At 42.5% G+C, this 144,179-nt stretch overlaps 1 protein-coding gene across 3 annotated transcripts; it reads left to right on the forward strand.

Moving 5' to 3' along the window:
- Window positions 1–37,923: 37,923 nt before the first annotated feature.
- c1h18orf21 (chromosome 1 C18orf21 homolog) lies at window positions 37,924–101,981 on the forward strand. 3 transcript variants are annotated; one of them, XM_069913410.1, is made up of 7 exons: window positions 37,924–38,042; window positions 41,148–41,204; window positions 58,317–58,415; window positions 60,169–60,191; window positions 61,032–61,231; window positions 83,296–83,522; window positions 96,648–101,981. In XM_069913410.1, the coding sequence occupies exons 3-7, from the start codon at window positions 58,327–58,329 to the stop codon at window positions 96,799–96,801; spliced, it is 693 nt and encodes a 230-aa protein (XP_069769511.1). In that variant the 5' UTR covers window positions 37,924–38,042; window positions 41,148–41,204; window positions 58,317–58,326; the 3' UTR covers window positions 96,802–101,981. The 3 variants fall into 3 exon arrangements, with proteins under 3 accessions (XP_069769511.1, XP_069769510.1, XP_069769512.1); XM_069913409.1 differs by lacking the exon at window positions 41,148–41,204; XM_069913411.1 differs by lacking the exons at window positions 37,924–38,042; window positions 41,148–41,204 and adding an exon at window positions 38,095–38,546.
- The last annotated feature ends 42,198 nt before the right edge of the window (window positions 101,982–144,179 follow it).

Consider the following 144,179-nt stretch of genomic DNA (forward strand, 5'->3'; position numbering starts at 1 on the left):
TTCTGCATTATGGTCTCACCCTGCTGCAGATGAGGCCGAAGACAGACAGGCTGGTGTGGAAATGGGGTTGGGAATTGAAATGGCTGGCACCCATGAGTTTAAGATGACCATTGTGTATGAAAGACAAAGTAATTACTCAGGAAATGCTTGGTCTCACCTATGTAGAGGAGGCCACATTGGGAGCCGCAAATGCAGTAGCTCAGTTGCATGTGAATCTCTGTCTCACCTGGAAGTGGTTTAGGGCCAAAATATTCAAGGATATTCTCAAAAACATCTTGACAAAAACATTGTGGCGGCGGAGTCAATTGTATTATTTAAGAAAAGGTTGGACAGGTATATGGATGAGAAGAAGATGGAGGGTTATGGGCATTGTGCAGGGAAGGTGGGACTAGAGAGGGGTGTTTGGTTCGGTGCGGACTAGAAGGGCCTAATGGCCTGTTTCCGTGCTGTAAATTGTTATGTTATTGTCATCAGTGGGAATGCTTGGCTCATGATCTTTCAAAATTGAAAGGAGAATTCGAAAGACACCAAGAGACTTGAGTCTGTTGTTAGATGTACATGGAAGCCCTTAAAAATCCCTCCTGAACTACCCACTCACTGTCAAACACCTTCTACCCCAGTTTGCTGATGATACAACAGTAGTTGCTTCATCAACGACACCGATGAGTTGGCTTACAGAGTGGGAGTTGGGCGGCTCTACACTTCCTTAGAAGGTTGAGGAGAGCAAGGCTATCCTCTCCCACCTTAATAACATTTTACAGGTAATAATTAAGAGTGTCCTTTTTGACTGCACCATTGTATACTATGTTAGCTACAAAGCATCAGAGTGGAAGTCCACTCAGAGGATTGTCAAAATGGCCAAGAAGATCACTGGGGTCTCCCTTTTCTCCATTGTCAATAGAGGAAAGGGAGACCCCAGTGATCTTCTCGGCCATTTATTGGGAGCATTGCTTAAACGGACCTCAAAGAATTGTTGAGGGCCCTTTCCATTCAATACCCAGTATCTTTAACTCACTCAGGGGGGGGTCACTGTTTATTAGAACTTTATGTGTTAAGAACTTTGATGAGGAGTCACGTGATGGCCAGTAGGAGAATACCAGCCCTCTCCAGAAAAGAAGGAAAAAAGTGAAGAAAAAACAAAGCCCCAGACACACAAATCACAACAAATAAAAAATAAAGGTCTGGAGAAAATGGCACCTAAGAAAGAAAAGCCAAAAACAACGGGAAGAAAAGAAGAAAGAAGATGCCGGAAGAGAAAGGTGAAGGCCTTACCTGCATGAACAAGCAGGGACCTGCCGTGGAAAGAGGAGCCCACTCCCCGAGATTAGTCGAGACTCCGCAGGGCCGCGCCCCACTAACCGTGGGACTGCAACAATGGCTCACGGAGCCAAACAAAGATGCGCAACTGCACATGCGTGAGGAATCGCGCATGCGCGATGGGCACGACAAAGACCACACCGACAGCAGGGCTCCCAGATGGAAGATAAAAAAATCAACGGGAATGGAAGGGATGAAAATTAAAAAAGGAAACTAGAGACACAACAGACAACCAACCCAGAAGAAGAGGACCAACATCAAGACACCATGGAAAAAAAAACCCAACAAACTGAGACAAGCAGCTCAACAAGTAAGTCAGAAGAGACACAGATTCAAGGAAGAGAAATAGAAGACACAAACCCAAGAGCAGACACAGAAGAAGAAGGAGAATACCAAGCTCTGCACAGAGGAATAGGAGGTAAAATGAATGGACAGTACATAGGTTTAAAAAAATTTCAAGAACAAATGAAAGAATTAAGAGAATGGCTGACACTAGAATTTAGTGAAATGAAAAAAACTTTGATAAAACAATTAAACTATACTTAAAACAATTAATAAAACAGATAATAAAATGTAAATACATCAATACATTAAAAAAAATGGTCAAAAAGAATTAGCTGGACCGTCTTTATGTCCCTGATTCTAAGCAGTACAAAAGCAAATTCAAACTAAATTGCTTATTTTAAACATGCAGAAAGACCTCGGCTCGAAGACCGTTACTATGGAAACACCCAAAGAATGTGCACACAATTTCTAGCTGCTTGCAACTTACAATTCATTTTAACCCATTTATATATATTATATACACACACATACATAAGTGTGTGTGTGTGTATAATTCAAGTGCCTTGCTGTTCGGCGTGGGTGATCATGTCTGTCCATCCATCATGATCTCAGGCCCTCCAAATTTTAGTTGTTGCCTCACCTGTTCTCCTCAATGAAGGCTCCATCTTTGAGCTGAGACCATAGTCAATGGTGACTTTATGACTATACAACGGAAAAATACTGCAGTGGTTTCCATTTAACTTCTTCAATTGCAGTGTTCATACTGGATGGGTAACCTTGGCCATTGATCAGAAGATTAAATTGCCCAGCATTTTTAGTTTTACAACCATAAATTCCAATTTGTAGAATCAGCTTATAAAAACCATCCATCATCTGCAATCCATGGCTTCATGTGACCCTGATTGGGAAGCTAAACAGGTACTACACCTTGCCCAAGGGTGACCTGTAGGCTATCAGAAGAAAGAAGCACCTTACACCTCCTTTTGCTGAGCAATTGCACAGCACTGACAACAATGTGTGTGTGTGTGTGTGTGTGTGTGTGTGTGTGTGTGTGTGTGTGTGTGTGTGTGTGTGTGTGTACATACATTTTTCATAAATATAAATATATCTATACACATTTTTTTATGTAAATACAGCATTGTCTCCTTCATGCCAGTTAAAAGGTGCTGATGAGTTTTCTTTTCTATAATCCTTTACCGAGGCTGTTGGTATTCAGCTCCTTTTTGGTATGTTTGGGTAATGAGGCCATCATGTTTATAAAGCTATCAGTGTATGAACTCTGATTGATAGGCTCGTGACTGCGTTAAATATGTACAGGTAAAGTATATGAGCCATGGGCAAATGATGAGCTGCTGGTAACATCCATGGGTAGAAATGTCAGTCAACAGTTCAGGTCGAGACCATTTATGTTTGCCTAATATTCCAATATCTGCAGTTTTTGTGTTTCTCATTATGAATTATAGGGCTGAATGTAGATTGCTAGGAATTTTTGGCAGATGCATGGAGAATCAAGTAGTGAATGGAACTTGTGGTGTGTTTGATAGTGATTTCATTAACTTCTTTCTGCTGTCCATATTCTTGAAGTACACACCATTGGCACATCCCTACATTAGTTCTTTCTCTTGCCATTGAGCACAAAGTTAGAAGGCCTCTAATCACGCACATCATCTCGACCCTTGCAGATAAGAAGTTATCTCTTTGTCCAATACAATCCCTCTATACCTAGAACTTCCTCTTTCATATTTTCAGGCATTGCTACAAGAACCACAGCCCACATTGACTTTAGAAACAAAACTCCCACTTCAGTGCTCTCCCCTTTTAAGAGTTTCAGACTTCTTTATATAACTTAAGGCACCTATGACATCTGACAGTATGCTGATACATACTTCAAAAAACAGTGAGCAGTGCAGTCAACACATGTAAATCACTGTAAAGTGTAAGCTGCACTGATTTATCCAGTGAAACAAGGACTTTCTTCTTTGGCTTGGCTTCGTGGACGAAGATTTATGGAGGGGTAATGTCCACGTCAGCTGCAGGCTCGTTTGTGGCTGACAAGTCCGATGCGGGACAGGCAGACACGGTTGCAGCAGTTGCAGGGTAAAATTGGTTGGTTGGGGTTGGGTGTTGGGTTTTTCCTCCTTTGTCTTTTGTCAGTGAGGTGGGCTCTGCGGTCTTCTTCAAAGGAGGTTGCTGCCCGCCGAACTGTGAGGCGCCAAGATGCACGGTTTGAGCCGATATCAGCCCACTGGCGGTGGTCAATGTGGCAGGAACCAAGAGATTTCTTTAGGCAGTCCTTGTACCCCTTCTTTGGTGCACCTCTGTCTCAGTGGCCAGTGGAGAGCTTGCCATATAACACGATCTTGGGAAGGCGATGGTCCTCCATTCTGGAGACGTGACCTACCCAGTGCAGTTTGATCTTCAGCAGCGTGGATTCAATGCTGTCAGCCTCTGCCATTTCGAGTATTTTGATGTTGGAGATGAAGTCGCTCCAATAAATGTTGAGGATGGAGTGGAGACAACGCTGGTGGAAGCGTTCTAGGACTAATCCTACATTACCATCCACATTTGTTTCTAGGGATAATTCAGATTTTTTTTGTGTGGTTATGTATAATAAAGCCATGAAGATTCGCACTTAAGTCTTATGCTTTACATCAGTTGATCGAACATCATAATCACATCATGTCCTTCTTGTGATGCCCCTGAGCATTTTATATCGTTTTACGATTTAAAATTGGTCACGGTCAAAAGCGCACATTGATGCTACAGGCAATGGAGTCTGATTGCATCTCTGGGGAATATGTCTAGTTCCACATTTAAACTAAAACATATTCAGCCAATCTAACTGGTCTGTGTAAGTAATGCCTTGCGGTATTTTATATTTTATGTTTTTATTCATTCTAGAAATTAAGTTGAAAGTCATTGGAGTTTTGATGAACAAGAGCGTGGGGAGGCGAGGAGCCATTCAAAATGTATTGCTTAACAGATTTAACATGGAATTTTCATTATACAATTGTATTTGGATACATTTAGAATTAGAAAGTGTTTTTAGCCTCAGTTGAAAAACGATTTGTAATTATTAACAGCTAAGAGTGACGGTGGGAATGATAACCATCACAAACTCAGTACTGATGATGAGCTTGTGTGTTTGTGTGTAATTTCACATAATTTCACACACAACCATCAACACAAATTATTTTGGAATGTTGTGACACTGCTATAATTTTGATCACATTCCATAGTGCACCATATTGCCAAACGAAGTCACTTAAATACTTTATTTGTGATAGGTTGCAGAATTTGGATTTGCAGTATTTTTTGAATTTGCACACTATGAATGCATAGTTAGATCAAATATGATATCCGATACATGTATGCAGAAATTGGTTGCAAGTTTCTCTGGATGTCAATTAGGTAAGGCTTTGGCCTTGGTAATGCTACAATCTGTAGAATCCAGAGTGTGTCATATGAAGCAAGGATGACAGACCTAGAGCTTTTCATTTTGGAGCAATGATGAGAGGTAACTTAATAGAAGTATGTAAGATCATGAGGGGATCAGAAAGGGGGGTGGGGGACAGCCAGCACATTTTTCCTGGGGCAACAATAGCAAATAATAGGGGACATTTGTTTAAGATGAGTGGAGGAAAATTTAGGGCAGATGCCAGATGTTAGATTGTAGTGGGTATCTAAAATGCCAGGGATGGTTGTGCTGGTATAATAGAGATGTTCTAAAGACTCTTAGGCACATAGATGTAAGAAAAAAAGAGGGTTATGGCTGTGAGGTAGGGAAAAAAAATTAGCTTTACATAGATTGGCTCAACATCATGGGCTGAAAGGCCTGTACTGTGCTGCAGTCTCTAAGTTCTAAGATCGTGAAGCCAATCAGCGTGCAATGCTAACTGATCCAACTGCCACGAGTTAGCTCAGCTAACACCCTCTCTTAATCTTCCATGACTATACATATGTTCAGCAGCAAAGTGGACCTCCCATTCAAGCTTTAATCAACTAAGGTCATCAACAGCTTGCAGGTCACTTGGTGATTCTATCAGTGGTTGCTATCATTCTACAAGTATTTTTAGAGTTCCATGGTGTTGCTAAAATAAGCCAGAGGCAGGACTTCAAGATGACTTCAAGCATTATGCAACTTAATTGTTTCTGGGCATTAATAGGGTTTTCATTTTGAAGCAGAGCTGAACAAGGAGACTTAGGAGACTCTGAGGAAAGAGAGAGAGACTTGAAAAAGAGCTCTCAGCATGTGATTCACAATATTTGGGGAGCTGTTCTGAGTTAGAGAAAGGAAAAGTACGTATCATCATTTTTTCCTGGATGTTAGTCTTGTTTGCAGGGATGTGGCTCATGCTGTTGAGGAGAGTTTAAACCAATTTTGTTGGTGGGGGTGGGGGAGAGAAACAGAGGAATATAGAAGAAAAACTAAGTTAGACATGCGTATGATAAAGCACATGGGATGAATTCAAAACTCAATTTTATTTATTTTCATGAAAGGAACCTGACTGTTATGACAAATGAACTTTGATCAGCATGTGAGAAGACAAAATTGTTGTAAGGATGGAGGGAATTATTCCTGGGCATTTCTCAACTCTGTTCATTCAGCTGGTGGCATATGTTTTATGATGCTAAAATTTAACCTTGAGATAACTGGAAGTTCTTGTCCTTTCCATCTCATTAAGGCCACAAGAATATCATGGCCACATTGGTATATTATAACCTGCCCTTTCTTGCAATATTTATACATGTCCAATGGTAAGGATTTAACACACCCATCTCCAATAAGAGTTTTCAAAGTGAAGATGTTTCGAGAAATCATCAAAACCTTAGTAATAGATGAAAGTTTTAAGAGTTTGAAAGGAAAAAAAAAGGTAAGAAATGGTAAAAGTAAATGTGGGAGGATACATTGGATTCCATAGGTGGAACGATTGAAATCAACCTTGAAGATGGTGCAAAGACTGGTGAAATACAGAAATTATGAAGGCTTGCACTGCTGAAAGATTGTAGAGATTGTGTTTGGGAGGGGGAAGACTGCAAAATTATTTTGAGGCAGGAAATATAAAAATTGAATCATTCTTTGGATCCAGTGCAGGTCTCACCTGGTCCATTAGCACCAACTCCATAGCTAAGAAAACCCAGAAGTGCCTCTACTTCCTGCGAAGGCTGGGGAAAGTTCATCTCCCACCCTCCATCCTCACTACATTCTACAGAGGAGGTATTGATAGCATCCTGTGCAACTGCATCATTGCCCGGTTTGGAATCTGTACTTCCTCGGACCCCAGGACCCTGCAGAGGATAGTGAAGTCAGTGGAAAAGACCACTGGGGGCTCTCTTCCTACCATGAAGGACATCTACAACACTCAATGAAGGCGAAAGGCAATAAACATTGTGAAGGACTCCACACACCCCTCATGTAAACTGTTCTCCCTTCTGCCATCTGTCAGGAAGTACCATGGCACTCTGGTCCTTACGTCCAGATTGGGCAAGTTTTCTCCCCACCAACCCATTAGACTCCTGAATTCCCAGAACATTTGTGGATAGGATACCATGGACTTTTACTGTATACATCTTAATATTTTAATGTATTTAACTTTTAATCTAACTTGTATGCTCCGTAGTCCTGGAGAAATGCTATCTTGTCTTTACCGTGTGAGCATGATATGAATGATAAATAAAGGTGACTTTTCTTGACTTGACTTTAGGTTTGCAAACAGAAAAGACAGTGCAGTTAAGGTAAGCTAGTTAGGTAGCATGGGTCTCTGACACCGGAATTGGATTCTACCACGTTGTAATTTTTAAAAAATACCAGAGCTGTTGATGGATGTGCATCATGGAAGATGGCAGGCAAACCAGAATTGTCAAATATTGGAAACCCAATGGCAATGAAGGTAAGGAGGAAGATCTTGTAAATATCTTGAGGCACTTTTTAAAAAATTAAAAAATTTTTTTTTAAATTTTTCACACTATGAACCATATTAACCAAAATGCACACAAACATTTCTCTCTTGAATATACACGGTGTCATTTTCTCCCCTTTTTCCCCCCTCCCTCCTTCCCATACCGCTCCAAACCCATTAAGCATTCAACATATACTTTATATTAAACCCATTAAACAATGTCATCACACAATGAAAATAAACAAGAAAATTGTATCATCTACTTTTACACACTGGGTCAGTTCATTTCGTCTTCTTCTCATTCTGTAATTTTAGGGGGTGGAGGTCCACGGTAGGCCCTCTCTGTTGTGTTCCATGTATGGTTCCCAAATTTGTTTGAATACTGTGACGTTAGTTTTTAAATTATATGTTTTTTTTTCCAATGGAATACATTTATTCATTTCCATGTACCATTGCTGTACTCTCAGGCTATCTTCTGATTTCCAGGTTGACATTATACATTTTTTTGCTACAGCTAAGGCTATCATAACAAATCTTTTTTGTTCTTCATCCAAATTGAGGCCTAGTTCTTTACATCTTAGAAGAAAGATCTCTGGATTTTTTGGTATGTTGCTTTTTGAGATTTTATTTAATACCTGATTTAGATCTTCCCAAAACTTTTCCACTTTCTCACATGCCCAAATTGCATGTACTGTTGTTCCCGTTTCCTCCTTACAGCGAAAACATCTATCTCAGGGGTGTCAAACTCAAATTCACAGAGGGCCAAAATTAAAAACTTGGACTAAGTCGAGGGCCGAACTAAATATTTATTGAAAATTTTCAACAACATCTGCATGTTTTCTCTTCTTTCAACATATGTAATGTTAAACTTTTTCTTATTAAAATAAATGTTTAATAATAGTTTTGGATAAACTCTTTCCAGAAGCATTAACAAATGAGAAATAAAATATTCAATAAATAATATTTCTCTATAGAGGATTTGTCAAATGTTGCTAGTGTGCTGTCGAATAGTAAAATCTGAGGGCTATTGAGAATGTGGGAGAATAACATGATTCCTGAAACAATCAAATGGGTGACTGATTGTGGGCATGAACTCTAGCAGGGTTATTTGCCATGCCCTTTTTCCATTGGTACAGATATCCTTTGATTTACACACTTTTCAAGTTTTATGCCTAATGAGCTTGTATCCAGGTGCAGGACTATTTTTAACCAGGAATATATTTATCACTGTGACATGAAACTATTGGAAGATCATTTTATCCTGAGATTAAAGTTCATAATACTTACTCAGGCCTGTGTGCAGGAGGGCGGGGTTTGCGGGCGATCGGGTTGGACAACGACAGTGCGGGGGCATCGGCTCTCGCTGCAGGGCTGCATCTCGGCAGATCAGCAGCCCCGTCACCGTGAGTCGCGGATCGGCCTGCGGCAGGGAGGGGGAGTGGGCAACGGTCCTGGCGAGGTCAGGCCCGAGGCCTCCGGTTCCGGGCGCTGGGAAGTGTCTTGGCTTCCCCTGACACCGGCCAGGCCGCACTGCGGTGGGGGGGCGGGCGGGGGGACACGACAGTGCGGGGGCATCGGCTCTCTCTGCAGGGCGGCATCTTGGCGGATCAGCGGCCCCATCACCATGAGTCGCGGGTCAGCCTGCGGCAGGGAGGGGGAGTGGGCAACGGTCCTGGCGAGGTCAGGCCCGAGGCCTCCGGTTCCGGGCGCTGGGAAGCGGCCTTGGCTTCCCCTGACACCGGCCAGGCCCCAAAACCAGTCCATGGTGAGACCCTGCAACGTAAACAGAGGAGGTGGGGGCGATTAGCGGGCTGACGCCAATGCATTCTGGGATTTGTTGTATTACTGTGCATGCGCTATACTGGCGCGGCGGCCAGCGGGCCACCTCTAATACATTTTTGAAATGATCTTGCGGGCCAAATATAACTATATCGCGGGCCAGAGTTTGACATGTGTGATCTATCTGATACTGTTGGGTCCCATTTATTTAACTTTTGATCTTGAGGCACTTGAGGCACAATCGGAGCTGGGTGTTAATATTGAGGTGAACGGGAAGAAACTCATCTGCATGTCACGCAAAACATTAAGGTTGCAAATGGTCTGTCTGTGTCTTTGAAGTGCTAGTTAATGAAGAAACCGAAGGCTGTGTAGTTAACCAGATATCATGGCTTTTATTAGTAGAAACTTAGTAATACAATAATGAATGGTAATGAGTGCATACACAATTATAGCCAAGGGGAGTGTCTTTAGTGGTAGAGATAATTCATGTCCAATGTCAGGAGAGTAGACTAAGCACAGTGAAAGACTGACAGCATGACACAGATACATCACAGTCTTCCAAATATTTGATGCCATGCTGATTCTTTCATTCACAATTCCAATCCTATGTGTGTGGTTTTAAGCCATTCTTTGAAACAAAATATCTGCTCCTATTTCTCAACTTCAGCAGTCGTGTGTATTGGTGGCTTTGAAAATATTGCAAACTTCATGTGCTTGAAAATGAGTCATGCTGCCTACTTCCCACGGACGAAAGAACTCTTCCTTGTCCATTGAGGTTAAAAACCTGGTTGTAATAAAATAGGGGAAAAACACTACTGTCAGAAAAGGCAGAAAAATGGGATTTAAAGGAATAATATACATGAAAGACCCCAACAATGAAGACGCTGTTTACATCCGGTACCGCACGGATGGCAGTCTCTTCAATCTGAGGCGCCTGCAAGCTCACACCAAGACACAAGAGAAACTTGTCCGTGAACTACTCTTTGCAGATGATGCCGCTTTAGTTGCCCATTCAGAGCCAGCTCTTCAGCGCTTGACGTCCTGCTTTGCGGAAACTGCCAAAATATTTGGCCTGGAAGTCAGCCTGAAGAAAACTGAGGTCCTCCATCAGCCAGCTCCCCACCATGACTACCAGCCCCCCCACATCTCCATCGGGCACACAAAACTCAAAACGGTCAACCAGTTTACCTATCTCGGCTGCACCATTTCATCAGATGCAAGGATCGACAATGAGATAGACAACAGACTCGCCAAGGCAAATAGCGCCTTTGGAAGACTACACAAAAGAGTCTGGAAAAACAACCAACTGAAAAACCTCACAAAGATAAGCGTATACAGAGCCGTTGTCATACCCACACTCCTGTTCGGCTCCGAATCATGGGTCCTCTACCGGCACCACCTACGGCTCCTAGAACGCTTCCACCAGCGTTGTCTCCGCTCCATCCTCAACATCCATTGGAGCGCTCACACCCCTAACGTCGAGGTACTCGAGATGGCAGAGGTCGACAGCATCGAGTCCACGCTGCTGAAGATCCAGCTGCGCTGGATGGGTCACGTCTCCAGAATGGAGGACCATCGCCTTCCCAAGATCGTATTATATGGCGAGCTCTCCACTGGCCACCGTGACAGAGGTGCACCAAAGAAAAGGTACAAGGACTGCCTAAAGAAATCTCTTGGTGCCTGCCACATTGACCACCGCCAGTGGGCTGATAACGCCTCAAACCGTGCATCTTGGCGCCTCACAGTTTGGCGGGCAGCAGCCTCCTTTGAAGAAGACCGCAGAGCCCACCTCACTGACAAAAGGCAAAGGAGGAAAAACCCAACACCCAACCCCAACCAACCAATTTTCCCTTGCAACCGCTGCAATCGTGTCTGCCTGTCCCGCATCGGACTGGTCAGCCACAAACGAGCCTGCAGCTGACGTGGACTTTTTTACCCCCTCCATAAATCTTCGTCCGCGAAGCCAAGCCAAAGAAAGAAGAATACATCAGCCATGATACAAATAGTGGAGCAGACTGTTGGTTGGGGATCTGTGCCCAAGATGGCGGTGCCGGAGTTTGGCAGCAGACCTGAAGGGTTTCAGACTTTGGCGGAACAGTGAACCAGCATAGGGCACCAGAACGGGGGGAGCAACCCCCAATTGAGGAGAAACCTGGGATACAAACCTACAGGAATGTGACCACAGCAGTGGACCAGTGAAGGGCTCAGTGACTGAATGACCCACGCAGCCTAAGGGATGTTGGCGACTTGTGGTCAAAATTCTCCCACAGCCTGCGGGCTGCTGGTGACTTGCAGTCAAAGGACTCACACTAGTCTGTGGGCTGTTGGAGACAGGCTCATGGGAACCAGGTATCGGAACTGGGATTCAAGTGGGTACTGAGGGCAAGAAGGGCTCCCTAAGGGCCTCGGGTGCTGATCATATCTGAGGTTTGGATCTGGAGCTTAGGTTGCCAATGGACTGAATAGGAATCTGTGAGGCTACGGGAGCACTGGAGGCAAATCCATGGACACAGTGTCTCTAAAGGAACTTTCTTTTGCTTCTCTTTCCCTTATTATTGGGGGCACTGGGCAATGCTCACGGCAACTCTTTGCTTGCCTTTACAGCAGACAAAAGTTAACGTGTATATTCCAATTCCATTGGAACTGAATATAGAGAAGCAGGTACAACCAGTACAAGTACAACCAATAGCACCAGCAATTAAAGACAAACTGCTCACTGCTGCATTTGTTTCCTTCTATGTTTCAAAATTGACGGACTTTGACAAATAAAATAAAATGCCCTAGAAAGCTGTGGTGTTGAACTTGTGAATAAATTGGTGCTTATACTCATTATAAACTGTTTCATAATATTGGCCCAGATTTTGTGCTTTAATATGAAATAATGTTCTCTGGTATTATTACTCTTCCATTTCTCCAAAGAATTATTGAGATTTTTACCCTGAAATTTGTTATGATTAGAAACCCATGTTTTGCTGCTGTTTCACCAGGATTACTCGGCTCTGATCTTGTCATTTCCATTGGCCTAAACATGGAGCAAACAGCTGAATTCCGGAAGTAAACTCCTTTGACATATAGGCATTAATTGGTTGAAGAACACAGAACGGTACATTGCAGCAATAGGCCCTTCAGCCCACAACATCTGTGCCGAACATTATGACTAAGTTAAAGTAAAACTCTGTGACTTGCATGACACATACTCTCTGCATGTTCATGAGTCTATCTTTGAGCCTCTTAAATGCTACTATTGTGTCTACTTCCACCAGTCCAATTGTGGCACTTACCACCGTATAAAAAAATGTTCTGCACATCTCCTTTACACTGTCATCCTAATAACCAACCCTTCCAGCTGAAACACATGTCCACTAGTATGTGAAATTTGTACCCTGGGAAAAAGATTCTGGCTGTGCATCTTGTGAAGGCCTCTCATAATTTTGTACATTTGAGAAGCTTGAGTAAGTCTAGTCGATGAGAATCAAAGGAGTGACTTCCACTGATTGGAATCATCATTAGCAGTGAGGGTGTCTTCATTCCACATCTTGCATATGATACCACTGCATGGAAACAGGCCCTTTTGCTCATTGTCCCCTGACCATCAAGGTCTTACTGAAACTAATTCTATATTCTTCTCAAAATACATGAACTCCCTCAGATTCCATCAATCACATCCATTTTTGTTGGCAGTTTACAGTTGCTCATTAATTCACCAACCACATTTTATGAACGTGGGAGGAAAATGGAGTAGAAACTCACGAGATCACAAGGAGAGTGTGCGAACTCCACAGATACAGATGTCAGGATTGAACCCATGTTGCTGCAGCTGGTATGATCTTAGAAAGATTTTATCATTGTAAAATATTGATCTCCTTGTTTAAGAAAAAAAAGATCTGCATTGGAGGTTAATCACAGCTGATTCCCAGAATTAAGCCATTGTCTTATTAGGAAAAGTGAGCCTGTATTCTAATGAGCATAAAAATTCTTAATTTGATTGAAACATTAGATGCTGAGGAGAAGGTTAAAATATTCTTTATGCTTTTGAAAGCCAACCCTCTCCATTGAGACTACCTATCTTTAGAAAATTACTGCATAATGCAGGAATCTATGAAGACTGAGTCACCAGAGTTGGTGTGGAGCAGGTTGACATTTAGTGAAGAAAGCTAAATGGGTTTCATATTATATAATCAGCCTGCAATGAACCTAACATTGCAGGAAAAATTCAAACCATTTTGGGCAGTATTTTCAGCAACCTATGATCAAATCTACACTGTTTCAAATGAAATGGTAACATGAAAGCAACAGAAATGTATTGTGCCTAAACCACGATTGCTCTGGAGCATCTTCTGAAGATTTTAGATTTTCAGATTTATTTTCAGAGTACAACCATGACATCTCATACCATGACATCACATACCATGACATCACACCCTGTGATTTCTTTTTCCTGCGGGAGCACCAGAATTACCACTAGTGCAAAAATAAACTGTATACGGCGTAAAACCTGTAGACAAAGAACTGTAAACAGATAATGAATGGAAACAAAATGACATTTTCTTTTGTTCTCTCTGTATTGCACAATAAAGTGCACAAGTAAGGGTCCTTAGATGAGTCCCTGATTGAGTTTGGGATTGATGGTGGAGGGGGAGTAGCTGTTCCTGAACCTTGTCATGCAAGTCTTGGGGCACCTATACCTCTTTCCTGATGGGGGCAGCCAGAACAGAGGGTGTGTTGGGTGGTGTGCGGAATCCATCAGAAATTGTTGCCTGAAAGCTTCACTCTATATGCACAGTGTACATTATCAGAATTGGAAACATTTCAATCTAGGCAGTAGGCAGCCAATGGTATGAACATTGAATTTTTCAATTTCAAGTAATGTGTCACCTCTCTCACTCTCTGAGCTACTTCTGTTTTCTCCCCACACCCCCACCCCTCTCCAGCACACTCTCACACAGCCCCCAACACAGTCTCTTCGCTCTTCTTCTTCTGATTCCATCCTTTCCACCCAGATTTTGCTGACTGGACTCCATTCACTCTTACAGTTCCATCTGGTATAATCTGTCCTTCACTTCTCCCCAAATAGCATCCATTACATCCATGTTATCATTTTCTCTACATCAGATTCCAGCATTGGGAGCCTTTATCATCACCCCCCCCCCCCCCCCCACTAGCCATCTCCAACATCTTCTTTCACCTAAGCCCCTTTTTCCTCCTGTCTTCTCTCCCCCTGCCTGGCACAGGCCAATCAACTGACTTTCCCTCCCCAGCTGTCATTATCCTTCACCCCTCCCAAGTTCATTAATCAACCACTGGCCCCTGTTCAACCTCTCTTTCTTTTTATAATTTTTTTTTATTAATGTTTACATTATGCACAATTAAACAGTACAATTACATATTGTATGGTTAAATGCAAGAGAAAACACACCAAAAAATTATAATTCAGAAGCTAACCAAGGATAAAAGCTGGAATCAAGAGACAACAACCTGGAGATGGACAGCACAGCACCATAGCTTAAGAACAACCTTAATGGGTCCCACTCAATTGGAAGTTAATATTTGACAATTTAATGGCATATCTCATTTTTTCTAAACTTAATTAAGACATAATAACACTTAACCATTGTATATGTATAATTTGATTGAAACATTAGATGCTGAGGAGAAGGGAACTGATGTCAGCGGGCCTCACAAAGGGGACAGATGTCAGCGCGCCTCACAAAGGGGAGTGAAGTAAGTGCACTGCTGAGTCATTGTCTCTCTGGCAACATGCCAGCAGGGAAGCAACACGCTCCGTCAGCCCATGTGGGTCTGCAAACACGGGCTTCTCCTGGGCAAAGAAGGGGAGCTCGCACCGTTCTGTGCCGGCAGCTCAGTGCGGTGATTCTGCCTGTCCAGCTGTGCAGCCACTCAGTCCGCCACATCCCAGTTAAATGCCTTAGGGCACACATGTCAAACTCTGCCCGCGATATAATTATATCTGGCCCGCAAGACCATTTCAAAAATGTATTAGAGTTGGCCCGCTGGCCGCCGCGCCAGTATAGCGCATGCACAGTAATACAACAAATCCCAGAATGCATTGGCGTCAGCCTGCTAATCGCCCCCACCTCCTCTGTTTACGTTGCAGGGTCTCACTGTGGACTCTGGTTTTGGGGCCTGGTCGGTGTCAGGGGAAGCCAAGGCCGCTTCCCAGCGCCCGGAACCGGAGGCCTCGGGCCTGACCTCGCCAGGACCGTTGCCCACTCCCCCTCCCTGCCGCAGGCCGATCCGCGACTCACGGTGACGGGGCTGCTGATCTGCCGAGATGCAGCCCTGCAGCGAGAGCCGATGCCCCCGCACTGTCGTTGTCCAACCCGATCGCCCGCAAACCCCGCCCTCCCGCACACAGGCCTGAGTAAGTATTATGAACTTTAATCTCAGGATAAAACGATCTTCCAATAGTTTCATGTCACAGTGATAAATATATTCCTGGTTAAAAATAGTCCTGCACCTGGATACAAGCTCATTAGGCATAAAACTTGAAAAGTGTGTAAATCAAAGGATATCTGTACCAATGGAAAAAGGGCATGGCAAATAACCCTGCTAGAGTTCATGCCCACAATCAGTCACCCATTTGATTGTTTCAGGAATCATGTTATTCTCCCACATTCTCAATAGCCCTCAGATTTTACTATTCGACAGCACACTAGCAACATTTGACAAATCCTCTATAGAGAAATATTATTTATTGAATATTTTATTTCTCATTTGTTAATGCTTCTGGAAAGAGTTTATCCAAAACTATTATTAAACATTTATTTTAATAAGAAAAAGTTTAACATTACATATGTTGAAAGAAGAGAAAACATGCAGATGTTGTTGAAAATTTTCAATAAATATTTAGTTCGGCCCTCGACTTAGTCCAAGTTTTTAATTTTGGCCCTCCGTGAATTTGAGTTTGACACCCCTGCCTTAGGGTATTTGTTCATGTTAAGAACCTAACAGCTAATATTCTCTTGGAAGATTCTCTTGTTTTTAATGAGTCATTAAGCACAGAACTTAGTTGGGACAGAAGCAATTTGCAAAAGGATTTATAAAATTCCACAAGAACCTATCAGGGCATAGAAATTTACCAGATTGTAAAGAGGAAATGGTAAAAAGTATTTCCTCTTGAGAAATTGGTGCCTCCTGACTTGTACATTTATTCTGAGAAATTGTAGGCAAATTAAGGTGGACCAAAAAATCCGATCTTGAAGTACTATCATTTTTGGATTTAGAAGTAGGCTATTTGGAATAGAATTCTCTCCTAAACGTTTCATTAACCTAGAGTATTGTTTTACCATTTATTCAAAATTGCACGTCTGGCTATCAATGAAGTTCAGTTTCATTGATAAAATTCAGGTTTGAGTTGGAGTCATCTTGAAATTATCCGAATTGAACTTGAGAATCACCGATAATGTTTGAAAGATATCTTTCCAAAATTTTTTTGAAACCAGGACATGTCCAGAACATATGAACTAAAGAAGCATCACCAACTTTACATTTGTCACATAGAGGATTTATATCTGAATAAAAACGAGACAATTTAACTTTAGACATATGCACTTAATAGATCACTTTAAATTGAAACAGTGTAGTGCACAAAAAGAAGTAGTATTAATCAGATTAAAAAAGAATCCCACACCTCATCTGAGAATGACGATTCAAATCCTGTTCCCAATCATTCTTGATTTTAATTAATGAGGCTATCCTTAAATCAAGCAAATTAAAAATAAGAGACATGAAAGCTATATGAGAAAGTTGTAAATCAAAAAGTGTATCAAGGATGTTTACCTTGGGGATTCATGGAATGTCAGGGATCGAGATTGAACAAAATGTCTAACTTGTAAGTATCTAAAAAAAATGAGTGTTTGGTTAAATTAGTGTTTAAGGTAAATTTTACGACCAATTGTTCAAATGAAGCAAAATTGTTTTGAATAAAAAGGCCTTTAAAACATTTAATACCCAATCTGTGCCAGTCATTAAAGACAGTTTCTTGCAAAGAAGGTTGAAACAATTAGATATAATAGGGCTGGCAAAAGAAAAGCTCTGAAATCCAAAAAACCTAAATTGTGCCCATATTCTCAAACTATGTTTAATTATCAGATTATCAGTTAGTTTATATAAAGAGGATAAAAAAGACTCTAGAATAGCCAACATAGAAATACTTTTAGTAAAATTTTGTTCCATTTCTACCCTTGAAGGGTGGTCAAATAGATTATCAAAGGGTAACAAAAGAAGCAAATTATGTATATTGACTGCCCAATAATAAAATCTAAAATTAGGAAACACAAATCCACCATTCCTTTTAGCTTTTTGAAGATGAGCTTTATTTAAGAGAAGGTGTTTTCATTGCCATATGTAGGAAGATACAAGTGAATCAAGTGAGTCAAAAAAGGATCTGGGAATGAAAATTAGTATAGATTGGAAAAGATACAAAAATGTAGGTAGAATGTTCATTTTAATAGAATTGATGTGACCAATCATGGAAATAAAGGTGACCATCACGATAGCAGTAATTTGTCCTGATTAAATAAAGTAGAAAAAGTTTCTTTAAAAAGATGTTTATAACTCCTAGTAATTGTAACACCAAGATAGATAAATTGATCCTTCACAATCTTAAAAGGAAAATTAGAATATCTTGGTATAGAACAATTTAAAGATAAAAGTTCACTTTTATGCAGATTCAACTTGTACCCACAAAATTGACTGATATGAGAAAGCAAAGCTAATATGTTTGGTAAAGAAACATCTGGATTACATACAAAAAGGAAAAGATCATCTGCATATAAGGAAACCTTGTGTTCAATGCCATTCCTGTGGATCTCTATAAAATCTCTACTTTCATGAAGACCAATTGCTAGATGTTTTAATACCAAGTCAAAAAGTAATGGACTTAAAGGACAATCTTGACAAGAACATTGTTGAAGATTAAAAGGTTTTGATTGCTGTAAATTAGTAAGAATTGAGACAGTAGGTCATAAATATAATTTAATACATTTAATAAAACATGGCCCAAAATTAAATTTTTCCAAAATAGCAAATAAATAACCCTATTCCACCTTCTCTGCACCAAGAGAGAGAACGCATTCAGGGGCAGAAGTGGGAGGTAAATATAAAATATTCAATAAACTATGTATATTAAAATAAGATTAAGTTTTAATAAATATTCTCCAATCTATGGGCCAATATTTTAGACAAAATCTTCATATCTATTAAGAAATAGTTCTATAAGAAACACATTCAAATGAATCCTTCCTCTTTTTTCCAGAATAAGAGAAATACAAGCTTCATTAAAAGATGATGGAAGATTCTCTTGTTTAAATGAGTCATTAAGCACAGAACTTAGTTGGGACAGAAGCAATTTGCAAAAGGATTTATAAAATTCCACAGGGTACCTATCAGGGCATAGAAATTTACCAGATTGCAAAGAGGAAATGGTAAAAAGTATTTCCTCTTGAGAAATTGGTGCCTCCAGACTTGTACATTTATTCTGAGAAATTGTAGGCAAATTAAGGTGGACCAAAAAATCCAATCTTGAAGTACTATCATTTTTGGATTTAGAAGTAGGCTATTTGGAATAGAATTCTCCCCTAAAGGTGTCATTAATTTTAGAACGGTCAGTAATATCCTCACCATCTTTCATCCAAATCCCATTAATTTCTCTTAGTAGCCATTCCTTTCAACTGGCTAGCCAAAAGTTTACCAGACTTTTCCCCATGATGTCGAACTGACTCCTAGTCCTTAAAAGTTGCTGTTCAAGAAGATCAAATTTAGTTTTAAGTTCAACACTCCTTTTATGCAAATAAGGATTTTTTTTTTTAAACGTGCACATTGTAAATCAATTTGTTTAATCTAATCTTTCCTTTTTAGTCTTCTTTATATTAGCTGTATAAATAATAATTTGCTGTCTCTTTTTTTCAGATATGCTTTCATAATATTCCAGACAATCAGATTAGAAATTGTTGGAGAAGAATTTGTAGTGAATAAAAACTGAATTTGCTCTTCCATAAAATTTTAAAAATCCTTATCTGAGAGTAAGATAGAATTAAATCGCCAGTACTTGCTTATGAAGGACTAACAGAAATTCAAAGAAAAATAACAGGAGCGTGGTCAGATATCATCTATTCGAGAATAGGAACAATGCACATTTGAAAAAAAATATTCTCTGCTGTTAAGATATTAAAAAAATGCCAAACATCTGAAATACCAAAATTTGTTAAAAAAGAATGAATTACAGCTGCAAATGTACTTAGAGCAGTAGGTTTAAAAGAAGAACAACTGAAAACAGTATTTAGTTAACAATTAAAGCCCCCTCCCTCAATACCAGTGAGTATTGACTTAAATCAGCTAAGGCTGAAAAATCTTTCAAAAAATTCCTGCTCATCAGTGTTAGGGGTGTATACATTAGCAAAAAGAACCATTTTATTATACAACTTACCTGTAAGAATTACGACCTTCTTTGTCTTATAAAGTATTATGAAGTACAAATGGAATGTTTGATTAATTAAAATGGAAACCCCCTTATTAAAACTCCCCTGATTTTAGCTTCAGAAGAAGAATGAAAATATTGTCCTTTCCATTTAGACATGAATCTATTCTATCAGAATTCCTGATATGGGTTTCTTGAAGAAAAATATCAGGCGTTAGGTACCTAACATGAGCAAATACCCCCTAAGACATTTTACTGGGATGTGGCGGACTGAGTGGCTGAACAGCTGGACAGGCAGAATTGCCGCACTGAGCTGCCGGCACAGAATGGTGTGTGCTCCCCTTCTTTGCCCAGGAGAAGCCCATGTTTGCAGACCCATGTAGGTGATTGCCAGAGAGACAATGACTCAGCAGTGCGCTAACTTCACTCCCCTGTGTGAGGCGCGCTGACATCACTCCCCTTTGTGAGGCGCGCTGACATCACTCCCCTTTGTGAGGCGCGCTGACATCACTCCCCTTTGTGAGGCGCGCTGACATCACTCCCCTTTGTGAGGCGCGCTGACATCACTCCCCTTTGTGAGGCGCGCTGACATCACTCCCCTTTGTGAGGCGCGCTGACATCACTCCCCTTTGTGAGGCGCGCTGACATCACTCCCCTTGTGAGGCGCGCTGACATCACTCCCCTTTGTGAGGCGCGCTGACATCACTCCCCTTTGTGAGGCGCGCTGACATCACTCCCCTTTGTGAGGCGCGCTGACATCACTCCCCTTTGTGAGGCGCGCTGACATCACTCCCCTTTGAGGCGCGCTGACATCACTCCCCTTTGAGGCGCGCTGACATCACTCCCCTTTGAGAGGCACGCTGACATCACTCCCCTTTGTGAGGCACGCTGACATCACTCCCCTTTGTGAGGCACGCTGACATCACTCCCCTTTGTGAGGCACGCTGACATCACTCCCCTTTGTGAGGCACGCTGACATCACTCCCCTTTGTGAGGCACGCTGACATCACTCCCCTTTGTGAGGCACGCTGACATCACTCCCCTTTGTGAGGCACGCTGACATCACTCCCCTTTGTGAGGCACGCTGACATCACTGCCCTTTGTGAGGCACGCTGACATCACTCCCCTTTGTGAGGCACGCTGACATCACTCCCCTTTGTGAGGCACGCTGACATCACTCCCCTTTGTGAGGCACGCTGACATCACTCCCCTTTGTGAGGCACGCTGACATCACTCCCCTTTGTGAGGCACGCTGACATCACTCCCCTTTGTGAGGCACGCTGACATCACTCCCCTTTGTGAGGCACGCTGACATCACTCCCCTTTGTGAGGCACGCTGACATCACTCCCCTTTGTGAGGCACGCTGACATCACTCCCCTTTGAGAGGCACGCTGACATCACTCCCCTTTGTGAGGCACGCTGACATCACTCCCCTTTGTGAGGCACGCTGACATCACTCCCCTTTGTGAGGCACGCTGACATCACTCCCCTTTGTGAGGCACGCTGACATCACTCCCCTTTGTGAGGCACGCTGACATCACTCCCCTTTGTGAGGCACGCTGACATCACTCCCCTTTGTGAGGCACGCTGACATCACTCCCCTTTGTGAGGCACGCTGACATCACTCCCCTTTGTGAGGCACGCTGACATCACTCCCCTTTGTGAGGCACGCTGACATCACTCCCCTTTGTGAGGCACGCTGACATCACTCCCCTTTGTGAGGCACGCTGACATCACTCCCCTTTGTGAGGCACGCTGACATCACTCCCCTTTGTGAGGCACGCTGACATCACTCCCCTTTGTGAGGCACGCTGACATCACTCCCCTTTGTGAGGCACGCTGACATCACTCCCCTTTGTGAGGCACGCTGACATCACTCCCCTTTGTGAGGCACGCTGACATCACTCCCCTTTGTGAGGCGTGCTGACATCACTCCCCTTTGTGAGGCGTGCTGACATCACTCCCCTTTGTGAGGCGTGCTGACATCACTCCCCTTTGTGAGGCGTGCTGACATCACTCCCCTTTGTGAGGCGTGTTGACATCACTCCCCTTTGTGAGGCGTGCTGACATCACATCCCTTTGTGAGGCGCACAATTGTTTAAAATAAAACTGTTAATAGTTGACTCTTCTCTGATAAGCGGTGTTTCTTGAGTTCTGCAGTTAGTCCCACTAAATTGGTGACCCCGATGGGTGTTCAACATTTTTTGAGCCCCAACAGTGAAACATAGTGAGAAAGCCTGCAGAATGGATGCCACTACTACACTGCTCGCAGTGGCTGTGAAACTGCCCACCTTCTGGCCTCACAGACCACGTCCATGGTTCCAGCAGGATGAGGCTCAGTTCCACATTAAGAACATAACATGAAGCCACCAAATTCTGACATGTAGTCACCACATTAGATGAAGATTCTGCTGCCAAGGTAGATGATTTTATCAACAACCCGCCCAAGGAGGATCAATACAGTGCTTCTAAGACACACCTCCTCACAACTTTCGGCATGTCTGACCTGGAAAGAGGCATACGCTTACTGCTCCTCGATGGTTTGGGGGACAGAAGGTTGTCAGAACTGATGAATGAAATGCTTGCGTTAGCAGATGCCATTTCAACTGCTTAGAATGGCTCCCTCGTGACATCGCCCTGCTGCTCTCTTCTGCTGACTTCTCCAAACTGAGGTGTGAGAAACACAGCTCACTGATTTAATAATTTCACAGAGTCAATAGGTGAAGCAATCTTTGGCTTGGCTTCACGGACGAAGATTTATGGAGGGGTAAATGTCCACGTCAGCTGCAGGTTCGTTTGTGGCTGACAAGTCCGATGCGGGACAGGCAGACACGGTTGCAGCGGAAAATTGGTTGGTTGGGGTTGGGTGTTGGGTTTTTCCTCCTTTGTCTTTTGTCAGTGAGGTGGGCTCGGCGGTCTTCTTCAAAGGAGGTTGCTGCCTGCTGAACTGTGAGGCGCCAAGATGAATGGTTTGAGGCGATATCAGCCCACTGGCAGTGGTCAATGTGGCAGGCACCAAGAGATTTCTTTAGGCAGTCCTTGTACCTCTTCTTTGGTGCACCTCTGTCTCAGTGGCCAGTGGAGAGCTCGCCATAGAACACGATCTTCGGAAGGCGATGGTCCTCCATTCTGGAGACGTGACCTACCCAGCGCAGTTGAATCTTCAACAGCGTGGATTCGATGCTGTCGGCCTCTGCCATCTCGAGTACTTCGACGTTAGGGATGAAGTCGCTCCAATGAATGTTGAGGATGGAGCGGAGACAATGCTGGTGGAAGCGTTCTAGGAGCTGTAGGTGATGCCGGTAGAGGACCCATGATTCGGAGCCGAACAGGAGTGTGGGTATGACAACGGCTCTGTATACGCTTATCTTTGTGAGGTTTTTCAGTTGGTTGTTTTTCCAGACTCTTTTGTGTAATCTTCCAAAGGCGCTATTTGCCTTGGCGAGTCTGTTGTCTATCTCGTTGTCGATCCTTGCATCTGATGAAATGGTGCAGCTGAGATAGGTAAACTGGTTGACCGTTTTGAATTTTGTGTGCCCGATGGAGATGTGGGGGGGCTGGTAGTCATGGTGGGGAGCTGGCTGATGGAGGACCTCAGTTTTCTTCAGGCTGACTTCCAGGCCAAACATTTTGGCAGTTTCCGCAAAACAGGACGTCAAGCGCTGAAGAGCTGGCTCTGAATGGGCAACTAAAGAGGCATTGTCTGCAAAGAGTAGTTCACGGACAAGTTGCTCTTGTGTCTTGGTGTGAGCTTGCAGGCGCCTCAAATTGAAGAGTCTGCCATCCGTGCGGTACCGGATGTAAACAGCGTCTTCATTGTTGGGGTCTTTCATGGCTTGGTTTAGCATCATGCTGAAGAAGATTGAAAAGAGGGTTTGTGCGAGAACGCAGCCTTGCTTCACGCCATTGTTAATGGAGAAGGGTTCAGAGAGCTCATTGCTGTAACTGACCCAACCTTGTTGGTTTTCGTGCAGTTGGATAACCATGTTGAGGAACTTTGGGGGGCATCCGAGGCGCTCTAGTATTTGCCAAAGCCCTTTCCTGCTCACGGTGTCGAAGGCTTTGGTGAGGTCAACAAAGTTGATGTAGAGTCCTTTGTTTTGTTCTCTGCACTTACAACCTTTTATTTAACGTTCTTGCAAGAGTGGGTGTCCTTCAGTGAAGGCACACTCACTGATATTCAACAACCTTTTTTTTTATACATTTCTTTGTGTTAATAACCACTCCTTTGTTAATTTAATTGGTTAGTTAACTGAGTAATTGATATGTTATTCTATCAAAAGCTGTTCCTTTTCTCGTTGAAAAGCCCACCTTTGTTTACTTCTCCCATTCCCCTGACCCCAACTCTTATTTATTCTTAGCCTTAATTTGGTATGATGCTTTGTCACATGTCCCCATTTCTTTCCCAGTTTTTTTAATATATCAAATTGGCTTTGCCTGCAATCTCTTGCAGGAACTGTCCTTCCTTTGTATTATAGCAGACCACCCCCCCTCCCCCCAACTTCTCTCACGTCTCATCTCTGTCCAGCCATTGTTAACACTGTTGATTACACTTTGCTGAAGCAGCTCTTGCTTGGGATCATTCTCACAATGGGAAGTGGCGAGGGAGGCAGACAGATTTCACAGGGTACCAGAGCCTCCCATGGCAAAGTTTCAACAGGTCACCTTCGACAGTCAAGTCAATGCAGCTGCCAGTTCTTCGGCACTCCACAAGCTACTGAGGAAGAAAAAGCCATTGGAGAACAATGAGCGGTGTTTTGACCACAGAAAGTGGGGCAGGAATGCACACCGCTGAGTGCCACCATGCATTTATGACTTCCAGGGAAACGACAATGCCAACCGCCACTGATGGCCTAGGTAGTTGGTAACCAGACCGGCCTGTTAAGTGCCACTGATCAGTGCACAGTATGCAAACTGCTAGTCGACACCAGAACTCAGTTCATTATCTTCCCATCATCCTCTTACAAGTAGGAATTGAGTGCTCAAGCCGACTTGCATGCCTCCAATGGCACCATGATTCGGAGTTATGATACCAAGTTGATATAACTGGTATTAGGTGACACCGCTGGACTTTCACACTAGAGGCCGTAGGACAGCCCATTTTGGGAGTGAACTTCCTGATGGCACAATACTTGTTGGTAAATGTGAAAGGGTGCCGTTTGGTTCACGCCACCACATTCCACACATGCCCATTTTCTTCAGGTCATCGGCTGATGAAACTGCTACGTGTGTAAAGACTCGCCACCGATGATTTTGCAAAATTAGCAGAGTTTCCTGGACTACTTACACCAGATTTCCATTTAGTCTCTCCACGTCATGGAGTTCAGCACTACTTAACCACCACTGGCCCAGGCGCACAGACTTCCCCCTACTACAGGCCAAAAAAATAGTTCAAAACTATGAAGGAATTAGGCATCATCCAAAGGTCCGATAGTCCTTGTCCATCGCCACGCCAATATGGTGCCCAAAGCATCCGGCGGCCGAAGAGCTTGTGAAGATTACTGATGCCTCAACAGTGAAACTGTCCCAGATAGGTGTCCAATACCATACATTCAAAATTTTGCCACCAACCTCCATGGCAAATGTATCTTCTCAAAAGTAAACTTAGTAAAAGATTATCACCAAATCCATGTTCACCTAGAGGGCATCCCTAAAATGGCTATCATTACAACATTTGATCAATTTGAGTTTCTGAGGATGCCTTTTGGCCTTAGAACGTGGCTCAGACGTTCCAACGTTTAGTGGACGCCGTCACAAGAGATTTGCCTTTCCTTTTCATCTACCTCAATGACAAGTGGCCAGCACGTCAACACAAGAACACAGACAACACCTGTGACAATTGTTCCAAAAGCTTCGGGATTTCGGCCTTTCTATAAACCTTGCGAAGTGTGCATTTGGCAAACACACAATTGACTTTTTGGGACACAGGATTTTGAATGCAAAGTATCCCAAAGCCCACTACAGTTAAAGGGCTACAAGAATTCCTGGGAATGGTTAACTTTTATAACAGGTTCATCCCAGCAGCTGCCAGGATCATGAAGCCCTTGTTCCACATCCTCACCAGCAAACCTAAAAAAATTTGACTACAAAAGCCACAGAAGCATTTGACAAAGCAAAGGAGGCACTTTCAAAGGTAACCATGTTGGCCCATCCCCCATATGCATGCCCCGTTTGAGCTCACGTCAGTCCTAGAACAGAAAATCAGAGGTCACTGGCAACCCCTGGCATTTTTCAGCTGCCACCTACACCTGCTCGAATTAAAGTACAGTGTTTTTGACCGGCCATCAAACATTTCAGATATTTTCTCAAGGGCAGGCATTTTACTGCATTTACTGACCATAAGCCTCTAATGTTTGCCTTTGCCAATATTACGGATCCATGGTCAGCCCGTCATTTCTGAATTTTCCTCTGATGTGTGGCATTTGTCCGGTAATAACAGAGGTCAATGTGATTACAGGAGCACTGAATCTCTGGGTTCTCGCAATAGCCCAACAAGAGTACAGCTATTACCAACCTGCTCTTAGTCAGCACTCCATTGGGCCCCGACCAGGTGAACATACTTTGTGATACTTCAACCTGTGACCAATCATCCCACTGTCTTGGCAGAGGAAACTTTTCATCCACATTCATGGCCTGTCCCATCCATCTGCACAACCGTCAAGCTTATGTCCTCAATATATATCTGGCATGGTTTAAGGAAGCAGGTCACTCACTGGGCATGAACATGCCTCTCCTGCCAGGCAGCTAAGGCCCAAAGGCACACCAATTTTCACCTATAACTCAAAGGTTTCAGCATGTACACATAGACATTGTGGGCCCACTGCCCATGTCCAGAGGTCAACGGTATTGTGGTGCACTGTTAGCCAGAATCAGACACACACAAAGATAAAGACCGTACAAAAGGCTTTAATCCACAAAGACTTTCACAGAGCCAGGCTGGCTGTGGCTGCAGCAAGTCTGAGTGAGGCCTCGGGAGGCCGTCGCAGGCTTATATCCTGGAGGGTGATGGACTCCCAACCAGGTGGGGCTTGATCCATTCAGGACGACTGATCGCCAGCTAAAGCCAGCTAAAGATAGATCCTTGGTTACAGAAGAATTACAAGAACTAAGAAACAAGATGGGTTCCCTGTCTCCAGTTCCAACAACTCATAATGGCTCACCGCCTGCACACGTTCCAGCTGCTCTGAACTCGATTTCTTGCGTCTTTGTTCAACATCCGTCCAACCTTACGAGGGGCCTTATAAAGGCTGCACCACAATGGATCTAAGTGCTATTGGATATTGGTGGTCAACCTGAACTTTTTACACGGGACAGATTGAAGCCTGCACACATGGACATTGCTGAACCTGTGCATGTCCCACCTCCCAAGTGCCGGGCCACCCTCCTAAAACATCTAAAGTTGTGACATTGCAGCCGTGCGACGATTCTGGGGGGTGATATGGCAGACCAAGCTGCTGCACAGTTGGACAGGCAGAAATGCTGCACCGAGCAGCCAGCACAGAATGGAGCAAGCTCCCCTTCTTTGCCCAGGAGAAGCCCGTGTTTGCAGACCCGCGTGGGTTGACGGAGCGCGTTGCTTCCCTGCTGGCTTGTGGCCAGAGAGACAATGACTCTGCAGCACGCTGGCATCGCACCCCTTCATGAGGCACGCTGGCATCACACCCCTTCATGAGGCACGCTGGCATCACTCCCCTTCATGAGGCGCGCTGGCATTGCTCCCCTTCATGAGGCGTGCTGGCATCGCTCCCTTTCATGAGGCGCATTGGCATCGCTCCCCTTCATGAGGCACGCAGGCATTGCTCCCCTTCATGAGGCGCATATTGTTTAGAATAAAAAAGTTAATAGTTGACTCTTCTCTGGTAGCTGTGTTTCTTGACCTCTGCAGTTAGTCCCACTAAAGGTTCATTCATACCTTTAACATTCTTCGATACAAGTCTAATTGGGTTAATTATGAGACTTAATTAATATTAATTAATGTGGGTGTGGTACTCACACACCAAGTCAGTTTAAGAAAGCATCTTGGCCCCATAAAAATTAGCTGTAAAGTCCAATGGGACACAGGGTGGCGGTCTCCAGTGGTAGCATCATTGAGATGCTTGTAATCCCCCGTAAGGTCACCCCTGGCTTTGGGCACCATATGTAGTGCAAAAATCCACAGGCTATGAGACCTGCGTATGATTCCAATTTCCTCCATTTTGTGGAACTCTTGTTTTGAAAGCTGCAACTTGTCGAGTGGCAGGCGCCAGGCTCGGGCATGTAGAGGAGATCCTTGGGTCAGGATGTGGTGTGCCATGCCATGTTTGGGTGTGGCAGTGGAGAACTTGGGAGTGACAATGTCCAGAAACTCTGCAAGAAGTTTGGCAAATTTGTTGTTCGAGTACTCCACAGCGTCTAGGTGTGGGGCAGGTAGTTTGGCTTTTCCAAGGTGGAAAATCTGGAACGTTGTGGTGTCCACCAGAGGACTCTGAGCATGGCTGGGACACAGCAGCAAGAATGGACTTCCATGTGAACATATTATTGCCGAATTTTAGGGATTATAGTCAGTGTGCCATACATACGAATCAAACTGTTATTTGCCCCAGTGAGCGCTGGACCCATGGTCCTAGTATTGGTGTCAAAACCCGAAGGAGGAAGGACACTAACCTCCTCACCAGTGTCGATTAGAAATTTGCACTGGGAAATGTAGAGTAGGATGTAATGGTGGCCAACCACTGTAGCTATTAGTGATGACTGGCCATGGCATTTTCCTAGAAAAGTGCAAGGGAATCAGCAGCAGCGAGCTCCGGAACCCCACTGTTGATGGTAAAAACACCAGGTGGTTGTCATAGTCATGCTTGTCCAGGGGAACAAGCAGCCTTATCGGCAGTACTCGTGGAGCCTGGGCCTTTGGGTGTGAACCAGGACTAATTTCTGTGGGGCTTGCACCTTGCTGTTTCACGCACCACAGAATGTCTACTTGAGCGGCCACTGTTTGAGGGTTATCAATGTCCTTGTCAGCCAAAATGAGACGGATGTCTTCTGGAATATGCTCTAAAAACAACTGCTTGAAGAACAAGCAAGGCCAAAGGCCATCTGCCAGTGCCAACATGTTGCTCATTAATTCTGAAGGGGCACGGTCCTCCAGGCCATCAATATGGAGAAGCTGTGCAGCTCACTTGTGCTGTGAGAGACCGTAAATCCAGATAAGGAAGGTTTTTAGGGCTTCATACTTGCTGAGAGCTGGTGGGGTTCCGAAGGAAATCCACTAGTCGACCAGCCATGTCCTGGTCGAGGGCATTTACCTCATGATAGTACTTAGGGACACCCACTTCTATCTTATGAATCTGGAACATCACCTCAGTCTGCCTGAACCAAACCAGGTCAGGTGGTCCAAAAGACAGGCAGTTTGAGTGAAACTGCTGCGTTGTCCATGTTGGGTCCAAAATCCATTTGGGCCCGTCGGGGTCACCAATGTAGCAACTGTGTCTCAGTGTGAAATGAAGAACGAGAAAATGATCAGATGGAATCAGTCACCTGCAGCTTTTAAAACCCCACACGCTCCAAATGACGTCATCGCATTGTGATGTAATGACATCACTCGGAACCTCCTGAACCGGTTCGATTACACCTCTGGTGAGCCGCTTACACTACATACAGTAATATCACTTAGAGTATTAATAAATTAATAATCAAAATAGGTGAATACCATCAATATTAATAAAGTAAGATTGATACAATCTATTTAATATCAAAGATAAACAAAATAAACTAAATAAACAAAGTTAAAATAAAAACCAAGTAATTATTGTCAATTAAACCTTCAAATAACAAATGAAAAGAGCGGTCAGATTTCTCCCATTTGAAAAAAAAATCCTAAAAGATGGAAACAACTTCAGACACAGATTATTGGTTCATATAAAACTTGAATTTGAAACAGAATCAACCAAAAATTTGGGAGTTACATGCATCAAATTAAAAAAATTATTGCTGTGTTCAAAAGTGATTCACAGATGGGCTAGATACAGCAATGCAGGTCTAAATCCTTTCTTGTTTAGCTTAGTCATAACTTCTTCTATTTTTCCACATCTCCAAAACTTCAGGCGAAAAATCTTCAATGAGTCTAATTTGTTGACCTTGATCATTCAAATTTCTGTTCCGACAAGTGCGAATGACATGATCCTTTTCTTGGTAGTAATAAAAATGAAGAGTTACCGAATGCGAATGAGATTTCTGAGGTCTGGTTGGGAACCCAAGACCGATGTGCTGAGGTCTGGTTGGGAACCCAAGACCGATGTGCTGAGGTCTGGTTGGGAACCCAAGACCGATGTGCTGAGGTCTGGTTGGGAACCCAAGACCGATGTGCTGAGGTCTGGTTGGGAACCCAAGACCGATGTGCTGAGGTCTGGTTGGGAACCCAAGACCGATGTGCTGAGGTCTGGTTGGGAACCCAAGACCGATGTGCTGAGGTCTGGTTGGGAACCCAAGACCGATGTGCTGAGGTCTGGTTGGGAACCCAAGACCGATGTGCTGAGGTCTGGTTGGGAACCCAAGACCGATGTGCTGAGGTCTGGTTGGGAACCCAAGACCGATGTGCTGAGGTCTGGTTGGGAACCCAAGACCGATGTGCTGAGGTCTGGTTGGGAACCCAAGACCGATGTGCTGAGGTCTGGTTGGGAACCCAAGACCGATGTGCTGAGGTCTGGTTGGGAACCCAAGACCGATGTGCTGAGGTCTGGTTGGGAACCCAAGACCGATGTGCTCTGTCAAGCTCAGGCTTTGTAGCAAAAGAAAACCTCTCTTCCAAACACCTCCATAAGTAAATTTGAGAAAAAGTGAGTTAACTGGCCTTTTTCAATGTCTTCTTTTAAGCCCATGATTCAAATGTTTCTGCTCTTGCTCTCCAAAATCGACCACCTTCGAGGCTAACTTGGAGTTGCTAGCAGATATTACTTCACATCCTTTCTAATTTATCTATAGTCATTAACAGACTTCAAGCCAACCTCAGCAGTTTCCAAATGCTTTTCGATTAGTGTAATCGATTGTAGGACCTTTTCAAGCTTAGAATTAATCTCTCATTGTTTTTCTTTCATTGATGCAGTTATTTCTCGTGTTATCTCCCAGGATTACTTTTTGAACGTGTCTGAAACAAAGTCTGCAGTCAGAGGGGTTGTATCCTCTTTACCATTTTTTTGCTGTTTTATCTCCTCTGGCTGTCATCATTTCCAAAATCAATGATATTAAATATTGAAGCGGCAAAGTTTAAGCCACTTTTGTTAAAGATGATTAGAGTGAGAAATGTTTGAAAGCTGGCAGGAGAATCTAACTACTGCCACTTATGCCATGCAGTCATCTGCCGGAAGCCCCAACCCCTCCCATCCTGTCCTCATTATACCCTCTCCACTGTCAAACTTGATGAAAAATTCTGACATGAAATGTTGACCACGGATGCTGTTTGATCTGCTGAGTTCATTCAACTTTCACACCATTTGTTTGGCCACCCATTGTACCCATGAAATTCCTGAAGATCTGGCAGTGAATGCTGGTGATTCCATATAAATTTGTCTCATACAAGGAAGTGAAGTGTTGGCCTCATAGTATTAGTATTAATAAATGCTGTTAGTATTAATAAAGGGAACTAAGAAAACAAGTAATGGTAGTTTATTCACTCAAGAAAGGTAACAATCAAAGGAGCAAAAAAAATAGAAAGTTAAAACCATTAATGTAACCAGAGAAAGATTACTGGTCAAAATAATGGAAGGATGATAAAACCTATGGACTTGTTGGCCTGTTTCCCAGGTTCCTGAGAAAGTGGCTGCAGAAATGATTGTAAACTTTAAAAATTCTATGGATTTTGTAAATGTTCTATCAGCTAAATGCAATATTGATATTTAAGAAAATTATGATGGTGGGGAGGAGGAAGAGAGTTACAGGCCAGAAATCAAATTTCAATTGTCAGGAAGCAGAATGAGAGGTTTGGTTTACAGGTCAGTTTAAATTATGCAAAACTGAACAAATGGATGCTATCAGTGCTGGTACTTCAGCCTGTCCATCCGGTCTCCAGGGTAACGTCATGCCTCCCCCTATCCATCCACTTCCCATAGCAATGTCACACTGCTGCCTGTCCATCCGCTCCCCAGGGTAATGTCACATTGCTGCCTGTCCATCTGCTCCCCAGTGTAATGTTATGTCTTTGCCTATCCATCCACTTCCCAGGGCAATGTCACATCACTGCCTGTCCATCCACTCCCCAGGGGAATGTCACACCACTGCCTGTCCATCCACTCCCCAGGGCAATGTCACACCACTGCCTGTCCATCCACTCCCCAGGGCAATGTCACACCACTGCCTGTCCATCCACTCCCCAGGGCAATGTCACACCACTGCCTGTCCATCCACTCCCCAGGGCAATGTCACATCACTGCCTGTCCATCCACTCCCCAGGGCAATGTCACACCACTGCCTGTCCATCCACTCCCCAGGGCAATGTCACATCACTGCCTGTCCATTCACTCCCCAGGGCAATGTCACACCACTGCCTGGTCTCCAGAATAACATCACATCACTACTTGTCCATTCACCTTCCAGGGCAATGTCACACTGTCTCCTGCCCATTCACTCTCTGGGACCACGTTACACCACCGTCTGACCACCCACTCTCCAGTGCAACATCACACCTTCATCTGTCTGATCGCCATCCGATGTAGTCACTGCCACCTGTCCATCGGTCTCTGAAGTAACGTCACACTGCCATCTGTCCATCCACTCCATAGAACAATGGCATACCACTGCCTGTCTGACTTGCCATCACATTATTGGCTGCACTCCACAGCAATAACAGATGGCCATTTGTTTTCTAAAACGTCACACTGCCGCCGGTATACTCGAGCAAAGTTACACCACTGCTTGTCCACCTGCTCTCCTAAGCAATGACACGCTGCCGCACTTCTGCCTGTTCTCTGAGGGAAAGTCACACCATTTGGGGCGGCATGGTTAGAGTAGAGTAGAGGTTAGCACCAGCAACCTGGGTTCGAATCCAGCGTAAGGAGATTGTATGTTCTCACTAAGTCTGCATGGGTTTCCTCCCACCCTTCAAAACATACTGTGATGTTGGTCAATTGGGTGGCATGGGTCAAAAGGGCCTGTTACCATGTTGAATGTCCAAATCTAAAAAACCACTGGCTGTACATCAGCACTCCAGGGCAACATCACACCTCTGCCTGTCTGACACCCTTCTGGCCACGTAACTCTGACCGCCGTTTTCTGAGACAACATCATATCACTACCTGTCCATCTATTCTAGTGGTCAACTTCACACCGCTGCTCATCCAATCCCTTCTGGGAGCAACAGCACTCCGCTGCCTGTCTGCTCGCTCCCCTTGGCGATGTCAGGACGCCAAATGCTTTCCGGGGCAACGTCACACGACAGCCCATCCATCCACCCTCGAGGACAATGTTATACCACCAGCTGCCCATCCCCCTGCCAAGCCTACATCACATGGCCACACGTGCATCTGCTCACCAGGGCAATGTCACACAGCCACCCATCCATCTGCCCTCTGGGCAACATCACACTGTTTATCCTCTCACCAGGGCAATGTCACATAGCCGCCCATCCATCCACCCTCAGGGCAACGTCACACTGCTGCCTGTCTATCCTCTCTCTGGGGCAATGTCATACTGTCGCCTGCCCAATCCCTTCTGGTGCAACATCACACTGCCGCCTGTCTGCTTGCTCTCTTTGACGATATCACACCACCAACTGCTTTCTGGGACAACATCGCATCATCGCCTGTCCATCCTCTCATCGGGGCAATGTCACACCAAGGCTATCTGCCTGCTCTCCGGGGCAAAGACACACCAAGGTCTATCCACCTGCTCTCCGGGGCAAAGACACACTGCCATCTGTTCACCTGGATTCTAGGGGAACTTTGCACCTCCGCCTGTATATCTGCTCTCCAAGGCAACATCACACCTCCGCCTGTTTGAACCTCCTTCTGGCAATGTCATACCACCAGGCCTTCTCCAGGGCAAAGTCAATCCCCCTCCTGTCCATTCACAACCCAGGGCAATGTCATAATGCCACCTGCCCTATGTTCTCCAGGGCAACATCATACTGCCAACTATTTGACCCCTCTCTGGGGCAAAGTCGCATTGACTTCTGCCCAATATTCTCCAGGGTAATGTCATACCGCTGCCTGCATTCTAAGGCAACATCACCGTTACTGTCCACTCTGTCTCTAGGGCAATGCCACATTGCTGCCTGTCTGCTCACACTCTGGGGCATCATCATACCACAGCCTGTTCTATCGTTCTCCAGTGCAACGTCATGCCACCTCCTCGTGTGACAGATTATAGATATGTTTTTGGGAGATAAATTGGGGCAGATTTTTTAGTGTAGGTCACATACAAACACTTTAAAATAGATCCTATTTAAAATATTGGAGCTCTGCTCATGCTAGACAGGCCAGCTCCAAGAGCCTTTGCAAAAGCTTTGGAAAGTTCCAAAGAAACTTCACTAATGGACTGTTGTTTATAAAAAGACAACAGATGAAGGAACTTGTCAGAGCCTCAGGCTGTTTGGAGTGGAACTTGCTGTTCTAAGAGGTTCATGAGGTTTTGCAAGCAGAGAGAGAAAAACAGGCTTTCTCAGAGAGGGAGAGAATTCAGTTCTGTAGTGCGACAGTCAGCAACAGCAGCTGGAACTGGAACAGGACAAACTGGAAAGCTTGATGAAAAACCCCATTTGGAAGACAGGTTGTGAGTGCTTAGTTCAGCCTGGTCAAAGCCCTTATAGTTCCTACAAGAGGAGAGCACTGGCTCCCTAATGCTTCACTTGAAATAAGAGAAACAAAACGGATCTCTGGTGACGTGAGAGAAAGAGGTTATCATCTGGAGAACCCTGGCGGGGAAAGTTTCTTCGGCAAGACATCAGACCGCCAACTGCTTTCCAGGGCAACCTCACACCACCTGTCCATCCACCCTCTGGAGCAATGTGACATGCTGCCCATCCATCTGCTCTCTGGGGCAACGTCACACAGCTGATGCCCACCCGCCCTCCGGGGCAACGTCACACAGCTGATGCCCACCCGCCCTCCGGGGCAACGTCACACAGCTGATGCCCACCCGCCCTCCGGGGCAACGTCACACAGCTGATGCCCACCCGCCCTCCGGGGCAACGTCACACAGCTGAAGCCCACCCGCCCTCCGGGGCAACGTCACACAGCTGAAGCCCACCCGCCCTCCGGGGCAACGTCACACAGCTGATGCCCACCCGCCCTCCGGGGCAACGTCACACAGCTGATGCCCACCCGCCCTCCGGGGCAACGTCACACAGCTGATGCCCACCCGCCCTCCGGGGCAACGTCACACAGCTGATGCCCACCCGCCCTCCGGGGCAACGTCACACAGCTGATGCCCACCCGCCCTCCGGGGCAACGTCACACAGCTGATGCCCACCCGCCCTCCGGGGCAACGTCACACAGCTGATGCCCACCCGCCCTCCGGGGCAACGTCACACAGCTGATGCCCACCCGCCCTCCGGGGCAACGTCACACAGCTGATGCCCACCCGCTCTCCGGGGCAACGTCACACAGCTGATGCCCACCCGCTCTCCGGGGCAACGTCACACAGCTGATGCCCACCCGCTCTCCGGGGCAACGTCACACAGCTGATGCCCACCCGCTCTCCGGGGCAACGTCACACAGCTGATGCCCACCCGCTCTCCGGGGCAACGTCACACAGCTGATGCCCACCCGCTCTCCGGGGCAACGTCACACAGCTGATGCCCACCCGCTCTCCGGGGCAACGTCACACAGCTGATGCCCACCCGCTCTCCGGGGCAACGTCACACAGCTGATGCCCACCCGCTCTCCGGGGCAACGTCACACAGCTGATGCCCACCCGCTCTCCGGGGCAACGTCACACAGCTGATGCCCACCCGCTCTCCGGGGCAACGTCACACAGCTGATGCCCACCCGCCCTCCGGGGCAACGTCACACAGCTGATGCCCACCCGCCCTCCGGGGCAACGTCACACAGCTGATGCCCACCCGCCCTCCGGGGCAACGTCACACAGCTGATGCCCACCCGCCCTCCGGGGCAACGTCACACAGCTGATGCCCACCCGCCCTCCGGGGCAACGTCACACAGCTGATGCCCACCCGCCCTCCGGGGCAACGTCACACAGCTGATGCCCACCCGCTCTCCGGGGCAACGTCACACAGCTGATGCCCACCCGCTCTCCGGGGCAACGTCACACAGCTGATGCCCACCCGCCCTCCGGGGCAACGTCACACAGCTGATGCCCACCCGCCCTCCGGGGCAACGACACACAGCTGATGCCCACCCGCCCTCCGGGGAAACGTCACACAGCTGATGCCCACCCGCCCTCCGGGGCAACGTCACACAGCTGATGCCCACCCGCTCTCCGGGGCAACGTCACACAGCTGATGCCCACCCGCTCTCCGGGGCAACGTCACACAGCTGATGCCCACCCGCTCTCCAGGGCAACGTCACACAGCTGATGCCCACCCGCTCTCCGGGGCAACGTCACATAGCTGATGCCCACCCGCTCTCCGGGGCAACGTCACACAGCTGATGCCCACCCGCTCTCCGGGGCAACGTCACACAGCTGATGCCCACCCGCTCTCCGGGGCAACGTCACACAGCTGATGCCCACCCGCTCTCCGGGGCAACGTCACACAGCTGATGCCCACCCGCTCTCCGGGGCAACGTCACACAGCTGATGCCCACCCGCTCTCCGGGGCAACGTCACACAGCTGATGCCCACCCGCTCTCCGGGGCAACGTCACACAGCTGATGCCCACCCGCTCTCCGGGGCAACGTCACACAGCTGATGCCCACCCGCTCTCCGGGGCAACGTCACACAGCTGATGCCCACCCGCTCTCCGGGGCAACGTCGTCACACAGCTGATGCCCACCCGCTCTCCGGGGCAACGTCACACAGCTGATGCCCACCCGCTCTCCGGGGCAACGTCACACAGCTGATGTCCATCTGCTCTCCAGGGTAATGCCATACCACCACCACCAGTCTATCCTCTCTCCAAGACATTACACCACCGTCTGTCCATCCATTCTCTGGAGCAACATCACACCACTGTTTATCCAACTGGGTCTCCAAGGCAACATCACATCACTGTCACTCCCCCCCTCTCCCATCCCAGCCCTCCGGATCAAAGCCACATCACCACCCGTCTGACCACTAACCAGGGAAACATCACACCGCCAACTGCCCATCGGCGCTCCAGGGCCATGCCACACCGCTGCCTCCAGGGCCATGCCACACCGCTGCCTCCAGGGCCATGCCACACCGCTGCCTCCAGGGCCATGCCACACCGCTGCCTCCAGGGCCATGCCACACCGCTGCCTCCAGGGCCATGCCACACCGCTGCCTCCAGGGCCATGCCACACCGCTGCCTCCAGGGCCATGCCACACCGCTGCCTCCAGGGCCATGCCACACCGCTGCCTCCAGGGCCATGCCACACCGCTGCCTCCAGGGCCATGCCACACCGCTGCCTCCAGGGCCATGCCACACCGCTGCCTCCAGGGCCATGCCACACCGCTGCCTCCAGGGCCATGCCACACCGCTGCCTCCAGGGCCATGCCACACCGCTGCCTCCAGGGCCATGCCACACCGCTGCCTCCAGGGCCATGCCACACCGCTGCCTCCAGGGCCATGCCACACCGCTGCCTCCAGGGCCATGCCACACCGCTGCCTCCAGGGCCATGCCACACCGCTGCCTCCAGGGCCATGCCACACCGCTGCCTCCAGGGCCATGCCACACCGCTGCCTCCAGGGCCATGCCACACCGCTGCCTCCAGGGCCATGCCACACCGCTGCCTCCAGGGCCATGCCACACCGCTGCCTCCAGGGCCATGCCACACCGCTGCCTCCAGGGCCATGCCACACCGCTGCCTCCAGGGCCATGCCACACCGCTGCCTCCAGGGCCATGCCACACCGCTGCCTCCAGGGTCATGCCACACCGCTGCCTATCTGCTCGCTCTTCTTGAAGACATCACACCGCCAACAGCGTTACAGGGCAACGTAATTCCACGGGGTAATGTCACACCACCGCTCTCCGGGCGCCAGTCCATCTCCTCCCCGGGGCAGAGGCAGGGTATGTGACTGTGAGACACAGTTCACTTCGCTTCACTCAGTCGCGACGTCACTGGCTGTCCGTTGCTGACGTCTCAGTGACGTCGCTGAGTCAAGCGGGAAGTTCCGCTTGCAGCTTGGGGTTGTGTTGACTCTTGGCTCCCCTCCGGATTTTAGCTGTGCTTCAGGCCGCCGCTTCAGTCGGGACCAGGAAGGAAGCGAGACAGGTAAAAATGGGGGGTGTTCCAGTTACCTCTATCGGCTGTGCCCACGCGGTTAACGCATGTCTCCGACCCGAAGGAGAGGCGACCGGTTCCCGCGGCCGCTGACTGGCCGGCCGGCGCCCCACTTCGGGAAGAAATCTAGTTACTGTCCTGCACCTGGAGTTAAGCAGAAAGTTTCCAGTGTAATACAGAAACGTGCTGTAGAAACGTAGCTGCCAAAAGATGTAGGAGTCCGAAACGTTGATTACCCTCGACCTCCTATGGGCGCTGCTTGACCTGCTGAGTTTCTCCAGCACTGTCTACACCGTGGCCACGCTTCGAGCTCCGATTGAAACCGCCTGAGTTTAAACTCTGAATCGATGACACGCTGCATTACGTTTTGATGAGCAAAGACGGCACCTGCACTTTTAAACTGAACAAATATCAATGGGTGTGTTCAAGTTAAATCCACGATGTCGACATCAATTGTCGTTACTTTTAAAACTCTCGCCTGGTTTACAGTTTTTGGTGAGCTCCATACAATATCAGACATTTAAATAAATGAGCATAATTACCACTGTAAGTTGTGCTATACAGTCAATACTTCGTTTGACTAACGAAGTATCCAAGACAATTACTGAGGTTTTCCAGCATCTTGTTTTTACCTCTTTCGTCTGAATGATCAACTAGTATACAGATGTTTCTCCATTCATCGTAAACTAGCAAAATTTCCTGAAAGGGTTTGGTGCTGCTTGTTTTCAAAATAGAGGTAATAGTTTACTCTGAGGTGTGGGGAAAAGTTGTTTAAAATGACTCTTCCCTCACCCCCATTTTATTAAGGCTCTTGCCCACTTGTTGCTATTAAAGGCTTCTGGCCATAATGTCAGCTGTTTTTGCCTTCTGTGGGTGTTGCTTGACCTGACGGGTTCCCCCAGCGTTATGTGTTTTTATTGAAATTTTACAAGTTGCAATTGTCTGCACTTCCATCTGAAGAGATACAAGAGTATCGCAAGAATCACAAGCAACTTGAAATGCTGGAATCTTAATCGAACCAAGAAGCTAGAGGGATGTTGCAAGTCAGGTAATATCTATGGGGAGAAATGGACTAAAGTGGGAAGTGAAGATGGCAAGCATAAAAAGGAGGCCTGTGGCGGTGGTGATCGAGCTGGCGAGCGCATCCAAAGGCCAGCGACAAGTGCATCCAAAGACCAGCAGCCCGCGCAGCAACACTGGCCCCAACAAACGAACTGGTGGGTGAACAGCAAGGGCGGGTGAAAGGCCAGCGACCCCAAAATGGCGCTGGCCTTGCTGTGCAGCCAACAGACAAGGACAGCATGTAGGTAGAAGGGCATTGTTATGCAGTAAAGTACCTATGCTTTTGTTATACATGTTGTGACATCAGCCAAGGGGGGCCACAGCGGGAACAGTGCAAGTATAAAAATTGGGCCTGAGCCCTAATAAAACTCAGAGCTTAACCTGACCACACTACGTGTGTGTGTCTTCTTTTGAGTTGCACGTGGCCACAGGCCAACCATTTTAGTTTCTGTCACCACTCTGACACAGACCTGTTTGTCCTCAGCCTGTCCATTGCCAATCTGAAAATTTAAAAGGTTATTTGAGAATGAAATAGTAGGATGGATAAGGGGTAGTATAAAGGTCTCAAAAGATCTTGAATAAAGGGCTTTGTGAAACACAATAAAAAGATTATAGGGGAAATGAACTAGCTGATGTTGGAACTTGGAGCCAAGTATAATCTGCTGGAGGAAACCAGCAAATTAAATAGCATCTGTGGAGGGGAAAAGCATTCAGCAACATTTTGGGTCATTACCTCTCGAGGTCTCCGAGAAGGAGGATACCAATTGGGGGACGTGGCCATGCTGGGTGGCTGATCAGACATGCTTCTCCAAGAAAAGTTACCGAAAGACAACCAAAAAGTGGTTTGATAGAATATTTTTTGACTGGAAAAAGTGACTATATCTTCTGGAGAAAACTGTCAAAGGATGACTGAAAGATCGCAAGGAAAATAAACAAAATCATCAACATTGGAAAAAATCATCAACATTTGCCAGCCGCTCCAGTGGACAGCGTGGGTGGAGATGCCTCTGCTTCCCAATGAATAATAGATCTGGAAACTCTGTTGCAGGAATTCAGAGGTCTGGGACAACGTTTCACAAATGTGGAGATTGCTATTAAAGAGGTTATCACTTCAATGAAAGAGGTGGGTGAAGTCATTAGCGATTTAACTGAAAGAATGGATAGCGCTGAGAGAGATCTTGGCAAACATGACAAACAAATTGAAGAACTGACAAAGCAAGCTGAAAAATAGATGATATAAACAACTTCTGGACAAACTAGATCACATGGAGAATTTCATTTGGAACAATGTGAGAATAGTCGGCTTGCGAGAAGGTGCAGAAGGCAGAGATGCTGTGAAATTCTTCGAGACTTGGATCCCTCAAGTCCTTTGCACCGAAGAAATCTGAGATCAAGCCCATATTGAACTTGCTTACCGAATGCTTGGACCAAGGAGAATGGGTGAAGCCCGCCCTTGACCCGTTTTGGTGAGATTGCTGAGCTTCAAGGATAGAGAGATGATCCTGAGAGTTACTTATGAAAATACCCAGAATTCTTATTTCCCAATAAAGTGGGACAATGCAGAGATCATGTTTTATCAGGACATGGTCAAGAGGCAGCTCTTTGAAAAGAACTTAAAAGTATGCGATGTTGTACCCAGCGACATTGAGAGTGGAAATCTCTGAAGGTAACAGAAGATGCTGCAAATCGAAAGAGGAATGGAAGAGTTTATTTGACAACTATAAAAAAGAGCAAGTAAAGGAAGATAGACACTGAAAAGGTTGACTGTGAAAAGACTGGTGTAAATAAGATTTTATAGACATAGTAAAATTTTTTTGTGAAGGTCATCTTAATTTTATTAAGAAATGTTATATCCTATCTATGCTTCTCAGGGAGCTCGGAAAGTGGAAAGAAGGTATTGAAGGTAACAGTACGATGTAACTTTAGTTTAAAGGGGTAATGGTGTCAGTAGGGGAGTTTAGTATTCAAGATGACGCTTTAGGGTGGGGTTCTTCTTCCTCATCCCTGGAGTCTTTCATGGGCTTTTCTTTGCAGGCCTCGGGGACTTCCTGTCTACGTCACTGTTGGAGCGGTGGTTGCATAATTTTTAGGGTGAGGTTACAGATCATAAAACTGTTTACATATTTATTTATGTGGACAGAATTTATAATATGCTGCTATGGATAAGGCATTGAAGTTTATGTCTTAATGTTAATGGGTTGAACGGGTCGGTCAAAAGGAAAAGATTACTTGCATATTTAAAAAAGATAAAAGCCGATGTGGTATTTCTCCAAGAAACACATCTTATTAAAGCAGAATGTGACAAACTGAAGCAGTTATGAGGGAGGGGGAGAGCGTGGGAAGGTCTTTTCTTCATCATTTAATTTGAAAGCAGTGGGAGTGGCAATCCTAATTAATAAAAATGTTCCGATTACCGTAGAAAATATTGCCATGGACAAAGTGGGTAGATATGTAATGATAAACACAAATTTTATTCAGAATCTTGGACGATGATGAATATCTACGCCCCAAATTACGACAATGAGGCCTTTATGAAGGATGTATTTCTCAAAGCGGCAGAAGGAAGGCAAAATATATTGATTGGTGGAGACTTTAATTTTTGTTTGGATCCAATTCTCGATAAATCAGCAAAAACAGTAACAAGCGCTAAGGCGGCTAAGTTAACTCTTTCATATATGAATGATTTAAATTTGATGGATGTGTGGAGGTAGTCCAATCCTAAGGAAAGAGATTACTCGTTTTATTCAAAAAAAATATGATTCACATACTAGAATAGACTTGTTTTTACTATCTTTGAGTTTGAAGTACAGGGTAGTAAAAACGGGATACTTACCCAGATTACATTCAGATCACTCGCTGCTAACTTTAGTTATGCAAATATCAGAGAAACAGGAAGGCAAATATATGTGGCGATTGAATATGATGCTGCTAAAAAGGGAGGATTTTAAACAATTTATAACACAGCAGATTGAATTTTTTTTGTAAAACAAATTTGGGTTCGACCGATAATAGTTTTTTTAATCTTTCTTTTCTTTCGTTCTTTGGCTTGGCTTCGCGGACGAAGATTTATGGAGGGGGTAAAAAGTCCACGTCAGCTGCAGGCTCGTTTGTGGCTGACCAGTCCGATGCGGGACAGGACAAATCATTTCATTTACAAAAAAGATCAAAAGAGAATTTAATGTAGAAATAAATAAGCTGGAGAAAGAAATAGGGGATTAGAAAAAGAATATCAGAGAATGGGGGAACAGCATAAATATAGAATAATGGAAAATAAGAAAATTCAATACAATACTTTGCAAATTATATAGAATAGAGAAGACAATATTAAACACAAAACAGAATACTACGAATTAGGATACGGATAAAGTACTGGCATGCCAAGTGAAGGCTGAAGAATTAGCAAGAGCTATAATGCTATACAGAAGGAAAACGATACAGTTACATATAATCAGAAAGAGATAAATTAAATATTTAAATAGTATTGTAAAAACATACAAATCTGACTCGCCAGGAAACGAGGCTGAAATAGAGAACTCCCGAAGTTGAATGATGAGGACAGGCAGGAATTAGATTTACATTTTATGAGGGAGGAAATTGAAAGAGCATTAGGAACTCTTCTGGCTAACAAAGTTCCAGGCGAGGGTGAGTTTTATAAAGAATTTGAAGAATTGCTAATACCTTTATTCATGGATGTAATAGAGCGAGCAGTAGAAACCCAGACATTACTGGATTCCTTCTCAATGGCAATAATTACTGTACTGTCAAAAAAGAATAGAGACTCTCTGAAAACAACTTCTTACTGATCAATATCTCTTTTAAATGCAGACTCCAAAATAATAGCAAAGGCACTGGCGAACAGGCTGGGACAGTATTTACCTAAATTAATACACACAGACCAAGTGGGATTTGTTAAGGGTAGACAAATAACCTGGTGTGATTATTTAAAATAATACATTTAACTCAATCAAGGAAAGACACCAATATAATAGTATCAGTAGATGCAGAAAAGGCATTCGATAGACTTGAATGGCCTTTTTTATTTAAAACATTGGAAAAATTAGGTAGAGGACGAGGATTTCAGTTACTAGTGGGGTACCACAAGGCTCAGTGCTGGGACCCCAGTTATTTATGATATATATTAATGATTTAGATGAGGAAATAGAGAACAGCATTTCCAAGTTTGCAGACGACACGAAGCTGGGTGGGATTGTAAGCTGTGTAGAGGCTGTTAAGAGTGTGCGGGGTGACTTGGACAGGTTGGGTGAGTGGGCAAATGCATGGCAGATGCAATATAATGTGGATAAGTGTGTGGTTGTCCACTTTGGAGGAAAGAATGGGAGGGCTGAGTACTATCTTAATGGTATCCAATTAGGAAAAGGGGAGATGCAAAGAGACCTCGGTGTTGCTGTGCATCAGTCATTAAAAGTGGGCATTCAGGTGCAGCAAGCAGTAAAAAGGCGAATGGTATGTTGGCGTTCATATCAAGAGGATTCGAGTTGTATAGGGCCTTGGTGAGACCTCACATGGAGTATTGTGTTCAGTTTTGGTCTCCTTATCTGAGGAAGGATATCATTGCCATGGAGAGAGTCCAGAAAAGGTTTACCAGATTGATACCAGGGATGACGGGACTTGCATATGAAGAAAGGCTAGAACGACTGGGCTTGTACTCGCTGGAGTTTAGACGATTAAGAGGAGATTTAATAGAAATGTTCAAAATTCTTAAGGGAATTGACAAGCTAGATGCAGGAAGATTGTTTCCAATGTTGAGCAAGTCTAGAACCAGGCGTCACAGTTTAAGGATAAAGGGGAAATTCTTTAGGACTGAGATGAGGAAGAATTTTCACTCAGAGGCTGGTGAATTTTTGGAATTCTCTGCCACAGGAAGTGATTGAGGCCAGTTCCATAGCTATATTTAAGAGAGAGTTAAATTTAGTACTTTTGACTAGGGGGATCAGGGGGTATGGAGAGAGAGCTGGAACCGGGTACTGAGTGGATGATCAGCCATGATCAAAATGAATGGCGGTGTAGGCTTGAAGGGCCAAATGGCCTACTCCTACACCTATTTTCTATGTTTCTATGATTTATTGACTGGATTAGGGCATTATATAAAAAAGCACAAGTAAAAATAATAACCAATAGTCAAACATCAGGAATGTTCCCATTAAGTCGATTGAGTAGACAAGGCTGCCCCCTCTCTCCGGCATTATTTGTAATCGTGATAGAACCTCGAACAGAAATGATTAGGGGCGATCCTGAAATTAAAGCCTTCAAGTCCAACACAAAATTAGTTTGTTTGCCGATGATATACTGTTATATATGTCTGAACCCGAAAGATCAATGGAAAAACTGCAGGAAATTTTAACAAAATAATGGAAGAGTATCAGGGTATAAGATAAATGTGGATAAAAGTAAAACATTACCATTAACAAATCATGGCCACGAATGTTTTAAAGCAAATAGTATGCTTAAACGGAAAAGTGAAGGGATTAAATACTTGGGAATTATGCTCAATAACAACTTGAATAACTTGTATACGTTGAATTACTCCCCTCTGCTGGCAAAAATAGAAAAAGACACAGAAGTGGAAGGACTTGCCCCTAACATTAATACGGAAAGTTAATTGTATTAAAATTAAGATTATGTCGAAAATTCAATATTTGTTCCAGTCAATACCAATATATTTACCAAACAAGTTTTAAAAAAATAATAAATGATTTGGTAAGACCATTTTTATGGAATAAAGTACCTAGAATAGCATTAGAAAAATTGATGTGGAATCATAAATTAGGGGGATTGAGGCTCCCAGATTTAAAAAAAATATTATCTGGCTTCACAATTCAGATTTTGGCATTTTTCTTTGAAACTGATTTACCAAAATGGGTGCATATGGCACGACATTTTCTCCCCTTTTTCCCCCCCTCCCTTCCTTCCCTCCCCCTCCCCCTTCCTATTTATTCAAAGTTCAATCTATAAGATACATTAAACCCGTTAAACAATGTCATCACTTAATAAAAATAAACAAGACATTTTTGTCTTTTATATACTGAGTCAGTTCATTTTGTTGCCTTCTCCTTCTGTCATTTTAGGTGGTGGAGGTCTGTGGTAGGATTTCTCTATTGTATTTCATGTATGGTTCCCATATTTGTTCGAATATTGTGATGTTACTTCTTAAATTATATGTTATTTTTCTAATGGAATACATTTATTTATTACTTTGTACCATTGTTGTATTCTCAAGTTGTCTTCTAATTTCCAGGTTGACATAATACATTTTTTGCAACAGCTGAGGCTGTCATAATAAATCTTTTTTTGTGCTCCATCTAAATCAAGTCCAAATTATTTATTTCTTATATTACTTAGAAGGAAGATCTCTAGGTTTTTTGGTATATTTAATATCTGGTTTAGATCTTCCCAAAATTTTTTCACTTTCTCACATGTCCAAATTGCATGTATTGTTGTTCCCGTTTCCTTTTTACAGGGAAAACATCTGTCTGATACTGTTGGGTCCCATTTATTTAACTTTTGGGGTGTGATGTATAGCCTGTGTAACCAATTATATTGTATCATGCGTAACCTCGTTTTGTTGCATTTCTCATAGTTCCGGAGCATAGCTTTTCCCATGCTTCATTCTTTATCTTTGTTTAGATCTTGTTCCCATTTTTGTTTAGGTTTACAGTTTGTTTCCTCGTTCTCCTTTTCTTGCAGTTTGATGTACATGTTTGTTATACATTTTTTAATGATCATTGTGTCTATAATCACATATTCAAAATTGTTTCCTTCTGGTAACCTCAGACTGTTTCCCAATTTGTCCTTCAAGTAGGTTTTCAGTTGGTGGTATGCAAACCTTGTATCATGAGTTATATTATATTTGTCCTTCATTTGTTCAAAAGATAATAATTTATTTCCCGAAAAACAATTTTCTATTCTTTTGATCCCGTTTCTCTCCCATTCTCTGAAGGAAAGGTTATTTATTGTGAAAGGGATTAGTTGATTTTGTGTCAATATTAATTTTGGTAGTTGATAATTTATTTTATTCCTTTCTTCGTGAATCTTCTTCCAAATGTTGAGCAGATGGTGCAATACTGGTGAATTCCTACGTTGCACCAATTTTTCATCCCACTTATATAGTATATGTTCAGATATCTTCCTTATTTTATCTAGCTCTAATTTGGTCCAATCTGGTTTTTCCCTTGTTTGATAAAAATCTGATAGGTATCTTAATTGTGCGGCTCTATAATAATTCTTAAAATTTGGTAGTTGTAAGCCTCCTTGCTTGTACCATTCTGTTAATTTATCTAGTGCTATCCTCAGTTTCCCCCCTTTCCATAAGAATTTCCTTCTTATTTTCTTTAGCTCCTTGAAGAATTTCTCTGTTAGGTGAATTGGTAATGATTGAAATAGGTATTGTATCCTTGGGAAGATGTTCATTTTAATACAGTTTATCCTTCCTATCAGTGTTAGTGGTAAGTCTTTCCAGTGCTCTAAGTCGTCTTGTAATTTTTTCATTAATGGCTGATAATTTAGTTTATATAGATGGCCAAGATTATTATTTAGTTGTAAACCTAGGTATCGAATTGCTTGTGTTTGCCATCTAAACTTTGTGAAATCCGCATTATTCATTGGCATTGCTTAACTTTTATTTGCGTTGATCTTGTACCCCGATACTTCTCCATATTCCTTCAATTTCTTATGTAATTCGTTTACTGATTTTTCTGGTTCTGTTAAGTATATTATAACGTCATCTGCAAATAGACTGATTTTATATTCCTTCTCTTTTATTTTTATCCCTCGTATTTTGTTTTCGGTTCTTATCAGTTCTGCTAGTGGTTCTATAGCTAACGCGAACAGTGAGGGAGATAGTGGACATCCCTGCCTTGTTGATCTGCTTAATTTAAATTGGTTTGATATATATCCATTTACTGTCACTTTTGCCAATGGTCCCTTATATAATGCTTTAATCCAATTAATATATTTCTCTGGTATGTTGAATTTTTGTAGTATTTTGAATAAATAATTCCATTCTACTCTGTCAAAGGCTTTCTCTGTGTCTAAAGCAACCGCTACTGTTGGAGTTTTGTTTCCTTGTACCGCATGGATTAAGTTAATGAATTTACAGATATTGTCCGTTGTTTGTCTTTTTTTAATAAATCCAGTTTGATCTAGTTTTACTATTTTTGGTACACAGTCGGCCAATCTGTTTGCTAATAGTTTAGCTATTATCTTATAATCTGTGTTAAGTAGAGATATTGGTCTATACGATGCTGATGTTAGTGGATCTTTCCCCATCTTTGGTATTACTGTAATTATTGCTGTTTTGCATGAATCTGATATGTTTTGTGTTTTTTCAATCTGGTTCATTACTTCCAGGAGAGGAGAAATTAATAAGTCTTTAAATGTTTTATAGAATTCTATTGGGAGTCCATCCTCTCCCGGTGTTTTATTGTTCGGTAGTTTTTTTAATATCTCCTGTATTTCTTCTATTTCAAATGGTTTTATTAATTTATTTTGCTCCTCTATTTGTAATTTCGGTAGTTCAATTTTAGTTAGAAATTTTGTCTTCTTTCCCTTCATTTTCAGTTTGATATAGTTGTTTGTAGAATTCCCTGAAGTTTTCGATGATCTCCGTTGGGTTATATGTAATTTGTTTGTCCTTTTTCCTTGATGCAAATACTGTTCTTTTAGTTTGTTCTGTCTTAAGCTGCCACGCTAGTATTTTGTGCATCTTTTCTCCTAGCTCATAATATTTCTGTTTTGTCTTCATTATGTTCTTCTCCACCTTATATGTTTATAGTGTTTCATATTTTATTTTCTTGTCTGTCAATTCTCTTCTTTTAGTTGTATCTTCCTTTATTGCTAATTCTTTTTCTGTATTTGTTATTTCCCTTTCCAACTGTTCTATTTCTCAATTGTAGTCCTTCTTCATCTTAGTTACATAACTTATTATCTGTCCTCTGATGAATGCTTTCATTGCGTCCCATAGTATAAATTTATTTTTCACTGATTCATATTTATTACAAAGTACATTTTAATTTGTCGCTCAATGAATTCTCTAAAATCCTGTCTTTTAAGTAGCATAGAGTTTAATCTCCATCTATACATTCTTGGTGGGATATCCTCTAGCTCTTTTGCCAATAACAGGGGTGAGTGATCTGATAACAATCTAGCTTTATATTCCGTTTTCTTAACTCTTCCTTGAATGTGGGCTGATAACAGGAATAGGTCTATCCTTGAGTATGTTTTATGTCTACCCGAATAATATGAATATTCCTTTTCCTTTGGATGTTGTTTCCTGCATATATCCAAAAGTTGCATTTCCTGCATCGATTTAATTATAAATTTGGTTACTTTGTTCTTTCTGTTAGTTTTTTTTCCAATTTTATCCATGTTTGAGTCCAAATTAAGGTTAAAATCCCCTCCTATTAGTATGTTCCCTTGCATGTCTGCTATCTTCAAAAAGATATCTTGCTTAAATTTTTGATCTTCTTCATTAGGTGAGTATACATTGAGTAAATTCCAAAATTCTGAATATATCTGACATTTTATCATTACATATCTCCCTGCTGGATCTATTATTTCCTCTTCTATTTTGATTGGTACATTTTTATTGATTAATATAGCTACTCCTCTGGCTTTTGAATTATATGATGCTGCTGTTACATGTCCTGTACAATTTATCTTTAATTTCTTGTGTTCCACTTCAGTTAGATGTGTTTCTTGCACGAATGCTATATCATTTTTTTCTTTTTTCAGTAAATTTAACAGCTTCTTCCTTTTGATTTGGTTATGTATTCCATTAATGTTTAATGTCATATAGTTCAACATGGCCATTTCATACTTTGTTTATCTTTCCGTTTCCTCATCACCACCTTCCCTTCTTATCCATTTCTGTTTTTTTTTTGAACACATTGTAAGACAACATTTCTAAAACATAAAATATTTCCACTATTCCCATATCTAAAATTCCTTTAACTCCAGTAGTCCCTCCCCTCTCTGAGTTGCTCTTTTTCCCTTGTCGGGCAACCACATCTCCCCTCTTCATTTGGATTTGCGAACCCGCTCGCAAGCGTCAACTGATTTCGCAGTGACTGTTATAGGGCTGTTGGTCTGATGCTGCCCCAGCTTCTACCCCTGCCGGTTCGTTGTCCTGGAAGTCGCTTTAGCGAACTCTGTCCGCGTCTGCTGCTACACAATGTGCCGGCCCGATCTCCGCAATTGCGGGCTGCCACATGAACCCGCCCCCCAAGAACAGGCGTTACAGTCTATAGTGTCCCTAGGTTTAGTCCCCAAGGTTTTTTGTGGTCTGCCTCTGCATCGAGGTGTTGTGTCTCCACGGGTTCTGCTGGGTCTGTGTGGGCAGGTTGAGTCTATCTGTAGTGAAGACCTTTGGTTTACCACCGATGTCTAGCTTGAAAATGGCTCTGTTGTTACAGATGACTTGAAAGGGACCTTAGTATGTCTCCTGTAGTGGTGAACTGTGGGGTTCTTTGCATACAAACACGTATTCAAAGTCCTTGAGTTCTTTGGGGATGTTGGACTTGGCTTGTCTGTGTCTGGAGTGTGGGATCGGAGCCAGGTTACCAACCTTTTTGCACAGCCTGTCCAGGAAGGTGGTTGTCTCCTCCTGCTGTCCTCTGGCATGTGGAACGAAACTCCCTGGGAACAGTGAGTGGGGCTCCGTAGACGAGTTCAGCAGAGGATGCGTGGAGGTCTTCTTTCGGCGCTGTTCGGATGCCCAGTAGTGCCCATGGTAGCTCGTCCACCCAGTTGGGGCCCTTGAGTCTGGTCATGAGGGCAGTCTTGAGGTGCCTGTGGAAACGCTCCACCGTGCCAATGGCTTGTGGGTGGTATGCCGTCGTATGGTGTAGCTGAGAGCCCCACAGGTTGGCAATGTCAGTCCACAAACTGGTAGTGAACTGTGCACCTCAGTCAGAAGTGATATGCTGTGGCAGTCCCGAATCTTGCAATCCAGGATGAGAGGAGTGCTTTGGCACAGGATCTGGTGGATGTTTCGTCCAGAGGGATTGCTTCTGGCCACCAGGTGAACAGGTAGCGGAAACCCTGAGAGACTGGCAAGGTTCCCACTGTGTCCATGTGAATGTGGTCAAACCTGTGTTCCATTGGCTCAAAAGGCTGTGGGGGGAACCTTGGTGTGTTGCTGCACTTTGGCTGTTTGGCACTGCATACACGCCTTGGCCCAGCCCCGGACTTGTTTCTGCAATCCATGCCATACATACTTGCTGGCCACCAGCCGGAACGTAGTCCTGATGGATGGGTTTGCCAGCCCATGCATGGAGTCAAAAACTCATCGCCTCCATGCCATTGGGACAATCAGTCGAACCTGGTTGGTGGTCACATCGCACAAGAGAGTGGTAGTACCTGTGCCAACTGGAACGTCCTGAAGCTGAAGGCCTGTGACAGCATACTGTGGGATCTCGTCATCCTGCTGCTGTGCATCTGCCAGTGCTGCAAAGTCCAGTCCGTTGACTAGGGAGTGGATGCTGTGTCTTGACAAAGCGACTGTGAGCACGTTGTCTTTTCCCGAGATGCGTTTGACGGTGGTTTTGTACTTTTAAGATGTAAGACAAGTGTCTCTGTTGGTGGGCTGATCAGGGATTGGAGATTTTAGCCAGGGCAAAAGTCGATGGTTTGTGGTCCGTGAAAGCTGTGAAGGCCTTTCCTTCAAGAAAGTACCCACAGCTCTTTATTGAAAGCACTGCACTTTAGTTCAGGAGTCTTCTATCTGCTGCTCCAGGACTCCACCAATCGCTGTTCCTGATGCATCGACTGTGAGGGCCGTGGGTGCATCTGGTCTGGGGTGGGTCAGGAGTGCAGCTTTGGCCAGGGCTTCTTTGGTTTCCACAAAGGCACGTGCGGATTCGTTGTCTCAGGTCAGGTCCTTCTCCTTGCCGGACATCAAGATGAACAGGGGGCACATCAGTCGAGCACTGTTGGGATAAACCTGCGATAAAAGTTTATTATCCCCACGAACTCCTGCAGACCTTTGGTTGTTCTGGGCTTCGGGAAGCTGCGGATGGCCTCTACCTTGTCGGGCAGTGGTGTGGCCCGTCCTTTGTAATCCTGTGGACAAGGATGCCAATGGTTGATGGTGAGGCTGAACTGCAGATGACTACAGAGATTTTGGAGATGCTGAAGGTATTCCTGTCAGGTTCTACTTTCCACGAAGATATTGTTGAGGTAGACAAAAGTGCTGTCCAGGTCTCGGCCCACTGCATCCATCCGTTGCTGGAATATGTGTGCTGCATTTTTGAGCCCGAATGGCATCCAAATGGAGTGATGATGGCCGTCTTAGGGAAGTCATCAGGATGCACCGCGATCTGGTGATATCCTCGCATGAGGTGCACTTTATAATCATATAACCGTTTACAGCACGGAAACAGGCCATGTCGGCCCTTCAAGTCTGTACCGGTTCACTTGAACAACTCCACTAGCTCCTCCGCAAACTCCTGAAGAAGTAGAGGCTTTCTTCATGATGCCATTGGTGTGTTGGTTCCAGGAAAGATCTTCCGAGATAGTGTGGTCGAATTGAGCATAGAACGGAGTTCATCTGGGCATCTCCTTGAGAATATTGTTGCCCCTTGCAGGTTTGCCGCAAAATCCTGGATGTGTGGTACTGGTAACGGTCCAGGGTGGTGGCTTCATTGAGCTGATGATAGTCGCCACATAGTCTCCAGCCCCCAGTTGCTTTAGACACCATGTGCAGGGGAAAGGCCCATGGGCTGTCTGACCATCGAACAACACAACTCCTTGGCCAGTCGGAGCTTCTCCGGGGAAGTCGTCTCGCCCTTGCGTGGAGAGGTGAGCCCTTGGTCAGGATGTGATGTCTGACACCATGTCGAGGCATCTCTCTGTGAACTGAGGGGAAAGGATTGCTGAGAATCCCACTAGCACCTTGGGGAACTCATCCCTGCGGTGTGGACAGAGTCCAGATGCATTGCCAGAAACCTAGCACCCCTCAGTGCGATGGTCTGGTAAGACTCGGTGTGGACGAGTCGCTTACCCTTAAGGTCCACTAGGGGGCTGTGGGATCGCAGGAAATCTGCTCCGAGGAGTGGTTGTTCCACTGCGGCTAGCATGAACTCTCATGAGAAGCGATTGTCCCCGAACTGCAGCTCAACCCTACGAGTGCCATAGGTCCGTATACTGCTGTTGTTGACAGCCCTCAATTTGGGTCCCGCTAGCCTGTGCCTAGTGTCCAACCCTGTCGGGGGTATCACACTGACTTCTGCTCCTGAATCCACCAGGAAGCATCTGCTGGACAGGAGGCTCTCTTGGTGGCCAGCCATCGTGGCCATCAGCGACGGCTGGCCTTGTCGTTTCCCTGGACTTGCTCCTGCCTCTCATCTGCTATTCCTTGCTTGGGTCTGCTCTGGTCTGATTGTGGGTCTTCTTTACAAGCCCCGTGGTAGCCAAGCACTTCTATTTCTGTTTCCACAGAATGTCTGCCTGTGCTGTGACTTTCTGGGGGTTGGTGAAATCCCCATTCGTCAGAAGCAGTTTGATGTCTTCAGGCACCTGTTCCAGGAACACCTGCTCGAACATGATGTCGAGCTGCTCATCTCCCAGGAGGGCCAGCATCTTGTTGATAAGTGCCGACGGGGATCCGTCTCCAAGCCCATCCAGGTGGAGCAAACATGCTCCTCGCTCTCGCTGTGAGATTCCGAACGTCTCTTTGAAGGCAGTGTAAGTGCCTTCTGATTGTGGCCTGTGGATAAAGTTGGCCACTCTGCAGTCTGACAATCCAGACGCCGACCACATGGTAGTACTGCTGTGATGCCCCATATCTGGAACTGAACCTCCACCTGGTCGAACCACACGCCAGGTCGAACTGTCCAGAAAGTCGGGAGCTTCAGACCAACTGTGCTGACTGCTGCTTTGTTCTCCTTCGCTAGGTTTAAATTCCTTCTAAACTGTCGGGGTGACCAATTGCAGCCGACCGTTACAAAGAAACACACACACACACACACACACACACACACACACACACACACACACACACACACACACACACTGGCAGGTTAACCTCACTTATCAGGGCTGGAAAGGCTGTTATACTGTTTAAGTTCCCGCCATTGCTGATTGACTGAGTCAGCCATATGAATAACAATAGCGGCTGGAATGTCCATGCATATGAATGCCCTTCTTCCCCAGTCTGTTTCTGCTGAGTTAGCTGGGCAGCTTGACCAATACCATTTTAGGGCTGTTGGTCTGATGCTGCCCCAGCTTCTTACCCCGCCGGTTCGTTGTCCTTGAAGTCACTTTAGCGATCTCTGTCCGCATCTGCTGCTATACAATGTGCCAGCCCGATCTTCACAATTACAGGCTGACACAGTACAAAATTTTATTCTTTTTTTCTTTGGCTTGGCTTCGCGGACGAAGATTTATGGAGGGGGTAAATGTCCACGTCAGCTGCAGGCTCGTTTGTGGCTGACAAGTCCGATGCAGGACAGGCAGACACGGTTGCAGGGGAAAATTGGTTGGTTGGGGTTGGGTGTTGGGTTTTTCCTCCTTTGTCTTTTGTCAGTGAGGTGGGCTCTGCGGTCTTCTTCAAAGGAGGTTGCTGTCCGCCGAACTGTGAGGCGCCAAGATGCACGGTTTGAGGCGATATCAGCCCACTGGCGGTGGTCAATGTGGCAGGCATCAAGAGATTTCTTTAGGCAGTCCTTGTACCTCTTCTTTGGTGTGCCTCTGTCACGGTGGCCAGTGGAGAGCTCGCCATATAACACGATCTTGGGAAGGCGATGGTCCTCCATTCTGGAGACGTGACCTATCCAGTGCAGTTGGATCTTCAGCAGCGTGGATTCGATGCTGTCGGCCTCTGCCATCTCGAGTACTTCGATATTAGGGATGAAGTCGCTCCAATGAATGTTGAGGATGGAGCGGAGACAACACTGGTGGAAGCGTTCTAGGAGCCGTAGGTGATGCCGGTAGAGGACCCATGATTCGGAGCCGAACAGGAGTGTGGGTATGACAACGGCTCTGTATACGCTTATTTTTGTGAGGTTTTTCAGTTGGTTGTTTTTCCAGACTCTTTTGTGTAGTCTTCCAAAGGCGCTATTTGCCTTGGCGAGTCTGTTGTCTATCTCGTTGTCGATCCTTGCATCTGATGAAATGGTGCAGCCGAGATAGGTAAACTGGTTGACCGTTTTGAGTTTTGTGTTCCCGATGGAGATGTGGGGGGACTGGTAGTCATGGTGGGGAGCAGGCTGATGGAGGACCTCAGTTTTCTTCAGGCTGACTTCCAGGCCAAACATTTTGGCAGTTTCCGCAAAACAGGACGTCAAGCGCTGAAGAGCTGGCTCTGAATGGGCAACTAAAGCGGCATCGTCTGCAAAGAGTAGTTCACAGACAAGTTGCTCTTGTGTCTTGGTGTGAGCTTGCAGGCGCCTCAGATTGAAGAGACTGCCATCCGTATGGTACCGGATGTAAACAGCGTCTTCATTGTTGAGGTCTTTCATGGCTTGGTTCAGCATCATGCTGAAGAAAATTGAAAAGAGGGTTGGTGCGAGAACGCAGCCTTGCTTCACGCCATTGTTAATGGAGAAGGGTTCAGAGAGCTCATTGCTGTATCTGACCCGACCTTGTTGGTTTTTGTGCAGTTGGATAACCATGTTGAGGAACTTTGGGGGGCATCCGATGCGCTCTAGTATTTGCCAAAGCCCTTTCCTGCTCACGGTGTCGAAGGCTTTGGTGAGGTCAACAAAGGTGATGTAGAGTCCTTTGTTTTGTTCTCTGCACTTTTCTTGGAGCTGTCTGAGGGCAAAGACCATGTCAGTAGTTCCTCTGTTTGCGTGAAAGCCGCACTGTGATTCTGGGAGAACATTCTCGGCAACACTAGGTATTATTCTATTTAGGAGAATCCTAGCAAAGATTTTGCCTGCAATGGAGAGCAGCATGATTCCCCTGTAGTTTGAGCAGTCTGATTTCTCATCTTTGTTTTTGTACAGGGTGATGATGATGGCATCACGAAGGTCCTGAGGCAGTTTTCCTTGGTCCCAACAAAGCTTGAAAAACTCATGCAGTTTGACATGCAGAGTTTTGCCGCCAGCCTTCCAGATCTCTGGGGGGATTCCATCCATACCTGCTGCTTTGCCACTTTTCAGTTGTTCGATTGCCTTATATGTCTCATCCAGGGTGGGAACCTCATCCAGCTCTAGCCTTAGGGGCTGTTGAGGGAGCTGGAGCAGGGCGGAATCTTGGACTGAGCAGTTGGCACTGAAAAGAGATTGGAAGTGTTCTGACCATCAGTTGAAGATGGAGATCTTGTCGCTGAGGAGGACTTTGCTGTCTGAGCTGCGCAGCGGGCTTTGGACTTGGGGTGAGGGGCCGTACACAGCCTTTAGAGCCTCGTAAAAACCCCTGAAGTCGCCAATGTCCACGCTGAGCTGGGTTCACTTGGCGAGGCTAGTCCACCACTCATTTTGGATCTCCCGGAGTTTGCGCTGAAGATGGCTGCATGCGCGACGGAAGGCTTGTTTCTTCTCTGGCCAGGACGGCTTTGTAAGGTGAGCCTGGTGGGCAGCTCGCTTCTTTGTCAGCAGCTCCTGGATTTCCTGGCTGTTTTCGTCGAACCAGTCCTTGTTTTTCCTGGAGGAGAAGCCCAGTACCTCTTCAGTGGATTGCAGTATGGTAGTCTTCAGCTGATCCCAGAGGGTTTCAGGGGACGAGTCCGTGAGGCGGATTGTATCCTCGAGCTTTGCTTTGAGGTTTGCCTGGAAGTTTCCTCTCACTTCGTCTGACTGCAGGTTTCCAACATTGAACCTCTTTCTGGGGGCTTTACTGTTCCTGGGCTTTGGCTTGAAGTGAAGGTTGAGCTTGCAGCGAACCAGCCGGTGGTCAGTGTGGCATTCCGCGCTGGGCATGACCCTGGTGTGGAGCACATCTCGTTTGTCTCTTTTTCGCACCAGGACGTAGTCCAGGAGGAGCCAGTGTTTGGATCGGGGATGCATCCAGGTAGTCTTCAGGCTGTCCCTCTGTTGAAAAAGGGTGTTTGTAATGACAAGCCGCTGTTCTGCGCTGAGCTCCAACAGGAGGCACCCATTGTCGTTGCCCTTGCCGACACCATGCTTGCCCAGGATTCCTGGCCAGGTTTCTGAGTCTTTTCCGACGTGAGCGTTGAAGTCGCCAAGGATGACAACCTTGTCGGCTGTAGGGGTGCGTTGAATGAGGTTGCGCAGGTCAGTGTTGAACTTGTCCTTTTCTGCTGGTTCCGCCTGGAGGGTTGGAGCATAGACACTGATAAGGGTGATGCGACGCTTGTTTAGAAGGGGGAGTCGCATGGACATGATCTGGTCCGAGTGGCCTGTCGGGAGGTTTTCGAGTTTGGAGGCAATGGAGTTCTTGACCATGAAGCCTACACCAGATAGGCGTCGTTCATCCATAGGCTTGCCAGACCAGTAGAGTGTGTAGCCCGCGCCGCTTTCTTGGAGGCTGCCTACATCTGCAAGGCGAACTTCACTGAGAGCAGCTATGTTGATGTCAAGTCTGAGGAGTTCATGTGCAATGAGGGCAGACCGACGTTCAGGTCGGTGGCTGTCAGCCTTGTCTAGCATGGTTCTGATGTTCCAGCATGCTAGCTTGAGTTTGTGAGCATCTTTTGAGGGGGAGGACGTGGAGGGGGAGGACGTGGACCTGTCCTCGGGCCTGCGCAAAGGAGCTTTTAGGTGGAGTGCAGTGCGCGCAGTACTGGCCCCACCCTTTACACCCATGGTTCGTGTGCCGTGGCCAAGCAAGCTGGGACGTGGCAGCGAGGTCCTTGGGTCGTAGGTTTTATATCGGAGTGGCCTTCTCCTATGCAGGTTTCTTACCCGGGCTGGAGGGGTCTGCCTCCCCTCCTAGGTCGGTCCATACTGCCTGGACCGGGGCTGAGGCCACCGCTGCTTTCCCTGTGCCCGGACTGGGGCCGCCGCCTCCTACTTTCTGCCCGGACCGGGGCCTCCGCCTGCCTCACTCGACCGAGGCCGGGGCCGCCGCCTCCCCTTTGCTCTTGCCCAGATCGGGATTCGTTCATTGCTCTTTAGTTTGCAAAATTTCTAATGCAGTAAGCTAGTTGTGACTTGAATGCAAAGTTCTCTTTTTGGAAAAGGGCAGTTTTGAAATCAAACAAAGAAGTCTTTTATTTGCCTGACCATACCCAAGCTTACTGTTTCCAGGCCAGTTGTAGTGGACTTGTGGGGAAGTTCAGCCATTGATTCTGGGCATGTATTTAATTATTCAGCTTTTTTTTTTCCTTTCTTTTATTTATTTAATTTTCAATCAACATGAAGTTACAAAACAAAGAAAATCAAAGAAACATTACAGATATATACAATAAAATACCAAAACCAAACTACATGGTGATGTACAAAAAAGGAAGATTCAACACGTTATCACAATTATCAAATTCTCCCCTATAGTTTATACATACAAAATTAAAGACTGTGCTGATCTTTAAAAGAAAAGTAGGAAACAAAAAAAAAGAAAAAACATCTCTCCTCCAAAGGAAGAAGAAAAAAGAAGAGGTGATTCTCCCAATTAATGTGACAAAGTCATTTTTTCCAAAAGCATTAGTGTCATACAGATTCATTCAGAGGTTACTTCCTCCCTTAAGGGATAAATGTCTGGACATCAACATCACTGGGGAAACTGGAGATGGCGGTATTGGAGACCAGAGGTGGGTAAATCATAAAAGGTTAAACCCCATGTTTTATATTCTTAAAAACATGTTTTAACAGTTTCTGAGGTTGTATGTAATCTTCTCCGGGGAAAAGACAACTATGCATTTCTGACTTCCAGCAGATCAGACTCAGTTGGGAATCAGATTTCCAAGTAATGGCTATGCCTTTCCTGAAGCAAATTTAACAAACTTCAATTGATATTTTGACAGCCTCATTTTAGGTCTTGTATCTGGTAATTTCCCCAATAAAAACAATTCAGGTTCCTGAGGGTATCAAATTCCTGTAATTCGTTCCAGGAGATTCCCCAAATCTTCCTAAAAGGATCTCATCTTACAGCATGACCAGGTCGACTGCAAAAAGGTCTCATAAATTGGATAATACAGATTTCAATTTAATTAATTTTTGCAGAGTAAATTACAGCTGATGCAAAAAAAATTATATTGCACCAGCCTATACCTTGCATTAATAGTTTTCCTAATTGTTCAGCTTCTTGGTATGAAAATAAACGATAACTTTTCAATTTCTTCAGCTTCCTTTTGATGATGGACAATTTCAAAAGACTGCAATTTCTCAAGAATTCAGCTTTTCAACTGAAGGAAACGTGTCCAGCAGTTGCAAGCTTCCTCTTGTAAGTGATTCAGGATTTTAATCAGTTATCTCTTCCCCCACTCCTCCCCCCTCCCGCCTTTGTATTGATCTTGAATTTATAGTGAAAAAACACACATGCTGGAGAAACTCAGCAGGTCAAACAGTGCCTTTATGTACTGTTAGATAAAGTAAGGTAAAGTTGAACCCTTCATCAAATTGTGGGGGAACATGAGAGATGGCCGGACAAAAGTGGGGAGGGAGGGCGGTGAGAGTGGGAGATGATAAGTGGAGAGGCCTTTGCTGCATAAAGGCACTAGGCACTTTCAGGTGGCCAAAATCCCCTGCTATAAAGCCACATATTATGCCCATATGCGGCTGCCGGGAGGCCACTTGAAATCGCAGGAGGCACATGAGAGGTGAACTTTGTAACCCTCCTCCGGGGGAGATAATCGCCAGAGCACTGAGGTCCCCCCGGCACATGAATGCATCCACCTGAAAGCGGCTGCTAAGGGGGTTACGGTCAGCTGGCGAGCACCTGACAGCGCGGGTCGTCAAGGCAGGGGTAGCCAGCATGGGCTGTCAGCGCGGAGTTGTCCCACTGCCCTGCTCTCTTCCCACAGCCCTATATCAGTCCCCACACTGTGGGGCAGCCAGCACAGGCTGTCAGTGTAGGGACGTCACACCCACAGCCCTATATCAGTCCCCACACTGTGGGGCGGCCGGCGCGGGCTGTCAGTGCAGGGACGTCCTGCGGAGGATGTCCCCATACTGATCCTTCTGCCCTGTACTCTCCCATCAGCCTGATATCAGTCCCCACAGTGTGGGACAGCTGGCGAGGGCTGTCGGTGTGGGGACATCCCGCCCACAGCCCATTATCAGTCCCCACACTGTGGGGCAGCTGGCATGGACCATCAGCACAGGGACGTCCCCACACTGATCCCTCTGCCCCGCTCTCTCCCAACAGCTCGATATCGGTCCCCATGGTGTGGGGCGGCTGGCATGGACCATCAGCACAAGGACATCCCCACACTGATCCCTCTGCCCCGCTCTCTCCCAACAGCTCGATGTCGGTCCCCACAGTCTGGGGCGGCCAGCACAGGCTGTCAGTGTGGGGACTGATATCGGGCTGTTGGGAGAGAGCGTGGCAGAGGGATCAGTGTGGGGATGTCCCGCGTGGGATGTCCCAGCTCTGATAGCCCGCACCGACTGTCCCAGCTCTGACAGCTAGCCATCCCAAACCTGACAGCTCAAAGGGACAGGAGCTGGAATGCGCTCAGAGGTGCATCCAGTACAGCTGTCCCTTCAGGCGGAAGGCACTGCGCTTTTAGCGCTGGCACCTAAACGGCAATTCAAAGGGCTGCTTCCGCTTCTGCAGGCGCATTCTTGGCGGAGAATGCACCTGAAGAAGCCTACTGTTTGACCTGCTGAGTTTCCCCAGCATTTGTGTGTTTTTTCACTTAACCACGATGTCAACAGAATCCTGTGTTTTACCCTTGAATTTACAGTCTGTATATTCAGGTAAGCGAACTTGGAATTAAACCATGTGTGTCATTGAACTAGCAACCAGCTTTGTTGCTGCTTTCTGTAGTTTAGGGTTAGTTAAGTGACCTTTTCTTAAGTTCGTGGTGTCACTGAAAATGCCATATTGCCATAAGCATAATCAATTAGATTTTTGAATTTTAATTATGAGTACATTATTTTGTGTATTTATCACAACATTATTTTGTATAAATTGTAATCTTAAAATCTGTTACCTTAAAGAATTTTTGATCATGTTGTTTTATTTCTTTTAGATGGACCCATAATTCAATAGCAGGTCAGTAAAAAAATTTACACTTTTGCATTGGTTCAGGATTTCAAGATTCTTTTATTGTCGTAATAAAGCAGAGAATGTAATATTACACAAAATTTAGTCTACCATAAGGGATAAAAATATTTGCCATCAGCACAAGTTGCCCAGAAAAACTAAAGCGAGTCCCCCCAGAGTCACTGAAGTGTCCATGAATTTGCCTTCAGCACTTCCGCAGCCACAAAGCCTTCAGTCCGAACCATTGGCAACCCAAGCTCCAGATCCAAACCTCTGACAGGATCAGGAAGCCCTCAATGTCCTTGGTACCCTCTTGAATCCCATTTCCAATATCTGGTACCCCTTCAGCCAGAATCGAGACAATCTTCAGCAGTCCACAGCCTGGTGCCAATCCCTTGACCACAGTTGACAGCAGGTTGCAGTCTGTGTGTTCTTCAGCCTCAGAGCCCCTCACTGGTCCGTCGCCATGGCCACCATCCAGTGGGTAGTCTCCTCTGCTTTTCCTTCTCAAACGGGGAGTGGTCTCCCTATTTTCTGGTGCCCTGCACCAGTCATTTGCTTCCTCAGAGTCTGCAACTGCTCGAGGCCGCTGGCATACGTGGGATCAGACCACACAGTCCAAAGATTTTTAAAATACCACCGTTGGCTTCTTTAATGGGCCATTTAAAGCCTTTACAGAGCTGACGGCAGTTGGATTGGGCGGTTGGATCTCATAGGGGAGCATAGCTCACCGCTCTCTCCAGGTGCACCCCAGCGGCATTGCTGGTGTTACAGTGGCTCTGTCAGTGCCACCATTTACTTTCATGCACAGTGTTTTGACCAGTTTTCATTAATTCATTTACTTTGCAGATGGGAAAAATAAATCCAGTGGAGTATGTAGGCACTGCTTCCAGTTCCTTCATCCAGGAAACCATCGAGTGCGCCTGAAATCAAAAAAAAAGATGACGGTGCAAATAAAAAAGCTACTGGAACATAAGGCAGCTAATTGGAAACTTAATCTCAGACAGCAATGGAAACTCTGGAAATACAGGAAATCTGAAAACAAATTGGTGAGGTTTATGACAATCTTGTCAAAACACAAGGGAAAGCTACTGTTATGTCCAACCTTATTTTTTTAAAATTAAGTTTGAACTCTGCAGAGCAGGTGGTTCCTGAATGCTGACAATTTAGCTGTCAACTTTGTGTACAGCTAAATATGTAAATTAGGACATGAAAGCATTGATTCAATATGTTTTATTTTACTCAAACTAGTCATTGAATGTATTGCTAAATGGATGAGTCAAATATCCTGAGATTGGTTGTTTCCTGCAGCACTGTGAAATTGTGTTAAACTCGAGAGTCTTATGGTGTGATTTCCATCTCTGGAATCCTGTTTCATTGGAAGAGAGGTTATGCTGTCCTTGTCCAGGATAGTGCTACATTAATAAACCCGGATGTAGTTAAGGATCAGAGCATCTGGGAGATGCCAATCAAATTTAAGATATATTAATTATCTCAAGGCTTCTACCCTAGATGCTTTCTTACCGTGTTACAGCTGCTAGTCCTGGGAATGGCCAAGGAATTGATCAGTTGCCTATCGATAAAATGCTGGTGGGAAATGTTGCCAGCTATGGCTGATGCAACCGCTAGATTAGATTATGTGATTTCCTGACAGAATCAGAATTTATTGTCAGAATACAATAAATTCCTGACCACATGATAACTGTGGCATGATGACTAATAGCATAAGCAGTTCTTTGATTCACTTTTAATGATTGGGCTCCTTCAGTTGGCCATATTTGGTTTGTTATCAATAACTTGTGAGTAGATGGGAAAGACATTCCTTACAACTTTCTCAATCCTCTCTTTCAGTATCTTTGTTTCCTCCAACCCAATATTTGCAGCTTCCCTACCATTCCACAAATAAACATTTGAGTCTTATAATATGCTGCTCTTGAACAGCTCTTGTTTGGGGAACCAATATTTATGTAATATAATTTTATCACACTAATCACTGAAATTGTAGATGTAAATGTGTTTTAGAATGGAGCATACAGTGAGTGACAAGTTTACTCTGATTACTTGTTATAGCAGCTAATTAGCTGACCACTAGATTTATAGCTCAGTGCCTCCTGAGCTACATTTTAAACATGCCCCAAGCACAGACACCAAGGGTTGTTGGTATACAAATCAATAAAGATGATAATACAGATTAACAAAATAATTATTAAAGCACAAGATCCTGGATACTGGCATAGGGTATAAAAACTTCTATGTGTTCAGGGTGACCCAGTTAGCAGAGGTTTACTCAATGCTATTAAAGCGCCAATGACCAGGGTCCGAATCCAGCGCTGTCTGTAAGATGTTTGCACGTTCTCCCTGTGTCCTCTTGGGTTTTCTTTGGGTGCTCTGGTTTCCTCCCACCCTCCAAAAACATATGGGGTTTGTAGGTTAATTGATGTGTTTAGGCAGCACTGGATCATGGGCCAGAAGGGCCTGTTACCATGCTGTTTATCTAAATTTAAAAAATTAAATATGTGGAGAACTGGAGCACCATGTAAAGTTGGGGCATACATTGAAAGCTGTATATGAAAATAGTTCCAGGGATAGGGAATTTCAATTACAGAAGAGACAAGAAAATTGGGCTGTTTTTCTTTAGAACAGAGAGAACTAAGGGTGTTAAAATTCACTAAAAGTTTAATTGAAGCAGTTCAAGAAGAGGATGCAAATTAATGTGACTGGTAAAATTGGCACGTCTCAAAAATAGGCAATACTGTAACTAGTGTTGATGGAAGCATTCAAACGCAAAGATGAATTGATTGTTTAAGAGCAAAATTATGGCATATGGATTTTATTGCAGGCAAATTTAAGGTCAACCACTTTGAATTTAAAATGATCCAATAGAATGCTTTATCATTGGTGAATATCTATAGGTATAGTGGAGTTCCATTATCTTTGATTTCAAGCGCAGAATGAAAATGGACTGCATACCAAATCAAAAAGGGTAATTCGAATTGGCTGAGAATTGTTTTGATTAAAGTTTTCAAAGTATTATGTTGAATTGATTTGGTGGATGGAGAGAAACTACTAATGATTAGGTCATCTTGAACTCGTGGACTTTGGTGTGTTGCTCATCAAACCTTGGAGGTTGTAATAAGTGTGCATCGAAAAAAGGTAGTGGGAGTCCAAAAGTTTCCATTGAATATTAAAATAAAATAAAATAATCCTTTTTACAAAATTTTAAATAGTTTCATATCAAAGAGATTTACAGATGCTTAAAACACTTTACCATTTATTAAGAATGAGGCAGAATTTTTCCAGCTTTCAAATGGTTTGTGAGAGTTCTAGGGACAGAATTTTTATAGTGTGCTGATGGAGATTCGCCAATGTTTCTCACAGTATGTCAGACAGATACTCCAGATCAAATCTCGGTAAGGTGATATTCTAGTAATTGCTGGCAGCGGACTACTATCAGCAAGATTTTGCCCATTCAATTTGGGAGCAATTGCTGTCCTTTTTCTTCAGGCATCTCCAATGAATTTACTTCACTGGAACACGAAAACTTGATCTTCCAGCTCTGACTACAAAATAATAATATTGTGATTATGACAATTGATCGGAAACTTTTGAGGTATCACCACCCTAATTTAAAACCTACATATAAATGAAAAGGTTAGTCTTTTCCCTCTGACATTAATACAATCCTCACCTGGTTGTACTCCACAGCTCTTCCACAATGGCATTGAAACAAGATCTCTAGCTTTCCAGTGGAACAGATAATCCAAACATTTACTGTGGAATACATTAAGATTCTTACCATTCACCAAGCATCAGCCATCCCGATTGTGTAATCATGATCTGACAATCTCAGTGTCCCTAGGATAGCAAGAGGAGGAAAAGTGCTTTTCTGGTCATGTAGTTTTAGGATGGATGTCATTAAGGTGGAAAGAGTGCAGAAAAGATTCTCAATGATGTTACTGGATCTGGAGAGTTTAAGGATAGTTGATAGGAAAGATTGGGTAGGGTGGGGATTGGGTAGGGTGGGGATTGGGTAGGGTGGGGATTGGGTAGGGTGGGGATTGGGTAGGGTGGGGATTGGGTAGGGTGGGGATTGGGTAGGGTGGGGATTGGGTAGGGTGGGGATTGGGTAGGGTGGGGATTGGGTAGGGTGGGGATTGGGTAGGGTGGGGATTGGGTAGGGTGGGGATTGGGTAGGGTGGGGATTGGGTAGGGTGGGGATTGGATAGGGTGGGGATTGGATAGGGTGGGGATTGGATAGGGTGGGGATTGGATAGGGTGGGGATTGGATAGGGTGGGGATTGGATAGGGTGGGGATTGGATAGGGTGGGGATTGGATAGGGTGGGGATTGGATAGGGTGGGGATTGGATAGGGTGGGGATTGGATAGGGTGGGGATTGGATAGGGTGGGGATTTGACGCTATCAAGATAGGAGTGAGAGGGGTGACCTCGAGAAGGCATATTCAATCATGAAGGGGAAAGTGGACATGGAGTGGAAGTGTCGAAGACCAGAAGGTGTAGTCTCAGAATAAAAGGATGTCCCTTTAGAACAGAGATGAGGAGAAATTTCTTTAGGAAGAGGATGGCAAAATTTATGGAATTTGTTGCCACAGGCAGTAGATTTAAAGCAGAGGTTGACAGATTCTTGATTAGTAAGGGATTAAAGGTTTTGAAACAAGACAGGAGAATCAGATTGAAAGGGATGATGATTCCTTTCAATCCTATTCAAATCTGCTCTGCCATTCAAATCAGCCAAGATAGGAATAGCAAACTTGAGCTGAGTGGGCCAGTTCTACTCCTTCATCTTCTGGTCTTGTCTCTGTTTCGCAAATGTGATTCTGTCGGATTGTTGTTGATCTGTCGTTGATCTTCACACTTGTTCAGTGCATTTATATTAATGCAAGAGGAGAATGTCACTATTTAATCGCCATCCCTAAGTGACCTTGATAAAGTATTTGAAATTATTGCATTGTGCTGAAGGTTGTTGCATGTTTTTTTTGCTATTCTTTGCCTTCTTGCCAGTAACAATAATGGGTTTGGGAATTGCTGAAGAAGCCTTAGGTTTCTTGCAATTCATTTTTTAGATACAGCCATGGTGGTGCCATTAAGCACAGCAAGTAGCATACTTATTTAAATTTATTTTTATTTAAAGGCTACAACCAACAAAAGTAATGTTATTTATATGAATGTCCTGCATTCCTGTGTAGTCAGAGGAAATGAGGCCATCCATATGAGCCAGAAATAGATTAGTTCATATAATTGCTTTGATTTCCCCTGTGTTAGAGTCATTGTCATGCAGCATGGAAACCTACCGCCATCAAGAAGAAGATACAAAGCATCAAAACAAGGGGTGCCAGGCTGGGAAATAGATTCTTCCTGCAGGCTGTGAGATTGATGAATTGTATCCTGTAACTGAGTAAATAAATAATTCCAAATATTTATCTATATCTATATGTGTGTATATATCTGCTTATCTATTTACCTATCGACATCTATCCAAGATATATATCCGTAGGTATGTATCTGTGGGTATCTATGCAGATATAGTTAAACCTAAAAATCTGCAAATGGTGCCTTTGTAGATTCTCCAGCATTTTTGTGCATCTATAAGCAAAAAAATTATATCTTTATGTATTCATGGAATTTATGGGCTGTGCATTGTGTGTGTATGCCATCTGTGGACTGGAGAAATTCAGTTTCTGCTGGTTGTATATAACAGTGAGAAGTTAGTAAACTAGAACTTGAAATCAATCTTCAGCCCAACTTGCCCATGCTGACAAAAATGTCCCTCCCATACTGGGTCCCACGTGCATCCATTTGAACCATTTCCATCTAAACAATCCTATCCATTTGTAAGCTGTGACAAATCAGTGCCATCACATATCTATCCAATTTTTTTTCTTAAAATTTGCAATAGTAGCTGCCTCAACCACCTCATGCAGCAGCCCATTCCATATCCTGTTCTTAGTCCTGTTGTCTCAAAGTCAAAGGATAGCTGTATTATGACTAAATCTTGTAGTTGACTTGCTTTGGGTACCAGAAACTTGTTGACATTTCTCATGAGACATACACACTACATGAGAGATACACATCTACCTGAGTCAGATCCTACAGGGAAATGTGGCACTGCACCCAGAAGGGAGTGAGGAGTTAGTGAAAAGTTATTTTTTAAAAACTTGAATTTTGAATTGAATTGTTCATTGTTCTTTGTGTAAAAAAACAGTAAAAAAAAACTTTGTGTTCTGTCCAGGCAAGTCAATGCGTACAGCTGATGGTGCAATAATAAATAAAGACAATTGTGCGAGAGTAGTGTTACAGCAAGTCAAGTAATGAAGGCTTAAATAAAAGTACAAAACCATGGTGTAGGATGGAGGGAAATCGACTTTAAAAAGTACGTCATCTTTTGACAATGAAAATTCATTTCAGAGTCTGATAACAAGAAAGGAGTCCTTAAATCTCGATGTTAGTTTTTACAAGTTCATGTACCTTCTGCCCAACAGAAATGGAATGAAGGGAGAATGACTGGGGTGAGATGGGTCTTTTAATAGGTTGGCAGTTTTCCTGAGGCAGCGGGAGGCAGAGACAACATTGAGGCAGGGGAGGTCTTTCAGCACACTGAGATGTTGGTCCGGGAATGCTGCAGTCTGGCACATTCCAGGCTGTAGGACTAAGTACTGAGGGACGCACTGAGGCTTGGTGCAGGCAACGTGGAGTCACTGTCGGGAAGGAGCATTGTTTAGATCCTCTCCCCCCCCATTACTGGGCTCTGAGGGGCTGACAGAGGGGCTCATTAAACCAACAGAGAGGGGGGAGAAATAACAAGGTGCCTCAGGGGTGGTGACTGAGTATTAAGGCAATAATGTTAAACATAGAAGGTACATAAGATTATGTCTGACATTTTGTTAAGTTTCTGAGCAGCTTCTTCTGTACTGTAAATAACTTACTCAATATGAGATAACTGACACTATGTAAAAATTTGTAAATATCCTACTCAATAGGATTGAAATTATGAATGTAAAGTTTAGAACAGCTTTTAGTCTTGTACATAATTTATTTGGGAAAGAAAACACTGAGGTGGGGAGATTGGTCTGCATGATTGCCTTGAGCTGCGTTCTCTACTCCCAGCACTTTCTCGTGGTCTTGGGCAGATCAGTTCCTCTGATGCACCTGTAAAAGTTTGTGAGATATCTTGGGGATGGCCTTGATCAGGAGACATATTAGAGTAAGTAGACCTTATATTCCATTCTGCTTTATCGATCCAAATGACATCAATATCAATCTTCATTTTTAGTGAATTCCCTCCCACGGTCTTTTCCTATCATTTCCTTTCCTTCAGCTCCCACCCCTTCCCTTCCTTCTCTGATCACCCCTTCCCTTCCTTCTTAGCCATCTGCTCTCTTCCCTATCACTTCTCAGTCTTTTCTACCCTCCCACCTGTATCCAGCTATTGTAATACAGAATAGTGCTGGAGAAACTCCACCTATAACATCCTATCTGTTAGCCAGAGCTCACCCCCTTTCCCTTCCTTTCTCCACAGTATTCGGGTGTCTACTTGTTTATTTCACATTCCCGACAAAGGCCTCAGGCCAAATGTTAATTGCCTTTTGTTTCTTGTGGATTCTGCATGACCTGCTGAGGTTTCCAGCACTTGTGTGTATTGAATTTTTTAATATAAGAATATATAAGAAATCGGAGTATGAGCAGGCCATTCGGCCTGTCAAGCCTGCTCTGCTTTTCAATGAGATCATGGCTGATCTGATGATAGGCTCATCCCCACTTAGCTGCCGTTTCGCCATTTCCTTTAATTCCCCTACTTTGTAAAAGTTTATCCAACGTTGTCTTAAGTATATTTACTGAGGTAGCCTCTGCTGCTTCAATGGACAGCGAATTCCATCAATTCACCACCTTCTGGGAAATGCAATTCCTCCTCATCTCCATCCTAAATCTACTACCCTGAATCTTGAGGCTATGCCTCCTACTTCTAGTGTCCCCCACCAAAGGGAATACATGCCTACCTCTATCTTATCTATGCCTTTCATAATTTTCTGTGTTTCTATAAGATCACCTCTAATTCTTCTAAATTCCAGCGAGTACCATCACAGATGACTCAGTCTCCCCTCATAGGCTAACTCTCTCCTATCTGAAGTCAACCCGGCGAGCCTCCTCTGGACCCCCCCTCCAAAGCCAGAACATCTTTCCACAAGTACAGAGACCAGAACTGCATGCAGTACTCCAGATGTGGCCTCACCATTACCTTGTACAGTTTCCAACACCATTTAATAAAACCTGTACATTTAGGGTGTTTAATAACAGATCTTACCTTAGAACTATATACAATTCCTTCACATGAAATCTGTAGGTGGATTTGTTTAGTATGCATGCTATGTAGAGCTTCTTACCAAATGTTTTCCAGCATCAAGACATCTGATTATTTTATTCCTGCATCAGTTTACAAGTGTTGTCAGGGTAGCTCATTGGATGGTTATCAAGAAATAAATCCAGATTACTTTTCCTTTTTTCTTTCTTTACTTCTTATACAATTCTATGTATAAATATATATTGGATTGGAATTTAAGTCTTAGTACTATTGTCACTATAGTATATCTTCTTTGGCTTGGCTTCGCGGACGAAGATTTATGGAGGGGTATGTCCACGTCTGCTGCAGGCTCGTTGGTGACTGACAAGTCCGATACGGGACAGGCAGGCACGGTTGCAGTGGTTGCAAGGGAAAATTGGTGGGTTGGGGTTGGGTGTTAGGCTTTTCCTCCTTTGTCTTTTGTCAGTGAGGTGGGCTCTGCGGTCTTCTTCAAAGGAGGTTGCTGCCCGCCGAACTGTGAGGCACCAAGATGAATGGTTTGAGGCGATATCAGTCCACTGGCGGTGGTCAATGTGGCAGGCACCAAGAGATTTCTTTAAGCAGTCCTTGTACCTCTTCTTTGGTGCACCTCTGTCTTGGTGGCCAGTGGAGAGCTCGCCATATAACACGATCTTTGGAAGGCGATGAACCTCCATTCTGGAGACGTGACCCACCCAGCGCAGTTGGATTTCAGCAGCATGGATTCGATGCTTGTGGACTCTGCCAGCTCGAGTACTTCGATGTTGGTGATGAAGTCATTCCAATGAATGTTGAGGATGGATCGGAGACAGCGCTGATGGAAGCGTTCTATGCTGTTACCTTAAATATGTAATAATCTCAATGCAATGCATTTGTTATATATTTGTTTTCTGTTCTGACAAAACTTAATAAAAATAATTTTAAAAGAAAGAAATCCAGCTTAGGAGGCGCAGTATGTCACATATTGATGTCACTAAATGAATACGTCTGTTCCCAGGTATGTTAGATAGTTGCAAGAGCAGGATGCTACTTCATCACTTGTTTTTCTCTCCCAGCCTTCTTGCCCCCCCACAAACAAGCCATAAGTAATTAAAACATTAGCTGAGCCCAAGGCCATTTGGGCTTGTGCTGTGGCCAAGGTGTGTTCACAATGGAATGGAGGTTCGATTTCAAGGTTAATGGATATGTCTGAGGGCCACAGGTGAAGAAGTTGTTGTTGGCTCACTTCGAGGATATTCTAGTGGTAGGAAAGCCCAGATGCCTCAATACCTTTTCAGTTACCCTTGCAGGGGAATTGCATCATCCCATATACCTTTCAACACGCATTTCATCAGGCCCAGGTTTAACCATAGATCTTCTGGCTATCCATCCTGTAGGATGAAGATGGTTCCTTTTAGTCAGTTGATATGAGGATTCCCCACTCCTCAGAAAGGAACAGCATGTGTGTGTGAATAGATTTAGGGGTCACACAGGTACAGACCCACCCTCTCAACATCCCCTTCCTGGATCCATAGTGGTAGGGGATTCCATGGTAAGAAGAATAGATTGGTGCATCAGTGGCCACAAATGGCACTCCTGGGTGGTATGTTGTCTCCTGGGTTCAGGAGTCTGGGATGTCCTGGGCACTGCAGCACATTCTCAAATGGAAGGATAAATATCCAATTGCTGTGGTGCATGTAGGTACCAACAATACAGGAAAGAAGTTCAATGAGATCTTATAAGCTGAATTTAGGGAATTAGGAGAATTAAAAATGTAGCATTGTTCAACTTGCCTGTCAGAGTAGAAATAGCAGAAGAAGGGGCATCATAGATAGGATGAACAACTAGCACTTTTTCCTTTTGAGTGATAGCAAATATCAGAGGACAGTTTAGGGGAGATGTCAGAGTTATGTTTGTTATACAGAGAGTATGGCTGGAATGCTTTGCCAGGGGTGGTAGTGGAGATGGTACAATAGAGACATTTAAAAGACTGTGAGATGGGCACATGGATGTTAGAAAAATAGAGGGTTATGATTGTGAGGTAGGGAATGGTTAGATTGTTGACTTGGTTTCCATAAATCAGCACAATGTGGTAGGCCAAAGGGTGTGCATTGTGTTGCCATGCTCTATGAAATATGTGTCTTAGGCAGTGGTGCAGGAGAGTGGTTCACATTCTTGGGTCAATGGAGCCACTTCTGGGGAAAGTGGGATGAATTGAATTGAAACACTAAAGCTGCAGACGGTGAGATTGTAGTAAAAACACAGAAATGCTGAAGGACACAGCAGGTCTTGCAATGTTAATAGTAGGCAAAGGTCTATAATTGGGAAGGTGTACTGAGGGAAAAGGGTAGAGAGCTAGACATAGCTGGAGGAAAGAAGGCGTTGGTATAGATGGGTGGCGGAAGCTTACAGAAACTAGAGAAGTCGATGTTAATGCCATCTGGTTGGAGAATGCGCAGACATAATATGAGGTGTTGTTCCTCCAATTTGAGGGTTTTCTCAGTTTGGCAGTTCATAAAACCATGGACAGACTTATCAACAAGTCCCCGTGGAAGGCAGAGAAAAGGAAGACACGTCTGGTGGTGGGATCATGTAGTTGGTGACAGAAATGCAGAGGATGATGAGGATTTGGTGGGTGGTGGGATGGTAGGTGCTGTGATGGTGGTGGGGGGCAGGGCAGATATACAAACAATGGGGATATGTGGGTGAGGGCTGACTTGGTGGTGGTAGAGGGGAAGCCACATGCTTGAAGGAGGACATCTGAGATGATCTGGCATTAGAAGACATTGTTCTTGAAGCAGATGCAATGAAGACAGGAATTACAAAAGGAATGGAATCCTTTCAAGAGACAGGTTGTGAAGAGGTGTGGTCGAGGTAGCTGCAGGAGGTGGGCTTGTAGAAGATGACTGTCGAACATTTGTCTCCTCAGATGGAGAAAAATAATAGAGTTCAGAAAAGTCAAATATTAGTAGATTCTTAAAAAACAATGTGTGTCAGGGCATTTTATCTGAATGCCCATGGCATCTGAAGTAAGAAAGTGCTCCGCGCCTACCCCCTTCCCTGCCTTCCCCCTTTCCCCTCCCATTTCCGTCCACTCCCCTCTTTCTCTCCACACCTACCCACCTACCCCCTCCTCCTCCCGCCTAGCCCCTCCTCCTCCCCCCACCAACCCCCCTCCCCAACGCCTACCCCCCAACGCCTACCCCCGCCCTGCCTTTTTCTCCCCACCCCTTCCTCCCCTCCTTCTCCGCATCATGCATTGAAAGTGGTCCTTTGCAGTCAGATTTCAACCCTCCCATTCCTATACTTTTACTGGACTTGACTTTTTAATCTCATATTAACCCCCTCATTATCTCTCATTCTTTACCACATGTGAATGTTTTCTTTTGTCAACCAAACTTTTCCTTCAACACTGAAGTCTGTTTGAATTTAACCAAGTATGTGAGGGTCAAAACGACACTTACTGTTTGATATGTTTCAGATCTCTCATATGGTTACTTAAATTTCAGTATATTAATCCATTAAAGTATTTGATGCAGTCTTAACAATAAATGTTTGATTCTACAGATTTCCATTTCTCTCAACAAATACTTTGAGCACAGTGGTTAGGATTTGGTTCCATTAAATATTTTCTAAAACAGCTGTTTTAGTATCATATAATTGTGGTTAAATTAACTGCCAACAGTTCATGCAAGTATCTGATATGCTTTACAATCAGAAGACTGTTCTGGGACCAAAATGTATTCATGTGCGAAGTTTCACAAAATTAGGGTAATTTTGAATCAAATTTTGTATAATGCCAAAGGTTTGAATGTTAATCTTCTTGTAAAAGGCAATTGGGAAAGCAATGACCATAATATAAGATGTCATATTAAGTTTGAAAATCATGTGGTTGATTGTGAAATTATGATTGTAAATCCAAACAAAGGAAACTGAATATACGAGAGCTGTGTAGCTGCACCTGCGAGAGTTGGCACTCTTCTCATATTGGAGGATGTATTGTAAAGTGAAATTGTGGACAGGTAGTGATTGGGTGATATTCAAGAGTTCATATTTGCAAAAATATGTTTTTTTAATACATATAAGCCAAAATGATAAATTATTTATCCAATGCTAAAAGAGAAATTAAAGATTATACTAAATCAAAGGAACTGCCTTATCAGGTTGTCAGTAAAAGGAGTTGGCTTGAGGTTGGAAGCATTTTAATTTATATTTAGAAACTTGGATGAATAGGAAAGTGGACTGGCAAGGATTATTAAAAAATCTGTCAGAGTACACAAAAGGAAAAGGTTAGTCAGAGAAGACAGAGATTAGTAAGGGCCTTTATAGAAAAATTGATAATAGCAGATAAAGAAGTGGAAGAGGAATTAAAAATTACTCTGTTTGATTTCATGAAAAAATATGCAAAACTTGATGGATATAACGCAGGTTGAATCTCTTTAATCCGACGACATTGGTACCTGGCCATTGCTGGACCACAGAAGATGCTGCAAAATAGAAAATGCACAGAAAATAGTTGTCAAAGGTGCAGTACATGCCTCAATCAGACCCCCTTTCTGAGCTAAAAGGATCAAGTATATCACAAATTAAATCCCGGTTAGCCCAGCGGTTAGCGCAACACCTTTACAGCCCCAGCGATCGGGACTGGGTTTTCAACCCTGCTCTGTCTGTAAGGAGTTTGTACTAATGGCAGCAGATTCAAAACGTGCCAGACCACGGAAGTTGCCAACCGCAGAGCACCAGATAATAGATTCAACCTATAGAATCAAAGATGTAATGTAAATGGACATGGCCATGCGAAGGACTTAGATGTATTTTGATCGAGCTCTCCTTGAAGAGTATCAAAAAGATGGTTAAAATTTTAAAATTAAAAAAAATTTCACTGAAAAATGGACAAAACAAGTACTAAGAAACCAAGACAGCCGAGCACAAAAAATGAAGTTTCTACTCAGCCAGGAACATCGAGCGAAAGCCCAAAGGGGAGCGGCGCAAGAGTGGCCTTGGGACTGGTGGATCCTGACAGAGCTGGGGAGTCGGGACAAGAACTAAATATTATCCTGGAGCAAATGGAGCAACAAATTTGTTGGCATTTTAAATGTAATGAGAGACATGACTGAAAGGCTGATTGAAACTAAATAAATCTTTGAAGAGTTAATGGAAAGAATGACCCAAACAGAAGTAGACTTGGTAAAAACACAAGATAAGCTAAAAGTTTTGGAAAAAGATGTGAAGCAATGGGAGTCGGACAGATAAGGAGAATTTTAGCAGAAGAAATAATATTCAAATTATTGGACTGAATGAAGGAATCGACGGAAGAGAGCTGGTGAACTTCTTCGAAACATGGATCCCACAAGTGCTGTTACAAGACAAATTCAGAGAAAGACTGCATATTGAAAGGGCTCACCGGACCCTCAGACCCAGGAGAGCCACAATCAGCGACCACGACGGGACCTGTTAAGACTTTTGAGTTACCAGGAATGGGAGGCAATTCTGGGAGTAGCATTTGAATACTCTAAGCAAAATAAAGGCCCACCTGAGATTTACTTTGAAAGAGTGCTGTTTGCCAAGATTTTAGTCCTTCTTTGATTAGGGAAAGGAAGGAGTTTGATGATGTAAACCGACAACTGCGTTCCAAAAACTTGAAATATTCAATAATATACCCAGCAACTCTGAGGGTTGAAGTAGCAGAAGGTAATCGACAATTTTTCAAGACTAAGAAAGAAGTGGGAGACTTCCTGTGTGGTTTATCAAAAGGCTAAGATTGCCAAAGAGGAAGACAGGGAAGAATGTTCACAATGAGACTAAGTAAAAGTTGTATTTATTTTTTTTAAAAACTTGTATTTACAGTTGAAAAGTACATTTTATTGAAATGTTCATGGAGAGCTCAGAAAAGAGAGAAAATGGGAAAAGTAGTAGCAAGGTGGAGACTCCATTCTAAGGGAGTGAATGGTGCCTGGAGAGGAGTATCTGTAAAAGATAGCACTAAAGGGAAGGTTCTTCCTTGGGAGATTCCACAGGCTTTTTTCGCAGGCTTTCAAGGTTTCCTTTTTACGTCACTGTCAGAGCAGGGACATTGTATGTGTTTTTTAAAAGGGGAAAGATCACTATTATTTAAATAATTGAAAAGGTTTTGTTGTTAAACAATCAATATGGATAGAGTGTTAAAATTTATTAGTCTTAATGTTAATGAGATAAACGGAAAAGAGAAAAGGAGGTGGGTCTTGGCATGCCTAAAAAAAAGGTAGATATAGTCTTTCTACAAGAAATGCTTATCAAATTGGAACATGTTAAATTAAAAAGAGAATGGGTGGGACAAGTAATATCGTCTTCATTTGGCTCAAAAGCAAGATAAGTAGCAATTCTAATTAATAAAGATATATCAATAATAATAGTAGGGACACTAACTGACCAAGCCAGAAGATTTGTAATGGCACATTGTAAAATTCATGCAGAATCATGGACTTTTATGAATATCTATGCATCAAATTATGATGATGAAGCCTTTATAAGGATATCTTTTCAAAAACAGCAGAGAGAGAGGACAAAATATACTGGTGGAAGAGACTTCAATTTCTTTCTAGATTCAATATTGGATAAATCAGCCAGAACAGTAACAAAAATGACACTTTCATTTATGAAGGATTTAAATTTGATTGATATATGGAGACAGCGTAACCCTGTAGAATGAGACTATTCATTCTACTCAAGGGTACATGATTCACATACAAGGACTGATTTGTTTTTAATATCTGCCCAGTTAAAAAATAGAATGGTAAAAACAGAATATTTGGTGAGATAATGGAAACACGAGAAAGTGTGTATAGATGGCATCTCAATGCCATACTGTTGAAAAGGTAGGATATTTGTGAGTTTATTAAGGGACAGATTGGAGTATTGTGTGCAGTTTTGGTCGCCTAACTACAGGAAGGATATCAATAAGGAAGAGTGCAGAGAAGATTTACTAGGACTGAGTTACAGGGAAAGCTTAAACAGGTTAGGACTTTATTCCCTGGAATTAGAAGAATGAGGGGTGATTTGATAGAGGCATTTAAAATTATGAGGGGGATAGACAGAGTAAATGTAGATAGGTTTTTTCCATTGAGGGTGATGAGATTCAAACAAAAGGAGATGGGTTAAGGGTGAAATGGTAAAAATTTAGGGGGATTTTCTTTACTCAGAGTGATTGGAGTGTGGAACGAGCTTCTAGCTGAAGTGGTAGATGCAGGTTTGATTTTAACATTTAAGGGAAATTTGAACAGAATATAATAGGGAGAGGTGTAGAAGACTATGGACTGAGTGCAGGTCAGTGGGACTAGGAAATAAAAAGTGGTTTGGCACAGACTAGAGGGGCTGAAGTAGCCTGTTTCAGTGTTCTATGGTTCACATGGGATCATTTACAAGACTGTTGATAGGCACATGGATATAAGAAAAATAGAGGGTTATTGATGTGATGTAGGGAAGGTCTAGATTGTCACAACATCGTGGGCTGAAGGACCTGTATCATGCTGAATTATGCTATGTTCTAATGCTTTATCTTCACCATGGATGTGCAGTCCCTTTATACATCCATTCCCCATCAAGAAGTCCTCAGGCTTCTCCACTTTCTTGAATGCAGAGTCATTCAGTCCCCATCCACTACTACTCACCTTTGAATGGCAGAACGTTCTCAACAACTTCTCCTCAACTCCTCCCATTTCCTCCACATACAGGGTGTAGCTATGAGCACACATATGGCTCCCAGCTCTGTGCCTTTTTGTTGAGTATGTAGAACAGTCTCTCTTCCAATCCTACTCGGGTATTGCTACGTCGATGACTGTATTGGTGCTACCTCCTGCATCTGTGCAGAACTTAACAAAATTATTAACTTCACTGCCAAATTTCAACTTGCTCTTAAATTTACCTGGACCATTTCTGACACTTCTCTCCCCCATCTTGACCTCATTGCCTCCAACTCAGGGGCCAGACTATCCACAGACGTCTATTATAAACCCATTGATTCTCATGGCTCAGGGTATTATATCTCTTCCCATTCTGATCCTCATAAGGATGCTGTCCCTTTCTCAAAATATCACCACCGCATTTGGTCCCAAAATGAAGCCTTCCACTCCAGAACTTCCAAAATATTAATAAATGTGGGTTCCACCTTTACTGTCATAAATCCCTAATCTGTATTTCCTCTACTTACACTATTACCCACCAGCTTCCACGTCCGTCACATGTGGTCTCACTACAGCCACATCTTCCCCTCTCCATCTCATATGTGTTTCACAAGCAAAAGTCTCTCTAAGACTCCTTAGTCTGCTCTTCCCTCCCTACCCACCCTTCCACCCCTTGGCACTTCCCAAAGCTACACACAGACCTTCAAAGTGAGGCAGAGCTTTACCTGCAGTTTGTCCAACCTAATCTGTTGCATTTGGTGTACCCAGTATGGCTTCCTTTATGTCAGTAAGACAAAAGGCAGAATGGGTGACTGCTTCACCAAACACCTATGCTCTGTAGGTCTAAACTTGAGCTTCTTGGAGACATTCATTTCAACACACCACCTACCATACCTTCAATGACATGTCTGTCCTCAGCCTCATACATTGTCAGGATGAAGCCAAATGAAACTTGAGGAACAACACATCATATTCTTCCTGAACTGCCTTAAACGTATTGACATGAACATTATTTTTTTTTATAATTTTAGGTAACCACCACTCCCCCCACTGCCCCCCCACCAAACCTCATCTGATTCCAGTATCACTATCACTTTTACTCCTTTTCTATTTCCCCCTCCCCTTCCTAATTATTTCTCCCGCTACCTGTCTCTCTCCAGCTCCCACACCTTCTGGCTTGTGCTCTATCACCTGGGCCCCTCCCCCATCTTCTTTCCCCTTTTTATGTATGTAATTTTCCCTATTTTATCTCCGTCTTGATTAAGAGTTCAGACGTTGACTGATCATTTCTATCCAGGACAGACAGCATTGTCTGTCCTGTTGGGTTCCTTCGTCACCTGCTATGTTTTCTAGTGTTTACAAAAGTGAAAGGAGATTCCATTGAAAATGATAGATTTCTTTATAAAGTTCTTGACAGGCTGCATGTCCAGAGTATATTTACCCTAACTCAAGAGCCTAAGTTCAGGGAGTACAGTTTGAGAATAAGGGAAATTTAGGACAGATTTCAGATTTTGTTTTTACTCTGAGGGTGGTGAATCTTTGGAATTTTCCATCCCAAAACGCTGAATAGGCTGAATCACTGAGTTCATTCAGAACAAAGATCAATAGATTTTTGATATTAAAGGAATCAAAGGATAAGAGGAGAGTGCTGAGATGGATGATCAGTCATGAATGTTGAATGGTGGAACAGGGGTCATGCACAATTAGTATTCCCGTTTCTTAGGTTCTTACTACAGTGACTCTGTAATCTTGCACAATTGGTTTGCAGTTATTTCAAGTTTAGGGAAAGTTGTAAGCAATGGCAATTTAAATATACAGTTGATGAATATTCAAATCCATACAATAGAGGAAAATCACAATATAGGTCCTCAAATAATAGTTATGTGTAGTAGCGTAGTACTAACAAAGTAAAAAGATTTCATTACGTTCACTTACCCTACTTTCAGCAGTTGATCATCAAAGACCAGCTTCCCCCGAGAAGGAATCATCATGTTGCCATCACATTTGTTACTGAGGGCCTAGTTATCTGAATTTGTTTTAATTTTACAATTTGCCCATCCCCCAATCGTCCAATGGCTTTAGTTTGATTAATTTATAGAATTGTGCTCTTTGATTAAACAATCCTTTGTATTAGGTTCTGTCAGGTTTTTTATGGTATATAACTGTATATATAATGGTACATAATTATATGGTATATAATTGATTAAACAATCCTTTGTATTAGGTTCTGTCAGGTTTTGTATGGTATATAACTGTATATATAATGGTACATAATTATATGGTATATAATTGATTAAACAATCCTTTGTATTAGGTTCTGTCAGGTTTTGTATGGTATATAACTGTATATATAATGGTACATAATTATATGGTATATAATTGATTAAACAATCCTTTGTATTAGGTTCTGTCAGGTTTTGTATGGTATATAACTGTATATATAATGGTACATAATTATATGGTATATAATTGATTAAACAATCCTTTGTATTAGGTACTGTCGGGTTTTGTATGGTATATAACTGTATATATAATGGTACATAATTATATGGTATATAATTGATTAAACAATCCTTTGTATTAGGTTCTGTCAGGTTTTGTATGGTATATAACTGTATATATAATGGTACATAATTATATGGTATATAATTGATTAAACAATCCTTTGTATTAGGTACTGTCAGGTATTGTATGGTATATAACTGTATATATAATGGTACATAATTATATGGTATATAATTGATTAAACAATCCTTTGTATTAGGTACTGTCGGGTTTTGTATGGTATATAACTGTATATATAATGGTACATAATTATATGGTATATAATTGATTAAACAATCCTTTGTATTAGGTTCTGTCAGGTTTTGTATGGTATATAACTGTATATATAATGGTACATAATTATATGGTATATAATTGATTAAACAATCCTTTGTATTAGGTACTGTCAGGTATTGTATGGTATATAACTGTATATATAATGGTACATAATTATATGGTATATAATTGATTAAACAATCCTTTGTATTAGGTACTGTCGGGTTTTGTATGGTATATAATTATCACATAACACAAATTTGCTGAAAGCTGATCTACCTTGTTTTTTTTTGTCCCTATTCAGTAATTAGGATACAGACCATTGTGTATAAATTATTGTCCCTCCTTCGTAGCAGGGTATTGGTTCAAAATTCTGTGTAAATTGTGACAGTGGGTACAATGAGCCCCACCCAAATCAGTACTCCAGTCTCTCGAAGCTGGTGCATTTATCTGCTCTTGTCAGAACCAATGTTCAGTACAACTCGGCTCTCCAGCTTGAAAATCGTAAATGTTAATTACCTTTTGTTATGGCTGCATTTGTTTCGGTGAGTATTTAATCATTTTAAAACTAGACAGTTTAGTTCTTTACCGTTACCTGTAGACAAATAAAAATTAATCTTAGCTGTGACTGTAATTTAACAAGATACCAAATAGAAACAAATCTTAAATGGAGACCTTTGATGCTGCAGGAAAGGTTTCAGTAGAATACTGTTCAAATGATTTAAGGATGGAAATGTACAATTCTATGCTGCAAAAAAAATTGGAATGACCTTCAGATTTAAGCATGCAGTGCACGTCTGTTTAGGCAGAAGAACCCAGTGGGTCAGATAACAAGAAGTGCATCAGAGTTTGTCAGGCTGTCATAAACATGCTGTGCTCAATAAATTCATTGCCACAAATAAAAATCTCCCAACAGGAATATTTGCAGGATTTGTATATGATCATATTTGATTCATTCATTAGATTTGTGTATCATTTTAATTTAAAATGTTATCTCCAAAACTATTTAATAAATTCTGTATATTTACAATGCTAACTGAGATATTTAGATTCACTGAAATCCTATGAAAATTAGTTTTGTGACTGATCATGCTTTGTTGCCATATATCATTTTTTCATGTGACATCTGTTCATGGAGTTGTTTAGTACGCATGGTGCATACAGCTTATTATTAATAATTGTTCCTAGCATTATGATGCCCATAATCCACCCTACTCTAGATGAGAAAAAGAATGATTAATGCTACCAATCATAAAATAGAATCCATAATTTTTATTTTGTGCAAGCAAGCCATTCATTTCATCAAAATTGCCTGGGTATTTCTCACTCAGTAAAGTCCCATTATGCTGCAGTATTTCCATATCCTTCAGTTTTCCCTTTCTTCAAATATTTCTGGCTTTGAAATGGTCTTTCCTTTATGGGAATTCCTTAGGATGAGAAATTTATGCAAATATTTTGTTCTCACCATCTTTTCTGACCCTCAGACTTTAATGAATAAATCCAAAATGTGACAATTGCCTACTTATATTTTATTCCATTCATTTTTGCTCTGGCGCACTAAACAAATCCTATTTCACCTTGTTATGGGCAACTGCATTTAGTTATCAACAAATCTTGTAGGCTGGGCTTTGACTGACCTGGACTGTTCATGACTGTTGGGCAATCAGATCATCTAATACTGAGAGATCTAAAATACTCTGCCCAAGCAAGGTTATATTCCAATATCTTTTTATTTCTCCTAGCAATGGCACTTTCTAATCATCAGTTGATATGCAACAAAAGAAATAAGAGCAGGAGTAGAGGATCAGGCTTGTCAAGCCTGCTCCACCATTCTCCAAGATCACGCTGATGGACTCAACTTCACTTATTCACCTGCTCCCCATAATCTGCAATTCTACTAGGCAAAAGTCTATCGATCTATATCTTAAATTTACTGTATTTATTGAGGCATCCTTTACTGTTTCTTTGAGCAGAGACAATGTGTCTTTCTATGAGCAATGACTGCATTTCAGCAGTTTAATTATGTGACATGTTGTTCATCATGAATATTACCGTCTCTTCATTTCTAGCAGTTTTTAATTGGATTACAGATCCTGATTAGTCCAGGGTACTTCGAAGTCAATTTGTAACATTCACTTCCATCTCCCTATACACCTCGCCTTCCTGTCAACCTCACTGAGTTGCCACAGAATATTGAACCTGAGCTTTCCATTGATGTATCAAGTGACCTCAATTGGCCCATTCCCTTCGTGCTTTCTTGGAATTCATGGAAATTCTCTTCCACCCACCTGCATTGCCAGGTGTTTGACTTGAATGTAAAAATAACACAAAAGTTGAAAGACAGGAGGATGATTAATGTTTGTGTCATTGTTGGCACTTGGATAATTGGGGTCTGTGCTTCTTCTTGTAATCCTCATCTTCTCAAAGGCATTTAACCTTCGATTGTCTCAATTTATTTAACTTTTCCTTAAAAAAGGAATTCTTTCTCAACCATGTTCCATGGTGATGTGTCCAAACTTTATCAGCCTTTTGTTAATATTTCTCTCTCCTCAAGTTCCTTCATTGGGACGTAGCAGGCATTGTAGGGATTCTTTTGTACAATGACCCCACAATCACTCCCAGCAACAGTAAATTAATGCTCATGGACTCATTGATGTTTGTGGGGGCTTCCTGTGTACATTCTGTTGGACCTATGTGCCTATCAACAATGATTCGCAACCAGAAGCAATGTTGACTTGGATTTGTTTTGGGAGGTCCTAAAGTTACAGTTATCACTGTGTTCTCCCAGTGACATTATGGTGCCAGATTAAGTCTTCAATACTACATTACAAACACAAATGCCTGTGAATTAGAAATTAATAAGAAATGGTTGGGAATCCTTAATCACTCACTCTGCAAATGAGTTTTCATATAATTGAATAGAAAATGTATTTACATGGAGAAATTCAAACTAGTCAAATTTTAGAGAGAAGTTGTTTAAAATAATTGGATTTTTTCTTTGAAAGACACATTACATTTTACTTTTGTTAACCTGCCAATTATGTACATTCTACGTTCAGCATCTATTTTTTTTCATTATGGTTGCTGATTAGCAAGATCAGTATTTTTGCTCTATGACAAAATGTCCAAGAGAAGGTGGCGGTGAGCTATCGTCATGAACTGTTACACTAGATCTAGTGTACTTCCATAGTGACATCAGAGCTGTTTTGTGATTGGACAAGATTCTATTTTTATATCCAATTCTCATACTTTTCCTAAGTACCTGAGAGCTTGGTTCAAAACTCAGTCAAATATGAAGATCTACTAAATATATTCGTGACCCTCTAGGTCACACATGTCAAACTCAGGCCCGTGGGCCAAATTTGGCCCGTGATATAATTTGGCCTGCAAGATCATATCAAATATGTATTAGAGCTGGCCCGCTGGCTGCCGCGCCAGTATAGCGCATGCACAGCTAATACTACAAATCCCAGAGTGCTTTGCAAATGCATTGGCGCCGGCCCGTCAGCCGCTAATCACCCCCACCTCCTCTCTTTACTTTCATTAGCATCTGTGACCTGTCGCCCAACTTGCATGTAATAAACCCCTTACGAAAAATGGCCAAACGAAAGACAGAAAACAGGACCTTTCAAGACAGGTGGGAGGCAAACTCTGACCCCAGAGTTTGATGAACTTGCATCTAAGAAGAGATGCCAGGTATCTGGTTTAGACCTAGGTGCATCAGAGTAAATCACAGTGTACCAAGCTAAGCTTGGATTCATATTTTCTTTGGTTAACTTTGGACTGTTCATAGTTGAAAGATTGGATTTTCATTGAAGAAGTTGTTATTTTTTTGACTTGTTAGCTTGTGAAAAAATATATATTTAAAAGGAGCTTAAAGGCTATAGAGAAATATTATTTATTGAATATGTTATTTCTCATTTGTTAATGTTTCTTCTGGAAAGAGTTTAACCAAAACTATTATTAAACATATATTTTAATAAGAAAAAGTTTAACATTACATATGTTGAAAGAAGAGAAAACATGCAGATGTTGTTGAAAATTTTCAATAAATACATAGTTTGGCCCACGACTTAGTCCAAGTTTTTAATTTTGGCCCTCTGTGAATTTGAGGTTGACACCCCTGCTCTAGGTGGAAAATGCCAAGATTAAAAAATTCAACTCAATTCTTTCTGAGATTATATACCCTGGTCTTAGATACTCCAGTCAAGGCAACTAGACTGGCAAACCCACAAAACTTATTTTAAAATGAGAAAAAGAAATTGGGCTTCAGGTTTGATTCTAAACGGGCATATGCTAACGACATTTTTTCTGCTCCCTGCAGTTGGTTACATGCTATACATGTAAGGAGACTTCAAGGTTCAATGGAGCGAAAAGAAGATCTCTTGCTGTAAGGCCCCACATCCCAAGAAGCTTAATAAATAAGACAAAAGCTGACATAAAGACTCTTGAAGCAAGAAGGATGCCCCAGTCCGCAGAGAAGACGACCAGATATTCTCCACATTTGAATAAATTGAGTTTGGAAAGTGAGAGCCCAGCTACAACTTCACGGTAATTATATATTCTTAAGCTTTCCTATGGATCTACATCTAGATCTGAATTACAGTAGGGATTTCATTAAATGCAGCAGTATCCTGAGGAATCATTTGTTTAAAAATATTTTCAATGATAACTTTCCACATTTACCGGTAATCTAGCATCCTGGTATCCCTAATTTTTTAATGTGTAGTCAAATCACAACAAATCATGTGCTTATGAAATAAAATTAGGCACAATAAAAATGAAAATGGAAGGTGCACAATGTAATAGGAGATTGTCACCTGGGAGGTAATTTTAACAAACCCATTTGTAATTTTAAAAAATTTAGCTCTCTCCATAAGCTACATGGATGCATATTGTAGACTCCTGGGTTTTGAATGAGCACAAATTTATGTAGTTTAGAAATTGGGAGTTCACAGAAGAGCACTGGAGTCGTCAAATCTAGATGTAAGAGTTTCAGCAGCTGGTGAACCAAGGCTTGTGCTGAACTTTTATTGTTACTGAGATGATAAAGTGGATATGTGGATGAACACTCATCTCTGCAAGTGATAAAAACAATGCTATTAGTCTTTCCCATGTTTAATTATAGGAAATGTTATTCCCCACATATTCTTCTTTCTTCTTTGGCTTGGCTTCGCGGACGAAGATTTATGGAGGGGGTAAATGTCCACGTCAGCTGCAGGCTCGTTTGTGGCTGTCAAGTCCGATGCGGGACAGGCAGACGCGGTTGCAGGGGAAAATTGGTTGGTTGGGGTTGGGGTTGGGTTTTTCCTCCTTTGCCTTTTGTCAGTGAGGTGGGCTCTGCGGTCTTCTTCCAAGGAGGTTGCTGCCCGCCAAACTGTGAGGCGCCAAGATGCACGGTTTGAGGCGACATCTAAAATGGTGATGAGGTCTGCTGAAATCTTTGAAAGAACTAAATGCCATCAGTAGAACCTGGCAGTCTTTAGCGATATGAAGGATATATTGTACCAGAAATAGATCAAAGTGACATTCCAGACTTAAGAAGCTACAAGTGGAATGATCAACTATTAAAGTTAATTCTCTGATTTCCATAAAGTGGAAGCAACGAAATGCAAAACCTTCCAACTGGATTGTGGAAGATTGCAGTCAATTCAATTCAAACCCTGCTGATAACTTGAGAAGGAGTGTTACTTTACAGTCCTTTTCTTTCCACTCACATGCCACCTTAAATAATCCCTATGCCATAGGTGCTCTGTGCTTAGTAAGGGATTACTTAAAGTGGTATGTGAGTGGAAAGAAAAAGTTTGTAAACCACCATTTTAAACCTACCTAATTGACTTGTTATACACAAGGTTTCATAACGCCAAAGGAAATGGGCCAATGACAATTTTTCTCAAGCAACATATTTCAGGAACAATTGGGTCCAGAGCAGTGGTTTTCAACCTAGGTATTACTTAGGTATGTGAGTGGAAGGAAAAAGTTTGAAAACCACTGCTTTACAGCATTTAAAGTCTGTAAAATATATGTGATTTCTATACAGAGAAAATAAATAAGAAATTCAAGTCCAAATAATGAACATTAACAATTTAATGTAAATTTAACACAGAACTCTGGCTCTCTGCCTTCATCACAACCATCCATATTTCACACCAACAGGTTCCACTCTGAGTGTTGTGATATTTGTGGGCATGTCACTAGAGACGATGTGCAGCCCCACCCTCTTCCCCTTCCCCCCCCCCACCACTTCACCAAGCTCATCACCCCAAGAACTTGCGTTTCTGTCATGTTGCCCATGCTGTAATTATCACTAGAAAAGGAATATAGCCTTGTATAATGTAATAAGAATGCAGAGTAGAAATCTATACTGAAGTGAAGTACTTATTCAAAGACCTTTTAATCTTTGTAGAGCTCGTCGAAAGAACCAAAGACTTGTTGATCCAAACCAAGGCTTTTATTAGCAAAAGACAGGAGCTTTTCACAGGTGGCCGACCAGTCCGGAATGATCTGACCTGGCTAGGGACACAACCCTTTAAGGCCCAGACAGTAGGCGTGGCTAAGCTCTCAGCCAATCGCTGTAAACACAGTCTAGATACTGTAACTATATACATTGGTGATAGGTCTGTACTATCACAATCTTCCAATGGCAACAGTACAAAGAGCAGTGTATAATCCATTTTGTTAAATTGACAACAGAAATGAGATAGTATAAATTTAAAAAAAGAGAAGATAAATGACAGAGGCCATATGGCTAAACCTTTTTGAAACTGCGAGCTACTTCAAGGTACTGAGTGATAAGAAGGGTTACCAGTTTAGTACACACTTCTGAAATTACGAAGTTGCACGGTTTACCTTTAATTATATATTATTATTAATGATTAATAATATTCATCTATGTGAAGACACTGATCACATTAATGATTCCTCACAATAATTATTAACAATTATTTAACAAGTTAGGAAACAGATATGTTTCAACATGCAACACTTTATTTATATTAATCTCGACAGCTGTTTTATTTTCAAATGATCACTTTTGCAATATTTCATAGGAAATCATTATGTCCCATTTTTACTAGCTACTAACAATTTTTAACAAATCGTGAACTATGTACCATGTTTGTACAAGTTATCAATTATGTAAGATTTAACAAAAATCACCTTTCCAATTTTTTAATAAATCTTATCACATTTTGAACTAATCACCAAATCTGCAACATTTTTAACAAAATCATCATATCTGTCACACTTTACGAACACATTTGTAACAATTTTTCAATATTTGAAATTGTTGGAGTCAGTAAAAATAAACATTAAAAGATGGGTAATTTAATATAAAAACTTATCAACTCCAACAGAATTTAACTTTGCTGTGGCACTGCCATGTTGCCACTGACAACATTTGGTATCTTTTTTTGTCTGTTAGTGGGAAGCCTGGTATTGCATGCTTCTCAACAGGGGTGTAACTTGACACCTGAACTCTGAGTGAGTCTTGCAGATGTGCATCAGTGAGGTATCTTCTGTGTTTGTTCTTGATGAAGTTCATGTCAGAAACAGGCTGATTCACAGAGATCGGTTGAACCAAACAGAATGGCAACCAAAACTCTTCCAACCATCATACTTTCCCCCAGTTGGACATCGGAGAGAGTGGATATGACATTGGTTCCGTTCTTCTCGTCTTTTAACACAATGTTTGCAATTATCATCATTGCTTCTTTGAAAACCTCCCCATCTAAAAATGCCACCTTCTTCTTTATCAAAAAATGTGCAGCTCTGAATGAGGCTTCGGTTGATTTTCGGGAGTTTTTCACCGGCCTCGTGAAAAAAGACTGCTGTTTGCCCAAAGCTGCCTTTAAGTCGCGGGCTTTTACTGCCCAAAATGCACTGCCCGGTGGGTAGTTAGCATGGTAGCTTTTGTGACATGTACTGAAGTGTCTCTCCACGTTGTGCCACTTTGTCGTCACCATAGTCGCCCCGCAAATGGGACACACGCAGTTTTCTTTCACAGTACAGGTACACGATCCTTTATCCGGACATCTAAAATCTGGAAAGCTCCAAAATCTGGCAAGTGGGAGAGAGGCGGCTGTGCGAGTCGGGCAGGCAGGAGACCCAGCAGGGAGAGACAGGCAGCACAAGTCGGGTGGGTGAGAGACCGGCAGCGTGAGTCAGGCAGGCGAGGGGGTGGGGGGGTTTGGGGAGACAGTAGAGCGACTGGAAGGGGTGGGGGTGGATACGACAGCACAATTCGGGTGGGCTTTCCAAAATCCGGAAAAATCCGAAATTCGGAACACACTGTTCCCCAAGGGTTCTGGATAAAGGATTGTGTACCTGTAGTAAAAAAGAACTCTTCCTCCCATTCACTGTGAAAATAATAAGTTTTCTTTCTTTTTTCTGCCATGTTTTTGGGAGTAGAAACCGCATTTAGCTCGTCATCTTCGTGCTAGCTTATTCAGCAAACGCTGAGGATTGTCATGCGCACAATACTGACCTTTGAACCAGACTAGATCAGAGTTCGTGTATATTAAACATCTTTATTTTTAAAAATGTTTTTTATACAGTATTTTTGTTTTCAAATCTTCATCAATGCAAGTGTGATTCAAAAAGAATAGTAACACAATTAAATAAAATTTTAGTCGGAGCTCATTGGTGACTAGTGCTATTTTTAGAATAGGCCCGTGGGCGACTCACGTGGTCCCTGCAGGCGACCTGGTGCTCATGGGCACTCTATTGGTGACCCCTGGGCTAAACAGATAAAGAGTGGCAATCAACAGGCAGAAATTAGTGATGGTGGGGATGAATGAGAGTGTACCATCAGGATGAACATGATGTGCAAAAGGTGTGGCAGTCATCGTTGGGGTAAAATGCCACTTTGAGCTGGACTGGAGGTGAGAAATGTGGCCAAGATAAATTCATTGAAGAAGGAGAATGCAAGAATGATTTAACGTTGAGGAGCAGTGTCTCATACGTTTTTTACACAGAAATTGCATGATATTTCCATAAGGAAGACCCGCCATTAAGCTGGCTTTGATCGTTTACACTGAAGTGAACAAAGCCGGCATTTTTCTGGGTCAATATGACTTTTTACCAGCATTCCACGAGCACAAGAGGCAGGAGATGTTGCTCAATGGAGTTGGTATCAAGTGTTATGTATAACATACTGTATTTGATGGAATGCTAGATCCACTTTTTTTCCCAAAAATGGCTCAAAAATATTCCCCCAGTCTTTTATGTGAGGTTGAAATTAGGTAATGGTGAGTAATGCCAATAATAATGTTGTTGGTCCCCGCACTGGTCATTGCTGTAGAGAAAGTGTCAGGTTCGTGAAAGATGAGTCTGGACACAAAGATTTATAATCAAATGTTAGTTTAATTAACACACAACAAAAAAATGCACATAATTTAATAAGACATGCACATGTAATGGATCTGTGTTAATATTAATCCTTAGTTTAAACTATATTTTATCTAGATATGGTTTAATTACTTAGTTTTGGGTGGTCAGGGCTCATTTACATTCCACAGCACAAATAGTTCTTTGCAGCTGGTAGCTGGCTTCAGCATTAACAAAAGCATTTGCATTTTAAACTCTATTAACCACAGAAGCCAGTTTGAAAGCCAAAGAGTCTGATGTTACCTTGTAAGGATGGTTCTTGAGATAAGTACGACAATGGATTGTTTGCTTGAGAATACAAGAAGCCATTTTGTTAGTAAAGCCTGGAAACAGGAGAGAACCATCAAACAAAGTTAATAAATTTGATTCTATAAATAAATGGACTTAGATGCTTTTAGCCCATCAGTGTGAAAAGACATTATGAACTTCAAAGACAGAAATATTGTCACATACCATGTGACATGAGAGATTTGCCAGAAATATATTATTGAAATAAGAGACAAAGAGTTCAGTTAAAGAAAGCCTGCCATTCTGTTAAGATGTAGAACTGACCAACAGCAATATTTCCTGCAGAGGGGAGAGTTACTCCTGGAAAAGGAGAACACAGAATAAGTGGCTTTGAAATAAGTAACCACACTTTTCGGCTGCTCTTTTAAGAAAATAAAGGGTGCTTCCTCATTGTGGAAGGAAATTCCATGACTTTTAAGAAGAAAACTGAAGAAGACAGAAAATGACCTCCTGGAAAGACAGGACTTGTATTATCCTATTCACAGGAGATACAACATAAGTGGCTTTTAAATAAGTAAGACCACTTCTCATTTGTGCCCAGAAAATAGGATGATGATGTTTCCTTTCAGTCCGTTTGTGAGGTTAGACATGTGTGTCGTGGAGTGGCTATACAGGCTGATCCTTGACGGGCACTATTTGCCACATAGTTGGCAGATGAAGCCTGAAGGGGCAACAGGGTCAGAAGCTCTGTTGTGGTGCTTTCTGTGCTTTTCCTCTGCTGCCTTTGACCTTTTTCCTAGCAGCGTCCACACCTTTTCTGATGGTGTCCCTCCACTGCGAGTGATCTTCAGACAGATCCTCCCATGTTGATGGGGCATTGTCAGCTTTCTTGAGACTCCTGTGTCGAACATCCTTGTACCATAGTCGATGACCTCCTCATTTTCAGGTACCACTGGATGGTCAACCATTCAAGGTGTCCTTGGGCTGTCTTCCACCAGGCATTCTGAAAACATGTCCTGCCCAGCGCAATTGGGCTGACATCTCCAAGGTTGAAACTGCTGGCATTCCAACTTGAGAAAGGACCTCGATATTGGCGACCTTGTCTCGGCAGGTGATCTTCATCAGAGAACGTAGGTGATGCTGCTGTAGTTGGTCAAACTGATGTTAGTGACTCCGATATTGCCACCATGTCTCACATCCATATAGACAGCCCTGTACACCTTGCACTTGGTGGCCAACCTATTGTTCTGTGACCAAACCTGATCCTTCAGCTGACCAAAGGCAAAGCAGGCCTTTCTAGTTCTTGACTCAATCTCTACATCTAGAGAAGCTGATAATGTTATTGAGTTGTGCAGATAGCTAAACATGTTGGCAGCTTTGAGATAAGTGTCATCAATGAGGACAGTTGGTTCTTCGTAGCTTGAGCCAGGGATCAGTTGGTGCAAAACTCTGTCTTTTTCGGGTTGATTGTCAATCTGTAGCTCTTAGCAGCATGGCAAAGTAACTGATGATCTCCTGTAAGTCTTCGAGAGAGCGGGCAACCAGTGCGTAGTCATCGGCAAACTGTAGCTCGTGCACCACAACGTCCTTGACTTTGGTTTTTGCTTTCAGTCTAGCAATGTTAAGGAGCCCGCCATCAACCTTCATTTTGTAGGAAGACCCCTAACTTCAGGTCTAATATGGCATCCTGAAGAACAGTAGCGAAGAATAGTCCAAACAGAGTAGGAGCCAAAATACAACTCTGTTTTACGCCATTGCTGATGGGAAATGGGTCTCGCTACTCACCAGGTGGTACCTGAAAATGAGGAGGTCATCGACTATGGTACAAGGATGTTCGACACAGGAGTCTCAAGAAAGCTGACAATGCCCCATCAACATGGGAGGATCTGTCTGAAGATCACTCGCAGTGGAGGGACACCATCAGAAAAGGTGTGGACGCTGCTAGGAAAAAGCTCAAAGGCAGCAGAGGAAAAGCACAGAAAGCACCACACGTATTGATGTGGCCTTCCATACCTTCGTGGAACTGACGGATGATGTTGGTTAGGCATGGGGGGGGGGGGACTGAATTTTGATAAGAGCTTCCACAGGCCATCTCTATCAACCGTGTCAAACGCTTTGATTAGATCAACAAATGTGACATAGAGACTTCTCTGCTGCTCAACACATTTCTCTTGGAGCTGTCTCCAGTAAGAAGATCATATCCTCTGTACTATATCCTGTTTGAAAACCACACTGGCTTTCTGGAAGGATGTTGTAATTGATGTTGGACATCAAATGTCTAAGGATTATCTTGCAGGACATTTTCCCACAACTGACAGAAGAGAGATGTCATGATAATTGTTGCAATTTCATCTCCCTTCTTCTTGTAGATGGCTATGATTGATGCATCTTTGAAGTCTAGAGGTAGTTCTGCAGCTCCCCACAACTTTGTGAACAGCTGGTGTAGGCATAATGTCAGTGTGTTACCACCATACTGGTAGATCTTGGCTGCAATACTGTCAGCCCCTGGTGTTTTGTTGGGTTTTAACTGTTTGATGGCTTTAATTACCTCATAAAGAGTAGGGGGTGCATCTAGCTTGAACTATATGGTTCGAGGGTGTACTCTGACCAGTCTTCATCAGTGATGGTTCCTGGTCTATTCTACAGCTCATAGAATTGTTCTTGCCATCTTTTCATGTGCTCTGACTTCTCAGTGAAGAAACATCCTCCCAAGGATCATTGAATCATGATAACACACAAATTAGTGCAAAAATGCTTTACAGAAATATACTGTCATTTTTTGTTAAAAGTTTTAATTGATTTGTAAGCTAACTCCTTTCAGGTCATCTAAATACAAACTGTTAAAAGCATGATGTTGACTAAAGATGAGAAACACTGATAATTCTATGGATTTTTTGGACACGCAGGATTATGTATAAGCTAATTTCCCCTTTTACAGCATATTATGCATTGGAATATTCCAAGTACAGAGCGAACATATTTTTAAAAATGGACCAAACAGTGGATGAGGTATCAGAGGTAAATGGTTGAAGAGATGTTTTAGAAGTCTTAATGGAGGTGTCAAGGATGGGAATTAAGAGCATGCCATCTGGGAATGTAAAAGAACAAAAAAGCTGGGCTAAGGTGTTATACAATTAGAGGTACAAATGTGTCATGGAGCAGGAGAAAGGCACAGGAGTGAAACGACATACAGAACAACTCTGAAATTGGATTCTCCAATTCAAAATAATCTTAAAAATTTTGAATAAATGAGAATATCTAAAACAAATCAGAAATCCTCATTTATGCAAATTTTTTTGGGAGCTGAACTGACAGGCTGGAAAAAAATTAACTCGACGTGAAATCAGAATGATGATTGTCCACGTTTCAGGTAACTCCCTCCCCTCTCTCCTTCCATTTCTTCTTTACCTTCCCCAATTGACTTTTCTCTCAAACTGCATGCCACTGTCTCCCAGCTGCAAGCGGTTGGAAGAATCCCTTGTCCTGGCGTCATCAAGGAGAGTGGTCTCCTGGCAGAAGCGGAGACGTCGAGCTCCTGGGCAGGCATGGGGACCTCGACCCCCCAAGCAGGAGCAGGGACGTCGGGCTCCTGGGGAGGAGTGCAGGCCTTGGGCTCCTGGCAGAAGCGGGGCTTTGGTGGGGAGATATCAGTGATCAGTGGCAGCCAGCATTTTTTTTTGGTGAGAATGAAACATTATTTTAATGCTTTGTTGTTGTTTAAACACTGTTACAAGTGGTTTGCCGTTGCTACTGGGCTGTTTTTAAAAAATGACCAGTTATCTGGAAAAGATCCGACCATTTTAAATAATCGGAGTTGTACTGTAATTTAAATGTTTTGAGGTTTGAAGCAGTCATTGAGGTCACTGAGTGGGTTTTTGGTCCAATGCTGCAGTAAAGTTTTAAATGAACTGATTTTCAGGTTGCAGATTGGTGTCATTCAGTACTCATCTCCTACCTGGCCTGACTTACATTGTTATTATTTCTGGTGTATTGATTATTTCAATGGCCTTGCCTGAAAATGTACTGCAATTGCTCTAAAGCAATATTTCAGCATTGATAAATATATTTGGGAAATTATTTATTCCTGGTTTGTGTGCTAAATGACAGCTTGGGAAGAATTCTGTGCCAGGGCAGATGAGGCCAGTTAGGTCAGAGATAATGCACTGCGGATGACCATTGCATTGCATTGAATAGCTCACTGGTTTTGTGGTAATAGTTGATTGTTTCCTCTGAAGAAAAGAAGTTAGATTATAGCAAAGCTCACATGATGTCTAATTCTGCTGATGGATCCTAATTGACTGATGCCTTTAAATTTCTAGATTTGCACTCTCACTGAGAAATTGTTAAACTGCTATTTTTATATTTAACTCTGAAATTTGGACTTGTAAACTTTTTTTAATTGCTTAAACCAGTTTTCTTATTTCTTCTTTTATAAAAATATGAGTCAATGAACTCATCAGCATCTCTTTGGGATGTGGGAGAAAACTGGAGCACCTACAGGAAACCCACACTGTCACAGGAGAGTGTGTAAGATTGCACAGACAGTGCTCGAAGTTGAGATGAAACCTGGGCCACTGGAGCAGTTGGCGGTACCTATCTGCTGTGTCTCTGTGCTGCCCTTTAGCATGTGAACCTTTGTGATATTACTCATGAAGTAAATATGTTTGTTTTCATTTTTTGACAGTTACTTGGTCTATGTTTTCTTGCATGTTGATAGTCAACTGCACTGATGCACAGAATCACTTGTATTCGTAAATGTATATTTTTGAAAAATATTTTTGGTACTGAATGTCAATAACAATATAAAATCAAAGGGTTGTAGAGTGCATAAATCAAATATAGGTTTGCCAGATCATTACTCAAAGTTAATTTTGTAACACAACCATTGGATTGAAGTTGTAATTTTTTGGTAATTCCCATAGGCACCATGGTTAGCGTAGCAATTCTTTGGCTTGGCTTCGCGGACGAAGATTTATGGAGGGGGTAAATGTCCACGTCAGCTGCAGGCTCGTAGCAATTAGTGCAATGTCATTTACAGCACCAGCGACCTGGGTTCAAATCCACCGCTGTCTTTAAGGAGTTTGTACGTTCTCCCTGTATCTGCATGGGTTTTCTCTGGGTGTTTTGGTTTCCTCCCACCCTCTGAAACAAATGGGGGTTGAAGGTTAATTGGTGTATTTGAAGGGGCATGAGCTTGTTGGCTGGATATGCTTGTTACCGTTCTATACTGCTAAACTTTTGTTCACTTTGCCACCTGCTGCTTAATGCCGTAAACCACATTAGTACACTTAAATATTTATATCCGTCCTAAATAATTATGTAAGACATTTTCATGTTCAATAACAGTCTGTTGCAACATATAGGAAGAAACTTTCTTTTTAAACATGCAAAAAGATTATGTTATGATTAAGCAGTGTGGTGGACTCAAAGGATCATGTAGTGCATATAGACAAAATGAAGGTAGCAAGGAAGTAGATAAAGATGGCTGGAAAGGCAAATGGTAAACTTCATTGGCTTTGGAATAAAATACTTAAATTGCAAGGTCAGAGAAGTATCGCAGGTAATACATCTATCTTGCAGCTCCAGCATCCTGGATTTGAACCTAAGCACAGGTGATGTTTATGTAGAATGTGCATACTCCCCTGGTGACAATGTCCTCCCCTATGTGCTCCAGTTTTCTCTGTCATCCTTATGGCATTTGTTGGTGAATAAATTATCGCTAGTCTCGGCAGCTGGGACAATCAGGGCATGACTGGGGTATAATGGATGTGTGATAGGATAAATTGCAGGGAAATAAGCAGGAGAATGGGATTGCTTTGAGCTTATCCAAATGTTGCCTCAATACTTTTAAGCTGTGGTGGTCCTTGCTTCCACAATGCTTGTGTGTTCCAACTCCAACTGTCTCTTGTGTGACAAAAAAAAATCTTCCTTATCTCTGCTATATCTCTTCCTCACACTTTAAAGCTAAGCCTTCTGGTTATGGACACTTCTGATGTGGGGAAAGATTTACTACTCTCTGTCTCCTCCATTTCTTGTACTTCTCTCATCCCACCTCTCCCAAGGCAGAACAAGGGCAGAGTCCCTTTAGTCATCATTTTCCACCCCACAGCCTCCGTATTCAACACATTATCCTCCTACACATCTGCCAACTTCAATGCAATCCTACCACCAGCCACATCATTCCCTCTCCATCCCATCCACTTTTTGCTAGAATCAAACTCTGCAATACTCCCTGGTCCACTTCTTTCTTCCCACTGCGATTGCAGCAAGTGCAAAACTTGTCCTTGCATTTCCTCTTTCCCTCCCATCCAGGGCACAAGTAGACCTTTCCCGGTTAGACAGAGCTTTACATGCAAAGCAACTAACCTAATCTATTGCATTTGGTATACTCTACATTAGTGGTTTTCAAACTTTTTCTTTCCACTCACATACCACTTTAAGTAATCGCTATGTTATTGGTGCTCTGTGATTAGTAAAGAATTACTTACGGTGGTATGTGAATGGAAAGAAAAAGTTTGAAAACCACTATTTTAATCATATCTAATTCATTCGTTATGTGTACTGTTTCATAACTCCGAAGGAAATGGGCCAATGACATTTTTTTCTCAAGCAAATTATTTCAGTAACAATTGGGTCTAGAGCAGTGGTTCTCAACCTTCCCTCCCCCCCCCCCCCCCCCACACACTCACATACCACTTTAAGTAATCCCTTGCTAATACAGAGCACCTATGGCATACTTAAGATGGTATGTGAGTGGAAAGAAAAAGTTTGAAAACCACTGCTCTACATCAGTAAGACCAAATGCAGATTGGTGGCTGCTTAACTCCTGCATTCTGTCTGTGGGTCTAATCTTGGCTCCTAATTGCCAACTATTTCAATTTCCTTAACCATTCCAACACAGACATGTCTGACCTCGGCCTTGTCTATAGTCAGGGTGGGAACAAGTAAATGGGAGGATCAACACATCACATTGCTCATGGACAGCCGTAAACCCATTGCATGAGCATCTATTTTTCTAATTTTAGGTAATTTCCACTTCTATCTTTTTCTACCATTTCCAACTCTCCCTACTCCTGATCTTTTCTCTGTAACTCGTTCCTCCCACCCCTCCATTTCAGTGGTTGGTCTCTCTGCCCATCTCTTCCCCCTTTCCAATCTTCTGTCCAATACCCTATCACCTCTGTCCCTCCACAGCTTCTTCCAGCTACAATTTTAGTATTTCTCATGTTTTTTACTTTCTATCAGGTTCCCCTTTGCTTCAAAGAAAACACAGCTTATCTGGCCTCTCATCATTAACCTGCACTGATCCCTCTCCTGTACTGAGGCAACTAAAATTGCACATGTAACCTCACCAATATTTTGTAACGCTGACACATAATATTACCACTCAGAGTCATGGAGTTATTTTATTCAGTGTCCTGGCTAATGAAGGCTAGCATCCCTTATGCTTTTTGTTGCCTCCTTATTTACCTTTGCTGCCTCCAAGGTCCCACTGGTCATCTATACCTTTTGGCGCCCTACCATTCATTGTATAACTGCTACCCTTATTGAATGCACACCCCCCAACCAAAATGCATGATAGGAAGATAAAAAGAGAGTTCCAAATTGTCTTGATCAATGAGTAGTAAAGGTCTGAAACTCTCACACAAGGTGCTGTAATGTATAGGGGTGGATGCCGAACTGAGGAAAATGGAATTACAATATTCCTTTTTTGATCACCAGGCACACAATGGGCAGAGCTGGGCCCAAGGAATACAGGTTGGGAAATAATAACATCAAATTGTCATCACTGTGTGACCAAGAAAAAATATGGCATTGCATTTTTTGTGATGCTTTTTGTATTAACAGATAATTGTTAGATATTTTCAAGGTATCCCTCAGCGTTTTCTTCGCATCTTTAATTTTTAGTGTGAACAAGAAATGATGGATTTTTTTTCATTTCTACTTTCAGTGTGAAGGATTTAGCATGCGCATTCAGAAATGTTGCCTTTCCCTCAATGTAAATGCTTAAGATGTGCATTAACACGACTGTTTTTGTATTTTTCACATTTATCTTTCTAGAACGTCTGTCTCTGCACCATCTACATCTACGCCTTCATTGAAATCAGTTAAAGGAAAGAAGCTGCAATGCTCTCGTCTTAAGATGCTTTTGAATTCTGAGCAGAAACAGCAGAGCACAAAGACGACTCTTAAAGATTTCCTATCTTCAGTGTAAACCGATTTGAGTGAGATTTTTAAAATATGGTGTTTATAAAGCCTAAACTTGGGCTGCACGAGAGAAAGTGTAATTGAAGAGAGATGAATTGCCTGTCAGCTTGTATAATCAGTTGGTTCTACAGCCTTAGTTTTGTGCAAGTTGAATTTTGTCGTTTGGTCATTAAATAGACTTTGCTGTTTATAGACAAATTGCTGGAAATATTACAAGAGCAAGCATGTTGGAGCTCTGTTGTGGTACAGTACAAACATGGTGCTGCAGATTAACCAGATGCATGTGTGCAACCTGGTAAATTTTAAGCTGATTTGCTATCTGGTTATCTCAGAAACATACTGCTATCTGCAGGAGGAAGTCAACACTTGTGCTTCTAGACACAAAAGTTCAAGTGGCAGCAGCTGGCAGGATGCAAATGAATGGTTATAGTAACAAATACATATTTAACCAAATACCGCTCTGTTCTGTTTTTGCTTAAATTTCCAAAGAAAATAAATTTTACTATCTTAGCAAATTAGTCGTACGCATAGTGTGCATGGTTCGATGTTTTTATTTCATCACTCCCTGTGAGCAGTCCCCTCATAGCAGAGACTGCAGGTGAGAGAGATCAGGCAGAAGGCATGTTTGTCTGGTCACCTACAGTAGGAAATGAACATGAGAAGGGGCACGGTTGGAGTAAGAGGGTCAAAAGAGATAGACAAGCCAAAGGATGAACATTGTGCAGAAAGAAAAAAATATATTCAAATATATTCGTAAGTAGGTTACTTAATTAGAAGAAAATGTGCTATAGTTACAGGTTGAATGTACAAATGAAGTGTTTTATTTCTGAATCTATTGTGATTAAAAATGTAAATTTGAAGAACCACAGTCGTGGTTTAAAATGATGCATGCAAGAAGAACTCAAGAAATGAGGAACAGGAGCCAAGTCACCAGGCTGCACAAGTCTGCCCTGCCATTCAGTATGATCATGGCTGATCGTGCCAGTTGCCCATAACCCTCGATCTTCCAGATATTTATCTAGATCCACTTTAATTACATTGCATAATCTGGTTTCTTGGGGGCCACAAATTCCCAGAGATTCACCATCCATGAGAGGAAATTACTGTGCACCTCAGTTTTAAATGATCAGCCCCTAATTTTAGAGCTACTGTGTATCTCCCACTAGTAAAAACATCTCAACATCTAGCCTGTCAAGTCTGCTTAGGATCTTGTATGTTTTCAATGAGGTCACCCCTCATTCATCTGCAAACCAACCAATACTCACCAAAATCCTGTACGACTGTAACAAAATCTCCCTGTTAAACTCCAATACCTTTGCAGAAAAGAAACAAAATGCTGTTTACCTGAACTACCTGCAGTTACCTTTTTTGTGATGCATGCACGAGATCACCTAAATCTCTCTGAATTCATTCATTCATTTGTTATCTTTCTCTATTTGTATTTTTCCAGCTTTCTTAAATTACATTAATTCCCCTTTATTTATTAACTGTAGCTTCTTCTTAACAATAGATGTTAAACTAACTTTCTGGCCTTCATCCTTTTTGAACAATTGAGTCACATTGGCTCAATAATAATTGTTTTCCAATTATCTGTAACCTGGCATTTTTTTTGAGTTTGGATATTTGTAAAACAATGGGTTCACTATCTCTGCAGCCACTTCATCAAAATCCTGGGATGCTAGCCATCGGATTCCAGGCGATCTGTCCACCTTTAGCTCTGACGTTCTCTAATATTTTATCACTTGTGAATGGAATTTTTACGTGTTCCTCCATGTTATTTGAAATTAGTGCATCTGTGTTATTTGATATGTGTGGAATACTCCACGGTTAAGACAGATGCAAAAAAAAAATGATTTAACATATCCACAACTACTTTGTTTCTTAATTCACCAGCCTTATTCTCAGTGGGTTCCACACCTGTCTTTTTCCTACTTACCCAAAATTTCTCTTGATCAATTTTCATTCTTATGAGCTGCAAGATCCTTAAAATCTTTCAATCCTTTGGTCTACCGCAAGACCATGATACTCACAAAACAATGCCACTTTATAGGCCTCAGATTTCAGTTTACCTTTGTCCTTTTATCCTTGACCTATATTAATACAAATTGTACCTCTTTCTCAATTGTCGGCAGCACGGGACCGGGGTTTGAATCCTGCGCTGTCTGTAAGGAGTTTGTATGTTCTCCCCGTGTCTGCATGGGTTTTACCCGGGGGCTCTAGTTTCCTCACACTGTTTGAAATGTACCGGGGGTGCAGGTAAATTGGGCGACATGGGCTCACGGACTCAAATGCCCTGATACCATGCTCTATGTCTAAATTTTTTATTTTTTTTTAATTTCTCATCGACCCTTTTTCTAAATTGGATAAATTCCTGTTGAGCGTAATGGAGCAGCTGTTTTAATTTCTGTCATATTGTTCATCTACTGACCTGGCTCTTAGCCTACTTTTCCAGTACACCTTAGTCAACCCCACCTTCATGTCAGTATAATTGTCTTTAAGTTAAATCAAGCATTTGTGCCCTTCAGTGTTCACCCTCGAAATGCACCCAGAATTCTATATGTGGTTACATCTTCCTAGAGTATATCTAACCATAGGATCTTCATTGATTCTTCCACATTACTTATGACCAAATGTAAAATAGCCTATTCCCATTCAAGTTCTTTCACATTATGTTCTAAGAAGCAATACCTAACGCATTCCACAAATTCTTCAACAATACTTTTGTCAGTTTGATTCATCCTGTCACTATGTAGATCGAAATTTCCCATGACAATTGCAGTTTCCTTGAATTGTGCCCCAGATATATACCCATTTGAGCTCTGCCCTATCAAAAGATTAAATTTGGGGCTTACAGATTACTCCTCCCTGGTTTTCTTTCCTCAGTCTTTGCAGTTTCAACCCAAGCCAGTTCTACATTACCATCCACTCCCTCCACATCACAATTCAACATTGTGTTAATACTCCAATTAACAACTCTACCCTCCCTCTCTGTTCTCTTTTGGCCTGATCTTTGGGAACAGTATAATATTTAGCACCCACTCCTGATCATACTGCAACTATCAAATTTTATTAATACATTGATGAAGGGATAATGCCCAAAATGTTGATTATGTATCTATCTTGGCTACATAAAGAACACTGCATGACTTGCTGAGTTTCTCCAGCACTTTTGTGTAAACTCCAATCACAACATCTGCAGGTTTTCTTGTTTAATCCCGTATTCATATGTTGCTATTTGTGTTAATTCATCTTATGATATTGCAAATGCTACATGGATACAATAGAAGACTTGCAGAGAGGTAGAGTAGAAATTAACCAGATCTAATTTTAATACTTGGATGTATCTTTTCCTTTCCCAAACCCAACATGGTACCAGTATGGCGATCCCTTCCTACACTAGTGTTACCACTAAAATTAATCATCCGTGTTTCAACTTTTTCCCAAATTAATTTAGAAGACTGTTGTTGCCAGCAGCAAGAGATGTGTATTCTGTAGGTTCTGAAATTTAAGCCCAGGCCACAGTTGGAAAGGCAATTTAATATTGTAACAAATAATCTGCTGGAGGAACTCAGTGGGTCAAGCAGCATCATTGGGAAAAAAAGAAATTACAACTCTTTGAGCTGGAACCCTTCATCAGGACTGCGTAGGGAAGAGATAGCTGGCATAATGTGGTTAGGGTTGAAGGGGTTGGACAGGGAACGGTGGAGATTGGTGAGTGAGAATGACAGACAAAGGCAGTTGATTGGTAGGTGCCAGACTGAAGCCCCTTTCACACTTGTATCCCAGTAAATCAGCCGTTCATTGTACCAGGATAGGAATGGGGGTTTGGCCTTTCACACTAGACTACTCCTAACCAGACCACTGATGCATTCACGTTTGTCTGTTCTTCCTTTAATGGGAAGTGCCTGTAATATAACTGCGCGTTTCACACTTATCTGATCTCAACGCCGGCATCTGCCGTCACTGTGGATTGTACTAGGGGTCGAGGCTGGCAATCCCCACCCGGCGTGAGATGACATCATCTGACACCGTGTGCAGATTTTACTTTCACACTTGCCACTTTAAAGGCCGATTGGTGTTCGATTCCTGGGATCACTGGCAAGTGTGAAAGGGGCTTAAGAGAGAGGGGCAAGAGAAATAAAGGGGTGAAGTAGAAGATGAGTTGCATAGGGTGGAGAAAAGGCTGCCACTGCTGCAATCTGATAAGATAATAGTGGTAATAACGAGATCCGTTAGGGAAGGACAAATGAAGGAGAGGGAAGAATCCAGGGGAAATGTGAGGACAAGAAGATGGAAAAGTAGGAGGGTGATGAGAATGTGTGGATAACAAAAAAATGGGACAGGAGAGAGTAGATGGGAAGAAGAGTTACCTGACAATGGAAAATTCTTTGTTTATATCATTGGGCAGCTTATAGGCTGGTGTGGCAGAATACAAGGTGTTGTTCCTTGAGGTTATGGAGGACCTTACTCTGGTAGTGGAGATGCCAAGGATGGATTGGTGGATGTGGGAATAGCATTACCTTTTTTGAGATGCATGCACTAGAACACCTAAATCTCTTAATTCTATTTTATTAACAACATTTGATAGGATATTGTCTAGCTCTTGAGTCCATTGCTTGGAAAACAAAAGATGAGAGCTTGAATTTTACGGAGTTCACTTTCAGGATCTGTGTCTGGATAGCTGAGTGAACTTTATAAAGAGGGGACAGAAATTATTTCACTTCTTGTGAAAGGAATGTGACATTTGCAGATAATATTTTCTTGATGATGAGTTGCCTGAGGGTCTATATAAATCCACATTGCATGACAATATACACTTGATGGAAGCCGATGCAGACAATTGGATCCTTTCCAGTTCGGTAGCCAGACTTTGAAAGGAAGATAGTTGTCTGAATACCTTGAACTTCCACTTAACATCCACAATTTTTTTGATTTAATAAAACTTTTCACTAAGATTAGAGGAGATATTAAAGCAGATTTTGGATTTTTAGTTCCTTGCTGTGCACTGAATGTTCTATAATATACCTGTGCATGCCAAGTTATGGTTTATCAAGGACAATTCAAAAATGACTGGAAAATACTTAAATGATTCTAAGGAAAATTTTTGAATATTGTACCACAAATTTATTTCTGTGAGTTTCTGTATCTAAGTAATTTCTTGTAAATAAATGTTGATATTAACTTTATCTACACTGAAATATATTGTTTATTTTCTGTGAAACCAAATGGAAGGGCGTGGCTAGCACTCTGACAAAAATAAGCTCCTTATTATATATTTCATGTTTTTTGTCCTTTATGGTTAAGATCACAGAATGGAAGGAGGCTATTTGGCCATTTGAGTCCACACTATTTATATTGTGATGGATTATATAATATAATATATATAGATAATTTTTTGATGGAGATAGATTGTGGGAGTAGTGTAGGTCACAAACAAACACAAAAACTTCACAAAACAGATCTCATTTAAAATGCCAGACCTTTGCTTAAGCTAGGCAGTCCAGATTCCAAGTGCCTTTGCAAACATTTTGAAGAGTACTTATTGAGACTTCACAAGTAGGTTTTGATTGGACATGCTTCAGAGTAATAGATTATTGTTTTGAAAGCAGCAGATGAATGGATTTAGACGATTGGGTCCAGTGCTGCAAGCTGTCTGAATGCAGTTTGCTGTTCTAAGAAGGTCATGTGGTTTTGTAAGCAGAGAGAGAGAGAGAGAGAGATGAAAAACAAGGTTTCTCTAAGAGAAAACTGGTTTCTGCTGCATGGCAGGCTGGCATCTTGTTTAAAAACCCATTTTGAAGATGGGTTGTGAGTTCTGAGTTCAGCTTGTTGAAAATCCTTGTGGACCAGACAAGAGAAAATGGCTGGCTAGACTGTTTCTACTGAAATAAGGAAAATAAAATGGAACTTTGTGGTGACCTGTAGAAGAAGTTATCATTTGGAAAACATTGATGGGGCAAGTTTCTTTGGCAAGACACTGAATTATTTGAAATGATATTGCCAAGGAAGAGGTTGAACTCAGATACTGAAGGAAGAGGTTTTACAGCAACAGATTGAAATGCCATTTTTCCTCTACGTGATACTAGCAGACTTCCAAGAATCTTAAAACATGGATACAAAGTAGGAAACCTGCTCGGTGGCTTTATTAAAGATGGTGCTTCAGGGCAATGAAAGCCCAGATCATAGACTATCACAGACAATGTAATTGTCAAGGATGTGTCCTCTTTGCATTGCCATACTTCTGGATGGGATGATCAACAAAGACAACCTCAGCTGCATTAGATCTCATTGCTCAAGGTTCCCTTGGTGGTCATGTTAATTCAGGAACTTTAGGAAACTGGTAAAATGACATGCAATCTCACAGTCCACTGGCCTCTGACTTTCACAAGAACTACTTGCAATTATGTTGAAGGTTATGAAGCAAAATCATTCATCTCACATTCATATAGAATACTTACACATATCAGCAATCAGGATATGTTCCTAGAATAAGAGAACAAATGGAATCAACATTAAAAGGGGTTATTAGAGGTGTGTAATTGACAGCACCACTGTGGTACGAAGATTGTGCAAATCCTTATACCCACTGCTGTGTAAGGTCAGCATTATATCTCCCCACTGCTCTGTATGGAGATGCTGCCAGTGAGGGCTGGTATTGGGAAGGCCAAAGGTGATGATGGGGTCACTCAGCATTGAGATATAGGTTTCAGGGCTGCAGCCTCGCTGGCAAACCATCACTGGGAACTGACAGCACCCATTCCTGTTCACATATCACTACGATCCTTCAGTCCCCTTGTCACACCCTGTGGGCATAGGTCTGATAGGCCAACTGGCCTTCTCCCTTGCTGCAAAATATGCAGGAGTGATGATGGCCTTGTGAGAGGAGGGTGGAAATTAGACATGACAGTGAAGTTTCACATTTTAAGGTGGGAATCAGAAAGAAAATTGAAACAACCATCCAAAGGGATGAGGGAGAGGACCAGAGAAGGACAAACAAAGGATGTTCCACAAAATACAGACTGGAGCCACACTTAATTTTCCCTCTGGGCACTCTCCAACTGGATAGCATTAACATGGACTTCTCTGGTCACTGTTACTTCTCCCTTCTCTTTCCCTCTATCTTCTTTCCTCCAGCTCTCCACCCCTTCCATCTCCATTCACAGAGCCACTCCCCCTCCGCCTACTTGCTGGTATGCCCTCCCTCCTTTATCCATCTAGTGCCATCTTCCTTTGAGATAGTGTTCCTTCCCCTGCCCCTCCTTCCCACCATTGTTTTCAGGCTCAAGTCCAAAATGTTGATTATGTATCTTTATCTTTGTAATATAAAGTACACTGTGACTTGCTGAGTTTCTCCAGAATTTTGTTTTATTTCAACCACAATGTCTGCAAACTTTTGTGTTTTACCATTGTCTGGGCACCTCCAGCCAGCGAATTAGTCATGTCTATCACCGTTCATTTAACTTGAAATGCTTTTGAATGACTTGAAATGTTAGGTTGTAAATTTTTTATTGCAATTTTTGTTGTAAGTGTTTAACTGGAGTTACCTTTTGTGTTTTTCACTTGACAATTTCTCTGTGACATAGCAGAGCTGGGGTACAAGTAGTTGAAAAACTGTAATGGAAAGCAGGAAACCAGGAATAATACAGGGAGATGTGATCAGTTGGAGAGAAATGCTTATGTTCCTTTCATTGAGGCTTATGCCTGCTCAAGGCTCAACTAAATAAAAATAGAGTTATGGGTTGTAAGGTTAATAATCCCTTTGTCATTCAATTCCTTGCAGCCTGACTTTTAAAATATTTAGAGAATGGAGAATATAAATTCAACCAATAGGATGTAAAAGTAATTGTCTGACTTTATTTTTCTTCTCAGGCAGTTCCTTGGGGCATTTAGTCTTGTTACCGATGGGTCATGTTGGGACCTGCAGATGCTGGCATAGGTGGGGTGCCTGGTGGATCATTGAGGAGGTGGTGCTTTCCTTCTGTCGTTGGACTGGTTAAAGTGTTGATAATGTTATAGTGGACCTTTTGTTGTTTGAAAACAAACACAAATACAGCTACAAAAAGAAACTTTATTCACTTTGCAAATTGAGAGCAAGAACCACAAACAGATACCTTACCACAAAGGAGACAGACTGCCTTGTGGCTCATGTAATCATTTGTTTTTATAATTTTTTATCTCTACTTTCTTGTACATTTGAAGGGATTGTTCCTTATAATTCGTCCATTCGTCACACACCACTTTACCAAATAAGGAGCTTCTTATCAGTTCTCAATCTTTTACCAAGAAAGGAATTTATTCCAAGTCAACAGCCCATCCCTTTCTTTCCCTTCCAGTCACCATTTTAAGCAACATTTTTCATTTTAAACTGCATTTTCATTATATTCGCAAATCTACTTTCTCATTCCCTCCTTATATCATTTCATGATAACCTATAACTGAATGCGAATGATCAGACGAAAAACAAGTAAGCAGTATAAAAGTATTGCATGAAGAATATGTAACCAAACCATTGCTTGATAGGATCAGTGTATTAATGATGTGTGTCAGCCCAGATTTTCTTTCAATCTTTAATATGCTGTTTTATGTGCTCCACAAAACTGGTAATATTCTCAGAGCTCTTTGGGATATATGTACACCACTATTGGCCTACAATAGCGCATGTCCCCTCCACGATCAGGAAGCAGAAAGTCTAATGCCATCTGATTTTAAATTGCCACTGTTCTTATGGCAACCATTTCAGTAGACAGCTGTTTCATCTCCTCCTCTGTGGCCTGGCCATGTCATTGGCCAGCTGTTCCAAAACTGAAGTGAGGCAGATGAGTTCTTTCGATGCTTTACCAGTACTGTACAAGGGGAACAGGATTATAAAGACTTGCTCCACTGTGGAAATTCCTCATTTGGTTTTGTGTCTCCAGGCCAGACTGAATGGTCATCCAACTGTTGCACATGTTGGGTCTAGGGACAACATACCCAAGGTAACATGACCCTGCCCAGTTTACCGGTAACCAGGGCTAGGTACAGTGAAGGTACTGCCCTGTAAATCTGGTTCAAAGATTTCATACAAAGGTGGTCCTGTATTCACTCAAAATTGGTTAGATTCATTAACGGTATTCCAATGGAAAATTTCTTTCCTGATGTTACTCCCAACAGAGTCTGTAACATTCCTTGCTCAGACCTGTGTGTTATGGGCCATAATGTGCACATATCACTCAATAGATTCTCACACTGGTCACAAGGGAATGTGAGCAAATCTGACAAATGAGATATTTTTCATATAAATAAGAGATAAAGAAAGGTGTCTGGGTGTAATGCTCGTTTCTATCTCTGCGGTTTGGCTTGTAACGTTGAATACTGTATTATATAGTCAATGCTCACAAAACCACATCGACGGTTCCACTCTACACCTGCCTGCCTCTTGGGAAACACAAATTAATGAAATTAATTTGTTGCCGGGATACTTAATCCTCAAATTTACTTTTGACTTGCTCAGCTTTCCACAGGAGCTGCAACCTTGCAGCTGCTGCTTAGCTTCAATCTGTCCTCTTGATACTATAGTCTGGTAGATAGAACTCTGCTTTTTTATCCTGGCTGCAGTTGCCCAACCTGAGGTACATTGCTAGCCCTACGAATGACCAAAGATGCAGGAATTTGGGGTCAAATAGCAAACTTCTGGAAGAACTCAGCCGGTTTCAGGCAGCATCTGTAGTGGCAAAGGGATGATCGAGGTTTTGACCATCATTCAGGGTCTTGATCTGAAATGTTCAGCCATCGTATTTTACCCTCTGGAGCTGTGAATGTGTCACTGAGCAACTTAAGAGACTTGGTGTCAAGGGAGAAGAGACTGTTTAAGAATTCCAATTTACACATCTTGCCATCCAAACATATAAAGGATGATACATTGTAAATTAGTGTAATGCAAAGGGGCATGACAATCACATGACATGATGCAGATCCATGGGTGAACCTCAATATTCATCAGTTCTGTTTAATGGCATTACCAATGTTAGTTGTGGATTATCACACGACCTTGCCCCTACCCAACAGGGTAGGCCCCCAATGGCGTCTGTCCACTTGGTTTCTGTATCATATCCTTGATTCAAAACTTTGTGCCATTTATTAATTTCACTGGCGCCCCTGGTTGCCTCATGCAAGATCAACCACTCACCTATATAACCATATAACCACTTACAGCACAGAACAGGCCAGTTCGGCCCTACTAGTCCATGCCACAACAAATCCCCACCCTCCTAGTCCCACTGACCAGCACCCGGTCCATACCCCTCCAGTCCTCTCCTATCCATGTAACTATCCAGTCTTTCCTTAAATGTAACCAATGATCCCGCCTCGACCACGTCTGTCGGAAGCTCATTCCACATCCCTACCACCCTTTGCATAAAGAAATTTCCCCTCATGTTCCCCTTATAATTTTCCCCCTTCAATCTTAAACCATGCCCTCTAGTTTGAATCTCCCCCACTTTTAATTGAAAAAGCCTATCCACGTTTACTCTGTCCCTTTTAAAATCTTAAACACCTCTATCAAGACCCCTCTCAATCTTCTACGCTCCAGAGAAAAAAGCCCCAGTCTGCACAACCTTTCCCTGTAACTCAAACCTTGAAATCCTGTCAACATTCTCATGAACCTTCTCTGCATTCTCTCTATTTTGTTTATATCTTTCCTATAATTTGGTGACCAAAACTGTACACAGTACTCCAAATTTGGCCTCACCAATGCCTTGTACAATTTCATCACAACCTTCCTACTCTTGAATTCAATACTCCGACTTATGAAGGCCATAAACCTCCTGCAGATGTTACCAAAATATCACTAAAAAGTCCCCCAAGTCATCTCTGGCTTCAATCTCAACAGAGGTGAGAAGTACATTTCACATTATTCACGTTGCATCAACTTTCCTGAGTCTAAACAGACTGGAACTGATTGCTCTTGTATTAATACCCAAAATGTGTCAATTTGTCCACCCGCAATGGTTTCAGTCATTCGTGGAGAGTTATTTGGGCCGTGGACTGATTTTGGAAGATGGAGAAATGATAGTGGGTGTGAGCCCGAGACTGTTACCATGAGTTAACCTTGAGCAGGTGATCCACCCTTCATGGGTGAATTGTTCAGATAGTGCATGGATGAGGCAAAACAGTCAACCACTCCTTGAAGGGTGTATGTGGATGTAAGAAATTTAATTTGTTGTTTCAGCAGGCCATTCACCTCTAATCTGCTTGGGGTTTAGTCGTGAATGTGTAGTGCCTTAGGTACTGAAAAGTTAAACCCATTATTAGATTGTATTTCAATGGGATCATCATAATAAGTTATTTGTTGTTGAGGACTGTGTAGAGTGCTGTCATCAAAAGTCATAAATATGTGTCAACCATAGGTAAAAGGTAGTTAATATACAAAAGTGCTGGAGAAACTCACCAGGTTATGCAGTGGCCATAAGAAGCAAAGATATATAACCAATATTTTGGGCCTGAGCCCTTCATCAACGTATGAGCAAAAAACAGGCCGTTGCCTGAATAAAAAGGTGGGGGAGGGAAATGGGGAGGAGCACAGGCCAACAGGCAAGGGATTGTAGGTGGATGTGGGTGGGAGGACAGAAGATAAAGAAGCTGAGAAGTTATAGAGGGAGGGGGTAGCTCTGAATGGAGAGGAAAGTGGGTTGGGAGCTGGGAGAGAGAAGGGAAACCAGAGAATTCAATGTTAATGCCATCTGGTTGGAGGGTGCCCAGAGAGAAATATCTGATCTTGTTTCTCCAATATGTGGGTAGCCTGGGTTTGTCAACACATGAGGTCATGGACAGACATGTCAGTGTGGGAATGGAGTGTGAAATTGAATGGTTGGCTACTAGGAGATCCCTATTAATGCAGCCAACAGAGCAAAGATGCTCAACAAAATCATCTCCCAGTCTGCGCCCAGTCTCTACAATTTGGAGGAGGCCACAATGGGACCACCGGATGCAGTAGACAACCCCTGCAGATTAAAAGGTACTCATATCTCTTTTGTAGAGGAAGTAGACCAATGTAGTCAATCTGCAGCCTCTCATGCCACTCCACCTGCCTTTCCGATTTGCTACAAACCTGCAGGTAATTGCGACACTCGTATCTCTCCTCTTTTTGACCTCACACATGCGCATTAACTACTATGCTGTTCCTGCTCCCTGATCCAACACATGCATGCACGTTACATTTCTTGAGCATTGCTACTGATGCATTACCAGCGGCAACTGGCTCAACTCAAAGCCCGCATAAGTCTGCATCCGCGACAGATCCTCCTCAGTCACTGAGTCACGTGAGGTGGCAGCTGTCTGGATCTGTCCCAGTATATAACCATCTGGGGATTGATAGTCTGGCCTGATTTGGTTCAGTACTGCAATGCAAACAATAGATGATCAAACTAGCTGGGGCCCTGAGATTTCTTTTCTATTGCTTGTGACATAGATGGCTGATTCTCAGCATATGCTGACTTCAACTGGTCATTTGAGATAGTGTCAGACTTCCCACTCCACTAGATAATGAAACTTTTAAGATGGCATTGTATTATCTCAAAAGGGCCATCATAAACTTGCTGGAGTGGCAGGCATGATGTTGAATGAAGAGATGTATGCAGTGTAGTAGATCAGCCAGTACATACACTGTCATGGTTACATGTTGCATTGGCTTTGTTTTAAGAAATTGCATGCTCTGCTGTAGTCAGTTAACATAATTGCCTGGGTCATATGGCCTAGTCACAGTAGCTGGTTCAACAAATTTGCCGGGCAGTGTTAAAGTGGTGCCATATAACACTTCCACTGCTGAACAACCTAGGTACAAACGTCAAGTAGGACCATGGACAACCATTCACTCCATAGAGATGCATTGCCCCCAATGCTGGTTTTAACTAGTGGTGGAAATGGTCAATAAGGCCATTAGCCTGCAGATGGTAAACTGTAGTCTGAATGTGGGTTGTGGCCAAAAGATCAGTGAGAGCTCAGAACAGCGCCAACTGGAACTGAAACCCCGGTCTTTGGTAATGGAGCCTTGGACACTGAAGACTGGAATCCAATGGTTTACGAATTCTTGAGTTACTGTCTCCACAGAGATGTTGGAGACAGGAACAGCATCCTGCCATCTCATCGCTCGGTCCTCACAAGTGAGTAAATACGGTAAGTGTATCCTTTCAGTGAAGAAATATAGTAACATATATTGCACAATTTATGTAAATGTAATCAGATAGGATACTGAAAGGCAAATATAAATGTGAAGAGTTAATAAATTGGAATCAATCTTTGGTTATTTGTACTCAAATATCCAAAATGCACAGGCAAAATTCACAATATACATAAGTGATGAGGAGGGGAACAAACGTAGCTCATTGAAGGTTTCTGATGACACTAAATTGAATGGAAATGTAAATTGTGTGGAGGACGCAGAGTCTTCAGAGAGATATAGATAGGATAGATGAATGGGCAAGGGTCTGGCAGATGGAGTGCAACTTTGGTAAATGTGAGATCATCCACCATGAAAGAAAAAAAAGTAGATTGGATTGTTATTTAAATAGTGAAAGATTGCAGCATGCTGTTGTGCAGAGAAACTTGGGAGTGCTTGTGCATGAATCACAAAAGGTTGGTTTACAGATGCCACAGGTAATCAAAAGGCAAATGGAATATTGGCCTTCATTGCGAGAGGGATTGGATTTAAGAGTAGGGAGGTTAGGCTAAAACTGTACAGGGTACTGGTGAGGCTGCACTTGGAGTATTGAGTCTCCTTACTTGAGAAAGTATATACTGGCCTCGGAGGCAGTGCAGAGGAGGTTCCAAATGATGAAGTGGTGAGACCATGAGGAGAGATTAAATTGCCTGGGACTATTCTCGCTGGAACAAAAGAATGACAGGAGATCCTATAGAAAAATCTAAAATCATGAAAGGGAAGTTGTTTCCACTGGCCATTGAGAATCAAACTAGGGGACATAGCCTAAAGATTTGGGGGAGTATATTTAAGACAGAGATGAGGAGCAACTTCTTCTCACAAAGAATGGTGAATCTGTGGAACTCTCTCCACCAGAAACTCATGAGATGTATTTAAGACAGAGATAGATTTTGAAATAGTAGGGATATTAAGAATTATGGGGGAAAGGCAGGTAGGTGGAGCTGAATCCACAGATCAATGATTATCTTATTGAATGGTAGAGCAGGGCTAACAGACAGTTCATCTACTCTGCTCCTATTTCTTATGATGTTAGGTGATTGTGGAAAATGACACAGCATGGACCAGGAGGTAACACATTGGTAGAAGTAAAATATTGGCTGGATAAATGGCTTTTTATGTGGTGGCCAGGTTATAATAGGTGGTATGCCACAGGGATCAGGGCTGGGACTTCAACTTGTTTCACAATTTATATAAATGCCTTTAACCTTCCTATCCACATACCTTCCTCTACCATTTCCTCTGACATTTCATTCCATTTCCCCGCCATCCCAGATAATGTGATTAGAAAGGCTTATGGGAAGCTGGTCTTCATGATTTGAAGAATTAAATGCAGTAGTAGAAAGATTATGTTCAAACTTTATTAAACCCTGGTCAGACTTGGCAGTAGTACTGTAAACAATTCTGGTCACCACAATACCACAAGTTATGTGACAGCACTGGAAAGGGCATAGAGCAGGTTCACCTGGATGTTGTCTAGAGATGGAGTGCTTCTGTTATGAGGAGAGCCAAGAGGAGTTAGGTCCAATTTCACTCGAGTGGAAGAGGTTAAGATGGGACGTGATTGAGGAATATAAAATTATGAGGCGTATATGTAAGTTAGACTGCGGGAAATATTTTCCCTTACCAGAAGTGGATAAAAACTAGGGGGCAGAGGTTTAGGGTAAGGGAACGAGATTTTGTGAGATATGAGGGGCATCTTCTTCACCCAAAGAATGATGTACATGAAATGAACTGTCACAGAGAATGGTTAAAGCTGCGTCACTGATGGTATTTAAGGAGTGTCCAGTTGAACACTTGAGTTGCTTAGGCACAAGGAGCTACAGATCAAATGCTGGGAGGTGGGATTAATTCTCAAGGGGGCCCTTTGGTCAGCATGGATGAATTGGGCCAAATGGCCTGTTTCCATGATTCTCTAATTAAGATTTGATAAGTGAAGTATAATGTGGTAAAAGAGTAAAGTTTTTTTCATTTTGGAATGAAAAATACAAAGAGGGTATATTATCTAATGTTACGGGGCCAGAGGATGCCAAATCCCAGCAGCAATAGAAAATCACCAAGACAAATGGTTACTTAAACAAAAGTTGCTTTTAATTATCTTTAAACATGAAAACAGGATCAAACTTTAACTTATTACTATTAACTTAACCTAACTTAACCTAACTTAACTCCCTTCTAATTCTAAGCACACATGCATATAATGTGTATAAGTTCAGAAAAGTTCTTTGATTCACAGACCAATCTCACTTCTCACTCCTCCAAGTTCACCAGTATCATTCAATTCTTATATTGTGCACAAAATTTAACATTTATGTATTTCAGGCTTTGGTGCTTGAAAGGTAAATGGTTACTGCTCAGGAAGGCTCTTGTCAGTTTTCAGAGAGAGATATGTTGCTTATTGGACACAAACTGATTCCTTGCGATCACCCACTTCAGTGTGTTTCCCCCTCAGGATTTTCCAGATGATAACCTCTTTCTTCCAGGTCACCACAGAGTTCCTTTCTATTTCCCTTATTTCAAGTGAAACATTATACAGCTAGCCATCTCCTCTTGTATGGACCACAAGGGCTTTGACCAGGCTGAACTAAGAACTCACAACTTGTCTTCAAAATGGGGTTTTTCCACAAGCTTCCCAGCTTGTCCTGTTCCAGTCCCAGCTGCTTCTGAACTGTAGAACTGAATTTTCTCACTCACACACACACACACACACACACACACACACACACACACACACACACACACACACACACACACACACACACACACACACACAAAACCACATGATTCTCGAACAGCAAACTGCATTCAAACAGACTGCAGCAGCACTGGACCTAATCTTCCGAGTCCATTCATCTATTGCTTTCCAAAACAATAATCCATTACTCCACAGCATGTTCAATTAACACCAATAGGCATTCTTCAAAGTTTTTGCAAAAGCGCTCGGAGCCTCGGCTTGAGCAGAGCTTTGGTATTTTAAATGAGACCTGTGTTGAAGTGTTTGTATCTTTTTGTGACCTACACTAAAAAAAATCCTGCCACAATTTATCTCCTTTAAAACATATCTATATACAATATAAAATATAACATAATCTGTCACAGTAATGGTTGTAACTTTCAAGTTGATTAGGTCTTAACATCCACTCTGTTGAATTACATGTCATTTGAACAGCAGAAGTAGTTCAACACTCTACCCATTGAATTTTAATGAAGTTGCTTCAGAAAGGATCCTGTTCATTCACAGATGGGAAATATGACTCCATTCAGTGTATCTCTCTCTCGCACGCACACACACACACACACACACACACACACACACACACACACACACACACACACACACACACACACACACACACACACACACACACACACACACACAAAACTCAGAATAATGATCTGCCAAATATTGTTTGAATGGCACTTTTGTGCTCTCACAATATTCATCAAACCTCATCAGCACACTTTATTTTCATCATTTCTCTCTGAGGCTTCGCATCTCTGCATTTATCACTCACCAGGAAGTGATGACCTTCCTCATACATCCATTCTAGAGTAAAGTAGTTCATTCTCAGTTTAACAGACACAATGAATTATGGATGACATTCCTTCTTCTTGCCAGTAAATCATCACCTATGGAAATAATAGTGGGAGTGATGCCTACCTTGTCGGATGAGACTGTTAGTGACTGGCAGTCAGCACCTCATGCTCATGGATCATTTCCTCAAGCTCCTGAGGTACAGTGTGCCAGATGCCCGAAAAATTTAAGCCCCAACTAGGTGCAAAAACCAGCTCAAATATATTAGTTTACATTAGATTCGATTCAACTTTATTGTCATTGAGCCAAGTAAAATACAAAGCCAATGAAATACAATTGCCAATTAAATACAATTAGCATCCAAACAGGAGTTAAAAAACAGTGCTATAAACAAATAACTACTTGCAAATAAAAACAAGCGGATTCAGCAAACAAACAATTATAGAAGTACTGACAGTACAATGTGAGTGCAGTACCACTCAACTTTGTGATTTAAGGTTCAGCAGGGTCACAGCCTTGGGGAAAAAAAGCTCTGGATTCTTTTTATTATGGAAGATTCTCTACAAAGTCCTGAATTACATGAAGACAAATTGACAAAAACAATCCTGTGTCTAATAACTATGGATATATGAAAAAAGTCTTAAACAAGGCTAGAAAAATCTAGAAATCTAAGTTTTTGTGTTCATTATTGTCATAACATTTGTACATATCTGATGTAAAATGACCCAGCATAGATGGTTTTGGCTCAAAATTGTTATAGCAGAAATTGTTTCTGGACATATATGTGCAAATGTTTAATTTTGCCTCCAGCGTTTTTGTTGCATTCTGTTTCTCAGTTTTGTTTTGATAAGGTTCATCTGAGAGAAAGTTCTTTCAACAGCCTCATTGGTTAATCAGTTTCTGGTTATCCAAATAATTGTATATCCAATCTCTTCCAACATGCCTACTACTAACAATTAGCATTCCTTAAAAATGGCTTCTCTCTCCCAGGTTTCACAATGGCGTGTTTCATATTTTACCCACTTACACATGAGGGGGTACACCTTGCTAAAGGAATAAATAGATAAGGTTCACTAACAAAAGTGGATAGATTAATACGCCCAAATAATGACAAAAGCAGACAGAGTGACGGGAACATGCGTTACAACATTTTCTTTTTAATATTTTTAATGACATTGAAATTCCACTTTGAAAAATACAAAGTACAGAAGGATACATGTTAAAAGTTAAAAAAAAATACATTACACTTAAATCTGTAATTTCATCCATGGTGCCCTGCATTCTCAATCAAGCAGATTATAATATATGAATATTTTATTATAAAAGCAAATCTAAGCCCACAACCAAAACTGAAGATTTTTGGCAAAAATAGGAAAAAAAAATTCCTTATCAGAGTAATAAATTGCCTTAATAGTCAACACCTTCATATCAAGTCAGAGATTATGAAAATATTTTTGAACTTAAGAATTTAAGAACTTAGAATTGAACTTAAGACTCCATTCGTACTTTTGATTTCGATCGCGTTCCGCAGCATTTTTTGCAAGTTGCGATGTGTGGCACGCAACTCACACATCATTTTGGACAATTCTGAGGGTCCTCTGATTCCGAGTCCACCGCTGTACCGCTCCGCCCAGTCCTCTGACTTTGCCACTGCATCTCTCTGCCCAGTTCTCTGAGCACCCCACTCTAGTCAAGCCTCTTTTACTGCAATAATTGTTCCGCTTTCCTCCCTTTCTCTTCATATTAAAACTTCAGCCCCAAAATACGTAAATTTTTTAAAAAGGGGCCCAAAAACCTGCAAATGTTCAAATTTTCCTGTGGCCAATCTCCAAAAGAAGTCCAATTAGGTGGGAAAACAGCTCTTCTGGCAACACTGCAACCTGCAGAAAGTGCTGCGGAACGCGATCGAAATCGAAAGTACGAATGGAGTCTTAAGTTCAATTCTGTCTCGCTTGAGCAGAGCTCTGGCATTTTAAATGAGATCTGTGTTGAAGTGTTTGTATCTTTTTGTGACCTACACTTTAAAAAAAACCTGCCACAATTTATCTCCTTTAAAACGTATCTATATACAATATAAAATATAACATAATCTGTCTAATGGTTGTAACTTTCAAGTTGATTAGGTCTTAACATCCACTCTGTTGAATAACGTATCAACTGAACAGTAGAAGTAGTTCAACACTCTACCCATTGAATTTTAATCAAGTTGCTTCAGAAAGGATCCTGTTCATACACAGATGTGACAGCAGTGGAATGGGAAAAATGACTCCAATCAGTGTATCTCTCTCTCTCACACACACACACACACACACACACACACACACACACACACACACACACACACACACACACACACACACACACACACACACACACACACACTGATACATCCCTCGTCAATATCTTGATCGCTTAAGAAACTCCAATTCTCTGATATGTGGAAATTTCCAACTTCCCTATGGAAGGAGATTTCTGGCCTTCAGTCTGGATTTCCAATAATGGGGAGATATGTGAGTGCATCGAAATTGAGATTTTTGAAAAGGGTTCCCGTGAACCAGGCTCGTAAAGCACACCAAATAAACCCTGGATAAGGAGACATCTGCTGGACATGTATAGTTTAGATTATGGCAATGCAATAGGGTCATTGTGTGGTAAGATTGCCTCCATGTGGTAGATTTGGGTAAAATCATGAAAGTCTTTCCTAAAGAAAAGATTTACATTTCTGGTATTTCAGTTTCACAGAGAAGATCATGTTTGCCTAATTATAACACTTACTGGAGAAAATCAGCAGGTTCCACAGATGCTGCAGGTCCTGCTGAGTTTCTCCTGGATTTTTGTGTTTTGACGACAACCACTGCATCTGCAGATTTTCATGTTTGCCTACTCCTGTTTTACTTCCATTTGAGTTGCTAATTTTCCCCAAGAGATTTCCCCAAGTGATTTTTAGGTACACCTATTTCCTGCTATCAAAGACTGTCAAAGAAGCTGCATAATGAAGCAGAAAAGAAATGCAAGTCCTTGTGGTCCTTATGGTCCTCATCCTGGAAGTTAGCAGCCCTTGCCAAGGCTGCAGGGGAACAGCTATAAAGAGAGATAGAAAGCGAGGGAGTGTGGCAGGGCAAGTGGACAATGGACCCCCGCTGGTGTACACCCTCATTGAATTATGATGATAGTTTATTGTCATACACATTGTACAATGTACATATGTTACACAATTCTTGCTTATTGTGGGCAACCAGATTCTTGAAAAGAAAAAACCTTCAACAATAAATCATTGAATTAAATTGAAAGTCACATCAAGATAGATAATAAATATTCACAGTAATCCTAGGGCAAAAAAGTGACTTACAATAGTCCTTAATTTGACAAGCATGATTGAGAAGATGTTATCCTTGATCTGATGAAGCACAAATTACTCATAGAGTCACTGAATCATGAAAATAGTGACTCAGCAGGGAAGGAGGCTATTCAGCCTACTGAGCCTATACTGCCTACAAGCAGGATCGATTCAGCTCATCCCACCACATCCTTGTCTTCTCCAATCCCTTCCTTGTGGTCCACTTATTCTGCTCCCTCTTGAGCACCACACCCTCCCATCCACTCTCATCCAGGTAACAAGATCTAACACGATCAGACTGGGTGCAAACGTTAATGGACTATCTCAAGATCAGCCATAAGGGAAAATCAGATGAAATCCACATCTGGAGATGATGGGTTGTTTAACGTCACCCATGTCCTTCCAATCACAGTAGATTATATGTATCATTTAGACTCAGCAAATATCAGCAGACTGCCGAGAAAAATTAGTTCTTGAGGGTTAATCAAATCCTGGTGTAATTTCAAAGATTGTCATCTGATTAATTGACAGCAGGTTACATTAAAGTTGGTGGAGAGGGTTGAGATAGTTGTTAAAGGGCGGCGTGGTTAGCATAGCAGTTAAACATGACGCTATTACAGCACCAGTGACCTGGGTTCGAACCTGTCGCTCTCTGTAAGGAATTTGTACGTTCTCTCCACAAGCTGCGTGGGATTTCCCCTGATGCTCCAATTTCCTCCCACCCTCATGCTTGTTGTAGGTGAGTTGGATGTAATTGGGCAGCATGGGTTTCAAAGATCAGAATCAGCTTCTACTGTGTTATAAATAAATATTAAAATAAAACCAAAAGTTTCAGTAATTGCAAAGATAAAATTACTCAGTTTTTCTCCTTTGCCACCATTGATATCCTTTATCAATGTCCAAACATATCAGCCTAGAATTTGTTGTTGGCTTCAAGCATCTTGGCTTCATATCACTGTTTGATGTCTACCTAGCCTGGATCTGCCAAGATCAAACCATACTGTAGGAGGAAGTGAGCTCTATCCTCAATGGCAAGGTCCTGTATGATTACATGGATATCTGAGGGTAAATTTCATCACACAGAGTGTGGGCTTAGGGCCAAAGTAAGTCGCAGGCACATTGAGACAGCCTAATTCAGAAACTTTAAGCTGGTTCAAAAGCCATCAACAACTTAAAGAAAGAAACAAAACACACATATACTTAAAAACAAATTACTAACTAATGTTACACTTTGGTTCAGCTACACTTGGGTGTAACTCTGGTCATGCCATTGTAGGAAGGATATGATGGCTTTGGAAAACATACAGAAGAGATTTACCAGGATGTTGCCTGAATTAGAGGTTGGAGAAACTAGGGTTGCTTTCCTTAGAGCTTGAATTGTTTTCATCTTTCCATTCTTGAACACAACCATTGTATCTGCTTCCATCACTACTCTTGCCAAACCCATTCCAGGCACCCATTACTTCCTATGTAAAGAAAAAACTCATCTCCTTTAAACTTTCCCCCCTTTACTTTAAATGACTCTGGTTGCCCCATTATAGGAACCAGGTGGAGACTTTGAAAATTATGCAGAAGGGATTCACCAGGATGTTCCCTGGGTTAATGGGGCTGAGCGAAAAAGAAGAGTTGAACCAACATGGAGTGCCAGAGGCTGAGAAGAGACTTGATAGAGGTTTATAAAATTAGGAGAGGCATAGACAGGGTAGACAGTCAGAATCTTATTTCCAGAGTAAAATTTGCACAATTTGAGAGACCATATGTTTGAGGTGGGTGGTAAAGTTTAAAGGAGATGTGTCCACAAGTGTTTTTACAAAGTGGTGGATGACTGGAACGGCTGCCAAGAGTCATGATGTAAGCAGATACAATAGCAGCATGAAGACACAATAGCAGCATGAAGACACATAAATATGCAGAAAATAGAAAGAGATGCAAGCCACAAAGTTTCAATTTAACTTGGGCATCATGTTCGGTGCAGACACGTGGACCATAGGGCCTGTTCCATTTCTGTTCTGTTCTTTGTTCCATGTACTCCAAGTGCAGCCTAACCAAAGTTTTACTTATCACTGTAATATAACTTCCTTGCTCGACCAATGAAGGCAAGCAGACATATGCCTTCTTTGCCACCTTCTTCCACTTGTGCTGCCACTTTCAGGGAGCTAAAAAGGTAAAGACTCCATTATTGTTACGTAATACTACATTTAGAGTGTAACATACATGAAATTCTTCGACTTTTATCTACTGTAAGGCAGGCAGAGAGTTGTTACTTGGTCCAGCAACCCTCACAGAAACCTACAGCATCTGGTATTCTTAGGCAGTCTCCCCTCCAAGTATTGAACAGGCCTGACCCTACTTAGCTTCCGAATCAGACTATCTCAAGCTTATTCAGGCTATTAGGCTAATAGATTTGGACTCCAGATCCCACTGTTTGTCAATGCTGTAAAAGATCCTGCCATTAACTGTATGCATTCCAAAGTCCAACATCTCACACTTGTCCTGATTAAACACCATTTGCCATTTCTCTGCCCGCATCTGTAATTGATAACTATGTGCTGTTGTATTCTTTGATAGAGTCCACAACTCTACCATTTTTAATGTCATCTGCAAGCATACTAACATCACCAATCTGGTGCATCTCTGGTAATCTCAGGCACTCTATCCAAGCCCTTATATTCTTCCTTTAAGGTTGCATCATAATGGGCAGCACAGTTAGTATAGTGATTAGCTCAATGCCTTTACAGCGCCAGTGACCTGGGTTCGAATCTGCCGCTGCCTGTAAGGAGTCTGTGTGTTCTCCCCGTGTCAGTGTGGGCTTTCCCTGGGTGCTCCAGTTTCCTCCCACCCTTTAAAACATGCGGGTTTGTGGGTAATTGGGTTGCAAGTGTTTAAATGGCTGAAATTGGCTTCTACTGTGCAGTAAATTTAAAACATTTAATTAAAAATACTATGATTTAAATTGAACATGGCTTCATCTGGGAAAACATAAATGCCCTGTACTCGAAATACTCAGAGGCTAATGCGGGAGCCTTTCCCTTTTCCTTCATCTTTTCTGTAAAAGAGATAAAACTAGGTTCTTTTGCTTCATCCCATGGACCCATAATCGCTCTACGTGCATGGTGTGATACATGCGTGGGTTTCCTTGAACAGTGGCTCAACAATTGATCATAAAGAAAACCAGAGCAGAGAAATGCTGAACATTTCAAAGCAACGTCCCTGCACCATAAATAAGCATGGATCGGTACAGTCATTTCTGTGTCAGCAAGTATGTTTCAAGGACATTATGACATTTAATAACAAACTTAGATTAATAGTTACTGAAAAGAACTACTGAGCTTAAAACTTTATATTGACTGAACAATTTACTGATTGTGAAAGTAAAATTTTTTTGAGTGACAATCTTCAGCCCATAGAACCAGGAAGTCACAGTTCTGGCACCATTTCTACAGAGGGGATTGCTGAAAATTTCAGGTTGATGGCTTCTCACCAGAGCCAAAACCCTTCTAGATCTCATTGCTTGCATTCGCATGTGTGTGTTGATGGTTGGGAATGATGATGGGAAAAGGTAAGAATGATTAGAATCATAGGATCACAGGAAGTGGTCGCTCGACTCATGAGTCTATGCTAATTCCTGGCAAAGCCATCCCATCAATCCCATTCCCCCACCTTTCCCAAGACCCCACCAATGTATGTCCATGCAACCCCCCTTTAAAGACTTAGTTCAGTTCTACTTTCTACGCTCTTTGAGGCAGTGAATTCCAAATCATAACTATTCTTTGAGTCAAGATGTTTCTCTTCACTTTCCCCTGTATACCTGCCACGTCACCCTGTAAACCTGTGTCTGTGATCCTAGAACCATGATTGAGTTAATGTTCAAAGAGACCCATGCAGGTACCATGCTCTGCACTTAGAACGATGGTGGATCCAAGGGAAAATACCTGACTTTCATGTAAGAACATAAGAAATAGGAGCAGGAGTAGCCCATCTGACCCACCAAGCCTGCTCTGCCATTCAACAGGATATTGACTGATCTGGCTGTGATCTCCCTCTACTTATTTGCTTTTTCACATAACCCTTAATTCCTTGATTATGTAAAAGTCTACCTATCTATGTCTTAAATCTATTTAATGAGGCATCCTCTAAGCTTCCTTGGGGCAAAGAGTTCCACAGAGAGAAGAAGTTGCTCCTCATCTCTGTCTTAAATATACTCCCCAAATCTTTAGGCTCTGTCCCCTAGTTTGAGTCTCAACTACCAGTGGAAACAGCTTCCCTTTCATGATTTTAGATTTTGCTATAGGATCTCCTGTCATTCATTTAAGTTCCAGCAAGTATAGTCCCAGGCAATTTAATCTCTCCTCATGGTCTCACCCCTTCATCATTTGGAACCTCCTCTGCACTGCCTCCAAGGCCAGTATATACTTTCTCAAGTATGGAGACCAGAACTGCCCTCAATACTCCAGGTGCAGCCTCACCAGTATCTCTTACAGTTGCAACCAAACCTCCCTGCTCTTAAATCCATTCCCTCCAGCAATGAAGGCCAACATTCCATTTGCCTTTGTGCCTGTGGCATCTGTAAACCATCCTATTGCGATTCATACACATGCACTCCCAAGTTTCTCTGCTCAACAGCATGCTGCAATCTTTCACTTATTTAAATAACAATCCAATCTACCAATTTTTCTTCCAAGGTGGATGACCTTACGTTTATCTCTCCGCAGATTCTCTGCATCCGATTTACATTTCCACTCAATTTAGTGTCATCAGAAACCTTCAATGAGCTACATTTGGTCCCCTCCTCATCGCTTATGTATATTGTGAATTTTGCCTGTGCATTTTGGATATTTGAGTACAAAATAACCAAAGATTGATTCCAATTTATTAACACTTCACATTTATACTTGCTTTTCAGTATCCTACCATATAACCATATAACCATTTATGGAGCGGAAACAGGCCATGTTGGCCTTTCGAGTCCGCACCGGTTCACTGATTTTGTGCGTCCTCTTCAGGCATTGGTCCCGGTAGATCTTCATTCAATAACGATGGGCGAATTCAATGCAGGTGGAATCAGTCATAGAAATGTTTGTGAAATGTGCAGTTCAATACTTCTGGGCACATTCAATACAGGGTCAATCTGTTTTGGGAGTAACTGTGGAGTGACGATGCAGAGGACTCAGAGGGATGTGGAGAGAAGCCCAGTAAATGGACAAAAACATTACAGAAAAATATTAAATTATCTACTTTAAATACAGTGTAAACAACTTTCCTGCTTCTTTTCTATCTATTCCTTTCATAATTATTTATGTCTCTATAAGCTCCCTCCCATTCTCCTAAATCCTAGTGAGAATGATCCCAGGCAGCAAGGAAAGATTCCCACATTAATGTCAGAGTATGTTGAGTATTTAGTGCTTTCTCTACTGAACCTGAGTTCTCTGATGATCCAACCCTTCGGAAAGAATGTACTGAAGATCACTGGAATTGTACCAAATTTGAGGGATTTCAATTCCATTTCCTTCTAATGAGACTTTAGTGTGATGTTGAAGGGGCTATTTTCAGAGTTCGATGTCTGGAGAAAATACTGCATGGAAAAATAAGTTAATTCTACTAAAAGTAGAAAAGGTACCACCTCCAGATGGTAAGCACCTGAGAATGCTAGTGGGATAGCAAAACAATACACGTATTAAAAAAACCTTTGACCAAGTTGCATCAAATAACTAGAGAGTGGAATATCTTCCATTGCCACTCCAGAAGGTGGTTTGGATTGGTGAAAATAGCTTTGAAAAAAAACCACAAAAGGATTCTATGTTTCATAGCCAGAGTGTTACGGTCATATTGGGTGCAAGGCTTTGCCAGGACCACGAGAAGAATACTGTACAGTTAGAGTGAAATACGAAAGCCTGCAGGCGCTATGATTGTAGCGAAAACACACTGAAATGCTGGAGGAACTCAGCCAGTTTTTCAGTGTCTGTAAGAGACAAAGACACATTGCCAACATTTCAGGCCTGGCCCTTCTTCAAGGAATAAGCAGAGAGGAGAAGGGCTCAGGCCCGAAACATTGGCAATATATCTTTGACTCCTGTGGATGCTGAAAGACCGACTGAGTCCCTTTAACATTTTAGTGTGTTTTTACTGTATAGTGAGATGCAGCAGACATAGAGAAGAAAGTGTCAGGTTATTGGAGTGAAGAAATATTTCCAAAAATTTCACTGGAGCAGAAAAAGCTCTCAAATGAAATGTTTATTAAAAGAGTAACACTTACATTTGAAAGGATGCCTTATTATCAATGCATTCCTATACCAAGCATGGTAAGAAAATTTGAGCTCATCACAATGAAAACTAAATCCTAGACCCCTTACAGCGGAGAGGATAGAGGAGTCCATAATAATAAGCTTTGGTGTTCACTGCTGTTGATGATTAGAGTTTATTGTCATATATATGAGTACAACATACAGATGTACTGAAATTCCTATGTGCTGCAACCACACATTAGATACTCTGCTACAATAGTATAAATTGAATTGCCACAATATGCCAAGGCAGAAATATAGATAATATGAAAATATTGAAATTGAGATGATTGTGCCTTGCAATGAATGTTGTTTTTGATAGAGATTTTCCTGTCCTTGGACGGATGGGATCATGTGAACTCAGTGAATAGTGCCTTTATCGTGATTCTATTGACATAGAGGCCCCAACACAGAGCTTCACAAATGTTAACACCCAGGAACTTGATGTTCTTAACCCTTTCCACTGCTGAGCCCTTGATGAGGACTGGTTCATGTCCTTCTGATTTCCACCTCCTAAAGTCCACAATCAGCTCCTTGGTTTTGCTAACATTGAGTGCAAGATTGTTGGTGTGGCATCACTCAACTCGCTGATCTGTCTCCCTTCTGTATGCTTCCTTATTACTGTCTGTGATTCTACTGACAACTGTGATGTCATCAGCAAATTTGTAGATGGTATTTAAATGTTGTGAGCCCAGGATAGGTCACATCTTAAGTGGGCTCCGAGGAACTTGGTGCTGTCCACTCTCCCATTACCAAGCTATTAATGTGTGGTGGAGGGTGGTTGTCCCTGGTCCTCCTGAAGTACAATTTACAGAGTACAGGATTACAATGAAAGGAAGATCAATGATTGAGGAACCATGGGTCTTTGTGGTAGATAATTATTGAAAATGACACCCCTCTAAATAAAGATTTTATTTACTCAAACCTAAATGTACAACCCCTTATCCTAAAATATGTTCCCTAATATATTTTTCTAGCTGAAGGATACCACATCTACTCTGTCAATCCTGCTCAGAAGGTGCTATATCTTGCATCACATCCCATGCTCCTAAATCCCAGAAACAGCAGATGAATTTTGTCAAATCTCTTCTCATTGAGGAGGCAATTTGTTGGTCTATGCTGCACCAGGCTCAAAGCAAGTGTGCAAGTGTAACCTTTCCTTAACTTCAGAATTCCACCTTTGCAGTGTTTTGCTTTTCAACACTAAGTATATTCTTCCTTGGGTTGGAGACCAAGGCTGCACACAATATAACCACAGCAAGTTTTTCTTGCTTTGACACCCTTGTTTCTTGCTACAAAGAAAACATATAATTTGCCTTCTTGGCAAATTCCTGCATTTCATGCATGCACAGCTCTGTTTGTCCCTAGTTAATAGCTCAATAAAATAAGAATGTTACAACTCAGGATTAAAAATCTACCAATGTGATTCAAAGACCTTCTTCTTTGAAAGATATTCTGTTTTCAAGAAATTAGCTTGGAGAAATGCAACTGTTTTCCATGCTGCTATGTTGAATGATTTTGGCCAGTTAAAACCGTCATTTATCCTGCTTTTCTAGAACTTTATCCCTTGCTTACGAACCTGAGTTCATCTTCTTTGAGAATCTGGCTATCCCTCCCATAAGATAATGATGATTCCTTTCAGTCAGTTTGTGGGGTTTGATAGGATACCCCACTCCTCACAAAGGAACAGAGTGTGCATGAATGGATTTAGGTGAGTGGGGGTTTGCACAGGTCCAGTCGCACCCTCTCGACACCCCCTCCCAGATCCAGTGGCATGGTGAGGTCCAAAATGGCTCAGGGAAAGTTCTGTTGCAGTGAATGGCCAGACCAAGCTTCCACGCGTTTGCTAGACTCCTCACCAGGCAAGCCTGGCGGGGGAGCCGGTTTAGTCACTGACCACGCCAGAGATAGTACTGGGTTACATGGTGCCAGTAGTACTCAGACCTAACTACTATCATGGCAAACATGCTGACCTATTTAGACCCACCTCCTAACACCCACCCCTCCCCCACAGGGAAGGTTAAAATAATCAATATCCCAAAAGCACAATATTCACTGAGTTGACCCATTATCCTTATGGACCACTGACACCAACTAAATTAAGGAAATGATGTACAACAGGTCCATGATACAACTAGGGTGGAGTACATGTACGTAAATACTTCCCGTTAACACAGCATCGCAGGTTAGTAAATCCTTGAAAACAGGGCAACATGAAGCACCTATTAATTTTACAAACTGTTCTGATGTTATGGAGAGAAAAGGGAGTACAACAAGGTTGATTCTTTTGTTATCCTCATCAGGTTCTTGACATTTTTCCAATGTTGACCTGGAGTTCAGAACTGAGGGAAATGCAACCCTGGGACAAAATCACCTGATGAATAAGGTTTTACTGACAAACTTTGCAAGATATCATCCTTGAGCACCTGTATGCCAGACTTCTTACACCTTTAAGGTGTATTTCTCCCCCTCCCCTACCAACCTAATACTTACTCACCCACCTTTCCAAAGCCAACCCCTTTTCAATGGATGTTTTTAAAAGTGCTACAACATCTCTGGAGATGTGTTGATTACTATGCAATCAATACAAGGAACTGTACCACATACCAGCTGCTACAGCAACTTACTGCTCAAATCATTGTTCTTGGGATCATAAAGCCAGCAGTTCGAAAAACCAAACACTCCCTGTGGAGATATTTAATCATCCAGACAGGATGTAAGTGGGTCTGTACACAAGATAAATATAGCAGAGAAAGCTGTTGAGAGTGGAAGCTCTGCTTACACTAGCAGCTGTCTGCACCAATGTCAAATGAATCCCACTCACCATCTTCCTAAATTCATTCCCACATTAAATCCCTCTCAACATCTGTATTCAGCATCTCCCGAAATCTCAATCAACATCTGTATTCAGCATCTCCCGAAATCTCAATCAACATCTGTATTCAGCATCTCCCGAAATCTCAATCAACATCTGTATTCAGCATCTCCCGAAATCCCAATCAACATCTGTATTCAGCATCTCCCGAAATCTCAATCAACATCTGTATTCAGCATCTCCCGAAATCCCAATCAACATCTGTATTCAGCATCTCCCGAAATCTCAATCAACATCTGTATTCAGCATCTCCCGAAATCCCAATCAACATCTGTATTCAGCATCTCCCGAAATCTCAATCAACATCTGTATTCAGCATCTCCCGAAATCCCAATCAACATCTGTATTCAGCATCTCCCGAAATCCCAATCAACATCTGTATTCAGCTTTCCCTACAAGCAACTCGCCATCTGCATTCAATTCCACACCAAATTCAACTAAACTGAATTCTCTATCCCGTTTCACTAATTCCCCTTCATCACCTACATTTACCCCCCTCACGATATTTCACTCACCATCTTTGTTGACCCTCATCACTTCACAATGATAAATACACCCACACTTTACCACAGACCCCATCTGAACTTGAAGCTATGATCAGTCCCACTCACTGTGAACACTAAACTCTCAACCAAATGCCATTCAACATCTACATTCAGCCCTTTACTAAACCCCTCTCATTATCCTGATACTAAATTATACTTAACATCTGTATTTGGAGAGGTTGGGGGAGGGGTTTATATAAAAATGATTAATCACATTATATACATATTAAATTATAGTAACTTGTGTTATGCTTTGTGATGTTGAACTTTTAAAAAAATATTTTTTAAAAACATCTGTATTCAAGTACAGGCAAAGTGAAAGTGTACTGACTGGTTGCATCCCGGCCAGGTTTGGAAAATCTAATGCCCAAGAACGCAGAACACTGTAGAAGGAGGCAAACACAGCTGAGGCCATCACAGGCAACAAATTTCTATCCATTTGGAGACATCTATGTGAGGCAGTCCATCATTTGTCAGCATTCCATCATTAAACTCCCACTAGTTATCTGCATTGAACCTAGACAATTACATTTTGCTCTATCATTCAGATCGAGACTCCACATTTGTGTCAACTATTATACTGTCCCTCTCATTGCGTGTATGTTGTGCTTTCCTTTCCCAAAGTAGTATTTATATTCAGACCATCACTAAATCCTCTCACTATCTTTATTTATCTCCTCACTAAATTACATTCAACATCTCCCTGCACAATTTTCCCCTATTTCCATTCCTCCTCTCCCAAACATCTTCTCAACACCTGTACACACCAGTAATTCCCTTTCAGCATCTGTATTGACTTTAACATAAAATCTCTAATGTTTATAACTAGACCCTTCATAAACTTCTCTCATGAGCTGTAATCATCCCCATATCAAACCCAATCAGGATCTGTGTGGAAGAACATTCTGGATATTCATTGCTGTCTCTGTTCATAACCACATATTCCAGTAAATCAGTAGAAACTTGACTCGAGCCAAAGGTTGCTGCATTTTATTTACAGAGAACAAAACTATTCCTGCTCCTCTAAAATTAGTCTGGAAAGATGTAGACCAAGCACAGACAAATGGAACGAGCTCACATGGGCAACTTGGCTAGTATAGACAATTTGGGCTGAAGGGCCTGTTTCCATGCTGGATAGCAGACACTGGGACACAATATTCCCATTTTTGAAATCCAAACTAATACAGCCCCCTTAATTGGGAAGCTGGCATTAAAGATTGTTGGGTCAAGAAGTAAAGAGAGGATATAGAATAGGCTGTGGCAAGAAGGCACTCTGGGGCCATGGATGAATTTATAGCATATGAATGTAAGGGAATTTATGTAAATCAGGAAAACAAAGAAGATGGTAAGGTGACAGGAGTTTGAAGAAACAACAATAATGATTGGCTAAACTGAAAAGTGATGATGAGTGGGATTTTGTGAGGAGCTGAATATCAATAACATGTAAGATGGATGTTTTAACCCTTTATGGAATTGTCGACTAAAACTGGTATGTACTCATGGAGTCTGGTTGGATCAGTGATGATCTGTTCAAGATCCAGAGTACATGCTTACACTAAAGGCCGTCGAATTCGATCCTGGACCCTCGTGCTCTCCGTATGGAGGTGATGTATTCTCCCTGTGACCTGAATACTCTGGTTTCCTCCCACTATTTTATGAGTTCAGTCTGTGCCCCCCCCCCCACCCCACCCACCCCTTAAATATGCTGTAGCCTCCAGGGTGACCATATGTCCCCCATTGAGAATGGGTGGTCTAGAATAAAGGAAAACAGGACTGAGATGAAGAGCAATTTCATTGTTCATTATGTGCTAATTCTTTGCCATTTTCTATTTCAGAGGGCTGCAGCTGTTGACTATTTTCAGGGCAACTTGATGGATCTTTTGACACAAAGGCAGACTGTTTCTTCACTGTTGCTGTGTTGAAATCCTGGAACTCCCTCCCTGACATCATTGTGGGTAGGCCCACACCTCAAGGACTGCATTAGGTGAGCCCGCCTCGAGGACTGCAGTGTGGGTGAGCCCACACCAGGGTCAGTGTTTTTGGGGGGAGCATTTGGGGGCTATGCACCCCCCCAAATGAGTAATTATGCCCCCCTCAGTGCCAAAATTCAGTGCCCTCTACAGGGGCATATCTAGGGTATGCAAGCATGGCTCGTATCCAGGGCACCACTTGAAGGGAGGCCCCCCCCACCTCTGCTGAGCACCATTCTGGATCATTAAGGAACACATACCTGTTCCTTCCACAACTGGTACACTCGACCTCCTTTGCTATCCTACCATTCACTCTCAATTATACAATGCCAAATACAACATGGTGGCCAAGGCCAGGTCTCAAGAGTCTTCCTTGTCACTGTTTATAGGTATTATTTTGCGTAGATATGCCACTGCCCCCCTCCCCCACGGTTACCCTTATTCTCCTTGATTAGATTTGTTCTGATGCTGACTCTGGTCTGCACCTCAAATGCTACAACAGTTGAAGGAGGCAGCTCTCTGGTGCACATCAATAACTCCAAAAGACTGAAGTTATGCAAAACTGATTGGCTTCTATTCACTACAGAATGGAGACACGTCCACGCTAGTTGACTGCTCTGAACTGAGGAGGGGGGCTGCAGAACAGTCACCTTTATTCGGGAGTCTGTGGGAGGGGCCACAGCTACAATCAGCTAATGGGTGTGTCCAGACAGGTTACACATGCAAACAATGGTTTACCACACACCCCATCATCTTGTCGAGTCAATTAGGGATGTGCAATAAGTACTGGGTCATCCTGTGAAACCCACATCCCCTGAATGAATAACAAAAGCATGAAGATTGTGTGCGATTGTGGATCAGGACCAGCTGTGACCTTTTTGAAAGGTGATTAGGGCCTTAACCCATTTTTCCAATTCTTCGAAATGCTTCATAAGTTCCTGAGAGTGTTTTTTGGTTTTCTTTTGTAATTCTTTATTTATCTTACTATGAACCATATCAACCAATATATTTACAGATGCATCTCTTTAAATATTCACAGTGACATTTTCTCTTTTTTCCCCTCATCCCTCCCTTCCCCCTTCCCACCCCCCTCCAATAACAGTAAATATTGGGCATATAAAATACAATAAAACAATATCTTTATACAAAAGGAATACAAACAAAAAAGACGTATCATCTACTTATTCACATTAAATCTGATCGTGTTTATCTTCTTATCATTTTAGGTGGTGAAGGTCCTGGGCCTGCTCTTTCTGCCATGTTCCATATATGGTTCCCAGGTTTCCCCAATCATTATAACCGTATCTTTTAAATTATATGTCATTTTTTTTCCCAATGGGATACACTTAAGTAAATATATAAACTTGGTTATATATTCCATTAATGTTTATAGTCATTTAGTCATTTAGTCCAACGTGGCCATCTCATATCTTTATTTTCACTTCTTTTCCACCTCTTCACCACTTCCATCCCTTTTTTCCATTACCATTTTTTTAAGTTTTCCTTTTTAATTTCAATATATGATAACGCATTTAAGACATGAAATACCCCAACAATCCCGAAATGAATCTCCCCTCCTTGGATTGCCTCCTGTCCCTTGACGGCAACCACAACTCCCCTTTCCATTCAGTTTGCAAACTTACTCGCAAGTGTCAACCAATTTTGCAGTGACCCTTATTCTCCCATCCCAGCCCCCACCCCCAGAGAACACTATTTTCCTATACTTATAACAAAGCTCTCTCTCTCTTTTTTTTCCTTCTTCCCCTTCTCTTATCCATCTTTAAATCTTTATATATACATTATCTTTACTTTATATTTATTACATATTTTTGTATATTTTCTTGCCGGTCATTCTTCTTGTCACTCCTCCTCCTCTCTTCTCTTGTCCTGCAAATGTTCAGCAAATTCTTGGGCTTTCTTTGGGTCTGAGAACAGTTTATTCCGTTCCCCAAGAATGAATACTTTGAGTACCGCTGGATGTCTTAATATAAAGTTATACCCTTTCTTCCATGAGATTGTTTACGCCATGTTGAATCCCTTCCTCTTCTTTAAAAGTTCGAAGCTTATGTCCAGGTAAAAATATATTTTTTGTCCCTTATATTCCAACGGCTTATTGTCTTCTCTAACCTTCTTTCTTGCCTGCTTCAGTATGTTTTCTCTTGTCATATGTCTTAGAAATTTTACCAATATGGATCTCGGTTTTTGATGTGGTGGTGGTTTTGGTACTAGCGCTCTCTGCGCCCTTACGATTTCTATTTCTTCATGTGAGTCTGTTATTCCCAGCACCTTCGGGATCCATCCTTTTATAAATTCCTTCATATCTGACCCTTCTTTTCCTTCTTTCAGTCCCACTATTTTTATGCTGTTTCGCCTACTGTAGTTTTCCAATACGTCAATTTTTTGTGACAATTAATCTTGTCTCTTTAATTTTTTTTCGCTCTCTTCCAATTTCCCTCTTAAATCATTTATCTCCATTTCTACAGCAGCTTCTCGTTCCTCCATATTTTCTACTCTTTTCCCTATTTCAGTCATGACCAACTCTAAGCTTTGCATTGTCTTTAGCTCTTTTCATTTTTCTTTTGATTGAACTAAATTCTAATGATAGCCATTCTTTTAATGACCTCATTCGTTCTTCAAAAAAGGCTTTACCTAAACTTTGTCCTTCTATTTTACTTGCTTCTTTCCTTTGAAATTCTTGGTCTTCTTCCTCCTCTTCTTCTGTGCCTGTATCTATGTCTGTGTCATCTTCTTCTCTTCTCTGTATCTTTGTATCTTCATCCTTCTCTGGTGAGCTACTTCTGTATCCTTGCTGGGCCTCCAGCTGGTGTGTCTCCTGTTGTTGGGCCTCCTGCTGCAGGTCGATCCATTATTGGGCCCCCTGTTGGTCACCCCATTGCCGCTCATCCTCTTCCCACCTTTCGTTCTCTTTCTCACTATTCTTCTTTTCTTCTTTCTTCTTTACTTCCCCCAGCCGAACACCCCGATACTGGGCGTCTCTCAGCTGGCCGCTCCACAGCTGGCCACTCCACAGCTGGCCGTTCCCCAGCTGAGTCCCCCTCCCGTTGGCGTTGACCTTTTATTTTACTTGCGCACTGCGCATGCGCAACTCTTCGCGCTTGCGCAGTTGCGCACCTCTTCTTGGCTCTGAGAGCCATTTTTGAAGTCCGCTGGTCAGGAGGACACCACTCCTCTGGGGTCTCACCAACATCGGCGATCGGCCACTCCTCTCCATGGTGGCTCTCTGCTCCGACGTGCAGGTAAGACCTTCTTCTTTCTTCTCCAGTGATTTTCCTTCTTCCCTTTTCTCTGTTATTCTTACTTTTTATCTTTTGGGTGCCATCTTCTGTCTCTTCTCTGTAACTTTATCTTTCTCTTCCTGTATTTTATGTTTATTGAGCTCTGTTTTTTCACACTTTTTTTTTCTTTTCTCTGGAGAGGGCTGTTTCCACCCAACCAGCCACTACTCCATCACGTGACTCCCGAGAGTGTTGTTTTTCAAAATTTTTTACCCATGCTACAAACATGACAGATTGGTATTCCAGGATGCTAAATGTAAAATGATAAAAATAGATACTCAGCATATCTGATTAATACACCTGATCCTAATGCCATCCTTTATTTTTTTAAAGCCACCATAACTCAGTTCTTTAGAGAGATACAAGAACTGCAGATGGTGGAATCTCGAGCAAGCAACAAGAAGTTGGAGGGGCCAGGCAGCATGTTCAGAGAGAAATTGTCAGTAACCATTTTGGTTCTGGACTCTTTAGAACCATAGAAAGTTACAACATTGAACATTTAAATTTTGACAGACAGCTCAGTAACAGGCCATTTTGGTCCTTGAGCCCAAGATGCCCAATTACGCCTGATTGACCTATACTTCTGATACATTTTTGAATGATGGGAGTAAACTATAGTCCCTGGAGAAAACCCACACAGACATGGAGAGAATGTACAAACTCCTTACAGACAGTGTGGGGTTCGAACCCCAGTCCCAATCACTGGCACTGCAACAGCGTTGTGCTCATTGCTATGCCAACTATCTTGGTCTGGACTAAAGTAGAAAGAGGAGATTGCAAGCATGAAATGGGGTGGGGAGAACTGAGAAGAGCTCAAGAGGGTGATGGGATACTGGACAAATGTAGGGTGGAGAGACAGGTAGAGGACGAGAACATTGGGGGAAAAGTAGAATGAGAGCAGGTTTCTATCTCTGAAAGTTGACAAAAGAAGTCCTGGACTTTCCCCACAGCTGAGTGAACTTTTCCTTTTATACAACATTTCCAATAGTTGTTACTGAATCTACTCTCACCACCTTGCAAACATGTATTCCAAACCAAAGTAAACAATTGTGTAGAAAATTCCCAGCACCTCTTTTCTCAATAGTTAGTTTATTGTCATATATGCAAGTACAATGTGGATATGCACCAAAATTCTTACTTGTTGCAGGCAAACAGGCATATAAGATATACCAACAGCTATAGTATAAATTTAAATAACCACAGAAAAAGATATAATAAATATCAAAGGTTCATTGTGTGTTGTCCGGGAGTCACCAGTGGTTCCACATTATTGATTTTTTAAAATTAATTTATAAGCTAACTTTGATTGGAGGGAGGGGATAGATTAGATTTAGCTTTTAGTTTTTTTTCTTTATTTTATACAAGTTATTTCAGCTAATATGTTTAGCATAGAGGCATAGATCATTTCAATGAAATGTTTTAGAGGTAATTATAAGCAATTCTTGATGTCGCTTTATCTACTTTCTTCATTGGCTTTTTTGTGCATTCTTACTTAACCATTTACAGAGCGGAAACAGGCCATGTTGGCCTTTTGAGTCTGCACCGGTTCACTTGGTGTAAAGAAAACCATGAATAAGATTTTGAAACAATTTTTTTGTCCTGGTTTGAGGTAGGATGTTGTAAATTGGTGCAGGACATGTCATTTTCGTCAGGCTGTGGGGAAACCTAACCAGGGTCCTCCAGTGGCTCCATTACAACCTATTCTTGTTGTTGGGATAAAGAATATTGAAGACTGGGGGGCCTGGCCAAGCAACTATACCGAGCAGACGTGCTTTATGGCTGAGCTCTCTGTGAAGAGTTTTTAAAAGAAAGTGCAAAATAACTTTTTTTGCCTTTTTCTTTTACAAAGTTTACTTGTATTGTGAATTATGTAATTATAAATTCTGTATTTATGCTTGTATGTTAAACTCAGTAAAAATATTTTAAAAAGAGAGAATGAATATCAAAAGATAGATAAATTAACATTCACAGTTGCAGTTAGTACAAGAAGAAAAAAGAAAGTGATGCTTCAGTGGTCAGATCCTTTGGTAATATTGGAGTAGTTTATGGTCAGGGATAGAGTAATACTGAGAGGTTGAGGGGCTTGTCATCTGTTGGATAAAACCTGTTCTTGAACCTGGAGGTGCTAGACTTCAGGATTCTGAAACTTCTGCCTGGAGGTAGCAGTGAGCAGAGGTTATGACCAGGTTGTTGAGGGTCCTTTACGATGTTGGCTGCCTTCTTGAGGCAGCATCTCACACAGATGTCTACAATGGATGGGAGGTCAGTGCCCATGATGGACTTGGCTAGGTTTGCCTTCTGTCTTCCTGGGCACTGGAGTTTCCAAGCCAGGCCGTGATGCAACCAGTCCAGGTACTTTCCACTTTGCCTATTATCTTTAGATTACGGAGAAAGATTAAGGAGACAGGGACTTTATTCATTGGAATGTAGATGGCTGAGAGAGGATTTGATAGAAGTATTTAAAATTATGAAGGGAATAGATAGAGTAGACGTAAATAGACTCTTTCCCCTGAGGGCAGGGGAGGTTGGAACAAGAGGGCATAAGTTAAGGGTAAAGGGGCAAAACTTTAGGTGAAATATTAAAGGATGCTTTTTCACTCAGAGAGTGTTGGCACAATGGAATGATCTTCCAAAAGAGATAGTTGTGGCAGGGTCCCTTCTGTCATTTAAGAGAAGGTTGGTTGTGTACATGGATGTGAGGGGTTGGAGGGTTATGGGCAGAGAGCAGGAGGGGGAAGCTAGTGGAGTTGTTCAAGTGAACCGGCGTGGACTTGAAGGGCCGACATGACCTGTTTCCACGCCGTAAACAGTTATATGGTTATATGATATTTTCTTGTTACCAAGAATTGCACCATTGGTTTGTAAAACTGTCATCTAGTCATCGTCATTTTTTTTCCTATCCTCAAATAACTTTAACTCCAGTATTTCCTGTTTTGGTGCGGTTACAGAATGCCTATTATATATACTGATCTGGATTGCAAAAAACTGCTGAAAACCTATCACCCATGTTTAATACATTTTCTCATTTGATAATAAATTTAACATCAGAGTCAGCTGCCCTTGGAATGTTGTTTTGTATGATCCTTTGTAACAGCGTCAATAATGAAAGGACTTCAAAAACCATTGAGCAGTTTTACTTTGTGAGGAAGAATCGCACCTACATTATTTCCATTCAGATTAATGTTAAGCAGCAAGAGCAACAGGTCAGTCAGGGCAATTGGCCCCTGTGTTGCTGTAAATGGCTTAGAAGATCATGATTATGTCCAAGATTGTCCATCAGCTATTTGTACTAAACAGAGACTTCAATGCAGCTGCTTTGCAGAACAAGGCTTTGTGACACTCTGCCCTTAATTTCCTCTAGCCTTGTGATTGGCCTGCTCCTACAATCCTCCTTGCAGCTCCTAGTGACTGTTGCTGCTATATTCCTGACTAAGCTGTGTGTGACCTACTTTAAGCACCATGAACTGTGGTTCAAAATTTAATCACTGGAGCAATGCCACAGAGTACATTGCAAAAGTATGCCCAGCTAGAAGGCCAGCGTAGAATAAAATGTCTGACCAATTTTAATCACTGGGACTTTGCCTTTTCGTGTTCCTGGTGTCAAGTGTGCAATTTATCATTGTGCAGTGAAGTACAGTGTATTGATTTGCTGTGCTGCTTTGCTAAGTCAGTTAAGTCTCTTACCAATCAGGATCACTGCAAGCACGTCCTCGTATTGGCAAAACAGCTGATGTTGTAATAATGAAGAATCTGTGGTTAAAGAGAGAGCTGACAGCTGCAGCCTGCAGTAGAACCAGTATCACAGGTCAAAGTCAGTACAAAGCATTTGATGAAATAGAACATAGAACACTACAGCCCACGATATTGTGCCAACCCAGGTATACTGACTCCACGACCGCACACCCACAACCTTCTATTTTTCTCACATCCATGTGTCTGTCTAAGAGTCTTTTGAATGTCCCTATTGTACCAGCCTCCACCACCATCCCCGGCAATGCATTCCAGGCACTCTCCCCTCTGAGTAAAAATCTTACCTCTGACATCTCCCCTAAACTTTCGTGTTCCCCACCTCCCCCCAATGTTATACAGAACTCATCTTTATATAATGATAATTTTTCAGCAACAGGAGATTCTCTTGATCTATAAGATGTACTTTTGTTTAACAATGCAATGTTTTTATGAATTATTATGAAAAAGAATATTTTTGATCTTTCAGTCCTTTTCTTGGACTGACAAAAATTTCTTGCCAACAATGAAATACAAAGGAAGTTGTGGTTAATTTATGCACAATGAGCTAGTATAAGTAGGAATGAGATATATAAGCAGACACTTTGTTGTGCCTGGTGGTAACTGATGAACCTGGCACACCTCCCTGTTCCTCCCCATCCCTGTGTCAGGCTAAGTGTGCTTCAATGACTGAAGAGGGATCTTGACCCAAACAGCTTCCGATGGAGTGAAGAGCTCACTGCCTTTGAACCACAACTGATTCCTGACAAGTTCCTGGTATGAACACTTTCTGAGATGCTATCTCAAGCTGGTGCCAAACTATTTTGCACCCTAGGCAATGCCAACTACTTGCACCCCGCCCCCCATAAAAAATTGCCAACTTCAATGTTCAAAAGCAGATGTTTTGTAGAAAAAATGAAAAGCACAAAACTTGGAACTGCTACATTTCTTTTAAGTTGCAAGAATAAGTAATGCATCAATCTTTGATCATCTTTCTTAAATACAAAAGAAAATATTTTGGCACACAAATCATTTTGAACTAAAGGGCACTCAGTAGAATGCATACCTCCGCCGAGGGCAACACAACATTAAAACTTTTTATTTCACACAGCTTTAAGTCCATATACCTTCCAGTGTAGTCTTTTTTCCACAAGAATGATGCAGTATGAAAATGGCTCTTTGGCCCATCAAGTTTGCACTGACCTTCCCATAACCATTTTTTACAAATCCATGTTGTTCCCTTTTTTTTATTTTCCTACATTTCTATCATTTCCCTCCAGATTCTACAACTCTCTTACTCACTACAGCCATGGCCAATAATCTACCTGCCCACATCTTTGAGATTCAAGAGGAAATTGAAGCATCTAAAGGAAGCTCACATGATCACAGAGAGAATGAGCAAACTGTACACAGTCAATGCTGGAGCTCAGGGCAGAAGCCAGATTCCTGGATTTGTGAAGTAGTACCTCGATTAATTACACCACTTTGAGACAGCTTCAACTATAGAAATAATAAAGTTGATTACTTGTTTCTTTAAGAACAGTCTGGAAGAATAGTATCTCCATATTACACAATAACAACTGTGAGAACTTGCAATACATTGACATAGAACCAAACTCCAGTAACCAGAGCTCCCGAAGGCCAAACCCGCCCCTTGCGTACACGGAGCTCCCAATGCTGACTCTGAACCCTCCCCTCAGTCAACTACCACTCATGCACACCGATGTGCGTCGGGAGCTCCAGTGTAGGCTGAAGGGAGGGTTCAGAGTCAGGTGTGGGGAGCTTCCGGCTCTGGTGACCGGAGCTCCTGACACCCAACTCTGAACCCTCCCCTCGATATTCAGCCTACAGGCACATACCGGAGCTCCCAATGCCGACCCTGAACCCTCCCCTCTGCCAACCTGAACGGTGGGGCACAATTTGCTCTCTTCAACAGCACCCCTGTGCCCTAGGCGGCTGCTTATTTGGTCTAATGGTAGCGCCAGCCCTAGTGCTATCACAGAATGAAACCAGTTTTCCCTTCATGATCAGTGAATGAAAATGCAAATCTATAATTTGGGAGTATTGGGTGAATTTCGCATTGGGCTGTTGGCACCTCAAACCAGGAGCACAAGTTAAGGATTTGCATTTTTTTCAAATGTGGCTGTAAATTACAGTACTATGATGGAATGGGAAGCTTGGCACTATTCAAATGCTTAACTTTCATTCTTGCCCCCCACCCCCACCCCCACCCCCACCCCAGATTGAAATCCTGAGTTAGGTTGTTTTATTTTAATAATTTTATAAACTTTATACATTTTCGGCAGAGCTCATTACTGAATGTGGAAGCAATCTATGCTGCAAGGTTATTTTAATGTTTTGTTTGAGCTGAGGATTTGATTGGACATAGAAATCTATAGCATGGCACAGGCCCTTCAGCCCACATTGTGGTGTCAACCTAACAACTGCCTAGAATTTCCCTGCTGCCTAACCCTCCATTTTTCTCCGTTCCATTTACTTATCTAATAATCACTTAATCCTTGTCAACTCCTCCCTACCCATGAATTGTCCCCTTGGCACTTAGCCCTGTGACCGCAGGAGATGCACCTAACATTCAGAGCCACAAAAAGTCCTTCCAAGTGAAGCAATATTTCACTTTTGAATCTGCAGGGGCCATCTATTGCATCCGATGCTCCCATTGTGGTCTCAGCTATATCAGAGTGACTGGGGCAGACTGGGACATCACTTAATTGAGCACCTCGGCCATGTCCGCGGCTATAGCGTGGATCCTTCAATGGCCATCCACTTCAAATTCCTTTGCTGACATGACTGTCCATGGTCTCGTGCACTGCCAGACTGTGAACACCTGTAAATTGGAAGAACAAAACTTCATCTTCTGGCTGGGCACCCTCCAATAGGATATGGCTTTAACATCAGTTTCCATTAAATGCCCCCCTCTTCTTCACCCATCGCCTTTCCCCAGCTCTCGCTCTTTCTCTTCCCTTTTGCCTCTATCTCCTTTCACAGAGCCAAAATTAATTCTCACCTCTCCAGTTATCATATCCAATTAACACCTTTTGTTGGTCTGGATTCCTCCCCCAGCCAGTCTTCAGTCTTTATTCTGATGCCTTCCTGTTGTTTGCTTATTCTTTGAAGAAGGGCTCAGGCCCGAAACATCAGTAATAATGTTTACCTCCTATGGACACTGTGAGACTGGCTGGGCTCCTCCAGTATTTTGGTGTGTTTTTACTACAATCACAGTGTCTGCAGACTTCCGTGTTTCACGGTCCTCTTAAAAGGTCCTATTGTACCTACCTTCACCACCATTGCCAGCAGTTCATTCCATGCATCCATCACTCCCTGCAGGAAAAATGACCTCTTACATTCTTTCCCCCCACCTTGTACTCACTCCCAAACACCTTAAAGCTATGCCCCCCTTGTATTAGCCATTTCAGCTCTGAAAAAAGGTCTCTAGCCATCCACACAATCAATGCTTCTCATTATCTGTCTTCACTAGGGCAGAAGAGAAATCCCTCCGCCACTGTCCTGGGTTGCTGTCCCCACTACAGTGGGCATGTCCTGGAGCAAAATATACAGTATCAGAATCCAACATTTGGAATCACCCACATGCTGTTCAAAAGGGCAAGACCTCAGCAGGTCAGAGTTCTTTCAGCAGATTGTTTGTTGCTCCAGGTTCCAGCATCTGCCGTTTCTCATGTGTCTCCAGAATCCCAAGACACTCTTGGGGATACAAATGACATCTGAGGGTTTTCACTAGATTTTCTCATAAGTGGGCATTCCACCTCCATGATGGCATGTGCGTGAGAGAGAGTGGGATAACAATGAGTTTATTGTCATACACATACTGCATGTATAATATAGAGATGCACCTATATAACAATTACACCACAGATACAGGCCAGTTCGGCCCTTCTTCTATACTAAAAATAATATTGAATACATATTAAATTGGATTGCTCTTGGAAACATGAAGATCTCACATAAAAACATTTTCACAAAAAAAAATAGTTAATTGAAGGAAAACTTCATAAAAACAAATCTACTTCAATGACCTTCTTTGGTGGATTGCATTGTTTCGTAATTATTCAGTGCACTCCTGTTGAAATCAATTAACCTTGCGTCTGGCATTTAGATAGTCCACGAAAATGTCCCCCCCCCCCAAGCAAAAAAGAACTTGCAGATGCTGGAAATCTGAAATAAGAACAAAAGCTGCAGGAAACACTCACTAGGTTTGGCACCATCTGTGGAAAGAGTTAACATTTTAGGTTGAAGACCTTTGGTCAGAACCAGGAAAGAGAAAGGTTGTTTTCTCTCTCCACAGTTGCTGTGTGTTTGCAGGTTGTTCTGTTTTTATTTTAGCTTCCGAAGCCAAATAGGGTGGTGCAACTTGAACTAAGCTCTAATATTGACTGGCACCTGCTGACTGCAAGAGGGATAGATAGGGCTGAATTTTGTCAGGTGTGTACAAGAAAGATTCCTGACAGTATGTGGATAGGCCAACAAGAGGAGAGGCCATACTGGATCTAGTTCTGGGGAATGAACCTGATCAGGTGGAGGAGCACTCAGTGGGGGAGCATTTTGGTGAGAGTGACCAGAACTCCCTTAGCTTCATCATAGCTATAAAAGCACAGAAATAATGTGGAGGAAGTTCAGGGACCATTTGTGCAGAGTTCAAGATAGGTTTTTCCCACTGGGACAAGGAAAAGATGGAAGAATAAGGGAACCGTGACTGACAAAACAGGTCAGGGAACAAGTCAAGAGGAAGAAGGAAGCCTACATTAGATATATGAAGCAGGAAACAGGAAAGGCTCATGAGAAGTATATGGTAGCCAAGAAGCAGCTTAAGAAAGGACTTAGGAGAGCTTGAAGGGGGCATGAGAAGGCCTTGGCATGTAGAATTAAGGAGAACCTCAAGGCATTCTATGTGTACGTGAAGAACAGAAGGATGACAAGAATGATGGTGGGGCTGCTAAAGGATAAGGGAGGCAACATGTGCCTGGAGACGGACAAGGTTGGGGAGGTCCTAAATGAATACTTTGGATCAGTTTTCACAGGAGTAAAGGACCTTGATCACGGTGAGGTCAGAATAGAACAGCCTGTATGCTGGACAATGTGGAGATTAAGGAAGCGGAAGTGTTGGATAATCTTAAAAACATCAAAATTGATAAGTCCCCGGGGCTGGATGCCCCAGGCTGCTGTGGGAAGTGAGGGAAGAGATAGTGGTAAAAGGTACTAGGGAAAGTCCTGGGAATGATAGACCAGTGAGTCTTACATCAGTGGTGTGTAAACTATTGGAGAGAATTCTTAAGGATAGGATCTATGAGGATTTGGAGAAGAACAGTCTTCTCAAGGATAGTCAGCATGGCTTTGTGAAGGGAAGGTCGTGCCTTATGAGTCTAATTGAGATTTTTGAGGAGGTAACAAAATAAATTGATGAAAATAGGGCAGTACATGTGGTCTACATGGATTTTAGCAAGGCATTTGACAAGGTCCCCCATGAGAGACTTATCCAGAAAGTCATAAGTCATGGGATCAGTAGAAAATTACTTGTATGGATAAAAAATAGGCTTGTAGGAAGAAAGCAGAGTGTAATAGTGGAAGGAAAGTATTCTGCCTGGGGGTCAGTGACTAATGGAGTGGCATAGGTGTCTGTTCTGGGACCCCAGCTCTTTTTGATTTTTATAAATATCCTGGATGAAGAGGTGGATGGATGAGTCAGTGAGTTTGCCGATGATACAAAGGTTGGAGGAGTGTGGATGGAGCTGAAGGTTGTTGAAAGTTACAAAAGGATATGACAGGATCCAGAGCTGGGCAGAAAAGTGGCAGATGGCGTTCAATCTGGATACATGTGAGGTGATGCATTTTGGAAGGACTAAACAAAAGACTGAGAACAGGGTTAATGGTCAGTTATTTAAGAGTGTAAATGATCAGAGGGACCTTGGAGTGCAAATCCATGCATCCCTCAAGGTCATCACACAGGTTGATAGGATAGTTAAGAAGGCCTATGAGATGCTGGGAATCATTAATTGGGGATTGAATTCAGCAGACGAGAGGTCATGTGGCAACTCTACAAATCTTTGGTAAGTCCACACTTAGAATATTTTGTTCATTCTGGTCACCTCATTATAGGAAGGATGTGGAAGCTATGGAGATGGTGCAGAGGAGATTTACTAGGATGTTGGCTGGACTGGGAAACAAGTCTTATGAGGCAAGGTTAGCAAAGCTAGGACTTTTATCTTTGGAGTGTAGAAGGCTGAGAGGAGACTTGATAGAGGTCTACAAGATTATGAGAGGCATAGATAGGGTGGACAGCCATGATTTTTTTTCCCAGGGAAGGATCAGCAAACATCAGAGGACATATGTACAAAGTTAAGGGAAGGAAGTTTAAAGGAGACATATCAGGGGTACGTTTCTTTACACAGGGAGTTGTGGGTGCCTGGAATGCCTTGCCAGGGATGGTGGTGGTGAAATATTAGGGGCATTTAAAAGACTCTTAGATAGACACATGGATGAAAGGAAAATAGAGGGTTATGGGGTAGGGAGGGTTTAGTTTTTTTAGCAAGGGATATATGGGTTGCCATGACATCAAGGGCCGAAGGGCCTGTACTGTGCTATATTGTTCTATGTTCTATTATTCTACCGCATGTGTCATGTAACAGCAAAATTGACATCTGCTTTCAATACCTAGAAGCTGTAATTCTTAGAGTTTGTGCTAGGCACAGTGTAACTTTAACTTGGGCATCGTGTTCAGCACAGACATGTGAGCCGAAGGGCCTGTTGCTGTGCTATCTATTCTATGTTGTATGTCCACATGGTTGAACAGTAATATCGTCAGGCACCTCAGCATCAGTTGTTTGGCGTCACCCTCAACCTAAACAAAACAACCGCCTTCAGGTGCTATGAGAATACCGGATCATGCTGTAAGACACAATATAATGGAAAGGAGCACAAATTGGAAGTAACATTAGCCCAATCCTTTCCACAATTGAAAGTAATATTGGATAAAACTTGCATTCCAAACAATCCTTGCACTAATTTGTTGACAGTGATGTCACAAGATACAGCGATCCTATTGTATTTTCAGTGTTGCTTATTTTGTTTCTTTCTCAGTGGTCTTTTATTCCTGCGTGTTTCCTCCTGGTCATTCATGTTCAACTTAAACCCATTGTATCAAGCTGCCACAAGTTTGTCAGTAATGGTTCTGGTGATGCTGAGACCCCCCCGCGCCTTCACAATGATGCTCACCTCTCCATTTTCAATGGCCTCTTGATTCAGGACGAGCAGGTAATCATAGTTTTTTTTAGAAGCCATCCATCCAGTCTGTCTTAATACCAAATTAATCAAATGTATCTGTCGTAAGAAATGAGTATTCAATTTCCCATTTTGATGATTGCAATTGAGCTACACCTGAATGATTGTAAGACTTCTTTGGCATAGGATTATGTGCAGACATCCAAAGGCACACACCATTAATGCCCTGCAGTTTTTAGAAACCCATAATATTATAAGGGTATAGTAGGTTTCTTTAGTGTGTATGAGTTATGGCGCTATTTGCCTTGGCGAGTCTGTTGTCTATCTCATTGTCGATCCTTGCATCTGATGAAATGGTGCAGCCGAGATAGGTAAACTGGTTGACCGTTTTGAGTTTTGTGTGCCCGATGGAGATGTGGAGGGGCTGGTAGTCATGGTGGGGAGCTGGCTGATGGAGGACCTCAGTTTTCTCCAGGCTGACTTCCAGGCCAAACATTTTGGCAGTTTCCGCAAAGCAGGACGTCAAGCGCTGAAGAGCTGGCTCTGAATGGGCAACTAAAGCGGCATCATCTGCAAAGAGTAGTTCACGGACAAGTTTCTCTTGTGTCTTGGTGTGAGCTTGCAGGCGCCTCAGATTGAAGAGACTGCCATCCGTGCGGTACCGGATGTAAACAGCGTCTTCATTGTTGGGGTCTTTCATGGCTTGGTTCAGCATCATGCTGAAGAAGATTGAAAAGAGGGTTGGTGCGAGAACACAGCCTTGCTTCATGCCATTGTTAATGGAGAAGGGTTCAGAGAGCTCATTGCTGTATCTGACCCGACCTTGTTGGTTTTTGTGCAGTTGGATAATCATGTTGAGGAACTTTGGGGGACATCCGATGCGCTCTAGTATTTGCCAAAGCCCTTTCCTGCTCACAGTGTCGAAGGCTTTGGTGAGGTCAACAAAGGTGATGTAGAGTCTACACAAAAGAGTCTGGAAAAACAACCAACTGAAAAACCTCACAAAGATAAGCGTATACAGAGCTGTTGTCATACCCACACTCCTGTTCGGCTCCGAATCATGGGTCCTCTACCGGCATCACCTACGGCTCCTAGAACGCTTCCACCAGCGTTGTCTCCGCTCCATCCTCAACATCCATTGGAGCGCTTACACCCCTAACGTCGAAGTACTCGAGATGGCAGAGGTCGACAGCATCGAGTCCACGCTGCTGAAGATCCAGCTGCGCTGGATGGGTCACGTCTCCAGAATGGAGGACCATCGCCTTCCCAAGATCGTGTTATATGGCGAGCTCTCCACTGGCCACCGTGACAGAGGTGCACCAAAGAAAAGGTACAAGGACTGCCTAAAGAAATCTCTTGGTGCCTGCCACATTGACCACC

This window comes from Narcine bancroftii, chromosome 1, assembly GCF_036971445.1.
Source record: "Narcine bancroftii isolate sNarBan1 chromosome 1, sNarBan1.hap1, whole genome shotgun sequence".
In the NCBI taxonomy this organism is placed as follows: Eukaryota; Metazoa; Chordata; class Chondrichthyes; order Torpediniformes; family Narcinidae; genus Narcine; species Narcine bancroftii.

What these genes read in the sequence shown, in the direction of transcription:
- c1h18orf21 (XM_069913410.1), top strand. Translation starts at nt 58,327, where the DNA reads ATGATGGACAATTTCAAAAGACTGCAATTTCTCAAGAATTCAGCTTTT. An exon ending in GCAGTTGCAAGCTTCCTCTT is followed by an intron (nt 58,416 to 60,168) that starts GTAAGTGATTCA and finishes TATTTCTTTTAG; the next exon opens with ATGGACCCATAATTCAATAG. An exon ending in AGCCCAGCTACAACTTCACG is followed by an intron (nt 83,523 to 96,647) that starts GTAATTATATAT and finishes TTATCTTTCTAG; the next exon opens with AACGTCTGTCTCTGCACCAT.